Below are 144,179 nucleotides of genomic sequence, written 5' to 3' on the forward strand. Positions count from 1 at the left end.
CCTAGCAAAGACTCCTAATGCTGCCATCAATCCACAGTTTCTGGTTAGGGAAGGTTTTAATAGTCACAATGGGTACAACGTCACCGATGCAATTACTAAGAAAATCGCTCACCGAGTCAGCGCATACATCAATGTTGTTGTCTTAGGTTATATCCCAGTCCACATGATCGAAGCAATCATGAAGCGTGGAATCCGATTGGTCGGACCAGTGTTGAACAGAACTGAGCACGGGCGTTTCCTGTTTCAGTTTCTGTCTATAGGCTGGGAGCAACAAAATGGAGTCATGGTCAGATTTGCCAAAAGGAGGGTGGGGGAGGGCTTTGTATGTGTCGCGGAAGTTAGAGTAGCAATGATCCAGAATGCTGCCAGCTCGAGTTGTGCATTCGATATGCTGATAAAATTTAGCGAGCCTTGTTTTCAGATTAGCTTTGTTAAAATCCCCAGCTACAATAAATGCAGCCTCAGGATTTATGGTTTCCAGTTTACATAAAGTCCAGTGAAGTTCTTTCAGGGCCGTCGAGGTATCTGCTTGGGGCGGATATACACTGCTGTGAATCCTTTTGGTAGAGAATGCGGTCGGCCTTTGATTGTAATAAATTCTAGGTCAGGTGTACAGAAGGACTTGAGTTCCTGTATGTTGTTATGATTACACCATGAGTCATTAGTCATAAGGCATACACCCCCGCCCTTCTTCTTACCAGAGAGATGCTTGTTTCTGTCGGCGCGATGCGTGAAGAAACCGGGTGGCTGTACCGATTTCTGATAATGTTCCCGAGTGAGCCATGTTTCCGTGAAACAGAGAATGTTACAATCTCTGATGTCTCTCTGGAAGGCAACCCTTACTCGAATTTTGTCTACTTTGTTGTCAAGGGACTGGACATTGGAGCGTAGTATACTCTGGAGCGGAGAGCGATGTGCCCGCCTACGAAGTCTGACCAAAAGACCGCTCCGTCTAACCCTTCTGTTGTTTTGGGTCGCCTACTGGGATCAGATCCATTGTCCTGGATACTGCACCATTAAACACTCTGCTACATAGTCTACTACTGTAGACACGTCATAATGTACTGCACCATTAAACACTCTGCTACATAGTCTACTACTGTAGACACCTCATAATGTACTGCACCATTAAACACTCTGCTACATAGTCTACTACTGTAGACACCTCATAATGTACTGCACCATTAAACACTCTGCTACATAGTCTACTACTGTAGACACCTCATAATGTACTGCACCATTAAACACTCTGCTACATAGTCTACTACTGTAGACACCTCATAATGTACTGCACCATTAAACACTCTGCTACATAGTCTACTACTGTAGACACCTCATAATGTACTGCACCATTAAACACTCTGCTACATAGTCTACTACTGTAGACACCTCATAATGTACTGCACCATTAAACACTCTGCTACATAGTCTACTACTGTAGACACCTCATAATGTACTGCACCATTAAACACTCTGCTACATAGTCTACTACTGTAGACACCTCATAATGTACTGCACCATTAAACACTCTGCTACATAGTCTACTACTGTAGACACCTCATAATGTACTGCACCATTAAACACTCTGCTACATAGTCTACTACTGTAGACACCTCATAATGTACTGCACCATTAAACACTCTGCTACATAGTCTACTACTGTCACTGATCTGTATGGAACAGCATTAATTCATGTTTTCATTCATTGGTGTTTTACACCGTGCTTCTACACCTGCATTGCTTGCTGTTTGGGGTTTTAGGCTGGGTTCTGTACAGCACTCTGAGATATCAGCTGATGTACGAAGGGCACATCCATCAGCACCAATATATTTATGTGTTTGATACGTTCCATTCTAGACATTACTATAAGTAGTCCTCCCCTCACCAGCCTCCACTGGTGCTGTCAGTAAACTCAGTACCTGTCTCATCAGCATGTACCACTGTCTCTAGACACACAGAGCTGAGATGGAGGGATAGATGGAGGGAGAGAGAGATGGAGGGAGAGAGAGATGAAGGGAGAGAGAGATGGAGGGAGAGAGAGATGGAGGGAGAGAGAGATGAAGGGAGAGAGAGATGGAGGGAGAGAGAGATGAAGGGAGAGAGAGATGGAGGGAGAAAGAGATGGAGGGACAGATGAAGGGAGAGAGAGATGAAGGGAGAGAGAGATGGAGGGAGAGAGAGATGAAGGGAGAGAGAGAGATGGAGGGATGTCACCCTCCAGTGGTAGAATAACTCTGTTTCTCTCCTCTGTCGACAGCCTCCAGTCTGCATGAATGTATGAATGTGTTTTTGTGCTATGATCCATAGAGGACTCTCTCACTCTCTTTTTCTCACTGATCTCATTTTCTCTCTCTACTGTGCGATGTAGGAACAAAGATGTGATTGGTTAAGGAGGAAGAGGGAGGGGCTGTCAGACATAACATGTGGTAGGAGGGTTTGAACTAGTAGAAAGAGAGAGATGCAGGAATAGGGAACTACATAGTTGTAAGACTGCAAAGAGTGAGTGAGAGAGAGAGAGAGAGGGGCTGTGAGAGAGAGAGAGAGAGAGGGCAGAGAGAGAGAGGGAGGGGCTGAGAGAGAGAGGGAGGGCAGAGAGAGTACATAAAGTACATGAAGTTTGGTATATAGTTCCTATAAGTAGAGAAGAACGGAGAAAGTTACAGACTTGGACAGACAACATTATATCAGGACCTATAGACACCTGGAGAGAAAACAGCATTATATCAGAACCTATAGACACCTGGACCAACCTGTAGAGAACACAACATTATATCAGGACCTATAGACACCTGGACCAACCTGGAGAGAACACAACATTATATCAGGACCTATAGACACCTGGACCAACCTGGAGAGAACACAACATTATATCAGGACCTATAGACACCTGGACCAACCTGGAGAGAACACAACAAGATGAGGATCCTGCTGATAGTCATCCTCCTCTCCTTCATGACAGGTAATAAGCTTGTTATAACTCTCTATAACAATGTAATAACATCCTGTTAGGTTTCTTATAAAGGCTGCTACTACAGATAATATATTTTCTCTGGTCTGATTGACAGGTTGTTTGAGCTCCTTCACAGTGACAGGATACTCTGGAGGAACTGTCATCATCTACTGTCATTATTCAACAGAAGACAGAAGTTGTGAGAAATATTTCTGCTTGGGGCAGAACAGTTTGAGTTGTGAGGATCAAATCATAACTGGATTGAAGAACACCTGGCAGCACCGTGGTAGATTCTCTCTGTATGACAACACTGGAGGAAACTACTTCAAGGTGATCATCAGACAACTGACCAGACAAGATGAAGGGACCTACTGGTGTGGAGTGGACAAACCTACTCTACCTGACAGTTATACCAAGGTAGAGCTGGATGTGAAGAATGGTGAGGGACTTTTACTTTAACTTTATAAAATGAATTTAGCTACAAATGTTATTACATGATCAGTACCACTAGTCAATGAAGTCAGTCTATAGTACTAGACTAAGGTTGTGGTGTGGGTTCCTGTTGACAGATGACTGCTGTGTGAAGTCAGTCTATAGTACTAGACTAAGGTTGTGATGTGTGTTCCTGTTGACAGATGACTGCTGTGAGAAGTCAGTCTATAGTATTAGACTAAGGTTGTGATGTGTGTTCCTGTTGACAGATGACTGCTGTGAGAAGTCAGTCTATAGTACTAGACTAAGGTTGTGATGTGTGTTCCTATTGACAGATGACTGCTGTGAGAAGTCAGTCTATAGTACTAGACTAAGGTTGTGATGTGTGTTCCTATTGACAGATGACTGCTGTGAGAAGTCAGTCACAGAGACTGCCTTTCTGGGAGGAGAAGCTACCATCAGATGCAACTATCCAGAGGACCATGAGGACGACATCAAGTATTTCTGCAAAGAAGACAGTGAATCTGACTGTGAAAACAAGATATCAGATACATATCATGAAAAACCTAGAAGATATTCTCTTTCTAAGAGAAGAAGAAAGAGATTCTACACAGTGACCATCAGTGACCTGACTGAAGATGATACTGGGACCTACTGGTGTGGAGTAGAAACCAGCAGGACAGAACAACGTTACATTACACTGATCACACAGGTGAAGCTGCGTGTTATAAGTGAGTATAAACTTCTTCTTTCTCTTTTACATGTGACTCTAAACACAAAAGTTGCAGTTATCTATTTAATAAAAGTAGTTTAATTTAAATTATAATTGCATGACCTGGACCCCTACAAATCAGCCGGACTAGACAATCTGGATCCTCTATTTTCTAAAATTATCCGCCGAAATCTTTGCAACTTACTGGCCTGTTCAACCTCTCTTTCGTATCGTCTGAGATCACCAGAGATTAGAAAGCTGCCGTGGTCATTTGACAAGATAATATGTCTCTCATGATGTTTTCACTTCAGTGATCTCCAGGTCTCCTGCAACACCGTCCTCACCAACCTCTTCATCCACCCCAGGGACCTCCACTTACCCTGTTCCCTCATCTATCTCCCCTTCATCATCCACATCATCATCATCAATCCCAATGGCATTTGTAATGATCATGGTGTCTGTGAGTCTGGCTGTGTTGGTGTTAACTGTCATCGTGTTCACCGTCTACAGATGGAAATGTAACAAGGTGCAAGGTATGTTTCAGACACACAGGCAGGCAAACACACACACTCAAGCACACATACACACACAGAACATAACAAGTGTGTATTCTGTTTAAGATGTTGTGTGTTCCCAAGGGCCGGCTTCCTCCAGCAGACAGACCTCTAGCAGACCAAACACCCACCCAGGAAACAGTGAGGAGGTGAGGGGTTGAATGTTAGGAGTGGGTGGTTGGGCATGGGGGTGTCTGCTGGGATCACAGATTAACAGATTTAACCAAACCATTCAGATCATCACCTGCACCAATTCATCAAATGTATTTATACAACAAGACGACAGAATATATCATGTTCATATTTAACCAAATAAGGACTAGAGACAGAAATGCACTGTCTGATGGTACTGATTATGGACTAATAACTACTGTCTGATGGTACTGATTATGGACTAATAACTACTGTCTGATGGTACTGATTATGGACTAATAACTACTGTCTGATGGTTCTGATTATGGACTAATAACTACTGTCTGATGGTACTGATTATGGACTAATAACTACTGTCTGATGGTACTGATTATGGACTAATAACTACTGTCTGATGGTACTGATTATGGACTAATAACTACTGCCTGATGGTTCTGATTATGGACGAATAACTAATGTCTGATGGTACTGATAATGGACTAATAATTCTACTGATGGTACTGATTATGGACAATAACTCTACTGATGGTACTGATTATGGACTAATAACTACTGTCTGATGGTACTGATTATGGGCTAATGACTCTACTGATGGTATTGATTATGGACTAATAACTACTGTCTGATGGTATTGATTATGGACTAATGACTCTACTGATGGTACTGATTATGGACTAATAACTACTTTCTGGTGGTACTGATTATGGACTAATAACTGTCTGATGGTACTGATTATGGACTAATAACTACTGTCTGATGGTACTGATTATGGACTAATAACCACCTTCTGATGGTACTGATTATGGACTAATAACTACTGTCTGATGGTACTGATTATGGACTAATAACTACTGTCTGATGGTACTGATTATGGACTAATAACTACTGTCTGATGGTTCTGATTATGGACTAATAACTAATGTCTGATGGTACTGATTATGGACTAATAATTCTACTGATGGTACTGATTATGGACAATAACTCTACTGATGGTACTGATTATGGACTAATAACTACTGTCTGGTGGTACTGATTATGGACTAATAACTACTGTCTGATGGTACTGATTATGGACGAATAATTCGACTGATGGTACTGATTATGGACAATAACTCTACTGATGGTACTGATTATGGACTAATAACTCATGTCTGATGGTACTGATTATGGACTAATAACTACTGTCTGATGGTACTGATTATGGACTAATAACTACTGTCTGATGGTACTGATTATGGACTAATAACTACTGTCTGATGGTTCTGATTATGGACTAATAACTACTGTCTGGTACTGATTATGGACTAATAACTACTGTCTGATGGTTCTGATTATGGACTAATAACTACTGTCTGATGGTACTGATTATGGACTAATAACTACTGTCTGATGGTACTGATTATGGACTAATAACTACTGTCTGATGGTACTGATTATGGACTAATAATTCTACTGATGGTACTGATTATGGACAATAACTCTACTGATGATACTGATTATGAACTAATAACTACTGTCTGATGGTACTGATTATGGACGAATAACTACCGATGGTACTGATTATGGACTAATAACTACTGTCTGATGGTACTGATTATGGACTAATAACTACTGTCCGATGGTACTGATTATGGACTAATAACTACTGTCCGATGGTACTGATTATGGACTAATAATTCTACTGATGGTACTGATTATGGACAATAACTCTACTGATGGTTCTGATCATGGACTAATAACTACTGTCTGATGGTACTGATTATGGACTAATAACTACTGATGGTACTGATTATGGACTAATAACTACTGTCTGATGGTACTGATTATGGACTAATAACCACCTTCTGATGGTACTGATTATGGACTAATAACTACTGTCTGATGGTACTGATTATGGACTAATAACTACTGTTTGATGGTACTGATTATGGACTAATAACTACTGTCTGATGGTACTGATTATGGACTAATAACTACTGTCTGATGGTACTGATTATGGACTAATAACTACTGTCTGATGGTTCTGATTATGGACTAATAACTAATGTCTGATGGTACTGATTATGGACTAATAATTCTACTGATGGTACTGATTATGGACAATAACTCTACTGATGGTACTGATTATGGACTAATAACTACTGATGGTACTGTTTATGGACTAATAACTACTTTCTGATGGTACTGATTATGGACGAATAACTACTGATGGTACTGATTATGGACTAATAACTACTGTCTGATGGTACTGATTATGGACTGATAACTACTGTCTGATGGTTCTGATTATGGACTAATAACTACTGTCTGATGGTACTGATTATGGACTAATAACTACTGTCTGATGGTACTGATTATGGACAAATAACTACTGTCTGATGGTACTGATTATGGACTAATAATTCTACTGATGGTACTGATTATGGACAATAACTCTACTGATGGTACTGATTATGAACTAATAACTACTGTCTGATGGTACTGATTATGGACGAATAACTACCGGTGGTACTGATTATGGACTAATAACTACTGTCTGATGGTACTAATTATGGACTAATAACTACTGTCTGATGGTACTGATTATGGACTAATAACAACTGTCTGATGGTACTGATTATGGACTAATAATTCTACTGATGGTACTGATTATGGACAATAACTACTGTCTGATGGTACTGATTATGGACTAATAACTACTGTCCGATGGTACTGATTATGGACTAATAATTCTACTGATGGTACTGATTATGGACAATAACTCTACTGATGGTACTGATTATGGACTAATAACTACTGTCTGATGGTACTGATTATGGACTAATAACTACTGATGGTACTGATTATGGACTAATAACTACTGTCTGATGGTACTGATTATGGACTAATAACCACCTTCTGATGGTACTGATTATGGACTAATAACTACTGTCTGATGGTACTGATTATGGACTAATAACTACTGTTTGATGGTACTGATTATGGACTAATAACTACTGTCTGATGGTACTGATTATGGACTAATAACTACTGTCTGATGGTACTGATTATGGACTAATAACTACTGTCTGATGGTTCTGATTATGGACTAATAACTCATGTCTGATGGTACTGATTATGGACTAATAATTCTACTGATGGTACTGATTATGGACAATAACTCTACTGATGGTACTGATTATGGACTAATAACTACTGATGGTACTGTTTATGGACTAATAACTACTTTCTGATGGTACTGATTATGGACGAATAACTACTGATGGTACTGATTATGGACTAATAACTACTGTCTGATGGTACTGATTATGGAATGATAACTACTGTCTGATGGTTCTGATTATGGACTAATAACTACTGTCTGATGGTACTGATTATGGACTAATAACTACTGTCTGATGGTACTGATTATGGACAAATAACTACTGTCTGATGGTACTGATTATGGACTAATAATTCTACTGATGGTACTGATTATGGACAATAACTCTACTGATGGTACTGATTATGAACTAATAACTACTGTCTGATGGTACTGATTATGGACGAATAACTACCGGTGGTACTGATTATGGACTAATAACTACTGTCTGATGGTACTGATTATGGACTAATAACTACTGTCTGATGGTTCTGATTATGGACTAATAACTAATGTCTGATGGTACTGATTATGGACTAATAATTCTACTGATGGTACTGATTATGGACAATAACTCTACTGATGGTACTGATTATGGACTAATAACTACTGATGGTACTGATTATGGACTAATAACTACTTTCTGATGGTACTGATTATGGACGAATAACTACTGATGGTACTGATTATGGACTAATAACTACTGTCTGATGGTACTGATTATGGACTAATAACTACTGTCTGATGGTTCTGATTATGGACTAATAACTACTGTCTGATGGTACTGATTATGGACTAATAACTACTGTCTGATGGTACTGATTATGGACTAATAACTACTGTCTGATGGTACTGATTATGGACTAATAATTCTACTGATGGTACTGATTATGGACAATAACTCTACTGATGGTACTGATTATGAACTAATAACTACTGTCTGATGGTACTGATTATGGACGAATAACTACCGGTGGTACTGATTATGGACTAATAACTACTGTCTGATGGTACTAATTATGGACTAATAACTACTGTCTGATGGTACTGATTATGGACGAATAACTACCGATGGTACTGATTATGGACTAATAACTACTGTCTGATGGTACTGATTATGGACTAATAACTACTGTCTGATGGTACTGATTATGGACTAATAACTACTGTCCGATGGTACTGATTATGGACTAATAATTCTACTGATGGTACTGATTATGGACAATAACTCTACTGATGGTACTGATTATGGACTAATAACTACTGTCTGATGGTACTGATTATGGACTAATAACTACTGATGGTACTGATTATGGACTAATAACTACTGTCTGATGGTACTGATTATGGACTAATAACCACCTTCTGATGGTACTGATTATGGACTAATAACTACTGTCTGATGGTACTGATTATGGACTAATAACTACTGTTTGATGGTACTGATTATGGACTAATAACTACTGTCTGATGGTTCTGATTATGGACTAATAACTAATGTCTGATGGTACTGATTATGGACTAATAATTCTACTGATGGTACTGATTATGGACAATAACTCTACTGATGGTACTGATTATGGACTAATAACTACTGATGGTACTGATTATGGACTAATAACTACTTTCTGATGGTACTGATTATGGACGAATAACTACTGATGGTACTGATTATGGACTAATAACTACTGTCTGATGGTACTGATTATGGACTAATAACTACTGTCTGATGGTTCTGATTATGGACTAATAACTACTGTCTGATGGTACTGATTATGGACTAATAACTACTGTCTGATGGTACTGATTATGGACTAATAACTACTGTCTGATGGTACTGATTATGGACTAATAATTCTACTGATGGTACTGATTATGGACAATAACTCTACTGATGGTACTGATTATGAACTAATAACTACTGTCTGATGGTACTGATTATGGACGAATAACTACCGGTGGTACTGATTATGGACTAATAACTACTGTCTGATGGTACTAATTATGGACTAATAACTACTGTCTGATGGTACTGATTATGGACGAATAACTACCGATGGTACTGATTATGGACTAATAACTACTGTCTGATGGTACTGATTATGGACTAATAACGACTGTCTGATGGTACTGATTATGGACTAATAACTACTGTCCGATGGTACTGATTATGGACTAATAATTCTACTGATGGTACTGATTATGGACAATAACTCTACTGATGGTACTGATTATGGACTAATAACTACTGTCTGATGGTACTGATTATGGACTAATAACTACTGATGGTACTGATTATGGACTAATAACTACTGTCTGATGGTACTGATTATGGACTAATAACCACCTTCTGATGGTACTGATTATGGACTAATAACTACTGTCTGATGGTACTGATTATGGACTAATAACTACTGTTTGATGGTACTGATTATGGACTAATAACTACTGTCTGATGGTTCTGATTATGGACTAATAACTAATGTCTGATGGTACTGATTATGGACTAATAATTCTACTGATGGTACTGATTATGGACAATAACTCTACTGATGGTACTGATTATGGACTAATAACTACTGATGGTACTGATTATGGACTAATAACTACTTTCTGATGGTACTGATTATGGACGAATAACTACTGATGGTACTGATTATGGACTAATAACTACTGTCTGATGGTACTGATTATGGACTAATAACTACTGTCTGATGGTACTGATTATGGACTAATAATTCTACTGATGGTACTGATTATGGACAATAACTCTACTGATGGTACTGATTATGAACTAATAACTACTGTCTGATGGTACTGATTATGGACGAATAACTACCGGTGGTACTGATTATGGACTAATAACTACTGTCTGATGGTACTAATTATGGACTAATAACTACTGTCTGATGGTACTGATTATGGACGAATAACTACCGATGGTACTGATTATGGACTAATAACTACTGTCTGATGGTACTGATTATGGACTAATAACTACTGTCTGATGGTACTGATTATGGACTAATAATTCTACTGATGGTACTGATTATGGACAATAACTCTACTGATGGTACTGATTATGAACTAATAACTACTGTCTGATGGTACTGATTATGGACGAATAACTACCGGTGGTACTGATTATGGACTAATAACTACTGTCTGATGGTACTAATTATGGACTAATAACTACTGTCTGATGGTACAGATTATGGACGAATAACTACCGATGGTACTGATTATGGACTAATAACTACTGTCTGATGGTACTGATTATGGACTAATAACTACTGTCTGATGGTACTGATTATGGACTAATAACTACTGTCCGATGGTACTGATTATGGACTAATAATTCTACTGATGGTACTGATTATGGACAATAACTCTACTGATGGTACTGATTATGGACTAATAACTACTGTCTGATGGTACTGATTATGGACTAATAACTACTGATGGTACTGATTATGGACTAATAACTACTGTCTGATGGTACTGATTATGGACTAATAACCACCTTCTGATGGTACTGATTATGGACTAATAACTACTGTCTGATGGTACTGATTATGGACTAATAACTACTGTTTGATGGTACTGATTATGGACTAATAACTACTGTCTGATGGTTCTGATTATGGACTAATAACTAATGTCTGATGGTACTGATTATGGACTAATAATTCTACTGATGGTACTGATTATGGACAATAACTCTACTGATGGTACTGATTATGGACTAATAACTACTGATGGTACTGATTATGGACTAATAACTACTTTCTGATGGTACTGATTATGGACGAATAACTACTGATGGTACTGATTATGGACTAATAACTACTGTCTGATGGTACTGATTATGGACTAATAACTACTGTCTGATGGTTCTGATTATGGACTAATAACTACTGTCTGATGGTACTGATTATGGACTAATAACCACCTTCTGATGGTACTGATTATGGACTAATAACTACTGTCTGATGGTACTGATTATGGACTAATAACTACTGTTTGATGGTACTGATTATGGACTAATAACCACCTTCTGATGGTACTGATTATGGACTAATAACTACTGTCTGATGGTACTGATTATGGACTAATAACTACTGTTTGATGGTACTGATTATGGACTAATAACTACTGTCTGATGGTACTGATTATGGACTAATAACTACTGTCTGATGGTACTGATTATGGACTAATAACCACCTTCTGATGGTACTGATTATGGACTAATAACTACTGTCTGATGGTACTGATTATGGACTAATAACTACTGTTTGATGGTACTGATTATGGACTAATAACTACTGTCTGATGGTACTGATTATGGACTAATAACTACTGTCTGATGGTACTGATTATGGACTAATAACTACTGTCTGATGGTTCTGATTATGGACTAATAACTAATGTCTGATGGTACTGATTATGGACTAATAATTCTACTGATGGTACTGATTATGGACAATAACTCTACTGATGGTACTGATTATGGACTAATAACTACTGATGGTACTGATTATGGACTAATAACTACTTTCTGATGGTACTGATTATGGACGAATAACTACTGATGGTACTGATTATGGACTAATAACTACTGTCTGATGGTACTGATTATGGACTGATAACTACTGTCTGATGGTTCTGATTATGGACTAATAACTACTGTCTGATGGTACTGATTATGGACTAATAACTACTGTCTGATGGTACTGATTATGGACAAATAACTACTGTCTGATGGTACTGATTATGGACTAATAATTCTACTGATGGTACTGATTATGGACAATAACACTACTGATGGTACTGATTATGAACTAATAACTACTGTCTGATGGTACTGATTATGGACGAATAACTACCGGTGGTACTGATTATGGACTAATAACTACTGTCTAATGGTACTAATTATGGACTAATAACTACTGTCTGATGGTACTGATTATGGACTAATAACAACTGTCTGATGGTACTGATTATGGACTAATAATTCTACTGATGGTACTGATTATGGACAATAACTACTGTCTGATGGTACTGATTATGGACTAATAACTACTGTCCGATGGTACTGATTATGGACTAATAATTCTACTGATGGTACTGATTATGGACAATAACTCTACTGATGGTACTGATTATGGACTAATAACTACTGTCTGATGGTACTGATTATGGACTAATAACTACTGATGGTACTGATTATGGACTAATAACTACTGTCTGATGGTACTGATTATGGACTAATAACCACCTTCTGATGGTACTGATTATGGACTAATAACTACTGTCTGATGGTACTGATTATGGACTAATAACTACTGTTTGATGGTACTGATTATGGACTAATAACTACTGTCTGATGGTACTGATTATGGACTAATAACTACTGTCTGATGGTACTGATTATGGACTAATAACTACTGTCTGATGGTTCTGATTATGGACTAATAACTAATGTCTGATGGTACTGATTATGGACTAATAATTCTACTGATGGTACTGATTATGGACAATAACTCTACTGATGATACTGATTATGGACTAATAACTACTGATGGTACTGATTATGGACTAATAACTACTTTCTGATGGTACTGATTATGGACGAATAACTACTGATGGTACTGATTATGGACTAATAACTACTGTCTGATGGTACTGATTATGGACTAATAACTAATGTCTGATGGTACTGATTATGGACTAATAATTCTACTGATGGTACTGATTATGGACAATAACTATACTGATGGTTCTGATCATGGACTAATAACTACTGTCTGATGGTACTGATTATGGACTAATAATTACTGTTTGATGGTACTGATTATGGACTAATAACTACTGTCTGATGGTTCTGATTATGGACTAATAACTAATGTCTGATGGTACTGATTATGGACTAATAATTCTACTGATGGTACTGATTATGGACTAATAATTCTACTGATGGTACTGATTATGGACAATAACTCTACTGATGGTACTGATTATGGACTAATAACTACTGTCTGATGGTACTGATTATGGACTAATAACTACTGATGGTACTGATTATGGACTAATAACTACTGTCTGATGGTACTGATTATGGACTAATAACCACCTTCTGATGGTACTGATTATGGACTAATAACTACTGTCTGATGGTACTGATTATGGACTAATAACTACTGTTTGATGGTACTGATTATGGACTAATAACTACTGTCTGATGGTACTGATTATGGACTAATAACTACTGTCTGATGGTACTGATTATGGACTAATAACTACTGTCTGATGGTTCTGATTATGGACTAATAACTAATGTCTGATGGTACTGATTATGGACTAATAATTCTACTGATGGTACTGATTATGGACAATAACTCTACTGATGGTACTGATTATGGACTAATAACTACTGATGGTACTGATTATGGACTAATAACTACTTTCTGATGGTACTGATTATGGACGAATAACTACTGATGGTACTGATTATGGACTAATAACTACTGTCTGATGGTACTGATTATGGACTAATAACTACTGTCTGATGGTTCTTATTATGGACTAATAACTACTGTCTGATGGTACTGATTATGGACTAATAACTACTGTCTGATGGTACTGATTATGGACTAATAACTACTGTCTGATGGTACTGATTATGGACTAATAATTCTACTGATGGTACTGATTATGGACAATAACTCTACTGATGGTACTGATTATGAACTAATAACTACTGTCTGATGGTACTGATTATGGACGAATAACTACCGGTGGTACTGATTATGGACTAATAACTACTGTCTGATGGTACTAATTATGGACTAATAACTACTGTCTGATGGTACTGATTATGGACGAATAACTACCGATGGTACTGATTATGGACTAATAACTACTGTCTGATGGTACTGATTATGGACTAATAACTACTGTCTGATGGTACTGATTATGGACTAATAACTACTGTCCGATGGTACTGATTATGGACTAATAATTCTACTGATGGTACTGATTATGGACAATAACTCTACAGATGGTACTGATTATGGACTAATAACTACTGTCTGATGGTACTGATTATGGACTAATAACTACTGATGGTACTGATTATGGACTAATAACTACTGTCTGATGGTTCTGATTATGGACTAATAACTACTGTCTGATGGTACTGATTATGGACTAATAACTACTGTCTGATGGTACTGATTATGGACTAATAACTACTGTCCGATGGTACTGATTATGGACTAATAATTCTACTGATGGTACTGATTATGGACAATAACTATACTGATGGTTCTGATCATGGACTAATAACTACTGTCTGATGGTACTGATTATGGACTAATAACTACTGATGGTACTGATTATGGACTAATAACTACTGTCTGATGGTACTGATTATGGACTAATAACCACCTTCTGATGGTACTGATTATGGACTAATAACTACTGTCTGATGGTACTGATTATGGACTAATAACTACTGTTTGATGGTACTGATTATGGACTAATAACTACTGTCTGATGGTACTGATTATGGACTAATAACTACTGTCTGATGGTACTGATTATGGACTAATAACTACTGTCTGATGGTTCTGATTATGGACTAATAACTAATGTCTGATGGTACTGATTATGGACTAATAATTCTACTGATGGTACTGATTATGGACAATAACTCTACTGATGGTACTGATTATGGACTAATAACTACTGATGGTACTGATTATGGACTAATAACTACTTTCTGATGGTACTGATTATGGACGAATAACTACTGATGGTACTGATTATGGACTAATAACTACTGTCTGATGGTACTGATTATGGACTGATAACTACTGTCTGATGGTTCTGATTATGGACTAATAACTACTGTCTGATGGTACTGATTATGGACTAATAACTACTGTCTGATGGTACTGATTATGGACAAATAACTACTGTCTGATGGTACTGATTATGGACTAATAATTCTACTGATGGTACTGATTATGGACAATAACTCTACTGATGGTACTGATTATGAACTAATAACTACTGTCTGATGGTACTGATTATGGACGAATAACTACCGGTGGTACTGATTATGGACTAATAACTACTGTCTAATGGTACTAATTATGGACTAATAACTACTGTCTGATGGTACTGATTATGGACTAATAACAACTGTCTGATGGTACTGATTATGGACTAATAATTCTACTGATGGTACTGATTATGGACAATAACTACTGTCTGATGGTACTGATTATGGACTAATAACTACTGTCCGATGGTACTGATTATGGACTAATAATTCTACTGATGGTACTGATTATGGACAATAACTCTACTGATGGTACTGATTATGGACTAATAACTACTGTCTGATGGTACTGATTATGGACTAATAACTACTGATGGTACTGATTATGGACTAATAACTACTGTCTGATGGTACTGATTATGGACTAATAACCACCTTCTGATGGTACTGATTATGGACTAATAACTACTGTCTGATGGTACTGATTATGGACTAATAACTACTGTTTGATGGTACTGATTATGGACTAATAACTACTGTCTGATGGTACTGATTATGGACTAATAACTACTGTCTGATGGTACTGATTATGGACTAATAACTACTGTCTGATGGTTCTGATTATGGACTAATAACTACTGTCTGATGGTACTGATTATGGACTAATAATTCTACTGATGGTACTGATTATGGACAATAACTCTACTGATGGTACTGATTATGGACTAATAACTACTGATGGTACTGATTATGGACTAATAACTACTTTCTGATGGTACTGATTATGGACGAATAACTACTGATGGTACTGATTATGGACTAATAACTACTGTCTGATGGTACTGATTATGGACTAATAACTACTGTCTGATGGTTCTTATTATGGACTAATAACTACTGTCTGATGGTACTGATTATGGACTAATAACCACCTTCTGATGGTACTGATTATGGACTAATAACTACTGTCTGATGGTACTGATTATGGACTAATAACTACTGTTTGATGGTACTGATTATGGACTAATAACCACCTTCTGATGGTACTGATTATGGACTAATAACTACTGTCTGATGGTACTGATTATGGACTAATAACTACTGTTTGATGGTACTGATTATGGACTAATAACTACTGTCTGATGGTACTGATTATGGACTAATAACTACTGTCTGATGGTACTGATTATGGACTAATAACCACCTTCTGATGGTACTGATTATGGACTAATAACTACTGTCTGATGGTACTGATTATGGACTAATAACTACTGTTTGATGGTACTGATTATGGACTAATAACTACTGTCTGATGGTACTGATTATGGACTAATAACTACTGTCTGATGGTACTGATTATGGACTAATAACTACTGTCTGATGGTTCTGATTATGGACTAATAACTAATGTCTGATGGTACTGATTATGGACTAATAATTCTACTGATGGTACTGATTATGGACAATAACTCTACTGATGGTACTGATTATGGACTAATAACTACTGATGGTACTGATTATGGACTAATAACTACTTTCTGATGGTACTGATTATGGACGAATAACTACTGATGGTACTGATTATGGACTAATAACTACTGTCTGATGGTACTGATTATGGACTGATAACTACTGTCTGATGGTTCTGATTATGGACTAATAACTACTGTCTGATGGTACTGATTATGGACTAATAACTACTGTCTGATGGTACTGATTATGGACAAATAACTACTGTCTGATGGTACTGATTATGGACTAATAATTCTACTGATGGTACTGATTATGGACAATAACTCTACTGATGGTACTGATTATGAACTAATAACTACTGTCTGATGGTACTGATTATGGACGAATAACTACCGGTGGTACTGATTATGGACTAATAACTACTGTCTAATGGTACTAATTATGGACTAATAACTACTGTCTGATGGTACTGATTATGGACTAATAACAACTGTCTGATGGTACTGATTATGGACTAATAATTCTACTGATGGTACTGATTATGGACAATAACTACTGTCTGATGGTACTGATTATGGACTAATAACTACTGTCCGATGGTACTGATTATGGACTAATAATTCTACTGATGGTACTGATTATGGACAATAACTCTACTGATGGTACTGATTATGGACTAATAACTACTGTCTGATGGTACTGATTATGGACTAATAACTACTGATGGTACTGATTATGGACTAATAACTACTGTCTGATGGTACTGATTATGGACTAATAACCACCTTCTGATGGTACTGATTATGGACTAATAACTACTGTCTGATGGTACTGATTATGGACTAATAACTACTGTTTGATGGTACTGATTATGGACTAATAACTACTGTCTGATGGTACTGATTATGGACTAATAACTACTGTCTGATGGTACTGATTATGGACTAATAACTACTGTCTGATGGTTCTGATTATGGACTAATAACTAATGTCTGATGGTACTGATTATGGACTAATAATTCTACTGATGGTACTGATTATGGACAATAACTCTACTGATGGTACTGATTATGGACTAATAACTACTGATGGTACTGATTATGGACTAATAACTACTTTCCGATGGTACTGATTATGGACGAATAACTACTGATGGTACTGATTATGGACTAATAACTACTGTCTGATGGTACTGATTATGGACTAATAACTACTGTCTGATGGTTCTTATTATGGACTAATAACTACTGTCTGATGGTACTGATTATGGACTAATAACCACCTTCTGATGGTACTGATTATGGACTAATAACTACTGTCTGATGGTACTGATTATGGACTAATAACTACTGTTTGATGGTACTGATTATGGACTAATAACTACTGTCTGATGGTTCTGATTATGGACTAATAACTAATGTCTGATGGTACTGATTATGGACTAATAATTCTACTGATGGTACTGATTATGGACAATAACTCTACTGATGGTACTGATTATGGACTAATAACTACTGATGGTACTGATTATGGACTAATAACTACTTTCTGATGGTACTGATTATGGACGAATAACTACTGATGGTACTGATTATGGACTAATAACTACTGTCTGATTTTTTTTTTTTTTTTTTTTTTCACCTTTATTTAACCAGGTAGGCTAGTTGAGAACAAGTTCTCATTTGCAACTGCGACCTGGCCAAGATAAAGCATAGCAGTGTGAGCATACAACAAAGAGTTACACATGGAGTAAACAATTAACAAGTCAATAACACAGTAGAAAACGAAGGGGGGGTCTATATACAATGTGTGCAAAAGGCATGAGGAGGTAGGCAAATAATTACAATTTTGCAGATTAACACTGGAGTGATAAAAGATCAGATGGTCATGTACAGGTAGAGATATTGGTGTGCAGAAGAGCAGAAAAGTAAATAAATAAAAACAGTACGGGGATGAGGTAGGTGAAAAGGGTGGGCTATTTACCAATAGACTATGTACAGTTGCAGCGATCGGTTAGCTGCTCAGATAGCTGATGTTTGAAGTTGGTGAGGGAGATGAAAGTCTCCAACTTCAGCGATTTTTGCAATTCGTTCCAGTCACAGGCAGCAGAGTACTGGAACGAAAGGCGGCCAAATGAGGTGTTGGCTTTAGGGATGATCAGTGAGATACACCTGCTGGAGCGCGTGCTACGGATGGGTGTTGCCATCGTGACCAGTGAGCTGAGATAAGGCGGAGCTTTACCTAGCATAGACTTGTAGATGACCTGGAGCCAGTGGGTCTGATGGTTCTGATTATGGACTAATAACTACTGTCTGATGGTACTGATTATGGACTAATAACTACTGTCTGATGGTACTGATTATGGACTAATAACTACTGTCCGATGGTACTGATTATGGACTAATAATTCTACTGATGGTACTGATTATGGACAATAACTATACTGATGGTTCTGATCATGGACTAATAACTACTGTCTGATGGTACTGATTATGGACTAATAACTACTGATGGTACTGATTATGGACTAATAACTACTGTCTGATGGTACTGATTATGGACTAATAACCACCTTCTGATGGTACTGATTATGGACTAATAACTACTGTCTGATGGTACTGATTATGGACTAATAACTACAGTTTGATGGTACTGATTATGGACTAATAACTACTGTCTGATGGTACTGATTATGGACTAATAACTACTGTCTGATGGTACTGATTATGGACTAATAACTACTGTCTGATGGTTCTGATTATGGACTAATAACTAATGTCTGATGGTACTGATTATGGACTAATAATTCTACTGATGGTACTGATTATGGACAATAACTCTACTGATGGTACTGATTATGGACTAATAACTACTGATGGTACTGATTATGGACTAATAACTACTTTCTGATGGTACTGATTATGGACGAATAACTACTGATGGTACTGATTATGGACTAATAACTACTGTCTGATGGTACTGATTATGGACTGATAACTACTGTCTGATGGTTCTGATTATGGACTAATAACTACTGTCTGATGGTACTGATTATGGACTAATAACTACTGTCTGATGGTACTGATTATGGACAAATAACTACTGTCTGATGGTACTGATTATGGACTAATAATTCTACTGATGGTACTGATTATGGACAATAACTCTACTGATGGTACTGATTATGAACTAATAACTACTGTCTGATGGTACTGATTATGGACGAATAACTACCGGTGGTACTGATTATGGACTAATAACTACTGTCTAATGGTACTAATTATGGACTAATAACTACTGTCTGATGGTACTGATTATGGACTAATAACAACTGTCTGATGGTACTGATTATGGACTAATAATTCTACTGATGGTACTGATTATGGACAATAACTACTGTCTGATGGTACTGATTATGGACTAATAACTACTGTCCGATGGTACTGATTATGGACGAATAACTACTGATGGTACTGATTATGGACTAATAACTACTGTCTGATGGTACTGATTATGGACTAATAACTACTGTCTGATGGTTCTTATTATGGACTAATAACTACTGTCTGATGGTACTGATTATGGACTAATAACCACCTTCTGATGGTACTGATTATGGACTAATAACTACTGTCTGATGGTACTGATTATGGACTAATAACTACTGTTTGATGGTACTGATTATGGACTAATAACTACTGTCTGATGGTTCTGATTATGGACTAATAACTACTGTCTGATGGTACTGATTATGGACTAATAACTACTGATGGTACTGATTATGGACTAATAACTACTGTCTGATGGTACTGATTATGGACTAATAACCACCTTCTGATGGTACTGATTATGGACTAATAACTACTGTCTGATGGTACTGATTATGGACTAATAACTACTGTTTGATGGTACTGATTATGGACTAATAACTACTGTCTGATGGTACTGATTATGGACTAATAACTACTGTCTGATGGTACTGATTATGGACTAATAACTACTGTCTGATGGTTCTGATTATGGACTAATAACTACTGTCTGATGGTACTGATTATGGACTAATAATTCTACTGATGGTACTGATTATGGACAATAACTCTACTGATGGTACTGATTATGGACTAATAACTACTGATGGTACTGATTATGGACTAATAACTACTTTCTGATGGTACTGATTATGGACGAATAACTACTGATGGTACTGATTATGGACTAATAACTACTGTCTGATGGTACTGATTATGGACTAATAACTACTGTCTGATGGTTCTTATTATGGACTAATAACTACTGTCTGATGGTACTGATTATGGACTAATAACCACCTTCTGATGGTACTGATTATGGACTAATAACTACTGTCTGATGGTACTGATTATGGACTAATAACTACTGTTTGATGGTACTGATTATGGACTAATAACCACCTTCTGATGGTACTGATTATGGACTAATAACTACTGTCTGATGGTACTGATTATGGACTAATAACTACTGTTTGATGGTACTGATTATGGACTAATAACTACTGTCTGATGGTACTGATTATGGACTAATAACTACTGTCTGATGGTACTGATTATGGACTAATAACCACCTTCTGATGGTACTGATTATGGACTAATAACTACTGTCTGATGGTACTGATTATGGACTAATAACTACTGTTTGATGGTACTGATTATGGACTAATAACTACTGTCTGATGGTACTGATTATGGACTAATAACTACTGTCTGATGGTACTGATTATGGACTAATAACTACTGTCTGATGGTTCTGATTATGGACTAATAACTAATGTCTGATGGTACTGATTATGGACTAATAATTCTACTGATGGTACTGATTATGGACAATAACTCTACTGATGGTACTGATTATGGACTAATAACTACTGATGGTACTGATTATGGACTAATAACTACTTTCTGATGGTACTGATTATGGACGAATAACTACTGATGGTACTGATTATGGACTAATAACTACTGTCTGATGGTACTGATTATGGACTGATAACTACTGTCTGATGGTTCTGATTATGGACTAATAACTACTGTCTGATGGTACTGATTATGGACTAATAACTACTGTCTGATGGTACTGATTATGGACAAATAACTACTGTCTGATGGTACTGATTATGGACTAATAATTCTACTGATGGTACTGATTATGGACAATAACTCTACTGATGGTACTGATTATGAACTAATAACTACTGTCTGATGGTACTGATTATGGACGAATAACTACCGGTGGTACTGATTATGGACTAATAACTACTGTCTAATGGTACTAATTATGGACTAATAACTACTGTCTGATGGTACTGATTATGGACTAATAACAACTGTCTGATGGTACTGATTATGGACTAATAATTCTACTGATGGTACTGATTATGGACAATAACTACTGTCTGATGGTACTGATTATGGACTAATAACTACTGTCCGATGGTACTGATTATGGACTAATAATTCTACTGATGGTACTGATTATGGACAATAACTCTACTGATGGTACTGATTATGGACTAATAACTACTGTCTGATGGTACTGATTATGGACTAATAACTACTGATGGTACTGATTATGGACTAATAACTACTGTCTGATGGTACTGATTATGGACTAATAACCACCTTCTGATGGTACTGATTATGGACTAATAACTACTGTCTGATGGTACTGATTATGGACTAATAACTACTGTTTGATGGTACTGATTATGGACTAATAACTACTGTCTGATGGTACTGATTATGGACTAATAACTACTGTCTGATGGTACTGATTATGGACTAATAACTACTGTCTGATGGTTCTGATTATGGACTAATAACTAATGTCTGATGGTACTGATTATGGACTAATAATTCTACTGATGGTACTGATTATGGACAATAACTCTACTGATGGTACTGATTATGGACTAATAACTACTGATGGTACTGATTATGGACTAATAACTACTTTCCGATGGTACTGATTATGGACGAATAACTACTGATGGTACTGATTATGGACTAATAACTACTGTCTGATGGTACTGATTATGGACTAATAACTACTGTCTGATGGTTCTTATTATGGACTAATAACTACTGTCTGATGGTACTGATTATGGACTAATAACCACCTTCTGATGGTACTGATTATGGACTAATAACTACTGTCTGATGGTACTGATTATGGACTAATAACTACTGTTTGATGGTACTGATTATGGACTAATAACTACTGTCTGATGGTTCTGATTATGGACTAATAACTAATGTCTGATGGTACTGATTATGGACTAATAATTCTACTGATGGTACTGATTATGGACAATAACTCTACTGATGGTACTGATTATGGACTAATAACTACTGATGGTACTGATTATGGACTAATAACTACTTTCTGATGGTACTGATTATGGACGAATAACTACTGATGGTACTGATTATGGACTAATAACTACTGTCTGATTTTTTTTTTTTTTTTTTTTTTTCACCTTTATTTAACCAGGTAGGCTAGTTGAGAACAAGTTCTCATTTGCAACTGCGACCTGGCCAAGATAAAGCATAGCAGTGTGAGCATACAACAAAGAGTTACACATGGAGTAAACAATTAACAAGTCAATAACACAGTAGAAAACGAAGGGGGGGTCTATATACAATGTGTGCAAAAGGCATGAGGAGGTAGGCAAATAATTACAATTTTGCAGATTAACACTGGAGTGATAAAAGATCAGATGGTCATGTACAGGTAGAGATATTGGTGTGCAGAAGAGCAGAAAAGTAAATAAATAAAAACAGTACGGGGATGAGGTAGGTGAAAAGGGTGGGCTATTTACCAATAGACTATGTACAGTTGCAGCGATCGGTTAGCTGCTCAGATAGCTGATGTTTGAAGTTGGTGAGGGAGATGAAAGTCTCCAACTTCAGCGATTTTTGCAATTCGTTCCAGTCACAGGCAGCAGAGTACTGGAACGAAAGGCGGCCAAATGAGGGTGTTGGCTTTAGGGATGATCAGTGAGATACACCTGCTGGAGCGCGTGCTACGGATGGGTGTTGCCATCGTGACCAGTGAGCTGAGATAAGGCGGAGCTTTACCTAGCATAGACTTGTAGATGACCTGGAGCCAGTGGGTCTGATGGTTCTGATTATGGACTAATAACTACTGTCTGATGGTACTGATTATGGACTAATAACTACTGTCTGATGGTACTGATTATGGACTAATAACTACTGTCCGATGGTACTGATTATGGACTAATAATTCTACTGATGGTACTGATTATGGACAATAACTATACTGATGGTTCTGATCATGGACTAATAACTACTGTCTGATGGTACTGATTATGGACTAATAACTACTGATGGTACTGATTATGGACTAATAACTACTGTCTGATGGTACTGATTATGGACTAATAACCACCTTCTGATGGTACTGATTATGGACTAATAACTACTGTCTGATGGTACTGATTATGGACTAATAACTACAGTTTGATGGTACTGATTATGGACTAATAACTACTGTCTGATGGTACTGATTATGGACTAATAACTACTGTCTGATGGTACTGATTATGGACTAATAACTACTGTCTGATGGTTCTGATTATGGACTAATAACTAATGTCTGATGGTACTGATTATGGACTAATAATTCTACTGATGGTACTGATTATGGACAATAACTCTACTGATGGTACTGATTATGGACTAATAACTACTGATGGTACTGATTATGGACTAATAACTACTTTCTGATGGTACTGATTATGGACGAATAACTACTGATGGTACTGATTATGGACTAATAACTACTGTCTGATGGTACTGATTATGGACTGATAACTACTGTCTGATGGTTCTGATTATGGACTAATAACTACTGTCTGATGGTACTGATTATGGACTAATAACTACTGTCTGATGGTACTGATTATGGACAAATAACTACTGTCTGATGGTACTGATTATGGACTAATAATTCTACTGATGGTACTGATTATGGACAATAACTCTACTGATGGTACTGATTATGAACTAATAACTACTGTCTGATGGTACTGATTATGGACGAATAACTACCGGTGGTACTGATTATGGACTAATAACTACTGTCTAATGGTACTAATTATGGACTAATAACTACTGTCTGATGGTACTGATTATGGACTAATAACAACTGTCTGATGGTACTGATTATGGACTAATAATTCTACTGATGGTACTGATTATGGACAATAACTACTGTCTGATGGTACTGATTATGGACTAATAACTACTGTCCGATGGTACTGATTATGGACGAATAACTACTGATGGTACTGATTATGGACTAATAACTACTGTCTGATGGTACTGATTATGGACTAATAACTACTGTCTGATGGTTCTTATTATGGACTAATAACTACTGTCTGATGGTACTGATTATGGACTAATAACCACCTTCTGATGGTACTGATTATGGACTAATAACTACTGTCTGATGGTACTGATTATGGACTAATAACTACTGTTTGATGGTACTGATTATGGACTAATAACTACTGTCTGATGGTTCTGATTATGGACTAATAACTAATGTCTGATGGTACTGATTATGGACTAATAATTCTACTGATGGTACTGATTATGGACAATAACTCTACTGATGGTACTGATTATGGACTAATAACTACTGATGGTACTGATTATGGACTAATAACTACTTTCTGATGGTACTGATTATGGACGAATAACTACTGATGGTACTGATTATGGACTAATAACTACTGTCTGATGGTACTGATTATGGACTGATAACTACTGTCTGATGGTTCTGATTATGGACTAATAACTACTGTCTGATGGTACTGATTATGGACTAATAACTACTGTCTGATGGTACTGATTATGGACAAATAACTACTGTCTGATGGTACTGATTATGGACTAATAATTCTACTGATGGTACTGATTATGGACAATAACTCTACTGATGGTACTGATTATGAACTAATAACTACTGTCTGATGGTACTGATTATGGACGAATAACTACCGGTGGTACTGATTATGGACTAATAACTACTGTCTAATGGTACTAATTATGGACTAATAACTACTGTCTGATGGTACTGATTATGGACTAATAACAACTGTCTGATGGTACTGATTATGGACTAATAATTCTACTGATGGTACTGATTATGGACAATAACTACTGTCTGATGGTACTGATTATGGACTAATAACTACTGTCCGATGGTACTGATTATGGACGAATAACTACTGATGGTACTGATTATGGACTAATAACTACTGTCTGATGGTACTGATTATGGACTAATAACTACTGTCTGATGGTTCTTATTATGGACTAATAACTACTGTCTGATGGTACTGATTATGGACTAATAACCACCTTCTGATGGTACTGATTATGGACTAATAACTACTGTCTGATGGTACTGATTATGGACTAATAACTACTGTTTGATGGTACTGATTATGGACTAATAACTACTGTCTGATGGTTCTGATTATGGACTAATAACTAATGTCTGATGGTACTGATTATGGACTAATAATTCTACTGATGGTACTGATTATGGACAATAACTCTACTGATGGTACTGATTATGGACTAATAACTACTGATGGTACTGATTATGGACTAATAACTACTTTCTGATGGTACTGATTATGGACGAATAACTACTGATGGTACTGATTATGGACTAATAACTACTGTCTGATTTTTTTTTTTTTTTTTTTTTTCACCTTTATTTAACCAGGTAGGCTAGTTGAGAACAAGTTCTCATTTGCAACTGCGACCTGGCCAAGATAAAGCATAGCAGTGTGAGCATACAACAAAGAGTTACACATGGAGTAAACAATTAACAAGTCAATAACACAGTAGAAAACGAAGGGGGGGTCTATATACAATGTGTGCAAAAGGCATGAGGAGGTAGGCAAATAATTACAATTTTGCAGATTAACACTGGAGTGATAAAAGATCAGATGGTCATGTACAGGTAGAGATATTGGTGTGCAGAAGAGCAGAAAAGTAAATAAATAAAAACAGTACGGGGATGAGGTAGGTGAAAAGGGTGGGCTATTTACCAATAGACTATGTACAGTTGCAGCGATCGGTTAGCTGCTCAGATAGCTGATGTTTGAAGTTGGTGAGGGAGATGAAAGTCTCCAACTTCAGCGATTTTTGCAATTCGTTCCAGTCACAGGCAGCAGAGTACTGGAACGAAAGGCGGCCAAATGAGGTGTTGGCTTTAGGGATGATCAGTGAGATACACCTGCTGGAGCGCGTGCTACGGATGGGTGTTGCCATCGTGACCAGTGAGCTGAGATAAGGCGGAGCTTTACCTAGCATAGACTTGTAGATGACCTGGAGCCAGTGGGTCTGATGGTTCTGATTATGGACTAATAACTACTGTCTGATGGTACTGATTATGGACTAATAACTACTGTCTGATGGTACTGATTATGGACTAATAACTACTGTCCGATGGTACTGATTATGGACTAATAATTCTACTGATGGTACTGATTATGGACAATAACTATACTGATGGTTCTGATCATGGACTAATAACTACTGTCTGATGGTACTGATTATGGACTAATAACTACTGATGGTACTGATTATGGACTAATAACTACTGTCTGATGGTACTGATTATGGACTAATAACCACCTTCTGATGGTACTGATTATGGACTAATAACTACTGTCTGATGGTACTGATTATGGACTAATAACTACAGTTTGATGGTACTGATTATGGACTAATAACTACTGTCTGATGGTACTGATTATGGGACTAATAACTACTGTCTGATGGTACTGATTATGGACTAATAACTACTGTCTGATGGTTCTGATTATGGACTAATAACTAATGTCTGATGGTACTGATTATGGACTAATAATTCTACTGATGGTACTGATTATGGACAATAACTCTACTGATGGTACTGATTATGGACTAATAACTACTGATGGTACTGATTATGGACTAATAACTACTTTCTGATGGTACTGATTATGGACGAATAACTACTGATGGTACTGATTATGGACTAATAACTACTGTCTGATGGTACTGATTATGGACTGATAACTACTGTCTGATGGTTCTGATTATGGACTAATAACTACTGTCTGATGGTACTGATTATGGACTAATAACTACTGTCTGATGGTACTGATTATGGACAAATAACTACTGTCTGATGGTACTGATTATGGACTAATAATTCTACTGATGGTACTGATTATGGACAATAACTCTACTGATGGTACTGATTATGAACTAATAACTACTGTCTGATGGTACTGATTATGGACGAATAACTACCGGTGGTACTGATTATGGGACTAATAACTACTGTCTAATGGTACTAATTATGGACTAATAACTACTGTCTGATGGTACTGATTATGGACTAATAACAACTGTCTGATGGTACTGATTATGGACTAATAATTCTACTGATGGTACTGATTATGGACAATAACTACTGTCTGATGGTACTGATTATGGACTAATAACTACTGTCCGATGGTACTGATTATGGACGAATAACTACTGATGGTACTGATTATGGACTAATAACTACTGTCTGATGGTACTGATTATGGACTAATAACTACTGTCTGATGGTTCTTATTATGGACTAATAACTACTGTCTGATGGTACTGATTATGGACTAATAACCACCTTCTGATGGTACTGATTATGGACTAATAACTACTGTCTGATGGTACTGATTATGGACTAATAACTACTGTTTGATGGTACTGATTATGGACTAATAACTACTGTCTGATGGTTCTGATTATGGACTAATAACTAATGTCTGATGGTACTGATTATGGACTAATAATTCTACTGATGGTACTGATTATGGACAATAACTCTACTGATGGTACTGATTATGGACTAATAACTACTGATGGTACTGATTATGGACTAATAACTACTTTCTGATGGTACTGATTATGGACGAATAACTACTGATGGTACTGATTATGGACTAATAACTACTGTCTGATTTTTTTTTTTTTTTTTTTTTTCACCTTTATTTAACCAGGTAGGCTAGTTGAGAACAAGTTCTCATTTGCAACTGCGACCTGGCCAAGATAAAGCATAGCAGTGTGAGCATACAACAAAGAGTTACACATGGAGTAAACAATTAACAAGTCAATAACACAGTAGAAAACGAAGGGGGGTCTATATACAATGTGTGCAAAAGGCATGAGGAGGTAGGCAAATAATTACAATTTTGCAGATTAACACTGGAGTGATAAAAGATCAGATGGTCATGTACAGGTAGAGATATTGGTGTGCAGAAGAGCAGAAAAGTAAATAAATAAAAACAGTACGGGGATGAGGTAGGTGAAAAGGGTGGGCTATTTACCAATAGACTATGTACAGTTGCAGCGATCGGTTAGCTGCTCAGATAGCTGATGTTTGAAGTTGGTGAGGGAGATGAAAGTCTCCAACTTCAGCGATTTTTGCAATTCGTTCCAGTCACAGGCAGCAGAGTACTGGAACGAAAGGCGGCCAAATGAGGTGTTGGCTTTAGGGATGATCAGTGAGATACACCTGCTGGAGCGCGTGCTACGGATGGGTGTTGCCATCGTGACCAGTGAGCTGAGATAAGGCGGAGCTTTACCTAGCATAGACTTGTAGATGACCTGGAGCCAGTGGGTCTGATGGTTCTGATTATGGACTAATAACTACTGTCTGATGGTACTGATTATGGACTAATAACTACTGTCTGATGGTACTGATTATGGACTAATAACTACTGTCCGATGGTACTGATTATGGACTAATAATTCTACTGATGGTACTGATTATGGACAATAACTATACTGATGGTTCTGATCATGGACTAATAACTACTGTCTGATGGTACTGATTATGGACTAATAACTACTGATGGTACTGATTATGGACTAATAACTACTGTCTGATGGTACTGATTATGGACTAATAACCACCTTCTGATGGTACTGATTATGGACTAATAACTACTGTCTGATGGTACTGATTATGGACTAATAACTACAGTTTGATGGTACTGATTATGGACTAATAACTACTGTCTGATGGTACTGATTATGGACTAATAACTACTGTCTGATGGTACTGATTATGGACTAATAACTACTGTCTGATGGTTCTGATTATGGACTAATAACTAATGTCTGATGGTACTGATTATGGACTAATAATTCTACTGATGGTACTGATTATGGACAATAACTCTACTGATGGTACTGATTATGGACTAATAACTACTGATGGTACTGATTATGGACTAATAACTACTTTCTGATGGTACTGATTATGGACGAATAACTACTGATGGTACTGATTATGGACTAATAACTACTGTCTGATGGTACTGATTATGGACTGATAACTACTGTCTGATGGTTCTGATTATGGACTAATAACTACTGTCTGATGGTACTGATTATGGACTAATAACTACTGTCTGATGGTACTGATTATGGACAAATAACTACTGTCTGATGGTACTGATTATGGACTAATAATTCTACTGATGGTACTGATTATGGACAATAACTCTACTGATGGTACTGATTATGAACTAATAACTACTGTCTGATGGTACTGATTATGGACGAATAACTACCGGTGGTACTGATTATGGACTAATAACTACTGTCTAATGGTACTAATTATGGACTAATAACTACTGTCTGATGGTACTGATTATGGACTAATAACAACTGTCTGATGGTACTGATTATGGACTAATAATTCTACTGATGGTACTGATTATGGACAATAACTACTGTCTGATGGTACTGATTATGGACTAATAACTACTGTCCGATGGTACTGATTATGGACGAATAACTACTGATGGTACTGATTATGGACTAATAACTACTGTCTGATGGTACTGATTATGGACTAATAACTACTGTCTGATGGTTCTTATTATGGACTAATAACTACTGTCTGATGGTACTGATTATGGACTAATAACCACCTTCTGATGGTACTGATTATGGACTAATAACTACTGTCTGATGGTACTGATTATGGACTAATAACTACTGTTTGATGGTACTGATTATGGACTAATAACTACTGTCTGATGGTTCTGATTATGGACTAATAACTAATGTCTGATGGTACTGATTATGGACTAATAATTCTACTGATGGTACTGATTATGGACAATAACTCTACTGATGGTACTGATTATGGACTAATAACTACTGATGGTACTGATTATGGACTAATAACTACTTTCTGATGGTACTGATTATGGACGAATAACTACTGATGGTACTGATTATGGACTAATAACTACTGTCTGATTTTTTTTTTTTTTTTTTTTTTTCACCTTTATTTAACCAGGTAGGCTAGTTGAGAACAAGTTCTCATTTGCAACTGCGACCTGGCCAAGATAAAGCATAGCAGTGTGAGCATACAACAAAGAGTTACACATGGAGTAAACAATTAACAAGTCAATAACACAGTAGAAAACGAAGGGGGGGTCTATATACAATGTGTGCAAAAGGCATGAGGAGGTAGGCAAATAATTACAATTTTGCAGATTAACACTGGAGTGATAAAAGATCAGATGGTCATGTACAGGTAGAGATATTGGTGTGCAGAAGAGCAGAAAAGTAAATAAATAAAAACAGTACGGGGATGAGGTAGGTGAAAAGGGTGGGCTATTTACCAATAGACTATGTACAGTTGCAGCGATCGGTTAGCTGCTCAGATAGCTGATGTTTGAAGTTGGTGAGGGAGATGAAAGTCTCCAACTTCAGCGATTTTTGCAATTCGTTCCAGTCACAGGCAGCAGAGTACTGGAACGAAAGGCGGCCAAATGAGGTGTTGGCTTTAGGGATGATCAGTGAGATACACCTGCTGGAGCGCGTGCTACGGATGGGTGTTGCCATCGTGACCAGTGAGCTGAGATAAGGCGGAGCTTTACCTAGCATAGACTTGTAGATGACCTGGAGCCAGTGGGTCTGATGGTTCTGATTATGGACTAATAACTACTGTCTGATGGTACTGATTATGGACTAATAACTACTGTCTGATGGTACTGATTATGGACTAATAACTACTGTCCGATGGTACTGATTATGGACTAATAATTCTACTGATGGTACTGATTATGGACAATAACTATACTGATGGTTCTGATCATGGACTAATAACTACTGTCTGATGGTACTGATTATGGACTAATAACTACTGATGGTACTGATTATGGACTAATAACTACTGTCTGATGGTACTGATTATGGACTAATAACCACCTTCTGATGGTACTGATTATGGACTAATAACTACTGTCTGATGGTACTGATTATGGACTAATAACTACAGTTTGATGGTACTGATTATGGACTAATAACTACTGTCTGATGGTACTGATTATGGACTAATAACTACTGTCTGATGGTACTGATTATGGACTAATAACTACTGTCTGATGGTTCTGATTATGGACTAATAACTAATGTCTGATGGTACTGATTATGGACTAATAATTCTACTGATGGTACTGATTATGGACAATAACTCTACTGATGGTACTGATTATGGACTAATAACTACTGATGGTACTGATTATGGACTAATAACTACTTTCTGATGGTACTGATTATGGACGAATAACTACTGATGGTACTGATTATGGACTAATAACTACTGTCTGATGGTACTGATTATGGACTGATAACTACTGTCTGATGGTTCTGATTATGGACTAATAACTACTGTCTGATGGTACTGATTATGGACTAATAACTACTGTCTGATGGTACTGATTATGGACAAATAACTACTGTCTGATGGTACTGATTATGGACTAATAATTCTACTGATGGTACTGATTATGGACAATAACTCTACTGATGGTACTGATTATGAACTAATAACTACTGTCTGATGGTACTGATTATGGACGAATAACTACCGGTGGTACTGATTATGGACTAATAACTACTGTCTAATGGTACTAATTATGGACTAATAACTACTGTCTGATGGTACTGATTATGGACTAATAACAACTGTCTGATGGTACTGATTATGGACTAATAATTCTACTGATGGTACTGATTATGGACAATAACTACTGTCTGATGGTACTGATTATGGACTAATAACTACTGTCCGATGGTACTGATTATGGACTAATAATTCTACTGATGGTACTGATTATGGACAATAACTCTACTGATGGTACTGATTATGGACTAATAACTACTGTCTGATGGTACTGATTATGGACTAATAACTACTGATGGTACTGATTATGGACTAATAACTACTGTCTGATGGTACTGATTATGGACTAATAACCACCTTCTGATGGTACTGATTATGGACTAATAACTACTGTCTGATGGTACTGATTATGGACTAATAACTACTGTTTGATGGTACTGATTATGGACTAATAACTACTGTCTGATGGTACTGATTATGGACTAATAACTACTGTCTGATGGTACTGATTATGGACTAATAACTACTGTCTGATGGTTCTGATTATGGACTAATAACTAATGTCTGATGGTACTGATTATGGACTAATAATTCTACTGATGGTACTGATTATGGACAATAACTCTACTGATGGTACTGATTATGGACTAATAACTACTGATGGTACTGATTATGGACTAATAACTACTTTCTGATGGTACTGATTATGGACGAATAACTACTGATGGTACTGATTATGGACTAATACTACTGTCTGATGGTACTGATTATGGACTAATAACTACTGTCTGATGGTTCTTATTATGGCTAATAACTACTGTCTGATGGTTACTGATTATGGACTAATAACTACTGTCTGATGGTACTGATTATGGACTAATAACTACTGTCTGATGGTTACTGATTATTGGACTAATAATTCTACTGATGGTACTGATTATGGACAATAACTCTACTGATGGTACTGATTATGAAACTAATAACTACTGTCTGATGGTACTGATTATGGACGAATAACTACCGGTGGTACTGATTATGGACTAATAACTACTGTCTGATGGTACTAATTATGGACTAATAACTACTGTCTGATGGTACTGATTATGGACGAATAACTACCGATGGTACTGATTATGGACTAATAACTACTGTCTGATGGTACTGATTATGGACTAATAACTACTGTCTGATGGTACTGATTATGGACTAATAACTACTGTCCGATGGTACTGATTATGGACTAATAATTCTACTGATGGTACTGATTATGGACAATAACTCTACAGATGGTACTGATTATGGACTAATAACTACTGTCTGATGGTACTGATTATGGACTAATAACTACTGATGGTACTGATTATGGACTAATAACTACTGTCTGATGGTTCTGATTATGGACTAATAACTACTGTCTGATGGTACTGATTATGGACTAATAACTACTGTCTGATGGTACTGATTATGGACTAATAACTACTGTCCGATGGTACTGATTATGGACTAATAATTCTACTGATGGTACTGATTATGGACAATAACTATACTGATGGTTCTGATCATGGACTAATAACTACTGTCTGATGGTACTGATTATGGACTAATAACTACTGATGGTACTGATTATGGACTAATAACTACTGTCTGATGGTACTGATTATGGACTAATAACCACCATCTGATGGTACTGATTATGGACTAATAACTACTGTCTGATGGTACTGATTATGGACTAATAATTCTACTGATGGTACTGATTATGGACAATAACTCTACTGAAGGTACTGATTATGGACTAATAACTACTGATGGTACTGATTATGGACTAATAACTACTTTCTGATGGTACTGATTATGGACGAATAACTACTGATGGTACTGATTATGGACTAATAATTCTACTGATGGTACTGATTATGGACTAATAACTACTGATGGTACTGATTATGGACTAATAACTACTTTCTGATGGTACTGATTATGGACGAATAACTACTGATGGTACTGATTATGGACTAATAACTACTGTCTGATGGTACTGATTATGGACTAATAACTACTGTCTGATGGTACTGATTATGGACTAATAACTACTGTCTGATGGTACTGATTATGGACTAATAACTACTGTCCGATGGTACTGATTATGGACTATAATTCTACTGATGGTACTGATTATGGACAATAACTCTACTGATGGTACTGATTATGGACTAATAACTACTGTCTGATGGTACTGATTATGGACTAATAACTACTGATGGTACTGATTATGGACTAATAACTACTGTCTGATGGTACTGATTATGGACTAATAACCACCTTCTGATGGTACTGATTATGGACTAATAACTACTGTCTGATGGTACTGATTATGGACTAATAACTACTGTTTGATGGTACTGATTATGGACTAATAACTACTGTCTGATGGTTCTGATTATGGACTAATAACTAATGTCTGATGGTACTGATTATGGACTAATAATTCTACTGATGGTACTGATTATGGACAATAACTCTACTGATGGTACTGATTATGGACTAATAACTACTGATGGTACTGATTATGGACTAATAACTACTTTCTGATGGTACTGATTATGGACGATAACTACTGATGGTACTGATTATGGACTAATAACTACTGTCTGATGGTTCTGATTATGGACTAATAACTACTGTCTGATGGTACTGATTATGGACTAATACTACTGTCTGATGGTACTGATTATGGACTAATAACTACTGTCCGATGGTACTGATTATGGACTAATAATTCTACTGATGGTACTGATTATGGACAATAACTATACTGATGGTTCTGATCATGGACTAATAACTACTGTCTGATGGTACTGATTATGGACTAATAACTACTGATGGTACTGATTATGGACTAATAACTACTGTCTGATGGTACTGATTATGGACTAATAACCACCTTCTGATGGTACTGATTATGGACTAATAACTACTGTCTGATGGTACTGATTAGGACTAATAACTACTGTTTGATGGCACTGATTATGGACTAATAACTACTGTCTGATGGTACTGATTATGGACTAATAACTACTGTCTGATGGTACTGATTATGGACTAATAACTACTGTCTGATGGTTCTGATTATGGACTAATAACTAATGTCTGATGGTACTGATTATGGACTATAATTCTACTGATGGTACTGATTATGGACAATAACTCTACTGATGGTACTGATTATGGACTAATAACTACTGATGGTACTGATTATGGACTAATAACTACTTTCTGATGGTACTGATATGGACGAATAACTACTGATGGTACTGATTATGACTAATAACTACTGTCTGATGGTACTGATTATGGACTGATAACTACTGTCTGATGGTTCTGATTATGGACTAATAACTACTGTCTGATGGTACTGATTATGGACTAATAACTACTGTCTGATGGTACTGATTATGGACAAATAACTACTGTCTGATGGTACTGATTATGGACTAATAATTCTACTGATGGTACTGATTATGGACAATAACTCTACTGATGGTACTGATTATGAACTAATAACTACTGTCTGATGGTACTGATTATGGACGAATAACTACTGTCTGATGGTACTGATTATGGACTAATAACTACTGTCTAATGGTACTAATTATGGACTAATAACTACTGTCTGATGGTACTGATTATGGACTAATTATAACTGTCTGATGGTACTGATTATGGACTAATAATTCTACTGATGGTACTGATTATGGACAATAACTACTGTCTGATGGTACTTGATTATGGACTAATAACTACTGTCCGATGGTACTGATTATGGACTAATAATTCTACTGATGGTACTGATTATGGACAATAACTCTACTGATGGTACTGATTATGGACTAATAACTACTGTCTGATGGTACTGATTATGGACTAATAACTACTGATGGTACTGATTATGGACTAATAACTACTGTCTGATGGTACTGATTATGGACTAATAACCACCTTCTGATGGTTACTGATTATGGACTAATAACTACTGTCTGATGGTACTGATTATGGACTATAACTACTGTTTGATGGTACTGATTATGGACTAATAACTACTGTCTGATGGTACTGATTATGGACTAATAACTACTGTCTGATGGTACTGATTATGGACTAATAATTCTACTGATGGTACTGATTATGGACAATAACTCTACTGATGGTACTGATTATGGACTAATAACTACTGATGGTACTGATTATGGACTAATAACTACTTTCTGATGGTACTGATTATGGACGAATAACTACTGATGGTACTGATTATGGACTAATAACTACTGTCTGATGGTACTGATTATGGACTAATAACTACTGTCTGATGGTTCTGATTATGGACTAATAACTACTGTCTGATGGTACTGATTATGGACTAATAACTACTGTCTGATGGTACTGATTATGGACTAATAACTACTGTCTGATGGTACTGATTATGGACTAATAATTCTACTGATGGTACTGATTATGGACAATAACTCTACTGATGGTACTGATTATGGACTAATAACTACTGTCTGATGGTACTGATTATGGACGAATAACTACCGGATGGTACTGATTATGGACTAATAACTACTGTCTGATGGTACTAATTATGGACTAATAACTACTGTCTGATGGTACTGATTATGGACTAATAACTACCTGTCTCTTATACACATCTAGATGGTACTGATTATGGACTAATAACTACTGTCTGATGGTACTGATTATGGACTAATAACTACTGTCTGATGGTACTGATTATGGACTAATAACTACTGTCCGATGGTACTGATTATGGACTAATAATTCTACTGATGGTACTGATTATGGACAATAACTCTACTGATGGTACTGATTATGGACTAATAACTACTGTCTGATGGTACTGATTATGGACTAATAACTACTGATGGTACTGATTATGGACTAATAACTACTGTCTGATGGTACTGATTATGGACTAATAACCACTTCTGATGGTACTGATTATGGACTAATAACTACTGTCTGATGGTACTGATTATGGACTAATAACTACTGTTTGATGGTACTGATTATGGACTAATAACTACTGTCTGATGGTACTGATTATGGACTAATAACTACTGTCTGATGGTACTGATTATGGACTAATAACTACTGTCTGATGGTTCTGATTATGGACTAATAACTAATGTCTGATGGTACTGATTATGGACTAATAATTCTACTGATGGTACTGATTATGGACAATAACTCTACTGATGGTACTGATTATGGACTAATAACTACTGATGGTACTGATTATGGACTAATAACTACTTCTGATGGTACTGATTATGGACGAATAACTACTGATGGTACTGATTATGGACTAATAACTACTGTCTGATGGTACTGATTATGGACTAATAACTACTGTCTGATGGTACTGATTATGGACTAATAACTACTGTCTGATGGTACTGATTATGGACTAATAACTACTGTCTGATGGTACTGATTATGGACTAATAACTACTGTCTGATGGTACTGATTATGGACTAATAATTCTACTGATGGTACTGATTATGGACAATAACTCTACTGATGGTACTGATTATGGACTAATAACTACTGTCTGATGGTACTGATTATGGACGAATAACTACCGGTGGTACTGATTATGGACTAATAACTACTGTCTGATGGTACTGATTATGGACTAATAACTACTGTCTGATGGTACTGATTATGGACTAATAACTACTGATGGTACTGATTATGGACTAATAACTACTGTCTGATGGTACTGATTATGGACTAATAACTACTGTCTGATGGTACTGATTATGGACTAATAACTACTGTCTGATGGTACTGATTATGGACTAATAATTCTGATGGTACTGATTATGGACAATAACTCTACTGATGGTACTGATTATGGACTAATAACTACTGTCTGATGGTACTGATTATGGACTAATAACTACTGATGGTACTGATTATGGACTAATAACTACTGTCTGATGGTACTGATTATGGACTAATAACTACTGTCTGATGGTACTGATTATGGACTAATAACTACTGTCTGATGGTACTGATTATGGACTAATAACTACTGTCTGATGGTACTGATTATGGACTAATAACTACTGTCTGATGGTACTGATTATGGACTAATAACTACTGTCTGATGGTACTGATTATGGACTAATAATTCTACTGATGGTACTGATTATGGACTAATAACTCTACTGATGGTACTGATTATGGACTAATAACTACTGATGGTACTGATTATGGACTAATAACTACTTTCTGATGGTACTGATTATGGACTAATAACTACTGATGGTACTGATTATGGACTAATAACTACTGTCTGATGGTACTGATTATGGACTAATAACTACTGTCTGATGGTACTGATTATGGACTAATAACTACTGTCTGATGGTACTGATTATGGACTAATAACTACTGTCTGATGGTACTGATTATGGACTAATAACTACTGTCTGATGGTACTGATTATGGACTAATAACTACTGTCTGATGGTACTGATTATGGACTAATAACTACTGTCTGATGGTACTGATTATGGACTAATAACTACTGTCTGATGGTACTGATTATGGACTAATAACTACTGTCTGATGGTACTGATTATGGACTAATAACTACTGATGGTACTGATTATGGACTAATAACTACTGTCTGATGGTACTGATTATGGACTAATAACTCTACTGATGGTACTGATTATGGACTAATAACTACTGATGGTACTGATTATGGACTAATAACTACTACTGATGGTACTGATTATGGACTAATAACTACTGTCTGATGGTACTGATTATGGACTAATAACTACTGATGGTACTGATTATGGACTAATAACTACTGTCTGATGGTACTGATTATGGACTAATAACTACTGTCTGATGGTACTGATTATGGACTAATAACTACTGTCTGATGGTACTGATTATGGACTAATAACTACTGTCTGATGGTACTGATTATGGACTAATAACTACTGTCTGATGGTACTGATTCTGTCTCTTATACACATCTTTATGGACAATAACTCTACTGATGGTACTGATTATGGACTAATAACTACTGTCTGATGGTACTGATTATGGACTAATAACTACTGATGGTACTGATTATGGACTAATAACTACTGTCTGATGGTACTGATTATGGACTAATAACTACTGTCTGATGGTACTGATTATGGACTAATAACTACTGATGGTACTGATTATGGACTAATAACTACTGTCTGATGGTACTGATTATGGACTAATAACTACTGTCTGATGGTACTGATTATGGACTAATAACTACTGTCTGATGGTACTGATTATGGACTAATAATTCTACTGATGGTACTGATTATGGACAATAACTCTACTGATGGTACTGATTATGGACTAATAACTACTGTCTGATGGTACTGATTATGGACTAATAACTACTGATGGTACTGATTATGGACTAATAACTACTGTCTGATGGTACTGATTATGGACTAATAACTACTTCTGATGGTACTGATTATGGACTAATAACTACTGTCTGATGGTACTGATTATGGACTAATAACTACTGTCTGATGGTACTGATTATGGACTAATAACTACTGTCTGATGGTACTGATTATGGACTAATAACTAATGTCTGATGGTACTGATTATGGACTAATAATTCTACTGATGGTACTGATTATGGACAATAACTCTACTGATGGTACTGATTATGGACTAATAACTACTGATGGTACTGATTATGGACTAATAACTACTTTCTGATGGTACTGATTATGGACTAATAACTACTGATGGTACTGATTATGGACTAATAACTACTGTCTGATGGTACTGATTATGGACTAATAACTACTGTCTGATGGTTCTGATTATGGACTAATAACTACTGTCTGATGGTACTGATTATGGACTAATAACTACTGTCTGATGGTACTGATTATGGACTAATAACTACTGTCTGATGGTACTGATTATGGACTAATAATTCTACTGATGGTACTGATTATGGACAATAACTCTACTGATGGTACTGATTATGGACTAATAACTACTGTCTGATGGTACTGATTATGGACTAATAACTACCGATGGTACTGATTATGGACTAAACTACTCTGATGGTACTGATTATGGACTAATAACTACTGTCTGATGGTACTGATTATGGACTAATAACTACTGTCTGATGGTACTGATTATGGACTAATAATTCTACTGATGGTACTGATTATGGACAATAACTCTACTGATGGTACTGATTATGGACTAATAACTACTGTCTGATGGTACTGATTATGGACTAATAACTACTGATGGTACTGATTATGGACTAATAACTACTGTCTGATGGTACTGATTATGGACTAATAACCACCTTCTGATGGTACTGATTATGGACTAATAACTACTGTCTGATGGTACTGATTATGGACTAATAACTACTGTTTGATGGTACTGATTATGGACTAATAACTACTGTCTGATGGTACTGATTATGGACTAATAACTACTGTCTGATGGTACTGATTATGGACTAATAACTACTGTCTGATGGTTCTGATTATGGACTAATAACTAATGTCTGATGGTACTGATTATGGACTAATAATTCTACTGATGGTACTGATTATGGACAATAACTCTACTGATGGTACTGATTATGGACTAATAACTACTGATGGTACTGATTATGGACTAATAACTACTTCTGATGGTACTGATTATGGACGAATAACTACTGATGGTACTGATTATGGACTAATAACTACTGTCTGATGGTACTGATTATGGACTAATAACTACTGTCTGATGGTTCTGATTATGGACTAATAACTACTGTCTGATGGTACTGATTATGGACTAATAACTACTGTCTGATGGTACTGATTATGGACTAATAACTACTGTCTGATGGTACTGATTATGGACTAATAATTCTACTGATGGTACTGATTATGGACAATAACTCTACTGATGGTACTGATTATGGACTAATAACTACTGTCTGATGGTACTGATTATGGACGAATAACTACCGGTGGTACTGATTATGGACTAATAACTACTGTCTGATGGTACTAATTATGGACTAATAACTACTGTCTGATGGTACTGATTATGGACGAATAACTACCGATGGTACTGATTATGGACTAATAACTACTGTCTGATGGTACTGATTATGGACTAATAACTACTGTCTGATGGTACTGATTATGGACTAATAACTACTGTCTGATGGTACTGATTATGGACTAATAATTCTACTGATGGTACTGATTATGGACAATAACTCTACTGATGGTACTGATTATGGACTAATAACTACTGTCTGATGGTACTGATTATGGACTAATAACTACTGATGGTACTGATTATGGACTAATAACTACTGTCTGATGGTACTGATTATGGACTAATAACCACCTTCTGATGGTACTGATTATGGACTAATAACTACTGTCTGATGGTACTGATTATGGACTAATAACTACTGTTTGATGGTACTGATTATGGACTAATAACTACTGTCTGATGGTACTGATTATGGACTAATAACTACTGTCTGATGGTACTGATTATGGACTAATAACTACTGTCTGATGGTACTGATTATGGACTAATAACTACTGTCTGATGGTACTGATTATGGACTAATAATTCTACTGATGGTACTGATTATGGACAATAACTCTACTGATGGTACTGATTATGGACTAATAACTACTGATGGTACTGATTATGGACTAATAACTACTTTCTGATGGTACTGATTATGGACTAATAACTACTGATGGTACTGATTATGGACTAATAACTACTGTCTGATGGTACTGATTATGGACTAATAACTACTGTCTGATGGTACTGATTATGGACTAATAACTACTGTCTGATGGTACTGATTATGGACTAATAACTACTGTCTGATGGTACTGATTATGGACTAATAACTACTGTCTGATGGTACTGATTATGGACTAATAATTCTACTGATGGTACTGATTATGGACAATAACTCTACTGATGGTACTGATTATGGACTAATAACTACTGTCTGATGGTACTAATTATGGACTAATAACTACTGTCTGATGGTACTGATTATGGACTAATAACTACTGTCTGATGGTACTGATTATGGACTAATAATTCTACTGATGGTACTGATTATGGACTAATAACTCTACTGATGGTACTGATTATGGACTAATAACTACTGTCTGATGGTACTGATTATGGACTAATAACTACTGTCTGATGGTACTGATTATGGACTAATAACTACTGTCTGATGGTACTGATTATGGACTAATAACTACTGTCTGATGGTACTGATTATGGACTAATAACTACTTCTGATGGTACTGATTATGGACTAATAACTACTGTCTGATGGTACTGATTATGGACTAATAACTACTGTCTGATGGTACTGATTATGGACTAATAACTACTGTCTGATGGTACTGATTATGGACTAATAACTACTGTCTGATGGTACTGATTATGGACTAATAACTACTGTCTGATGGTACTGATTATGGACTAATAACTACTGTCTGATGGTACTGATTATGGACTAATAACTACTGTCTGATGGTACTGATTATGGACTAATAATTCTACTGATGGTACTGATTATGGACTAATAACTACTGTCTGATGGTACTGATTATGGACTAATAACTACTGTCTGATGGTACTGATTATGGACTAATAACTACTGTCTGATGGTACTGATTATGGACTAATAACTACTGTCTGATGGTACTGATTATGGACTAATAACTACTGTCTGATGGTACTGATTATGGACTAATAACTACTGTCTGATGGTACTGATTATGGACTAATAACTACTGTCTGATGGTACTGATTATGGACTAATAACTACTGTCTGATGGTACTGATTATGGACTAATAACTACTGTCTGATGGTACTGATTATGGACTAATAACTACTGTCTGATGGTACTGATTATGGACTAATAACTACTGTCTGATGGTACTGATTATGGACTAATAACTACTGTCTGATGGTACTGATTATGGACTAATAACTACTGTCTGATGGTACTGATTATGGACTAATAACTACTGTCTGATGGTACTGATTATGGACTAATAACTACTGTCTGATGGTACTGATTATGGACTAATAACTACTGTCTGATGGTACTGATTATGGACTAATAATTCTACTGATGGTACTGATTATGGACAATAACTCTACTGATGGTACTGATTATGGACTAATAACTACTGTCTGATGGTACTGATTATGGACTAATAACTACTGATGGTACTGATTATGGACTAATAACTACTGTCTGATGGTACTGATTATGGACTAATAACTACTGTCTGATGGTACTGATTATGGACTAATAACTACTGTCTGATGGTACTGATTATGGACTAATAATTCTACTGATGGTACTGATTATGGACTAATAACTACTGTCTGATGGTACTGATTATGGACTAATAACTACTGTCTGATGGTACTGATTATGGACTAATAATTCTACTGATGGTACTGATTATGGACAATAACTCTACTGATGGTACTGATTATGGACTAATAACTACTGTCTGATGGTACTGATTATGGACTAATAACTACTGATGGTACTGATTATGGACTAATAACTACTGTCTGATGGTACTGATTATGGACTAATAACTACCTTCTGATGGTACTGATTATGGACTAATAACTACTGTCTGATGGTACTGATTATGGACTAATAACTACTGTTTGATGGTACTGATTATGGACTAATAACTACTGTCTGATGGTACTGATTATGGACTAATAACTACTGTCTGATGGTACTGATTATGGACTAATAACTACTGTCTGATGGTTCTGATTATGGACTAATAACTAATGTCTGATGGTACTGATTATGGACTAATAATTCTACTGATGGTACTGATTATGGACAATAACTCTACTGATGGTACTGATTATGGACTAATAACTACTGATGGTACTGATTATGGACTAATAACTACTTTCTGATGGTACTGATTATGGACTAATAACTACTGATGGTACTGATTATGGACTAATAACTACTGTCTGATGGTACTGATTATGGACTAATAACTACTGTCTGATGGTACTGATTATGGACTAATAACTACTGTCTGATGGTACTGATTATGGACTAATAACTACTGTCTGATGGTACTGATTATGGACTAATAACTACTGTCTGATGGTACTGATTATGGACTAATAACTACTGTCTGATGGTACTGATTATGGACTAATAATTCTACTGATGGTACTGATTATGGACAATAACTCTACTGATGGTACTGATTATGGACTAATAACTACTGTCTGATGGTACTGATTATGGACTAATAACTACTGATGGTACTGATTATGGACTAATAACTACTGTCTGATGGTACTGATTATGGACTAATAACTACTGATGGTACTGATTATGGACTAATAACTACTGTCTGATGGTACTGATTATGGACTAATAATTCTACTGATGGTACTGATTATGGACAATAACTCTACTGATGGTACTGATTATGGACTAATAACTACTGTCTGATGGTACTGATTATGGACTAATAACTACTGATGGTACTGATTATGGACTAATAACTACTGTCTGATGGTACTGATTATGGACTAATAACTACTTCTGATGGTACTGATTATGGACTAATAACTACTGTCTGATGGTACTGATTATGGACTAATAACTACTGTTGATGGTACTGATTATGGACTAATAACTACTGTCTGATGGTACTGATTATGGACTAATAACTACTGTCTGATGGTACTGATTATGGACTAATAATTCTACTGATGGTACTGATTATGGACGAATAACTACTGATGGTACTGATTATGGACTAATAACTACTGTCTGATGGTACTGATTATGGACTAATAACTACTGATGGTACTGATTATGGACGAATAACTACTGATGGTACTGATTATGGACTAATAACTACTGTCTGATGGTACTGATTATGGACTAATAACTACTGTCTGATGGTACTGATTATGGACTAATAACTACTGTCTGATGGTACTGATTATGGACTAATAACTACTGTCTGATGGTACTGATTATGGACTAATAATTCTACTGATGGTACTGATTATGGACAATAACTCTACTGATGGTACTGATTATGGACTAATAACTACTGTCTGATGGTACTGATTATGGACTAATAACTACTGATGGTACTGATTATGGACTAATAACTACTGTCTGATGGTACTGATTATGGACTAATAACCACCTTCTGATGGTACTGATTATGGACTAATAACTACTGTCTGATGGTACTGATTATGGACTAATAACTACTGTTGATGGTACTGATTATGGACTAATAACTACTGTCTGATGGTACTGATTATGGACTAATAACTACTGTCTGATGGTACTGATTATGGACTAATAACTACTGTCTGATGGTTCTGATTATGGACTAATAACTAATGTCTGATGGTACTGATTATGGACTAATAATTCTACTGATGGTACTGATTATGGACAATAACTCTACTGATGGTACTGATTATGGACTAATAACTACTGATGGTACTGATTATGGACTAATAACTACTTTCTGATGGTACTGATTATGGACGAATAACTACTGATGGTACTGATTATGGACTAATAACTACTGTCTGATGGTACTGATTATGGACTAATAACTACTGTCTGATGGTTCTGATTATGGACTAATAACTACTGTCTGATGGTACTGATTATGGACTAATAACTACTGTCTGATGGTACTGATTATGGACTAATAACTACTGTCTGATGGTACTGATTATGGACTAATAATTCTACTGATGGTACTGATTATGGACAATAACTCTACTGATGGTACTGATTATGAACTAATAACTACTGTCTGATGGTACTGATTATGGACGAATAACTACCGGTGGTACTGATTATGGACTAATAACTACTGTCTGATGGTACTAATTATGGACTAATAACTACTGTCTGATGGTACTGATTATGGACTAATAACTACCGATGGTACTGATTATGGACTAATAACTACTGTCTGATGGTACTGATTATGGACTAATAACTACTGTCTGATGGTACTGATTATGGACTAATAACTACTGTCTGATGGTACTGATTATGGACTAATAATTCTACTGATGGTACTGATTATGGACAATAACTCTACTGATGGTACTGATTATGGACTAATAACTACTGTCTGATGGTACTGATTATGGACTAATAACTACTGATGGTACTGATTATGGACTAATAACTACTGTCTGATGGTACTGATTATGGACTAATAACCACCTTCTGATGGTACTGATTATGGACTAATAACTACTGTCTGATGGTACTGATTATGGACTAATAACTACTGTTGATGGTACTGATTATGGACTAATAACTACTGTCTGATGGTACTGATTATGGACTAATAACTACTGTCTGATGGTACTGATTATGGACTAATAATTCTACTGATGGTACTGATTATGGACAATAACTCTACTGATGGTACTGATTATGGACTAATAACTACTGATGGTACTGATTATGGACTAATAACTACTTTCTGATGGTACTGATTATGGACGAATAACTACTGATGGTACTGATTATGGACTAATAACTACTGTCTGATGGTACTGATTATGGACTAATAACTACTGTCTGATGGTACTGATTATGGACTAATAACTACTGTCTGATGGTACTGATTATGGACTAATAACTACTGTCTGATGGTACTGATTATGGACTAATAACTACTGTCTGATGGTACTGATTATGGACTAATAATTCTACTGATGGTACTGATTATGGACAATAACTCTACTGATGGTACTGATTATGGACTAATAACTACTGTCTGATGGTACTGATTATGGACGAATAACTACCGGTGGTACTGATTATGGACTAATAACTACTGTCTGATGGTACTGATTATGGACTAATAACTACTGTCTGATGGTACTGATTATGGACTAATAACTACTGTCTGATGGTACTGATTATGGACTAATAACTCTACTGATGGTACTGATTATGGACTAATAACTCTACTGATGGTACTGATTATGGACTAATAACTACTGTCTGATGGTACTGATTATGGACTAATACTCTACTGTCTGATGGTACTGATTATGGACTAATAACTACTGTCTGATGGTACTGATTATGGACTAATAACTACTGTCTGATGGTACTGATTATGGACTAATAACTACTGTCTGATGGTACTGATTATGGACTAATAACTACTGTCTGATGGTACTGATTATGGACTAATAACTACTGTCTGATGGTACTGATTATGGACTAATAACTACTGTCTGATGGTACTGATTATGGACTAATAACTACTGTCTGATGGTACTGATTATGGACTAATAACTACTGTCTGATGGTACTGATTATGGACTAATAACTGTCTGATGGTACTGATTATGGACTAATAACTACTGTCTGATGGTACTGATTATGGACTAATAACTACTGTCTGATGGTACTGATTATGGACTAATAACTACTGTCTGATGGTACTGATTATGGACTAATAACTACTGTCTGATGGTACTGATTATGGACTAATAACTACTGTCTGATGGTACTGATTATGGACTAATAACTACTGTCTGATGGTACTGATTATGGACTAATAACTACTGTCTGATGGTACTGATTATGGACTAATAACTACTGTCTGATGGTACTGATTATGGACTAATAACTACTGTCTGATGGTACTGATTATGGACTAATAACTACTGTCTGATGGTACTGATTATGGACTAATAACTACTGTCTGATGGTACTGATTATGGACTAATAACTACTGTCTGATGGTACTGATTATGGACTAATAACTCTACTGATGGTACTGATTATGGACTAATAACTACTGATGGTACTGATTATGGACTAATAACTACTGTCTGATGGTACTGATTATGGACTAATAACTACTGTCTGATGGTACTGATTATGGACTAATAACTACTGTCTGATGGTACTGATTATGGACTAATAACTACTGTCTGATGGTACTGATTATGGACTAATAACTACTGATGGTACTGATTATGGACTAATAACTACTGTCTGATGGTACTGATTATGGACTAATAACTACTGTCTGATGGTACTGATTATGGACTAATAACTACTGTCTGATGGTACTGATTATGGACTAATAACTACTGTCTGATGGTACTGATTATGGACTAATAACTACTGTCTGATGGTACTGATTATGGACTAATAACTACTGTCTGATGGTACTGATTATGGACTAATAACTACTGTCTGATGGTACTGATTATGGACTAATAACTACTACTGATGGTACTGATTATGGACTAATAACTACTGTCTGATGGTACTGATTATGGACTAATAACTACTGTCTGATGGTACTGATTATGGACTAATAATTCTACTGATGGTACTGATTATGGACAATAACTCTACTGATGGTACTGATTATGGACTAATAACTACTGTCTGATGGTACTGATTATGGACTAATAACTACTGATGGTACTGATTATGGACTAATAACTACTGTCTGATGGTACTGATTATGGACTAATAACTACTGTCTGATGGTACTGATTATGGACTAATAACTACTGTCTGATGGTACTGATTATGGACTAATAACTACTGTCTGATGGTACTGATTATGGACTAATAACTACTGTCTGATGGTACTGATTATGGACTAATAACTACTGTCTGATGGTACTGATTATGGACTAATAACTACTGTCTGATGGTACTGATTATGGACTAATAACTACTACTGATGGTACTGATTATGGACTAATAACTACTACTGATGGTACTGATTATGGACTAATAACTACTGTCTGATGGTACTGATTATGGACTAATAACTACTGTCTGATGGTACTGATTATGGACTAATAACTACTGTCTGATGGTACTGATTATGGACTAATAACTACTGTCTGATGGTACTGATTATGGACTAATAACTACTGTCTGATGGTACTGATTATGGACTAATAACTACTGATGGTACTGATTATGGACTAATAACTACTGTCTGATGGTACTGATTATGGACTAATAACTACTGTCTGATGGTACTGATTATGGACTAATAACTCTACTGATGGTACTGATTATGGACTAACTAACTGTCTGATGGTACTGATTATGGACTAATAACTACTGTCTGATGGTACTGATTATGGACTAATAACTACTACTGATGGTACTGATTATGGACTAATAACTCTACTGATGGTACTGATTATGGACTAATAACTACTGTCTGATGGTACTGATTATGGACTAATAACTACTGATGGTACTGATTATGGACTAATAACTACTGTCTGATGGTACTGATTATGGACTAATAACTACTTCTGATGGTACTGATTATGGACTAATAACTACTGTCTGATGGTACTGATTATGGACTAATAACTACTGTTGATGGTACTGATTATGGACTAATAACTACTGTCTGATGGTACTGATTATGGACTAATAACTACTGTCTGATGGTACTGATTATGGACTAATAACTACTGTCTGATGGTACTGATTATGGACTAATAACTACTGTCTGATGGTACTGATTATGGACTAATAATTCTACTGATGGTACTGATTATGGACAATAACTCTACTGATGGTACTGATTATGGACTAATAACTACTGATGGTACTGATTATGGACTAATAACTACTTTCTGATGGTACTGATTATGGACTAATAACTACTGATGGTACTGATTATGGACTAATAACTACTGTCTGATGGTACTGATTATGGACTAATAACTACTGTCTGATGGTACTGATTATGGACTAATAACTACTGTCTGATGGTACTGATTATGGACTAATAACTACTGTCTGATGGTACTGATTATGGACTAATAACTACTGTCTGATGGTACTGATTATGGACTAATAACTACTGTCTGATGGTACTGATTATGGACTAATAATTCTACTGATGGTACTGATTATGGACAATAACTCTACTGATGGTACTGATTATGGACTAATAACTACTGTCTGATGGTACTGATTATGGACTAATAACTACTGATGGTACTGATTATGGACTAATAACTACTGTCTGATGGTACTGATTATGGACGAATAACTACTGTCTGATGGTACTGATTATGGACGAATAACTACCGATGGTACTGATTATGGACTAATAACTACTGTCTGATGGTACTGATTATGGACTAATAACTACTGTCCGATGGTACTGATTATGGACTAATAATTCTACTGATGGTACTGATTATGGACAATAACTCTACTGATGGTACTGATTATGGACTAATAACTACTGTCTGATGGTACTGATTATGGACTAATAACTACTGATGGTACTGATTATGGACTAATAACTACTGTCTGATGGTACTGATTATGGACTAATAACCACCTTCTGATGGTACTGATTATGGACTAATAACTACTGTCTGATGGTACTGATTATGGACTAATAACTACTGTTTGATGGTACTGATTATGGACTAATAACTACTGTCTGATGGTACTGATTATGGACTAATAACTACTGTCTGATGGTACTGATTATGGACTAATAATTCTACTGATGGTACTGATTATGGACTAATAACTACTGATGGTACTGATTATGGACTAATAACTACTTTCTGATGGTACTGATTATGGACCAATAACTACTGATGGTACTGATTATGGACTAATAACTACTGTCTGATGGTACTGATTATGGACTAATAACTACTGTCTGATGGTTCTGATTATGGACTAATAACTACTGTCTGATGGTACTGATTATGGACTAATAACTACTGTCTGATGGTACTGATTATGGACTAATAACTACTGTCTGATGGTACTGATTATGGACTAATAATTCTACTGATGGTACTGATTATGGACAATAACTCTACTGATGGTACTGATTATGGACTAATAACTACTGTCTGATGGTACTGATTATGGACTAATAACTACTGATGGTACTGATTATGGACTAATAACTACTGTCTGATGGTACTGATTATGGACTAATAACCACCTTCTGATGGTACTGATTATGGACTAATAACTACTGTCTGATGGTACTGATTATGGACTAATAACTACTGTTTGATGGTACTGATTATGGACTAATAACTACTGTCTGATGGTACTGATTATGGACTAATAACTACTGTCTGATGGTACTGATTATGGACTAATAACTACTGTCTGATGGTTCTGATTATGGACTAATAACTAATGTCTGATGGTACTGATTATGGACTAATAATTCTACTGATGGTACTGATTATGGACAATAACTCTACTGATGGTACTGATTATGGACTAATAACTACTGATGGTACTGATTATGGACTAATAACTACTTTCTGATGGTACTGATTATGGACGAATAACTACTGATGGTACTGATTATGGACTAATAACTACTGTCTGATGGTACTGATTATGGACTAATAACTACTGTCTGATGGTTCTGATTATGGACTAATAACTACTGTCTGATGGTACTGATTATGGACTAATAACTACTGTCTGATGGTACTGATTATGGACTAATAACTACTGTCTGATGGTACTGATTATGGACTAATAATTCTACTGATGGTACTGATTATGGACAATAACTCTACTGATGGTACTGATTATGAACTAATAACTACTGTCTGATGGTACTGATTATGGACGAATAACTACCGGTGGTACTGATTATGGACTAATAACTACTGTCTGATGGTACTAATTATGGACTAATAACTACTGTCTGATGGTACTGATTATGGACGAATAACTACCGATGGTACTGATTATGGACTAATAACTACTGTCTGATGGTACTGATTATGGACTAATAACTACTGTCTGATGGTACTGATTATGGACTAATAACTACTGTCTGATGGTACTGATTATGGACTAATAATTCTACTGATGGTACTGATTATGGACAATAACTCTACTGATGGTACTGATTATGGACTAATAACTACTGTCTGATGGTACTGATTATGGACTAATAACTACTGATGGTACTGATTATGGACTAATAACTACTGTCTGATGGTACTGATTATGGACTAATAACCACCTTCTGATGGTACTGATTATGGACTAATAACTACTGTCTGATGGTACTGATTATGGACTAATAACTACTGTTTGATGGTACTGATTATGGACTAATAACTACTGTCTGATGGTTCTGATTATGGACTAATAACTAATGTCTGATGGTACTGATTATGGACTAATAATTCTACTGATGGTACTGATTATGGACAATAACTCTACTGATGGTACTGATTATGGACTAATAACTACTGATGGTACTGATTATGGACTAATAACTACTTTCTGATGGTACTGATTATGGACGAATAACTACTGATGGTACTGATTATGGACTAATAACTACTGTCTGATGGTACTGATTATGGACTAATAACTACTGTCTGATGGTTCTGATTATGGACTAATAACTACTGTCTGATGGTACTGATTATGGACTAATAACTACTGTCTGATGGTACTGATTATGGACTAATAACTACTGTCTGATGGTACTGATTATGGACTAATAATTCTACTGATGGTACTGATTATGGACAATAACTCTACTGATGGTACTGATTATGAACTAATAACTACTGTCTGATGGTACTGATTATGGACGAATAACTACCGGTGGTACTGATTATGGACTAATAACTACTGTCTGATGGTACTAATTATGGACTAATAACTACTGTCTGATGGTACTGATTATGGACTAATAACTACTGTCTGATGGTACTGATTATGGACTAATAATTCTACTGATGGTACTGATTATGGACAATAACTCTACTGATGGTACTGATTATGGACTAATAACTACTGTCTGATGGTACTGATTATGGACTAATAACTCTACTGTCTGATGGTACTGATTATGGACTAATAACTACTGTCTGATGGTACTGATTATGGACTAATAACTACTGTCTGATGGTACTGATTATGGACTAATAACTACTTTCTGATGGTACTGATTATGGACTAATAACTACTTTCTGATGGTACTGATTATGGACTAATAACTCCACTGTCTGATGGTACTGATTATGGACTAATAACTACTGTCTGATGGTACTGATTATGGACTAATAACTACTGTCTGATGGTACTGATTATGGACTAATAACTACTGTCTGATGGTACTGATTATGGACTAATAACTACTGTCTGATGGTACTGATTATGGACTAATAACTACTGTCTGATGGTACTGATTATGGACTAATAACTACTGTCTGATGGTACTGATTATGGACTAATAACTACTGTCTGATGGTACTGATTATGGACTAATAACTACTGTCTGATGGTACTGATTATGGACTAATAACTACTGTCTGATGGTACTGATTATGGACTAATAACTACTGTCTGATGGTACTGATTATGGACTAATAACTCCACTGTCTGATGGTACTGATTATGGACTAATACTACTGTCTGATGGTACTGATTATGGACTAATAACTACTGTCTGATGGTACTGATTATGGACTAATAACTACTGTCTGATGGTACTGATTATGGACTAATAACTACTGTCTGATGGTACTGATTATGGACTAATAACTACTGTCTGATGGTACTGATTATGGACTAATAACTACTGTCTGATGGTACTGATTATGGACTAATAACTACTGTCTGATGGTACTGATTATGGACTAATAACTACTGTCTGATGGTACTGATTATGGACTAATAACTACTGTCTGATGGTACTGATTATGGACTAATAACTCTACTGATGGTACTGATTATGGACTAATAACTCTACTGATGGTACTGATTATGGACTAATAACTCTACTGATGGTACTGATTATGGACTAATAACTACTGTCTGATGGTACTGATTATGGACTAATAACTACTGTCTGATGGTACTGATTATGGACTAATAACTACTGTCTGATGGTACTGATTATGGACTAATAACTACTGATGGTACTGATTATGGACTAATAACTACTGTCTGATGGTACTGATTATGGACTAATAACTACTGTCTGATGGTACTGATTATGGACTAATAACTACTGTCTGATGGTACTGATTATGGACTAATAACTACTGTCTGATGGTACTGATTATGGACTAATAACTACTGTCTGATGGTACTGATTATGGACTAATAATTCTACTGATGGTACTGATTATGGACAATAACTCTACTGATGGTACTGATTATGGACTAATAACTACTGTCTGATGGTACTGATTATGGACTAATAACTACTGATGGTACTGATTATGGACTAATAACTACTGTCTGATGGTACTGATTATGGACTAATAACTACTGTCTGATGGTACTGATTATGGACTAATAACTACTGATGGTACTGATTATGGACTAATAACTACTGTCTGATGGTACTGATTATGGACTAATAACTACTGTCTGATGGTACTGATTATGGACTAATAACTACTGTCTGATGGTACTGATTATGGACTAATAATTCTACTGATGGTACTGATTATGGACAATAACTCTACTGATGGTACTGATTATGGACTAATAACTACTGTCTGATGGTACTGATTATGGACTAATAACTACTGATGGTACTGATTATGGACTAATAACTACTGTCTGATGGTACTGATTATGGACTAATAACCACCTTCTGATGGTACTGATTATGGACTAATAACTACTGTCTGATGGTACTGATTATGGACTAATAACTACTGTCTGATGGTACTGATTATGGACTAATAACTACTGTCTGATGGTACTAATTATGGACTAATAACTACTGTCTGATGGTACTGATTATGGACTAATAACTACTGTCTGATGGTACTGATTATGGACTAATAATTCTACTGATGGTACTGATTATGGACAATAACTACTGTCTGATGGTACTGATTATGGACTAATAACTACTGTCCGATGGTACTGATTATGGACTAATAATTCTACTGATGGTACTGATTATGGACAATAACTCTACTGATGGTACTGATTATGGACTAATAACTACTGTCTGATGGTACTGATTATGGACTAATAACTACTGATGGTACTGATTATGGACTAATAACTACTGTCTGATGGTACTGATTATGGACTAATAACTACTTCTGATGGTACTGATTATGGACTAATAACTACTGTCTGATGGTACTGATTATGGACTAATAACTACTGTCTGATGGTACTGATTATGGACTAATAACTACTGTCTGATGGTACTGATTATGGACTAATAACTACTGTCTGATGGTACTGATTATGGACTAATAACTACTGTCTGATGGTACTGATTATGGACTAATAACTACTGTCTGATGGTACTGATTATGGACTAATAACTCTACTGATGGTACTGATTATGGACTAATAACTCTACTGATGGTACTGATTATGGACTAATAACTACTGATGGTACTGATTATGGACTAATAACTACTGTCTGATGGTACTGATTATGGACTAATAACTACTGATGGTACTGATTATGGACTAATAACTACTGTCTGATGGTACTGATTATGGACTAATAACTACTGTCTGATGGTACTGATTATGGACTAATAACTACTGTCTGATGGTACTGATTATGGACTAATAACTACTGTCTGATGGTACTGATTATGGACTAATAACTACTGTCTGATGGTACTGATTATGGACTAATAACTACTGTCTGATGGTACTGATTATGGACTAATAACTACTGTCTGATGGTACTGATTATGGACTAATAACTACTGTCTGATGGTACTGATTATGGACTAATAACTACTGTCTGATGGTACTGATTATGGACTAATAACTACTGATGGTACTGATTATGGACTAATAACTACTGTCTGATGGTACTGATTATGGACTAATAACTACTGTCTGATGGTACTGATTATGGACTAATAACTACTGATGGTACTGATTATGGACTAATAACTACTGTCTGATGGTACTGATTATGGACTAATAACTACTGTCTGATGGTACTGATTATGGACTAATAACTACTGTCTGATGGTACTGATTATGGACTAATAACTCTACTGATGGTACTGATTATGGACTAATAACTACTGTCTGATGGTACTGATTATGGACTAATAACTACTGATGGTACTGATTATGGACTAATAACTACTGTCTGATGGTACTGATTATGGACTAATAACTACTGATGGTACTGATTATGGACTAATAACTACTGTCTGATGGTACTGATTATGGACTAATAACTACTGTCTGATGGTACTGATTATGGACTAATAACTACTGTCTGATGGTACTGATTATGGACTAATAACTACTGTCTGATGGTACTGATTATGGACTAATAACTACTGATGGTACTGATTATGGACTAATAACTACTGTCTGATGGTACTGATTATGGACTAATAACTACTGTCTGATGGTACTGATTATGGACTAATAACTACTGATGGTACTGATTATGGACTAATAACTACTGTCTGATGGTACTGATTATGGACTAATAACTACTGTCTGATGGTACTGATTATGGACTAATAACTACTGTCTGATGGTACTGATTATGGACTAATAACTACTGTCTGATGGTACTGATTATGGACTAATAACTACTGTCTGATGGTACTGATTATGGACTAATAACTACTGATGGTACTGATTATGGACTAATAACTACTGTCTGATGGTACTGATTATGGACTAATAACTACTGTCTGATGGTACTGATTATGGACTAATAACTACTGATGGTACTGATTATGGACTAATAACTACTGTCTGATGGTACTGATTATGGACTAATAACTACTGTCTGATGGTACTGATTATGGACTAATAACTACTGTCTGATGGTACTGATTATGGACTAATAACTACTGTTGATGGTACTGATTATGGACTAATAACTACTGTCTGATGGTACTGATTATGGACTAATAACTACTGTCTGATGGTACTGATTATGGACTAATAACTACTGTCTGATGGTACTGATTATGGACTAATAACTACTGTCTGATGGTACTGATTATGGACTAATAACTACTGATGGTACTGATTATGGACTAATAACTACTGTCTGATGGTACTGATTATGGACTAATAACTACTGTCTGATGGTACTGATTATGGACTAATAACTACTGTCTGATGGTACTGATTATGGACTAATAACTACTGATGGTACTGATTATGGACTAATAACTACTGTCTGATGGTACTGATTATGGACTAATAACTACTGTCTGATGGTACTGATTATGGACTAATAACTACTGTCTGATGGTACTGATTATGGACTAATAACTACTGTCTGATGGTACTGATTATGGACTAATAACTACTGTCTGATGGTACTGATTATGGACTAATAACTCTACTGATGGTACTGATTATGGACAATAACTCTACTGATGGTACTGATTATGGACTAATAACTACTGTCTGATGGTACTGATTATGGACTAATAACTACTGTCTGATGGTACTGATTATGGACTAATAACTACTGTCTGATGGTACTGATTATGGACTAATAACTACTGTCTGATGGTACTGATTATGGACTAATAACTACTGATGGTACTGATTATGGACTAATAACTACTGTCTGATGGTACTGATTATGGACTAATAACTACTGTCTGATGGTACTGATTATGGACTAATAACTACTGTCTGATGGTACTGATTATGGACTAATAATTCTACTGATGGTACTGATTATGGACAATAACTCTACTGATGGTACTGATTATGGACTAATAACTACTGTCTGATGGTACTGATTATGGACTAATAACTACTGATGGTACTGATTATGGACTAATAACTACTGTCTGATGGTACTGATTATGGACTAATAACTACTGTCTGATGGTACTGATTATGGACTAATAACTACTGTCTGATGGTACTGATTATGGACTAATAACTACTGTCTGATGGTACTGATTATGGACTAATAACTACTGTCTGATGGTACTGATTATGGACTAATAACTACTGTCTGATGGTACTGATTATGGACTAATAACTACTACTGATGGTACTGATTATGGACTAATAACTCTACTGATGGTACTGATTATGGACTAATAACTACTGATGGTACTGATTATGGACTAATAACTACTGTCTGATGGTACTGATTATGGACTAATAACTACTGATGGTACTGATTATGGACTAATAACTACTGTCTGATGGTACTGATTATGGACTAATAACTACTGTCTGATGGTACTGATTATGGACTAATAACTACTGTCTGATGGTACTGATTATGGACTAATAACTACTGTCTGATGGTACTGATTATGGACTAATAACTACTGTCTGATGGTACTGATTATGGACTAATAACTACTGTCTGATGGTACTGATTATGGACAATAACTACTGTCTGATGGTACTGATTATGGACTAATAACTACTGTCTGATGGTACTGATTATGGACTAATAACTACTGATGGTACTGATTATGGACTAATAACTACTGTCTGATGGTACTGATTATGGACTAATAACTACTGTCTGATGGTACTGATTATGGACTAATAACTACTGTCTGATGGTACTGATTATGGACTAATAACTACTGATGGTACTGATTATGGACTAATAACTACTGTCTGATGGTACTGATTATGGACTAATAACTACTGTCTGATGGTACTGATTATGGACTAATAACTACTGTCTGATGGTACTGATTATGGACTAATAACTACTGTCTGATGGTACTGATTATGGACTAATAACTACTGTCTGATGGTACTGATTATGGACTAATAACTACTGTCTGATGGTACTGATTATGGACTAATAACTACTACTGATGGTACTGATTATGGACTAATAACTACTGTCTGATGGTACTGATTATGGACTAATAACTACTGATGGTACTGATTATGGACTAATAACTACTGTCTGATGGTACTGATTATGGACTAATAACTACTGTCTGATGGTACTGATTATGGACTAATAACTACTACTGATGGTACTGATTATGGACTAATAACTACTGTCTGATGGTACTGATTATGGACTAATAACTACTGTCTGATGGTACTGATTATGGACTAATAACTACTGTCTGATGGTACTGATTATGGACTAATAACTGTCTGATGGTACTGATTATGGACTAATAACTACTGTCTGATGGTACTGATTATGGACTAATAACTACTGTCTGATGGTACTGATTATGGACTAATAACTACTGTCTGATGGTACTGATTATGGACTAATAACTACTGTCTGATGGTACTGATTATGGACTAATAACTACTGTCTGATGGTACTGATTATGGACTAATAACTACTGTCTGATGGTACTGATTATGGACTAATAACTACTGTCTGATGGTACTGATTATGGACTAATAACTACTGTCTGATGGTACTGATTATGGACTAATAACTACTGTCTGATGGTACTGATTATGGACTAATAACTACTGTCTGATGGTACTGATTATGGACTAATAACTACTGTCTGATGGTACTGATTATGGACTAATAACTACTGTCTGATGGTACTGATTATGGACTAATGACTCTACTGATGGTACTGATTATGGACTAATAACTCTACTGATGGTACTGATTATGGACTAATAACTCTACTGATGGTACTGATTATGGACTAATAACTACTGTCTGATGGTACTGATTATGGACTAATAACTACTGTCTGATGGTACTGATTATGGACTAATAACTACTGTCTGATGGTACTGATTATGGACGAATAACTACTGATGGTACTGATTATGGACTAATAACTACTGTCTGATGGTACTGATTATGGACTAATAACTACTGTCTGATGGTACTGATTATGGACTAATAACTACTGTCTGATGGTACTGATTATGGACTAATAACTACTGTCTGATGGTACTGATTATGGACTAATAACTACTGTCTGATGGTACTGATTATGGACTAATAATTCTACTGATGGTACTGATTATGGACAATAACTCTACTGATGGTACTGATTATGGACTAATAACTACTGTCTGATGGTACTGATTATGGACTAATAACTACTGATGGTACTGATTATGGACTAATAACTACTGTCTGATGGTACTGATTATGGACTAATAACTACTGTCTGATGGTACTGATTATGGACTAATAACTACTGATGGTACTGATTATGGACTAATAACTACTGTCTGATGGTACTGATTATGGACTAATAACTACTGTCTGATGGTACTGATTATGGACTAATAACTACTGTCTGATGGTACTGATTATGGACTAATAATTCTACTGATGGTACTGATTATGGACAATAACTCTACTGATGGTACTGATTATGGACTAATAACTACTGTCTGATGGTACTGATTATGGACTAATAACTACTGATGGTACTGATTATGGACTAATAACTACTGTCTGATGGTACTGATTATGGACTAATAACTACTTCTGATGGTACTGATTATGGACTAATAACTACTGTCTGATGGTACTGATTATGGACTAATAACTACTGTCTGATGGTACTGATTATGGACTAATAACTACTGTCTGATGGTACTAATTATGGACTAATAACTACTGTCTGATGGTACTGATTATGGACTAATAACTACTGTCTGATGGTACTGATTATGGACTAATAATTCTACTGATGGTACTGATTATGGACTAATAACTACTGTCTGATGGTACTGATTATGGACTAATAACTACTGTCTGATGGTACTGATTATGGACTAATAATTCTACTGATGGTACTGATTATGGACAATAACTCTACTGATGGTACTGATTATGGACTAATAACTACTGTCTGATGGTACTGATTATGGACTAATAACTACTGATGGTACTGATTATGGACTAATAACTACTGTCTGATGGTACTGATTATGGACTAATAACTACCTTCTGATGGTACTGATTATGGACTAATAACTACTGTCTGATGGTACTGATTATGGACTAATAACTACTGTCTGATGGTACTGATTATGGACTAATAACTACTGTCTGATGGTACTGATTATGGACTAATAACTACTGTCTGATGGTACTGATTATGGACTAATAACTACTGTCTGATGGTACTGATTATGGACTAATAATTCTACTGATGGTACTGATTATGGACAATAACTCTACTGATGGTACTGATTATGGACTAATAACTACTGTCTGATGGTACTGATTATGGACTAATAACTACTGATGGTACTGATTATGGACTAATAACTACTGTCTGATGGTACTGATTATGGACTAATAACTACTGTCTGATGGTACTGATTATGGACTAATAACTACTGTCTGATGGTACTGATTATGGACTAATAATTCTACTGATGGTACTGATTATGGACAATAACTACTGTCTGATGGTACTGATTATGGACTAATAACTACTGTCTGATGGTACTGATTATGGACTAATAATTCTACTGATGGTACTGATTATGGACAATAACTCTACTGATGGTACTGATTATGGACTAATAACTACTGTCTGATGGTACTGATTATGGACTAATAACTACTGATGGTACTGATTATGGACTAATAACTACTGTCTGATGGTACTGATTATGGACTAATAACCACTTCTGATGGTACTGATTATGGACTAATAACTACTGTCTGATGGTACTGATTATGGACTAATAACTACTGTTTGATGGTACTGATTATGGACTAATAACTACTGTCTGATGGTACTGATTATGGACTAATAACTACTGTCTGATGGTACTGATTATGGACTAATAACTACTGTCTGATGGTTCTGATTATGGACTAATAACTAATGTCTGATGGTACTGATTATGGACTAATAATTCTACTGATGGTACTGATTATGGACAATAACTCTACTGATGGTACTGATTATGGACTAATAACTACTGATGGTACTGATTATGGACTAATAACTACTTTCTGATGGTACTGATTATGGACGAATAACTACTGATGGTACTGATTATGGACTAATAACTACTGTCTGATGGTACTGATTATGGACTAATAACTACTGTCTGATGGTTCTGATTATGGACTAATAACTACTGTCTGATGGTACTGATTATGGACTAATAACTACTGTCTGATGGTACTGATTATGGACTAATAACTACTGTCTGATGGTACTGATTATGGACTAATAATTCTACTGATGGTACTGATTATGGACAATAACTCTACTGATGGTACTGATTATGGACTAATAACTACTGTCTGATGGTACTGATTATGGACGAATAACTACTGGTGGTACTGATTATGGACTAATAACTACTGTCTGATGGTACTAATTATGGACGAATAACTACTGTCTGATGGTACTGATTATGGACGAATAACTACTGATGGTACTGATTATGGACTAATAACTACTGTCTGATGGTACTGATTATGGACTAATAACTACTGTCCGATGGTACTGATTATGGACTAATAATTCTACTGATGGTACTGATTATGGACTAATAACTACTGTCTGATGGTACTGATTATGGACTAATAACTACTGATGGTACTGATTATGGACTAATAACTACTGTCTGATGGTACTGATTATGGACTAATAACTACTTCTGATGGTACTGATTATGGACTAATAACTACTGTCTGATGGTACTGATTATGGACTAATAACTACTGTCTGATGGTACTGATTATGGACTAATAACTACTGTCTGATGGTACTGATTATGGACTAATAACTACTGTCTGATGGTACTGATTATGGACTAATAATTCTACTGATGGTACTGATTATGGACTAATAACTACTGATGGTACTGATTATGGACTAATAACTACTTCTGATGGTACTGATTATGGACTAATAACTACTGATGGTACTGATTATGGACTAATAACTACTGTCTGATGGTACTGATTATGGACTAATAACTACTGTCTGATGGTACTGATTATGGACTAATAACTACTGTCTGATGGTACTGATTATGGACTAATAACTACTGTCTGATGGTACTGATTATGGACTAATAACTACTGTCTGATGGTACTGATTATGGACTAATAATTCTACTGATGGTACTGATTATGGACAATAACTCTACTGATGGTACTGATTATGGACTAATAACTACTGTCTGATGGTACTGATTATGGACTAATAACTACTGATGGTACTGATTATGGACTAATAACTACTGTCTGATGGTACTGATTATGGACTAATAACCACCTCTGATGGTACTGATTATGGACTAATAACTACTGTCTGATGGTACTGATTATGGACTAATAACTACTGTTGATGGTACTGATTATGGACTAATAACTACTGTCTGATGGTACTGATTATGGACTAATAACTACTGTCTGATGGTACTGATTATGGACTAATAACTACTGTCTGATGGTACTGATTATGGACTAATAACTAATGTCTGATGGTACTGATTATGGACTAATAATTCTACTGATGGTACTGATTATGGACAATAACTCTACTGATGGTACTGATTATGGACTAATAACTACTGATGGTACTGATTATGGACTAATAACTACTTTCTGATGGTACTGATTATGGACGAATAACTACTGATGGTACTGATTATGGACTAATAACTACTGTCTGATGGTACTGATTATGGACTAATAACTACTGTCTGATGGTTCTGATTATGGACTAATAACTACTGTCTGATGGTACTGATTATGGACTAATAACTACTGTCTGATGGTACTGATTATGGACTAATAACTACTGTCTGATGGTACTGATTATGGACTAATAATTCTACTGATGGTACTGATTATGGACAATAACTCTACTGATGGTACTGATTATGAACTAATAACTACTGTCTGATGGTACTGATTATGGACGAATAACTACCGGTGGTACTGATTATGGACTAATAACTACTGTCTGATGGTACTAATTATGGACTAATAACTACTGTCTGATGGTACTGATTATGGACGAATAACTACCGATGGTACTGATTATGGACTAATAACTACTGTCTGATGGTACTGATTATGGACTAATAACTACTGTCTGATGGTACTGATTATGGACTAATAACTACTGTCTGATGGTACTGATTATGGACTAATAACTACTGTCTGATGGTACTGATTATGGACTAATAACTACTGTCTGATGGTACTGATTATGGACTAATAACTACTGTCTGATGGTACTGATTATGGACTAATAACTACTGATGGTACTGATTATGGACTAATAACTACTGTCTGATGGTACTGATTATGGACTAATAACCACCTTCTGATGGTACTGATTATGGACTAATAACTACTGTCTGATGGTACTGATTATGGACTAATAACTACTGTTTGATGGTACTGATTATGGACTAATAACTACTGTCTGATGGTTCTGATTATGGACTAATAACTAATGTCTGATGGTACTGATTATGGACTAATAATTCTACTGATGGTACTGATTATGGACAATAACTCTACTGATGGTACTGATTATGGACTAATAACTACTGATGGTACTGATTATGGACTAATAACTACTTTCTGATGGTACTGATTATGGACGAATAACTACTGATGGTACTGATTATGGACTAATAACTACTGTCTGATGGTACTGATTATGGACTAATAACTACTGTCTGATGGTTCTGATTATGGACTAATAACTACTGTCTGATGGTACTGATTATGGACTAATAACTACTGTCTGATGGTACTGATTATGGACTAATAACTACTGTCTGATGGTACTGATTATGGACTAATAATTCTACTGATGGTACTGATTATGGACAATAACTCTACTGATGGTACTGATTATGAACTAATAACTATTGTCTGATGGTACTGATTATGGACGAATAACTACCGTGGTACTGATTATGGACTAATAACTACTGTCTGATGGTACTGATTATGGACTAATAACTACTGTCTGATGGTACTGATTATGGACTAATAACTACTGTCTGATGGTACTGATTATGGACTAATAATTCTACTGATGGTACTGATTATGGACAATAACTCTACTGATGGTACTGATTATGGACTAATAACTACTGTCTGATGGTACTGATTATGGACTAATACTCTACTGTCTGATGGTTCTGATTATGGACTAATAACTACTGTCTGATGGTACTGATTATGGACTAATAACTACTGTCTGATGGTTCTGATTATGGACTAATAACTACTTTCTGATGGTACTGATTATGGACTAATAACTACTTTCTGATGGTACTGATTATGGACTAATGACTCCACTGTCTGATGGTACTGATTATGGACTAATAACTACTGTCTGATGGTTCTGATTATGGACTAATACTACTGTCTGATGGTACTGATTATGGACTAATAACTACTGTCTGATGGTACTGATTATGGACTAATAACTACTGTCTGATGGTACTGATTATGGACTAATAACTACTGTCTGATGGTACTGATTATGGACTAATAACTATTGATGGTACTGATTATGGACTAATAACTACTGTCTGATGGTACTGATTATGGACTAATAACTACGGTCTGATGGTACTGATTATGGACTAATACCTGTCTGATGGTACTGATTATGGACTAATAACTACTGTCTGATGGTACTGATTATGGACTAATGACTCCCTGTCTGATGGTACTGATTATGGACTAATGACTACTGTCTTATGGTACTGATTATGGACTAATGACTACTGTCTGATGGTACTGATTATGGACTAATAACTACTGTCTGATGGTACTGATTATGGACTAATAACTACTGTCTGATGGTACTGATTATGGACTAATAACTACTGTCTGATGGTACTGATTATGGACTAATAACTACTGTCTGATGGTACTGATTATGGACTAATGACTCCACTGTCTGATGGTACTGATTATGGACTAATAACTACTGTCTGATGGTACTGATTATGGACTAATAACTACTGTCTGATGGTACTGATTATGGACTAATAACTACTGTCTGATGGTACTGATTATGGACTAATAACTCTACTGATGGTACTGATTATGGACTAATAACTCTACTGATGGTACTGATTATGGACTAATGACTCTACTGATGATACTGATTATGGACTAATAACTACTGTCTGATGGTACTGATTATGGACTAATAACTCCACTGTCTGATGGTACTGATTATGGACTAATAACTACTGCCTGATGGTACTGATTATGGACGAATAACTACTGATGGTACTGATTATGGACTAATAACTACTGTCTGATGGTACTGATTATGGACTAATAACTACTGTCTGATGGTTCTGATTATGGACTAATAACTACTGTCTGATGGTACTGATTATGGACTAATAACTACTGTCTGATGGTACTGATTATGGACTAATAACTACTGTCTGATGGTACTGATTATGGACTAATAATTCTACTGATGGTACTGATTATGGACGAATAACTACCGATGGTACTGATTATGGACTAATAACTACTGTCTGATGGTACTGATTATGGACTAATAACTACTGTCTGATGGTACTGATTATGGACTAATAACTACTGTCCGATGGTACTGATTATGGACTAATAATTCTACTGATGGTACTGATTATGGACAATAACTCTACTGATGGTACTGATTATGGACTAATAACTACTGTCTGATGGTACTGATTATGGACTAATAACTACTGATGGTACTGATTATGGACTAATAACTACTGTCTGATGGTACTGATTATGGACTAATAACACTTCTGATGGTACTGATTATGGACTAATAACTACTGTCTGATGGTACTGATTATGGACTAATAACTACTGTCTGATGGTACTGATTATGGACTAATAACTACTGTCTGATGGTACTGATTATGGACTAATAACTACTGTCTGATGGTACTGATTATGGACTAATAACTACTGTCTGATGGTACTGATTATGGACTAATAACTACTGTCTGATGGTACTGATTATGGACTAATAATTCTACTGATGGTACTGATTATGGACAATAACTCTACTGATGGTACTGATTATGGACTAATAACTACTGTCTGATGGTACTGATTATGGACTAATAACTACTGATGGTACTGATTATGGACTAATAACTACTGTCTGATGGTACTGATTATGGACTAATAACTACTGTCTGATGGTACTGATTATGGACTAATAACTACTGATGGTACTGATTATGGACTAATAACTACTGTCTGATGGTACTGATTATGGACTAATAACTACTGTCTGATGGTACTGATTATGGACTAATAATTCTACTGATGGTACTGATTATGGACAATAACTCTACTGATGGTACTGATTATGGACTAATAACTACTGTCTGATGGTACTGATTATGGACTAATAACTACTGATGGTACTGATTATGGACTAATAACTACTGTCTGATGGTACTGATTATGGACTAATAACCACTTCTGATGGTACTGATTATGGACTAATAACTACTGTCTGATGGTACTGATTATGGACTAATAACTACTGTTTGATGGTACTGATTATGGACTAATAACTACTGTCTGATGGTACTGATTATGGACTAATAACTAATGTCTGATGGTACTGATTATGGACTAATAATTCTACTGATGGTACTGATTATGGACTAATAACTACTGATGGTACTGATTATGGACTAATAACTACTTTCTGATGGTACTGATTATGGACCAATAACTACTGATGGTACTGATTATGGACTAATAACTACTGTCTGATGGTACTGATTATGGACTAATAACTACTGTCTGATGGTACTGATTATGGACTAATAACTACTGTCTGATGGTACTGATTATGGACTAATAACTACTGTCTGATGGTACTGATTATGGACTAATAACTACTGTCTGATGGTACTGATTATGGACTAATAATTCTACTGATGGTACTGATTATGGACAATAACTCTACTGATGGTACTGATTATGGACTAATAACTACTGTCTGATGGTACTGATTATGGACTAATAACTACTGATGGTACTGATTATGGACTAATAACTACTGTCTGATGGTACTGATTATGGACTAATAACCACTTCTGATGGTACTGATTATGGACTAATAACTACTGTCTGATGGTACTGATTATGGACTAATAACTACTGTTTGATGGTACTGATTATGGACTAATAACTACTGTCTGATGGTACTGATTATGGACTAATAACTACTGTCTGATGGTACTGATTATGGACTAATAACTACTGTCTGATGGTTCTGATTATGGACTAATAACTAATGTCTGATGGTACTGATTATGGACTAATAATTCTACTGATGGTACTGATTATGGACAATAACTCTACTGATGGTACTGATTATGGACTAATAACTACTGATGGTACTGATTATGGACTAATAACTACTTTCTGATGGTACTGATTATGGACGAATAACTACTGATGGTACTGATTATGGACTAATAACTACTGTCTGATGGTACTGATTATGGACTAATAACTACTGTCTGATGGTTCTGATTATGGACTAATAACTACTGTCTGATGGTACTGATTATGGACTAATAACTACTGTCTGATGGTACTGATTATGGACTAATAACTACTGTCTGATGGTACTGATTATGGACTAATAATTCTACTGATGGTACTGATTATGGACAATAACTCTACTGATGGTACTGATTATGAACTAATAACTACTGTCTGATGGTACTGATTATGGACGAATAACTACCGGTGGTACTGATTATGGACTAATAATTCTACTGATGGTACTGATTATGGACTAATAACTACTGTCTGATGGTACTGATTATGGACTAATAACTACCGATGGTACTGATTATGGACTAATAACTACTGTCTGATGGTACTGATTATGGACTAATAACTACTGTCTGATGGTACTGATTATGGACTAATAACTACTGTCTGATGGTACTGATTATGGACTAATAACTACTGTCTGATGGTTCTGATTATGGACTAATAACTACTGTCTGATGGTACTGATTATGGACAAATAACTACTGTCTGATGGTACTGATTATGGACTAATAACTACTGATGGTACTGATTATGGACTAATAACTACTGTCTGATGGTACTGATTATGGACTAATAACCACCTTCTGATGGTACTGATTATGGACTAATAACTACTGTCTGATGGTACTGATTATGGACTAATAACTACTGTCTGATGGTACTGATTATGGACTAATGACTCTACTGATGGTACTGATTATGGACTAATGACTCTACTGATGATACTGATTATGGACTAATGACTCTACTGATGATACTGATTATGGACTAATAACTACTGTCTGATGGTACTGATTATGGACTAATAACTCCACTGTCTGATGGTACTGATTATGGACTAATAACTACTGCCTGATGGTACTGATTATGGACGAATAACTACTGATGGTACTGATTATGGACTAATAACTACTGTCTGATGGTACTGATTATGGACTAATAACTACTGTCTGATGGTTCTGATTATGGACTAATAACTACTGTCTGATGGTACTGATTATGGACTAATAACTACTGTCTGATGGTACTGATTATGGACTAATAACTACTGTCTGATGGTACTGATTATGGACTAATAATTCTACTGATGGTACTGATTATGGACAATAACTCTACTGATGGTACTGATTATGAACTAATAACTACTGTCTGATGGTACTGATTATGGACGAATAACTACCGGTGGTACTGATTATGGACTAATAACTACTGTCTGATGGTACTAATTATGGACTAATAACTACTGTCTGATGGTACTGATTATGGACTAATAACTACCGATGGTACTGATTATGGACTAATAACTACTGTCTGATGGTACTGATTATGGACTAATAACTACTGTCTGATGGTACTGATTATGGACTAATAACTACTGTCTGATGGTACTGATTATGGACTAATAATTCTACTGATGGTACTGATTATGGACAATAACTCTACTGATGGTACTGATTATGGACTAATAACTACTGTCTGATGGTACTGATTATGGACTAATAACTACTGATGGTACTGATTATGGACTAATAACTACTGTCTGATGGTACTGATTATGGACTAATAACCACTTCTGATGGTACTGATTATGGACTAATAACTACTGTCTGATGGTACTGATTATGGACTAATAACTACTGTCTGATGGTACTGATTATGGACTAATAACTACTGTCTGATGGTACTGATTATGGACTAATAACTACTGTCTGATGGTACTGATTATGGACTAATAACTACTGTCTGATGGTACTGATTATGGACTAATAACTACTGATGGTACTGATTATGGACTAATAACTACTGTCTGATGGTACTGATTATGGACTAATAACTACTGTCTGATGGTACTGATTATGGACTAATAACTACTGTCTGATGGTACTGATTATGGACTAATAACTACTGTCTGATGGTACTGATTATGGACTAATAACTACTGTCTGATGGTACTGATTATGGACTAATAATTCTACTGATGGTACTGATTATGGACAATAACTCTACTGATGGTACTGATTATGGACTAATAACTACTGTCTGATGGTACTGATTATGGACTAATAACTACTGATGGTACTGATTATGGACTAATAACTACTGTCTGATGGTACTGATTATGGACTAATAACTACTGTCTGATGGTACTGATTATGGACGAATAACTACCGATGGTACTGATTATGGACTAATAACTACTGTCTGATGGTACTGATTATGGACTAATAACTACTGTCTGATGGTACTGATTATGGACTAATAACTACTGTCTGATGGTACTGATTATGGACTAATAACTACTGTCTGATGGTACTGATTATGGACTAATAACTACTGTCTGATGGTACTGATTATGGACTAATAACTACTGTCTGATGGTACTGATTATGGACTAATAACTACTGATGGTACTGATTATGGACTAATAACTACTGTCTGATGGTACTGATTATGGACTAATAACTACTTCTGATGGTACTGATTATGGACTAATAACTACTGTCTGATGGTACTGATTATGGACTAATAACTACTGTCTGATGGTACTGATTATGGACTAATAACTCTACTGATGGTACTGATTATGGACTAATAACTCTACTGATGGTACTGATTATGGACTAATGACTTACTGATGATACTGATTATGGACTAATAACTACTGTCTGATGGTACTGATTATGGACTAATAACTCCACTGTCTGATGGTACTGATTATGGACTAATAACTACTGCCTGATGGTACTGATTATGGACGAATAACTACTGATGGTACTGATTATGGACTAATAATACTGTCTGATGGTACTGATTATGGACTAATAACTACTGTCTGATGGTTCTGATTATGGACTAATAACTACTGTCTGATGGTACTGATTATGGACTAATAACTACTGTCTGATGGTACTGATTATGGACTAATAACTACTGTCTGATGGTACTGATTATGGACTAATAATTCTACTGATGGTACTGATTATGGACAATAACTCTACTGATGGTACTGATTATGAACTAATAACTACTGTCTGATGGTACTGATTATGGACGAATAACTACCGGTGGTACTGATTATGGACTAATAACTACTGTCTGATGGTACTAATTATGGACTAATAACTACTGTCTGATGGTACTGATTATGGACGAATAAACTACCGATGGTACTGATTATGGACTAATAACTACTGTCCTGATGGTACTGATTATGGACTAATAACTACTGTCTGGATGGTACTGATTATGGACTAATAACTACTGTCCGATGGTACTGATTATGGACTAATAATTCTACTGATGGTACTGATTATGGACAATAACTCTACTGATGGTACTGATTATGGACTAATAACTACTGTCTGATGGTACTGATTATGGACTAATAACTACTGATGGTACTGATTATGGACTAATAACTACTGTCTGATGGTACTGATTAGGACTAATAACCACCTTCTGATGGTACTGATTATGGACTAATAACTACTGTCTGATGGTACTGATTATGGACTAATAACTACTGTCTGATGGTTCTGATTGTGGACCAATAAACTACTGTCTGATGGTACTGATTATGGACTAATAACTACTGTCTGATGGTACTGATTATGGACTAATAACTACTGTCTGATGGTACTGATTATGGACTAATAACTACTGTCTGATGGTACTGATTATGGACTAATAATTCTACTGATGGTACTGATTATGGACAATAACTCTACTGATGGTACTGATTATGAACTAATAACTACTGTCTGATGGTACTGAGTATGGACGAATAACTACCGGTGGTACTGATTATGGACTAATAACTACTGTCTGATGGTACTAATTATGGACGAATAACTACTGTCTGATGGTACTGATTATGGACGAATAACTACCGATGTACTGATTATGGACTAATAACTACTGTCTGATGGTACTGATTATGGACTAATAACTACTGTCCGATGGTACTGATTATGGACTAATAATTCTACTGATGGTACTGATTATGGACAATAACTCTACTGACGGTACTGATTATGGACTAATAACTACTGTCTGATGGTACTGATTATGGACTAATAACTACTGATGGTACTGATTATGGACTAATAACTACTGTCTGATGGTACTGATTATGGACTAATAACCACCTTCTGATGGTGCTGATTATGGACTAATAACTACTGTCTGATGGTACTGATTATGGACTAATAACTACTGTTTGATGGTACTGATTATGGACTAATAACTACTGTCTGATGGTTCTGATTATGGACTAATAACTAATGTCTGATGGTACTGATTATGGACTAATAATTCTACTGATGGTACTGATTATGGACTAATAACTACTGATGGTACTGATTATGGACTAATAACTACTTTCTGATGGTACTGATTATGGACGAATAACTACTGATGGTACTGATTATGGACTAATAACTACTGTCTGATGGTACCGATTATGGACTAATAACTACTGTCTGATGGTTCTGATTATGGACTAATAACTACTGTCTGATGGTACTGATTATGGACTAATAACTACTGTCTGATGGTACTGATTATGGACTAATAACTACTGTCTGATGGTACTGATTATGGACTAATAATTCTACTGATGGTACTGATTATGGACAATAACTCTACTGATGGTACTGATTATGGACTAATAACTACTGTCTGATGGTACTGATTATGGACTAATAACTACTGATGGTACTGATTATGGACTAATAACTACTGTCTGATGGTACTGATTATGGACTAATAACCACCTTCTGATGGTACTGATTATGGACTAATAACTACTGTCTGATGGTACCGATTATGGACTAATAACTACTGTTTGATGGTACTGATTATGGACTAAGAACTACTGTCTGATGGTACTGATTATGGACTAATAACTACTGTCTGATGGTACTGATTATGGACTAATAACTACTGTCTGATGGTTCTGATTATGGACTAATAACTAATGTCTGATGGTACTGATTATGGACTAATAATTCTACTGATGGTACTGATTATGGACAATAACTCTACTGATGGTACTGATTATGGACTAATAACTACTGATGGTACTGATTATGGACTAATAACTACTTTCTGATGGTACTGATTATGGACGAATAACTACTGATGGTACTGATTATGGACTAATAACTACTGTCTGATGGTACTGATTATGGACTAATAACTACTGTCTGATGGTTCTGATTATGGACTAATAACTACTGTCTGATGGTACTGATTATGGACTAATAACTACTGTCTGATGGTACTGATTATGGACTAATAACTTCTGTCTGATGGTACTGATTATGGACTAATAATTCTACTGATGGTACTGATTATGGACAATAACTCTACTGATGGTACTGATTATGAACTAATAACTACTGTCTGATGGTACTGATTATGGACGAATAACTACCGGTGGTACTGATTATGGACTAATAACTACTGTCTGATGGTACTAATTATGGACTAATAACTACTGTCTGATGGTACTGATTATGGACGAATAACTACCGATGGTACTGATTATGGACTAATAACTACTGTCTGATGGTACTGATTATGGACTAATAACTACTGTCTGATGGTACTGATTATGGACTAATAACTACTGTCTGATGGTACTGATTATGGACTAATAACTACTGTCTGATGGTTCTGATTATGGACTAATAACTACTGTCTGATGGTACTGATTATGGACAAATAACTACTGTCTGATGGTACTGATTATGGACTAATAACTACTGATGGTACTGATTATGGACTAATAACTACTGTCTGATGGTACTGATTATGGACTAATAACCACCTTCTGATGGTACCGATTATGGACTAATAACTACTGTCTGATGGTACTGATTATGGACTAATAACTACTGTTTGATGGTACTGATTATGGACTAATAACTACTGTCTGATGGTTCTGATTATGGACTAATAACTAATGTCTGATGGTACTGATTATGGACTAATAATTCTACTGATGGTACTGATTATGGACAATAACTCTACTGATGGTACTGATTATGGACTAATAACTACTGATGGTACTGATTATGGACTAATAACTACTTTCTGATGGTACTGATTATGGACGAATAACTACTGATGGTACTGATTATGGACTAATAACTACTGTCTGATGGTACTGATTATGGACTAATAACTACTGTCTGATGGTTCTGATTATGGACTAATAACTACTGTCTGATGGTACTGATTATGGACTAATAACTACTGTCTGATGGTACTGATTATGGACTAATAACTACTGTCTGATGGTACTGATTATGGACTAATAATTCTACTGATGGTACTGATTATGGACAATAACTCTACTGATGGTACTGATTATGAACTAATAACTATTGTCTGATGGTACTGATTATGGACGAATAACTACCGGTGGTACTGATTATGGACTAATAACTACTGTCTGATGGCACTAATTATGGACTAATAACTACTGTCTGATGGTACTGATTATGGACTAATAACTACTGTCTGATGGTACTGATTATGGACTAATAATTCTACTGATGGTACTGATTATGGACAATAACTCTACTGATGGTACTGATTATGGACTAATAACTACTGTCTGATGGTACTGATTATGGACTAATGACTCTACTGTCTGATGGTTCTGATTATGGACTAATAACTACTGTCTGATGGTTCTGATTATGGACAAATAACTACTGTCTGATGGTTCTGATTATGGACTAATAACTACTTTCTGATGGTACTGATTATGGACTAATAACTACTTTCTGATGGTACTGATTATGGACTAATGACTCCACTGTCTGATGGTTCTGATTATGGACTAATAACTACTGTCTGATGGTTCTGATTATGGACTAATGACTACTGTCTGATGGTACTGATTATGGACTAATAACTACTGTCTGATGGTACTGATTATGGACTAATAACTACTGTCTGATGGTTCTGATTATGGACTAATAACTACTGTCTGATGGTTCTGATGATGGACTAATAATTCTATTGATGGTTCTGATTATGGACTAATAACTACTGTCTGATGGTACTGATTATGGACTAATAACTACGGTCTGATGGTACTGATTATGGACTAATAACTGTCTGATGGTACTGATTATGGACTAATAACTACTGTCTGATGGTACTGATGATGGACTAATGACTCCCCTGTCTGATGGTACTGATTATGGACTAATGACTCCACTGTCTTATGGTACTGATTATGGACTAATGACCACTGTCTGATGGTACTGATTATGGACTAATGACTCCACTGTCTGATGGTACTGATTATGGACTAATGACTACTGTCTGATGGTACTGATTATGGACTAATGACTCCACTGTCTGATGGTACTGATTATGGACTAATAACTACTGTCTGATGGTACTGATTATGGACTAATGACTCCACTGTCTGATGGTACTGATTATGGACTAGTAACTACTGTCTGATGGTACTGATTATGGACTAATAACTACTGTCTGATGGTACTGATTATCGACTAATAACTACTGTCTGATGGTACTGATTATGGACTAATGACTCTACTGATGGTACTGATTATGGACTAATGACTCTACTGATGATACTGATTATGGACTAATGACTCTACTGATGATACTGATTATGGACTAATAACTACTGTCTGATGGTACTGATTATGGACTAATAACTCCACTGTCTGATGGTACTGATTATGGACTAATAACTACTGCCTGATGGTACTGATTATGGACGAATAACTACTGATGGTACTGATTATGGACTAATAACTACTGTCTGATGGTACTGATTATGGACGAATAACTACCGATGGTACTGATTATGGACTAATAACTACTGTCTGATGGTACTGATTATGGACTAATAACTACTGTCTGATGGTACTGATTATGGACTAATAACTACTGTCCGATGGTACTGATTATGGACTAATAATTCTACTGATGGTACTGATTATGGACAATAACTCTACTGATGGTACTGATTATGGACTAATAACTACTGTCTGATGGTACTGATTATGGACTAATAACTACTGATGGTACTGATTATGGACTAATAACTACTGTCTGATGGTACTGATTATGGACTAATAACCACCTTCTGATGGTACTGATTATGGACTAATAACTACTGTCTGATGGTACTGATTATGGACTAATAACTACTGTTTGATGGTACTGATTATGGACTAATAACTACTGTCTGATGGTTCTGATTATGGACTAATAACTAATGTCTGATGGTACTGATTATGGACTAATAATTCTACTGATGGTACTGATTATGGACAATAACTCTACTGATGGTACTGATTATGGACTAATAACTACTGATGGTACTGATTATGGACTAATAACTACTTTCTGATGGTACTGATTATGGACGAATAACTACTGATGGTACTGATTATGGACTAATAACAACTGTCTGATGGTACTGATTATGGACTAATAACTACTGTCTGATGGTTCTGATTATGGACTAATAACTACAGTCTGATGGTACTGATTATGGACTAATAACTACTGTCTGATGGTACTGATTATGGACTAATAACTACTGTCTGATGGTACTGATTATGGACTAATAATTCTACTGATGGTACTGATTATGGACAATAACTCTACTGATGGTACTGATTATGAACTAATAACTACTGTCTGATGGTACTGATTATGGACGAATAACTACCGGTGGTACAGATTATGGACTAATAACTACTGTCTGATGGCACTAATTATGGACTAATAACTACTGTCTGATGGTACTGATTATGGACTAATAACTACTGTCCGATGGTACTGATTATGGACTAATAATTCTACTGATGGTACTGATTATGGACAATAACTCTACTGATGGTACTGATTATGGACTAATAACTACTGTCTGATGGTACTGATTATGGACTAATGACTCTACTGTCTGATGGTTCTGATTATGGACTAATAACTACTGTCTGATGGTTCTGATTATGGACAAATAACTACTGTCTGATGGTTCTGATTATGGACTAATAACTACTTTCTGATGGTACTGATTATGGACTAATAACTACTTTCTGATGGTACTGATTATGGACTAATGACTCCACTGTCTGATGGTTCTGATTATGGACTAATAACTACTGTCTGATGGTTCTGATTATGGACTAATGACTACTGTCTGATGGTACTGATTATGGACTAATAACTACTGTCTGATGGTACTGATTATGGACTAATAACTACTGTCTGATGGTTCTGATTATGGACTAATAACTACTGTCTGATGGTTCTGATGATGGACTAATAATTCTATTGATGGTTCTGATTATGGACTAATAACTACTGTCTGATGGTACTGATTATGGACTAATAACTACTGTCTGATGGTACTGATTATGGACTAATAACTGTCTGATGGTACTGATTATGGACTAATAACTACTGTCTGATGGTACTGATGATGGACTAATGACTCCCCTGTCTGATGGTACTGATTATGGACTAATGACTCCACTGTCTTATGGTACTGATTATGGACTAATGACTACTGTCTGATGGTACTGATTATGGACTAATGACTCCACTGTCTGATGGTACTGATTATGGACTAATGACTCCACTGTCTGATGGTACTGATTATGGACTAATGACTACTGTCTGATGGTACTGATTATGGACTAATGACTCCACTGCCTGATGGTACTGATTATGGACTAATAACTACTGTCTGATGGTACTGATTATGGACTAATGACTCCACTGTCTGATGGTACTGATTATGGACTAGTAACTACTGTCTGATGGTACTGATTATGGACTAATAACTACTGTCTGATGGTACTGATTATCGACTAATAACTACTGTCTGATGGTACTGATTATCGACTAATAACTACTGTCTGATGGTACTGATTATGGACTAATAACTACTGTCTGATGGTTCTGATTATGGACTAATAACTACTGTCTGATGGTTCTGATGATGGACTAATAATTCTATTGATGGTTCTGATTATGGACTAATAACTACTGTCTGATGGTACTGATTATGGACTAATAACTACTGTCTGATGGTACTGATTATGGACTAATAACTGTCTGATGGTACTGATTATGGACTAATAACTACTGTCTGATGGTACTGATGATGGACTAATGACTCCCCTGTCTGATGGTACTGATTATGGACTAATGACTCCACTGTCTTATGGTACTGATTATGGACTAATGACTACTGTCTGATGGTACTGATTATGGACTAATGACTCCACTGTCTGATGGTACTGATTATGGACTAATGACTCCACTGTCTGATGGTACTGATTATGGACTAATGACTACTGTCTGATGGTACTGATTATGGACTAATGACTCCACTGTCTGATGGTACTGATTATGGACTAATAACTACTGTCTGATGGTACTGATTATGGACTAATGACTCCACTGTCTGATGGTACTGATTATGGACTAGTAACTACTGTCTGATGGTACTGATTATGGACTAATAACTACTGTCTGATGGTACTGATTATCGACTAATAACTACTGTCTGATGGTACTGATTATGGACTAATGACTCTACTGATGGTACTGATTATGGACTAATGACTCTACTGATGATACTGATTATGGACTAATAACTACTGTCTGATGGTACTGATTATGGACTAATAACTCCACTGTCTGATGGTACTGATTATGGACTAATAACTACTGCCTGATGGTACTGATTATGGACTAATAACTACTGTCTGATGGTACTGATTATGGACTAATAACTACTGTCTGATGGTACTTATTATGGACTAATGACTCTACTGATGGTACTGATTATGGACTAATGACTCTACTGATGATACTGATTATGGACTAATGACTCTACTGATGATACTGATTATGGACTAATAACTACTGTCTGATGGTACTTATTATGGACTAATAACTACTGTCTGATGGTACTGATTATGGACTAATAACTACTGTCTGATGGTACTGATTATGGACTAATGACTCTACTGATGGTACTGATTATGGACTAATGACTCTACTGATGATACTGATTATGGACTAATGACTCTACTGATGATACTGATTATGGACTAATAACTACGGTCTGATGGTACTGATTATGGACTAATAACTCCACTGTCTGATGTTATTGATTATGGACTAATAACTACTGTCTGATGGTACTGATTATGGACTAATGACTCCGCTGATGGTACTGATTATGGACTAATAACTCTACTGATGGTACTGATTACGGACTAATGTTGTTTTACCTTTATAGGGGGACCAGGACTATGAGAATGACCCTGCTACAGACACCATGGTTTATATAGGAACAGATGATGCTGTCTACCAAACCCTGAACCCCAACACTGCAATCCAAGATTCAACTTATCAAACCCTGAACCCCAACGCTGTAAACCAAGATTCAACTTACCAAACCCTGAACACCAACGCTGTAAACCAAGATTCAACTTACCAAACCCTGAACCCCAACACTGTAAACCAAGATTCAACTTACCAAACCCTGAACCCAAACACTGTAGACTAAGATTCAACTTACCAAACCCTGAACCCCAACACTGTAAACCAAGATTCAACTTACCAAACCCTGAACCCCAACACTGTAAACTAAGATTCAACTTACCAAACCCTGAACCCCAACACTGCAAACCAAGATTCAACTTACTACACCCTGAACACAAACACTTTGAACCAAGATTCAACACACCAAACCCTGAACCCCAACACCATAATCATTACCATAAGACAGTATCCAAGATTCAACATACCAAGCCCTGAACCAGAAGACTGCAAACCAAGTTTAAATGTACCAATCCCTGGAACTGCAAACAAAGACTGGATTTAAGGACTAATTTGCAGTGTTTGAAGTGGAAGTGGTTCTATTGCCTCCAATAGACAGACTTTGTTTTCCCTGCGCATGTGAACCCCCCATCCAAAAGGTCAATGTCTGACACCTGCTGTAGTATAGGCTTCAAGCACTTTCTTTTACCAAATAAAAAGTGACCTAATATTGGTTATTTTTACCGTCCAATATCACTGGTGAACATGTATATGAAATGTAGACTCAGAGAAATGACGTTGCCACGAGCAGCACCAGAGATATTGTGATGAGCAAGATGGTAGACTTCGCTCTCACACAGGTTCATGCGCATGTGCACAGGTTCGCTTCATGCTGTTACAGCGTGATAGGTTTTGGACCAAAAGAGCAGAGAAGTCTACCCTCACGTTTCAACGCGCTTAGTTGTTGCGGAAATTGACAGACTATGTGTCAGGCCCTGACCTTTGTATTCTTTGTTTTCTTTATTATTTTGGTTAGGTCAGAGTGTGACATGGGTGATATTTGTGTTTTTGTTCCTGTCTAGGTGTTATGTATGTCTATGGTTGCCTAGATTGGTTCTCAATTAGAGGCAGCTGTTTATCGTTGTCTCTGATTGGGAACCATATTTAGGCAGCCATATTCTTTGGGTATTTTGTGTGTTATTGTCTATGTGTTAGTTGCCTGTGTCTGCACTATATATTTAGCTTCAGTTTCTCAGTCACTTTGGATTTTCTTTTTTCCTTGTTTTGGAAGAGAACGTGAGCCGGGTGCGCCATTCTCCTTGCGGAGATGGTGCAAAATCCACCAACGCGGTCAGTCCCTGGGATTGGGCTGGCCAACACGATTCGGTTTGCTTGGAAGGAAAAGGAGTTGGAGCCTTTAGGACGGGAAACTTTTGGAAGGACAATATTGATGGGGCTTCTAAAGCTGACGGTGAAGGACGTGTTATGCTTCCAAGGCAACTCGTTGGGAGGGAGCATACGAAGTGGCACTACATACAGAGGAGAAACACGATGATATCCTGAGAAGGGCAAGAGCAGTGGGAGGTGAAAGGCCGATGTGCCACTATGAAATAACAGGGACATGGTGGCTACCACCATCCTCCTGCTATGTTCTCCCTGGAGGCTGACAGGGGGACGTTGTTTTATACACGTCAGCCCCCATTCTGCAGGCGCTGAATGGCCTACGGCCACATCCTCGCCTCGTGCAGCACAAGAAAGTGCAGATTTTGTGGATCTGGGGAGCACGAGGCGAAGGATTGTGACGAGCCTAAGGCGTGCCATGGGTGTGGCTCGTCAGCACACCTGTGGCGGGGGTGCCCAGCTCGTCAGAGGTCATACACGTCTGTGGCTGGGGGGAGCAGGAGCGGGGGATGGGGGAAGAAGAGGAGGGGAAGGAAGAATGCCTCATGACCAGAGTACAGGTCCAGAGGGGAGGGTCGCAAGGAAGGAGGAGGAGCAAGAAGCGGCGGATGGAAGAGAGAAGGAAACGGAAGGCACGGGAGTAGGAGAACCAGGAAAAGCAGCGGAAGAAGGCAAGCGAGTGGAGGAGCATGAGAGAGTATAGTATTGGGTTTAGTATTTGAGCGAGTGGAGGAGCATGAGAGAGTATAGTATTGGGTTTAGTATTTGAGCGAGTGGAGGAGCATGAGAGAGTATAGTATTGGGTTTAGTATTTGAGCGAGTGGAGGAGCATGAGAGAGTATAGTATTGGGTTTAGTATTTGAGCGAGTGGAGGAGCATGAGAGAGTATAGTACTGGGTTTAGTATTTGAGCGAGTGGAGGAGCATGAGAGAGTATAGTATTGGGTTTAGTATTTGAGCGAGTGGAGGAGCATGAGAGAGTATAGTATTGGGTTTAGTATTTGAGTGAGTGGAGGAGCATGAGAGAGTATAGTATTGGGTTTAGTATTTGAGCGAGTGGAGGAGCATGAGAGAGTATAGTATTGGGTTTAGTATTTGAGCGAGTGGAGGAGCATGAGAGAGTATAGTATTGGGTTTAGTATTTGAGCGAGTGGAGGAGCATGAGAGAGTATAGTATTGGGTTTAGTATTTGAGTGAGTGGAGGAGCATGAGAGAGTATAGTATTGGGTTTAGTATTTGAGCGAGTGGAGGAGCATGAGAGAGTATAGTATTGGGTTTAGTATTTGAGCGAGTGGAGGAGCATGAGAGAGTATAGTATTGGGTTTAGTATTTGAGCGAGTGGAGGAGCATGAGAGAGTATAGTATTGGGTTTAGTATTTGAGCGAGTGGAGGAGCATGAGAGAGTATAGTATTGGGTTTAGTATTTGAGCGAGTGGAGGAGCATGAGAGAGTATAGTATTGGGTTTAGTATTTGAGCGAGTGGAGGAGCATGAGAGAGTATAGTATTGGGTTTAGTATTTGAGCGAGTGGAGGAGCATGAGAGAGTATAGTACTGGGTTTAGTATTTGAGCGAGTGGAGGAGCATGAGAGAGTATAGTATTGGGTTTAGTATTTGAGCGAGTGGAGGAGCATGAGAGAGTATAGTATTGGGTTTAGTATTTGAGCGAGTGGAGGAGCATGAGAGAGTATAGTATTGGGTTTAGTATTTGAGCGAGTGGAGGAGCATGAGAGAGTATAGTATTGGGTTTAGTATTTGAGCGAGTGGAGGAGCATGAGAGAGTATAGTATTGGGTTTAGTATTTGAGCGAGTGGAGGAGCATGAGAGAGTATAGTATTGGGTTTAGTATTTGAGTGTATTACATGTTTTTATTTGATTCTTTCATGGGGTCTAATTTGACTCTTGTTAGTTTAAATGTAAGGGGTTTAAGGGATTTTGTTAAGAGGAGGCCGGTATTTAGTTATTAGTTATTAGTTATTTGGAGGGTTTTTACAGGAGGTTCACCTGAGGGATGGAGGGGATGTTAGTAGGTTTAAGAGGGAGTTGGACAAGGGGGAGTCGGTTTGGGGTATTGGGGGGGTACAGGGGTGCACTCATCGGGGGTAGGGATTTTGTGTGGGCACAGGGAGGTAAAAGTGGAGGGTTCTTTTGTGGTGATGCAGGGGAGGGTTATGGGGGTGGATGTCACAATAAGGGATTGTAAATTTAGATTAGTGGTGGTGTATGGGCCACAGGTGGCGGCAGACAGGAGGGAGATGGTGGACTGTCTGGCGCCCCTGTGCGTCACAAATAGGAAATTAGTGATAGGGGGGATTTGAATATAGATTTAGGAGTAGGGGGGGATAGCAGTGCAGGCGCCATCACTGGGCTAATGGCTTGCCATGGTCTGGTTGATGTTGGCCTGCACACTACTCCGAAAATGGCCGGTCCTACATGGCGCAACTCCAGGGGGGTCGAGCGGAGGCTCGACTATATTTTTGTACCCAGGTCTTTGGCTAAGTTGTCTGGGCGGCTGTTGCCTGTTTTCTTTTCAGATCACGACGGGGTGCTCCTGCAGGTGGGGTCGCCAGTCTGCCTCTTTGGTAGGGGGTACTGGAAGTTCGATCGGGATGTGCTGGAGGAGCAGGCTTTTGTCTACGCTTTTTTTGGTTTCTTTTGGAGGCTTGAAGGCCTCCGGTCCATGTGCGAGAGGGTGTTAGAGTGGTGGGAATTAGTTAAGGTGAGGATTAGGGCTTTTATAATAGGGTATTGCAAGAGGAAAAAAAGGGAGGAGAGGAGGGAGGTGGATCGTATCCAAAGATTAATCGAACTCGAGTACGAGGCAGGCAACCTCGGCGGGTCGTTTGACTGGGAGAGATCCTCAACCCTAAAGGCGCAGCTCAGGGAGTTGCAGGAGCGGAAGGCTCGAGCTTTCCTGGAGCGTGCGCATAGTGGCTTTCTAGAACACAATGAGACTTGTTCTGCTATGTTCTTTAAGTCGGTTAGGGCCAGACAGAGTAGGAAGGTAATGCATGGCATTAGAGAAGAAGATGGTAGTATAGTTAGAAAACCAGAGGAAATGGTCAGGGTGACAACTGATCATTTCCGAGGTTTATTTACGGAAAGGGAAATAGATGTAGAGCAGGGAAATGTGTTTTTAGAACACTTGTCCCGGCGGTTGCCGGAGGACATTAGAGAAGTGATGGAGGCCCAGATCTCACTAGAAGAGGTTGAGAGCGCTCTTAGGAGGATGGGAAAGGGGAAGGTGCCTGGGATGGATGGGCTGCCGGCTGAGTTTTATCTCAAGTTTTGGGGTATACTTGGACCAGTGGTCCTCGAAGTCTTGAAGGCCATCCTTGAGACGGGGGTCCCGGGGGGGATCAATGGCTGTTGGTGTGCTGTCACTTCTATATAAGAAAGGGGAAGCAACAGACCTTGGCAACTGGCGGCCGTTGACCATGCTGTGCGTAGATTACAAGCTACTTGCAAAGGTTTTAGCAGACCGGTTGCGCACAGCCCTTCCCTACGTCGTCCACGAGGATCAGACGTGTGGGGTAGAGGGCCGCTCTATTAGATGGAACCTACAGTTAATCAAGGACTCCATCGCTTGGGTTGAAGATAGAGGACTGCCTTTAATGGTAGCAGCGCTAGATCAGGCGAAAGCCTTTGATCGCGTGAATAGATATTTTCTATTCAGAGTGTTAGGTCGATTAGGATTTGGGGAGAAGTTCATAGGATGGATCCGTACATTATATGTCGGAGCGGGGTGCCGAGTTAGTGTAAATAGTCACTTGGGTGACGTTTTTGACCTCTCGTCTGGGGTCAGGCAGGGGTGCCCACTCTCGGCTCTCCTCTTCGTTCTGTACATGGAGCCTCTGGGGGCTGCCATTAAGGGCAGACACAGGGGTGGAAGGGTTGTTGATCCCTAGAAGTGGTGGGCTGCGTGTTAAGATGACGCAGCACGCCGACGACACTTCCTTGCTGCTGTGCAAGGACTCGTGCCTGACAAGGTCCCTTGCCATCTTTGGGGATTTCACCCGAGCGTCGGGAGCGGTTCTGAACCATGCAAAGTCTTCCGTTAAGTTTTTCGGAAAATGGCGCAGTAGGACGGATGTGCCCGGGGGGTTATCTCTCTGCGAGGGGGCCCTGAGGATTCTCGGGGTCCATTTTGAGACCTCCGGCTCAGCGACGCTAAACTGGAACATGCGTATCGCAGTGGTACAGAGGAAGCTAGCGATGTGGAAGGCTAGGTATTTGTCTTTTATGGGCAAGGTCCTGGTCCTAAAGGTGGATGTGTTGCCGTCTCTTTGTATTTGGCATACATCTACCCATTGCCGGCTTGTCTGAGGAGGCCTCTAGTGAGGCTTGTGTTTCAGTTCATGTGGGGTGGCAGGTACGAGGTCGCCAGGGCATCGGGGAGGGAGGTAGGGGGGTACCACATCTCCCCCTCAAGCTGGACACAATTTTTGTTTCTTTCTTGTTAACGGAGCTTGCTCATCCAGTGATACACCCGTCCGGTTACCTCCTGCGGGTGTTCTTCTCGTATCAGGCGAGAAGCGTAATGGTGTGGTCTAACACGGGTCCAGCTGCCGTGGCACTTTGGCCATGCGGCCAAGTGGCTGCGTGCGCACCCTGAGGTTGAAGTTGCCCGAGTAGGTTTAGATCACAGGCACCTGTACGAGGAGGTCAGACAGGCAGGGAGTCCGGCGCCTGTAGTGGGCATCTCGGCAGTGGTCTGGGGGGGAGTGCAGGCGCGGGGTCTGGACAACAGGCTCAAGGACCTGAATTGGTTGAGCTTCCACAAGTGCTTGCCGGTACGTTCCATCATGTACCGGCATAGTTTGGCGCAATCCCCCACCTGTCCAAGATCCTCTTGTGGCAGGGAGGAGACTGTGCGCCATGCCTTTTGGGACTGTGCTTTTGCCGGAGTAGTATGGGCTAGGGCACGGGTGTTGTTAGGTTTGGTAAGAGGCGATTTTGTATTGACGTGGGCCAGGTTAGAGAGAGGTGTAGGGAGAGCGAGAGGGACGGATAGGGCCAGGTTTCTGCTCTGGCTTCTCATGAATCTCTTTAAACGGGGGCTGTGGGAAGCCAGGCAGAACATGGTGAAGACAGGGAGAGATTGGGGGGTGGAAGGGATAGTGAGGAGGGTGGATGGAGATTTGGGTGGGAGATTGAAGAGGGAGGAGAGGAAGTGGGGGCAGCATGCTGCCCGGGAGAGGTGGAAGGGGGGTTTAGGGCTGGGTGTCATTTAGATTTGTAAGGGGATAGATTTGGGACGGGGAGATAGGGAAAGGAAGTTTGTAGGATGACGGGGAGGGAAGATGCTCCCCTGAGGTTTTGTTTGGGGTTTTTATTTAGTTAAATTAAAATACCCATTATTGGAGTATGAATGAAAATTATGAGTTGTAAAGAATGAATGGTATTGAACGTAATAAATTATTTTTATTTAATTTTTTATATTTAGCTTCACATTTGTTTTGTGGTTTGTTTAAGTGTTTCATTAAAATAAGATGTATTCATATCACGCTGCGCCTTGGTCTCCTACATTCAACGAACGTGACACTACGCTGTTTACTTTGTGCATCTACATCATATCACTGAGTCTACTTAATATACTCACTTACTAAATGCTAGCAAGTACACTGTAAAAAGAAATCCTGTTGTTTTTACTGAATATTCCTGCAGCCAAACGCTTCACTATTTGTGAAGATAATTTAAGGTAATTTAAAGGTAAGGTTATTTTTGTACAGTGTAATTTGGAGTCTTTGCTCTCAACCGTGGTATCAGACAATCTGTTGAATTAATTAATAATGCACTTCTGGACAAGACTGGGAGACTTCTGGACCCGGCTGGGAGACTTCTGGACCCGGCTGGGAGACTTCTGGACCCGGCTGGGAGACTTCTGGACCCGACTGGGAGACTTCTGGACCCGGCTGGGAGACTTCTGGACCCGGCTGGGAGACTTCTGGACCCGGCTGGGAGACTTCTGGACCCGACTGGGAGACTTCTGGACCCGGCTGGGAGACTTCTGGACCCGGCTGGGAGACTTCTGGACCCGGCTGGGAGACATCTGGACCCGGCTGGGAGACATCTGGACCCGGCTGGGAGACTTCTAAACCAGGCTGTGCACCTAATCCTCGACCAGAGTGTCCAGTGTGCCCTCTAAACGCTCCGAATTTACAAGCAGTCAATCTGACAACACTCTGAATTTACAAACAGTCAATCTGACAACGCTCTGAATTTACAAACGCTCAGAGCGAACTCCAGATTTAATTCACCCTTCGTAAAATGTCTAGCTAGTAATTTGTTATGCTAACAAGCTGGCAAGAGGTTGCATAGCAACAGTATCAACTTCCGGAAGACAGGCATAGCCGAGTACGCTCACCTGAAAGGATTCGGTTAGTTTACAGTATACTAAAATGAACTAATAGTATATAGTATGTAGCATATACTCATTAAGTATGTAGTATACAGTATGGATATTCGAACACAGTTTAGATAATCCCATGTGAATTAATTATAATGCCAATACTAGCCACACTGGTTAGCTAGCTTGAAGGAAATATTTCTTTTTGTGTGCATTGTGTCTGTGCACGTAGCTATATTTCCTTCAGAAAGCAGACATACCCCTTGACTTTATCCACATTTTGTTGTGTTACAGACTGAAATCAAAATTGTTTGAATGAAAAAAAGCTCACCCATCTACATAACATGTTACATGTCCTCATAACAACAAAGTGAAAACATGTTTTTAGATTTTTTTCTCAAATCTATCGAAAATGAAATATAGAAATATCTAATTTAAAAAGTATTCACACCCCTGAGTAACTACATGTTATAATTACCTTTGGCAGCCATCACAGCTGTGATTTTTCTGGGTAAATCTTGAAGAGCTTTGCACACCTGGATTGTATAATATTTGCACATTATAATTTGAAATATTCTTCAAGTTCTGACAAGTTGGTCGTTGATCATTGCTAGACAGCCATTCTCAAGTCTTGCCATATATTTTCAAGCTGATTTAACCCTTGTGTTGTCTTAAGGGTCAAAAATGACCCACCGCTATGTTTAACAGCAGAGAAAACCCCTTAACTGATATTTTCCCCCTAGAGTGACCCCAACATTAGAAAAAGTGAAACATCATCTTTGTTCATATTTCCATGGAAGCTGTACACCACAGGGTACAAAGATTGTCTTAGGATCAGTTATAAAATCATTTACACACCACAAAAACCAGAAGCACACACACACAATGATAAATTGAGATTATGTGTGCTACTGATTGAACTCAGCCAGCAGCTCCTGGAGAGGAAGATCACCATGGTTGGCACAGTTATAAAGAACAAGCCTGAGCTCCCCCTTGCACTCCTCACAACAAGGGGGAGAGAGGCCTTCTCATCAAAGTTTGCCTTCACCCCCACCACCACTCTAATTTCTTACCTCCCGAAGAGGAACAAGAATGTGGTCCTCCTGAGCACACTGCACAAAACGGCTGAGATCAGTGATCGTGAGGACAGGAAACCAGCCATCATCCTGGACTACAACAACAACAAAGGAGGCGTGGACAACCTGGACAAGGTCATTGGAACTTACAGCTGCAGGAGGATGACTGCCTGCTGGCCCCTGGTCATATTCCATAATATCATCGATGTGTCCTCATACAATGCCTTCTTGATATGGAACAAGATCAACCCTACCTGGATGTCTGATAAGTGGAACAAGATGAGGGTGTTCCTCAAAAAAAGGGGCTGAATATTTGTTAAAAATTAAATAATTTCCTGATCTTTTTTAAATCTCTCAGATATAGGAAAAAACACTTCAAAACAAACTTCCCTTAGATTTGTTTTACTTTCTGTGTCTAACCCTTAACCTCATTGAAACTACCCCTAACCCTTAACTTCATTGAAACTATCCCTAAACCTTAACTTAATTGAAACAATATCTAAACCTTAACCTCATTGAAATTATCCCTAAACCTTAACCTCATTGAAACTATCCCTAAACCTTAACCTCATTGAAACTAGCCCTAACCCTTAACCTCACTGAAATTAACCCTTAACCTAATTCAAACTATCCATAACCATAACCCTAAACCTCACTGAAACGATACCTAATCCTTAACCGCATGGCCTTGGGAAGATGTTTTGGGTTGGGGTTGCTGGTTTGTGAGATCATACAGGAGCATTAAAGGCCTAGTTCACTATTAAAAATATATTAATCAGGGGGTGCTGCATCACCCTCAGCACCCCTACCTCCCACGGCTATACCTAACAAAAACAGAAATACTCATTATGAAAATTCATAAAACACACAAGTGTTATACATCGGTTTAAAGATTAAGTTCTTGTTAATCCAACCATGGTGTCAGATTTCAAAAAGGCGATTATCTGAGAACTGCGCCCAGCAGACAAATCATTACAAACAGTTACCAGCCAAGTAGAGGAGTTACACAAGTCAGAAATAGCGATACAATTAATCACTTACCTTTGATGATCTTCATATGGTTGCACTCACAAGACTCCCATTTACTCAATAAATGTTTGTTTTGTTCGATAAAGTCCCTGTTTATGTCCAAAAACCTCCGTTTTGTACGCGCATTTTGTTCCTTAATCCACAGGCTCAAACGCAGTCACAACAGGCAGACAAAAAAATCCAAATAGCATCCGTAAAGTTCGTAGAAACATGTCAAACGATGTTTATAATCAATCCTCAGGGTGTGTTTAGCCTAAATAATCAATAATATTTCAACCGGACAATAACGTAGTCAATATAAAAGGTAAACAAGAAAGGCGCGCTCTCGGTCTTGTGCATGAAAAACCTCATCCGGAAGTGAAAATAGTGCCCCCTACCATAGTGAAGTTAATAAATGATATATCACAGGTCATCAGTTGTGACTGTACTGTGTGTTTCTATTTGCAGCTCTGTGTGTTGTGGAGTCAGCTGGCATTAATGTGACGGGGGTCGTAGGAAGACAAGTCAAAATCAACTGTTCTTATTCATGGGCAGAGGACAATGACAAATATTTCTGTAAGGAAAGCTGCTCCAAGAATGATATTCTCATTCAGAGCGATGGTAAGCAAAATTACAAAAACAAAGACAGATGCTCCATCCTGAACACAATAAATGGAGTTTTCACTGTGACCATAACTAAACTGGAGAAGTCCGACTCTGGGAGATACTGGTGTGGAGTGAACAGATTATTGAAGAACACCTATACTGAAGTCCATCTCAAAGTTACAGACGGTAAGTTCACTCTCAATAGATAATTGTGGTGAGGCTTCCTGACATGAAGTTGTTTCAGTATTGGTGTTTATCTGTACTTTCTATTGACTCACAGCTCCTCCCACTTCTACATCATCACCTGTCATCTCTAGACCCCATGTCTCCACAACCATCCCAAACCTCACAACATCCCCAAACACCTCCACAACCCTCCCAAACCTCTTTACAACATCCTATCTGACATCTGGAGATATCAGTGGTCACACTTCATCCAGAGCAGGTATGATGAATCTCTCATCTCAGACATTACAACTAATGTGCTGTGATATTAAATGCTGTATGCTGGAGGAAATCAATTGTAACTGTTGGACAAATCTTTCACCCTCTTTCTCGCTCTCTCTCTAGATTCTCCTCCATTGGACTCTCCTGGTGCAGGACAGAGTGCTGGTAAGTTTCATGTCTACTGATTTCAATGGTGTCAGAAGTCTCAGAAGTGAGAAGTGATGCGTAGCACCAGATTTAGTCAACAGCTCATTTACATCTGTCCAAGGGTAGATTTGAGGCCATCCAGTGATGCATCATTTGAGGTTTTGTAGAGAGCTGCTGCTGACACCATGTCCTCTGTTGCTATGGTTACTCTGATCACTTTCTTACTCATAGTCTCTCCTTTATCACACCTTTATTATGTATCTTCTCTGTCTGTCTGTCTGTCTGTCTGTCTGTCTGTCTGTCTGTCTGTCTGTCTGTCTGTCTGTCTGTCTGTCTGTCTGTCTGTCTGTCTGTCTGTCTGTCTGTCTGTCTGTCTGTCTGTCTCTGTCTGTCTGTCTGTCTGTCTGTCTGTCTGTCTGTCTGTCTGTCTGTCTGTCTGTCTGTCTGTCTGTCTGTCTGTCTGTCTGTCTCTGTCTGTCTGTCTGTCTGTCTGTCTGTCTGTCTGTCTGTCTGTCTGTCTGTCTGTCTGTCTGTCTGTCAGCTGACAGAACCTACCAACCAACTGACCGATCAAACAACTGACTAACCTTTCAACCTACCTTGCTTTACCTTATTAACTGACCTATCCAACCAACCCACCAGAGGACCCTGGTAACTATCCATCAGTATGATATCTTTAGACTGTAAAGCATAGGGTTCAGTTATTCTAGCCATTACTTGAAAACCTGGAAGATTGGGAAAAGTTACTGAAATGTTTTATCCTGATAAAGTCTCTCCTCCTGTCTGTGGTCAGGTCTGATGGTGTGGACCAGAGTTGGTCTGGTAGTCATGGTGACAGTGTTAGGACTGGTCCTGCTCCTGTTCTACAGACAGAGGAGAGGAACCAGGAGAACACCACCACCACCACCACCAGTCTCCTCCAACACACAACCTGACCCTACTGGAGAAGTGAGAGATACAATGGTGTGTGTGTGTGTGTGTGTGTGCATGTGTGTGCATGTGTGTGTATGTGTTTGTGTCTGTGTGTCTGTGTGTGTGTGTATCTGTGTGTGGTGTGCATTTGTGTGTGGTGTGTATGTGTGTGTGTGTATGTGTCACACCCTCATGTGTTTCACCTGTCCTTGTGCTTGTCTCCACCCCCTCCAGGTATCGCCCTCCCCTATTATCCCTTGTGTATTTATACCTGTGTTCTCTGTCTGTTTGTTGCCAGTTCGTCTTGTTCGTTCAAGCTTACCAGCGTTTTTCCTGTCAGCTCTTATCGTTTCCCAGCATCTCTTTCTTCATCCTCCTGGTTTTTAAACTTTGCCTGTCCTGACCCTGTACCCGTCCGCCTGACCTCTCTGCCTGACCCTGAGGTTGCCTGCCGTCCTGTACCTTTGCCTTACCCTGGATTTTCGACCCCTGACCTGTCTTTGCCTGCCCCTGTTGCTACGATAAACATTGTTACTTCGACAGTCTACATCTGGGTCTTACCTTGATCTCTGATAGTATGTCTGTGTGTGTGTGTTGTGCGTGTGTGCGTGGGTGTGTGCGTGTGTGTGTCCATAAGAACTTGTAGTGTAGAGGTGATAGACAGGGAGGTGGTAAACTAAACATCTAAGGTGTGTGTGTGTGTGTGTGTGTGTGTGTGTGTGTGTGTGTGTGTGTGTGTGTGTGTGTGTGTGTGTGTGTGTGTGTGTCTCCATGATAACTTGTAGTGTAGAGGTGATAGATAGGGAGGCGGTAAACTAAACATTAAGGGTCAAGTGTGTGAGTCTACAGCCTCTAGTGGGATTCTACTGTAGTCTGTTATCATTCCTCAATCTGTCAACAGGAAGAACCTCCTACAAACAACACTTGTTCATTAGACAGTTTCAACACATGATGGATTCTCAGACTCATAGGCTGCGTTTACACAGGCAGCCCAATTCTGATCTTAATGATTGGTCAGATTATATATTTAGCCAATTAAAGGGCTGCCTGTGTAAATGCAGCCATATTAACAATGTAGTTCTTCATTTACATTTTTTGGTTTGAACCTTGACTCACATTGGCTGAGAGCCCTCCACTCTTTTCCATATTGACCATGTATGTATGTAGTAATTGTCATTGGTTCTTTATGCAGGTTGTCTGTGTGTACGAGGAGATCAGAGAGGCAGACAGACAGACAGACACACTCCCTGTGGTCATCTCTGTAGTCTACTCTACTGTCAAATCACCTACCAACTCTACAACCTACCCTACTGACCAAGCCTCTACAACCTACCCTGCTGGCCAAGCCTCTACAACCTACCCTGCTGGCCAAGCCTCTACAACCTACCCTGCTAGCTCTGCCACAGGTATTCCACAGATTCATGTGTAACTGCATAGATGGAGTGTGTTTGAAAGTGGGCGTTGACAAATAAGTGGGAAGAGCAACATAAATGGGTCTATGGAAACATAACAGCTAATTGGGCAGTTTGTTGGCCACTTAATGTCTATTTGAGTGGCTGCTTGCTGCTTCCTTGTAGCATTTTAGCTGACCCTCTTTTCCTAACCTTAACCTGATTTTCCTAACCTGTCACGTTATCCTGAATGGCAATGTACATTTTCCTAACCTGCTATTTTATTTCTACTAACCTCCCACGTTAATTATCCTAACCTGCCATGTTATTCTACTGTGACTCCCCAAAGATAATATAAATCCATATTCTACTGCAGAACGCCCAGATTCTCTCATCTACTCCAATGTGGATCTACCTACAGATTCTAGAGTCTCTTCAAGTCCTCCAACTGCCAGTGGAACCCAGGATGATTCCATCTATTCTACAGCCCAGCTACCCAAAGATACTGTAGAATCTACAAGATACCCTGCTGTACACCTCTCTAAAGACACTCCAGAAGATGCCATCTACTCTACAGCCCAGCTACCCAAAGATACTGTAGAATCTACAAGATACCCTGCTGTACACCTCTCTAAAGACACTCCAGAAGATGCCATCTACTCTACAGCCCAGCTACCCAAAGATACTGTAGAATCTACAAGATACCCTGCTGTACACCTCTCTAAAGACACTCCAGAAGATGCCCTCTACTCTACAGCCCAGCTACCCAAAGATACTGTAGAATCTACAAGATACCCTGCTGTGCACCTCTCTAAAGACACTCCACAAGATGCCCTCTACTCTACAGCCCAGCTACCCACAATAATGTAGTACTATAGAATATATAAAAGGAATGTGTCCCAAATGACACCCTATTATCTATCCCCCATATGGACCCTGGATAAAGGCAGTGCTCTATAGAGAACAAGGTGCCATCTGGGATGAAGAGAAGCTCCCTGTAGAGAGATGAAGGGTTGTCACCACAGAGCCGCCATCTTGGAACGACATTAAAAAACAATCCCTTTCCTGTTTCAAATCCTCCTTGACATATTGTATTAAAACATCTCATGTGGTTTTACTGAATATAATGTCTGTAACATATGAACACCTGTGTTTAAAATACATCTGTATCTCCAGATTTTGTGAAATTCAACCAACATTATTGTAAATATTTGTGTAAATATGAACTATGTGTTTTGTCAAATCTTGTCTTCATTTAGGCTGTTATAATAATGAAGACAGTAATACCATTATAGTCCATTCTACCTTTGAGATTTACATATCTATTGTGTATGTATATACACTGTGCCTTTTAAAGCATTTCATTAAAACATCAAAATAGTCAAGTGTGTGTGTGTGTGTGTAGTGAAGGTACTGTTACAGTAGTAGTGTAGGGTGTAGTGAAGGTACTGTAACAGGAGTAGTGTAGGGTGTAGTGAAGGTACTGTAACAGGAGTAGTGAAGGTACTGTAACAGGAGTAGTGTAGGGTGTAGTGAAGGTACTGTAACAGGAGTAGTGAAGGTACTGTAACAGGAGTAGTGTAGGGTGTAGTGAAGGTACTGTAACAGGAGTAGTGAAGGTACTGTAACAGGAGTAGTGTAGGGTGTAGTGAAGGTATTGTAACAGGAGTAGTGAAGGTACTGTAACAGGAGTAGTGAAGGTACTGTAACAGGAGTAGTGAAGGTACTGTAACAGGAGTAGTGTAGGGTGTAGTGAAGGTACTGTAACAGGAGTAGTGAAAGTACTGTAACAGGAGTAGTGTAGGGTGTAGTGAAGGTACTGTAACAGGAGTAGTGAAGGTACTGTAACAGGAGTAGTGAAGGTACTGTAACAGGAGTAGTGAAGGTACTGTAACAGGAGTAGTGTAGGGTGTAGTGAAGGTACTGTAACAGGAGTTGTGAAGGTACTGTAACAGGAGTAGTGTAGGGTGTAGTGAAGGTACTGTAACAGGAGTAGTGAAGGTACTGTAACAGGAGTAGTGTAGGGTGTAGTGAAGGTACTGTAACAGGAGTAGTGAAGGTACTGTAACAGGAGTAGTGAAGTTACTGTAACAGGAGTAGTGTAGGGTGTAGTGAAGGTACTGTAACAGGAGTAGTGAAGGTACTGTAACAGGAGTAGTGTAGGGTGTAGTGAAGGTACTGTAACAGGAGTAGTGAAGATACTGTAACAGGAGTAGTGAAGGTACTGTAACAGGAGTAGTGAAGGTACTGTAACAGGAGTAGTGTAGGGTGTAGTGAAGGTACTGTAACAGGAGTAGTGAAGGTACTGTAACAGGAGTAGTGTAGGGTGTAGTGAAGGTACTTTGAAAGGAGTAGTGAAGGTACTGTGACAGGAGTAGTGAAGGTACTGTGACAGGAGTAGTGAAGGTACTGTAACAGGAGTAGTGTAGGGTGTAGTGAAGGTACTGTAACAGGAGTAGTGTAGGGTGTAGTGAAGGTACTGTAACAGGAGTAGTGTAGGGTGTAGTGAAGGTACTGTAACAGGAGTAGTGTAGGGTGTAGTGTAGGGTCTGGAGAGTCTTACGGTTGTGGGCCGAGCAGTTGCCTTACAGTTGCATCTGTAAAAGTTTGTGAGTGTTTTCGGTGACAAGCCAAATTTCTTCAACCTCCTGAGGTTGCGCCCTCTTCACCACGCTGTCTGTGTGGGTAGACCATTTCAGTTTGTCCGTGATTTGTACACCGAGGAACTTAAAACTTTCCACCTTCTCCTCTGCCGTCCCATCGATGTGGATATGGGCGTGCTCCCTCTGCTCTTTCCTGAAGTCCACGATCATCTCCTTTGCTTTGTTGACGTTGAGTGGGAGATATTTTCCTGACACCACACTCCGAGGGTCCTCTCCTCCTCCCTGTAGACCATCTCGTTGTTGTTGGTAATCAAGCCTACCACTATAGTGTCATCTGCAAACTTGATGATTGAGTTGGAGGCGTGCATGGCCACCCAGTCATGGGTGAACAGGGAGTACAAGAGAGGGCTGAGAACGCACCCTTGTGGGGCCCCAGTGTTGAGGATCAGCAGGGTGGAGATGTTGTTTCCTACCCTCACCACCTGGGGGCAGCCCATCAGAAAGTCCAGGACCAGTTGCACAGGGCGGGATCGAGACCCAGGGTCTCGAGCTTAATGACGAGTTTGGAGGGTTCTATGGTGTTAAATGCTGAGCTGTAGTTGATGAACAGCATTCTTACATAGGTATTCCTCTTGTCCAGATAGGATAGGGCAGTGCTCAGTGTGATTGCGATTGACTCGTCTGTGGACCTATTGGGCGGTAAGCAATTGGAGTGGGTCTAGGGTATCAGTTGGGTGGAGGTGATATGATCCATGACTAGTCTCTCAAAGCACTTCATGATGACAGAAGTGAGCTCTATGGGGCGATAGTCATTTAGCTCAGTTACCTCAGCTTTCTTGGGAACAGGAACAATGGTGGCCCTCTGGAAGCATGTGGGAACAGCAGACTGGGATAGGGACTGATTGAATATGTCCGTAAACACACCAGCCACCTGGTCTGCGCTCTGAGGACACGTCTATGGATGCCGTCTGGGCCGGCAGCCTTGCGAGGGTTAACACGTTTAAATGTTTTACTCACGTTGGCCACGGTGAAGGAGAGCCCACATGTTTTGGTAGCGGGCCTTGTCAGTGGCACTGTTTTGTCCTCAAACACAGTGCCACTGCTGCTATGGTGACCAGTGAGCTGAGATGAGGTGGGGCTTTACCTAGCAAAGACTCCTAATGCTGCCATCAATCCACAGTTTCTGGTTAGGGAAGGTTTTAATAGTCACAATGGGTACAACGTCACCGATGCAATTACTAAGAAAATCGCTCACCGAGTCAGCGCATACATCAATGTTGTTGTCTTAGGTTATATCCCAGTCCACATGATCGAAGCAATCATGAAGCGTGGAATCCGATTGGTCGGACCAGTGTTGAACAGAACTGAGCACGGGCGTTTCCTGTTTCAGTTTCTGTCTATAGGCTGGGAGCAACAAAATGGAGTCATGGTCAGATTTGCCAAAAGGAGGGTGGGGGAGGGCTTTGTATGTGTCGCGGAAGTTAGAGTAGCAATGATCCAGAATGCTGCCAGCTCGAGTTGTGCATTCGATATGCTGATAAAATTTAGCGAGCCTTGTTTTCAGATTAGCTTTGTTAAAATCCCCAGCTACAATAAATGCAGCCTCAGGATTTATGGTTTCCAGTTTACATAAAGTCCAGTGAAGTTCTTTCAGGGCCGTCGAGGTATCTGCTTGGGGCGGATATACACTGCTGTGAATCCTTTTGGCAGAGAATGCGGTCGGCCTTTGATTGTAATTCTAGGTCAGGTGTACAGAAGGACTTGAGTTCCTGTATGTTGTTATGATTACACCATGAGTCATTAGTCATAAGGCATACACCCCCGCCCTTCTTCTTACCAGAGAGATGCTTGTTTCTGTCGGCGCGATGCGTGAAGAAACCGGGTGGCTGTACCGATTTCTGATAATGTTCCCGAGTGAGCCATGTTTCCGTGAAACAGAGAATGTTACAATCTCTGATGTCTCTCTGGAAGGCAACCCTTACTCGAATTTTGTCTACTTTGTTGTCAAGGGACTGGACATTGGAGCGTAGTATACTCTGGAGCGGAGAGCGATGTGCCCGCCTACGAAGTCTGACCAAAAGACCGCTCCGTCTAACCCTTCTGTTGTTTTGGGTCGCCTATTGGGATCAGATCCATTGTCCTGGATACTGCACCATTAAACACTCTGCTACATAGTCTACTACTGTAGACACCTCATAATGTACTGCACCATTAAACACTCTGCTACATAGTCTACTACTGTAGACACGTCATAATGTACTGCACCATTAAACACTCTGCTACATAGTCTACTACTGTAGACACCTCATAATGTACTGCACCATTAAACACTCTGCTACATAGTCTACTACTGTAGACACCTCATAATGTACTGCACCATTAAACACTCTGCTACATAGTCTACTACTGTAGACACCTCATAATGTACTGCACCATTAAACACTCTGCTACATAGTCTACTACTGTAGACACCTCATAATGTACTGCACCATTAAACACTCTGCTACATAGTCTACTACTGTAGACACCTCATAATGTACTGCACCATTAAACACTCTGCTACATAGTCTACTACTGTAGACACCTCATAATGTACTGCACCATTAAACACTCTGCTACATAGTCTACTACTGTAGACACCTCATAATGTACTGCACCATTAAACACTCTGCTACATAGTCTACTACTCTAGACACCTCATAATGTACTGCACCATTAAACACTCTGCTACATAGTCTACTACTGTAGACACCTCATAATGTACTGCACCATTAAACACTCTGCTACATAGTCTACTACTGTAGACACCTCATAATGTACTGCACCATTAAACACTCTGCTACATAGTCTACTACTGTAGACACCTCATAATGTACTGCACCATTAAACACTCTGCTACATAGTCTACTACTGTCACTGATCTGTATGGAACAGCATTAATTCATGTTTTCATTCATTGGTGTTTTACACCGTGCTTCTACACCTGCATTGCTTGCTGTTTGGGGTTTTAGGCTGGGTTCTGTACAGCACTCTGAGATATCAGCTGATGTAAGAAGAGCTATATAAAATGTGATTTTAAAATCATTAATTTATTATTTGTTTGTTAATTCTTCCAAATGTTTTATTCATTTTTTAAAATAAATATTATTTTAATTTGTTCATATATTCATTCATGTATTTTGTGTTTATTCCTTCATTCATCATTCGTTAGTTCAATCATCTGTTTGTTTAGTTGTAATTTTGTTTGTCAGTCATTACATTCAGCACGTCCATTCATTCATTCATTGTTTCTCCTGTGAATGTAACACTGACTTGAACAAACAGAGACAGTTTGTAGCTTTTAGGAACCTTTGATTATTCAGTGTTTTTTACTCCACTTGATGGGAAATGAGACTCTGTGTATTTATCAATAAAGCACCAATATATTTATGTGTTTGATACGTTCCATTCTAGACATTACTATAAGTAGTCCTCCCCTCACCAGCCTCCACTGGTGATGTCAGTAAACTCAGTACCTGTCTCATCAGCATGTACCACTGTCACTAGACACACAGAGCTGAGATGGAGGGATAGATGGAGAGAGAGATGGAGAGAGAGATGGAGGGATAGATGGAGAGAGAGAGAGAGGGAGAGAGAGATGGAGGGAGAGAGAGATGGAGGGAGAGGGAGATGGAGGGAGAGAGAGATGAAGGGAGAGAGAGATGGAGGGAGAGAGAGATGGAGGGAGAGAGAGATGAAGGGAGAGAGATGGATGGAGAGAGAGATGAAGGGAGAGAGAGATGGAGGGAGAAAGAGATGGAGGGACAGATGAAGGGAGAGAGAGATGGAGGGAGAGAGAGATGGAGGGAGAGAGAGATGAAGGGAGAGAGAGATGGATGGAGAGAGAGATGAAGGAAGAGAGAGATGGAGGGAGAGAGAGATGAAGGGAGAGAGAGATGGAGGGAGGTCACCCTCCAGTGGTAGAATAACTCTGTTTCTCTCCTCTGTCGACAGCCTCCAGTCTGCATGAATGTATGAATGTGTTTTTGTGCTATGATCCATAGAGGAGTCTCTCACTGATCTCATTTTCTCTCTCTCTCTACTGTGCGATGTAGGAACAAAGATGTGATTGGTTAAGGAGGAAGAGGGAGGGGCTGTCAGACATAACATGTGGTAGGAGGGTTTGAAGTAGTAGAAAGAGAGAGATGCAGGAATAGGGAACTACATAGTTGTAAGACTGCAAAGAGTGAGTGAGAGAGAGAGAGAGGGGCTGTGAGAGAGAGAGAGAGGGCAGAGAGAGAGAGGGAGGGGCTGAGAGAGAGAGAGGGAGGGCAGAGAGAGTACATAAAGTACATGAAGTACATGAAGTAGAGAAGAACGGAGAAAGTTACAGACTTGGACAGACAACATTATATCAGGACCTATAGACACCTGGAGAGAAAACAGCATTATATCAGGACCTATAGACACCTGGAGAGAAAACAGCATTATATCAGGACCTATAGACACCTGGACCAACTTGGAGAGAACACAACATTATATCAGAACCTATAGACACCTGGACCAACCTGTAGAGAACACAACATTATATCAGGACCTATAGACACCTGGACCAACCTGGAGAGAACACAACATTATATCAGGACCTATAGACACCTGGACCAACCTGGAGAGAACACAACAAGATGAGGATCCTGCTGATAGTCATCCTCCTCTCCTTCATGACAGGTAATAAGCTTGTTATAACTCTCTATAACAATGTAATAACATCCTGTTAGGTTTCTTATAAAGGCTGCTACTACAGATAATATATTGTCTCTGTTCTGATTGACAGGTTGTTTGAGCTCCTTCAAAGTGACAGGATACTCTGGAGGAACTGTCATCATCTACTGTCATTATTCCACAGAAGACAGAAGTCGTGAGAAATATTTCTGCTTTGGGCAGAACAGTTTGAGATGTGAGGATCAAATCAGAACTGGATTGAAGAACACCTGGCAGCACAGTGGTAGATTCTCTCTGTATGACAACACTGGAGGAAACTACTTCAAGGTGATCATCAGACAACTGACCAGACAAGATGAAAGGACCTACTGGTGTGGAGTGAACAAACCTACTGCACCTGACAGTTATACCAAGGTAGAGCTGGATGTCGAGAAGGGTGAGAGACTTTTACTTTTACTTTATAAAATGAATTTAGCTACAAATGTTATTACATGATCAGTACCACTAGTCAATGAAGTCAGTCTATAGTATTAGACTAAGGTTGTGATGTGTGTTCCTATTGACAGATGACTGCTGTGAGAAGTCAGTCTATAGTACTAGACTAAGGTTGTGATGTGTGTTCCTATTGACAGATGACTGCTGTGAGAAGTCAGTCTATAGTACTAGACTAAGGTTGTGATGTGTGTTCCTATTGACAGATGACTGCTGTGAGAAGTCAGTCTATAGTACTAGACTAAGGTTGTGATGTGTGTTCCTATTGACAGATGACTGCTGTGAGAAGTCAGTCTATAGTACTAGACTAAGGTTGTGATGTGTGTTCCTATTGACAGATGACTGCTGTGAGAAGTCAGTCTATAGTATTAGACTAAGGTTGTGATGTGTGTTCCTATTGACAGAGGACTGCTGTGAGAAGTCAGTCACAGAGACGGCCTTTCTGGGAGGAGAAGCTACCATCAGTTGCAACTATCCAGAGGACCATGAGGACGACATCAAGTATTTCTGCAAAGAAGACAGTGAATCTGACTGTGAAAACAAGATATCAGAGACATATCATGAAAAACCTAGAAGATATTCTCTTTCTAAGAGAAGAAGAAAGAGATTCTACACAGTGACCATCAGTGACCTGACTGAAGATGATACTGGGACCTACTGGTGTGGAGTAGAAACCAGCAGAACAGAACAAAGTTACATTACACTGATCACACAGGTGAAGCTGCGTGTTATAAGTGAGTATAAACTTCTTCTTTCTCTTTAACATGTGACTCTAAACACACAAGTTTCAGTTATGTATTTGATAAAAGTAGTTTAATTTAAATGGTAATTGCATGACCTGGACCCCTACAAATCAGCCGGACTAGACAATCTGGATCCTCTCTTTCTAAAATGATCCGCCGAAATCTTTGCAACTTACTGGCCTGTTCAACCTCTCTTTCGTATTGTCTGAGCTCACCAGAGATTTATAAGCTGCCGTGGTCATTTGACAAGATAATATGTCATTCATGTTTTCACCTCAGTGATCTCCAGGTCTCCTGCAACACCGTCCTCACCAACCTCTTCATCCACCCCAGGGACCTCCACTTACCCTGTTCCCTCATCTACCTCTCCTTCATCATTCACATCATCATCATCAATCCCAATGGCGTTTGTAATGATCAAACAAAAAACTGCATAGTTTCCTAGGAACGCGAAGCGAGGCGGCCATCTCTGTCGGCGCCGGAAGAGCGCCGACAGAGATCTTCGGCGCCGCCGAAATCTTTGCAACTTGCTGGCCTGTTCAACCTCTCTTTCGTATCGTCTGAGATCACCAGAGATTGGAAAGCTGCCGTGGTCATCCCACTCCTCAAGTGGGGAGACACTCTAAACCCAAACTGCTACAGACCTATATCTATCCTACCATGCCTTTCTAAGGTCTTTGAAAGCCAATTTAACAAACAGATCACCGACAATTTAGAATCCCACCGTACCTTCTCCGCTATGCAATCTGGTTTCCGAGCTGTTCTTGGGTGCACCTCAGCTACGCTCAAGGTCCTAAACGATATCATAACCGCCATCGATAAGAAACAATACTGTGCAGCTGTATTCATCAACCTGGCCAAGGCTTTCGACTCTGTCAATCACCACATCACACAGAGTTCAGTGTGTCAAATCAGAGGGCCTGTTGTCCAGACCGCTGGCAGTCTATGGGTTGTGCCAAAGGGTTCAATTCTCGGGCCGACTCTTTTCTCTGTATACATCAATGATGTCGCTCTTGCTGCTGGTGATTCTCTGATCCACCTCTACGCAGACGACACTATTCTGTATACTTCTGGCCCCTCTTTGGACACTGTGTTAACTAACCTCCAGACGAGCTTCAATGCCATACAACTCTCCTTCCGTGGCCTCCAACTGCTCTTAAACGCAAGTAAAACTAAATGCATGCTCTTCAACCGATCACTGCCCATACCTGCCCGCCCATCTAGCATCACTACTCTGGACGGTTCTGACTTAGAATATGTGGACAACTACAAATACCCAGGTGTCTGGTTAGACTGTAAACTCTTCTTCCAGACTCATATCAAACATCTCCAATCCAAAGTTAAATCTAGAATCAGCTTACTATTTCACAATAAAGTCTCCTTCGCTCATGCTGCTAAACATACCCTCGTAAAACTGACCATCCTACCGATCCTCGACTTTGGCGATGTCATTTACAAAATAGCCTCCAACACTCTACTCAGCAAATTGGATGCAATCTATCACAGTGCAATCCGTTTTGTCACCAAAGCCCCATATTCTACCCACCATTGCGACCTGTATGCTCTCGTTGGCTGGCCCTCGCTTCATATTCGTCGCCAAACTCACTGGCTCCAGGTCATCTATAAGTCGTTGCTAGGTAAAGCCCTGCCTTATCTCAGCTCACTGGTCACTGAAGCAGCACCCACCCGTAGCACGCGCTCCAGCAGGTATATCTCACTGGTCACCCCCAAAGCCTCATCCCCATGTTGTTATTTTTCTTCTTCTCCTTTGCACCCCAGTATCTCTACTTGCACATTCATCTTCTGCACATCTATCACTCCAGTGTTTAATTGATAAACTGTAATTATTTTGCCACCGTGGCCTATTTATTGCCTTACCTCCCTTATCCTACCTCATTTTCACACACTGGATATAGACTTTTTCTATTGTGTTATTGACTGTATGTTTGTTTATTCCATTCCAGCTGTAAATGAGGACTTGTTCTCAACCAAGTTAAATAAAGGTTAAATATATATATGTTTAATGTCATTCACATGTTTAATGTGTTTGATACCGTTCATTCCAGACATTGTGATTAGACCACCTGTCACGTTCTGACCTTTATTTCCTTTGTTTTGTATTTATTTAGTATGGTCAGGGTGTGAGTTGGGTGGGCAGTCTATGTTTGTTTTTCTATGATTTGGGTATTTCTATGTTTTGGCCTAGTATGGTTCTCAATCAGAGGCAGGTGTCATTAGTTGTCTCTGATTGAGAATCATACTTAGGTAGCCTGGGTTTCACTGTGTGTTTGTGGGTGATTGTTCCTGTCTCTGTGTTTGCACCAGATAGGGCTGTTTTCACATTTCTTGTTTTTGTTAGTTTGTTCATGTGAAGTGATTTATTAAAACATGAATCAAAACAACCACGCTGCGCTTTGGTCCGCCTCTAGTTCAGATGAAGAAAACCATTACACCACCCTCCTTTTTCTCCTCCCAACAGTCTCCTCTGCTTCCCATGCTGTACACCTGCAGTAACAATGTTACATACTGTCTGACCATGTAAATAACATATAGCATTATATTATATCAGTATATTAGATATAACTACAGTATGTTAGTCAGTGTGTTAGTGGAGGCTGGGTGTTTGTAGTGGAACACAGTAACTTCCTCTGTAATGTCTGTGTGTTTGTAGTGGTGTGACAAGACACTGGACCAGAACACTGTAACTTCCTCTGTAATGTCTGATGACAATGTTAACATATGTTTCCCAATAAAGCCCCTTGAATTGAATTGAGAGAGAGAGAGATCACTCTTTATCTCTATCACTCTCTATCTCTATCACTCTCTCTCTATCACTCTCTATCTCTATCACTCTCTCTCTATCACTCTCTATCTCTATCACTCTCTCTCTATCACTCTCTATCTCTATCACTCTCTCTCTATCACTCTCTATCTCTATCACTCTCTCTCTATCACTCATTATCTCTATCACTCTCTCTCTATCACTCTCTCTCTCTATCACTCTCTCTCTCTATCTCTATCACTCTCTCTCTCTATCACTCTCTATCTCTATCACTCTCTATCTCTATCACTCATTATCTCTATCACTCTCTCTCTATCACTCTTTATCTCTATCACTCTCATTTCTTATCACTCTCTATCTCTATCACTCTCTCTTTGCAAATGTTACACTCTATATCGCTCTCTCCATCTCTCTGTTTACCCTCCCTCCATCTCTCTCTCTTCACCTCCATCTCTCTCTCTCTCTCTCTTCACCTCCATCTCTCTCTCTCTCTCTCTTCACCTCCATCTCTCTCTCTCTCCCTCCTCATCTCTCCATCTCTCCCTCTCCTCACCTCGCTAAAACATTTTCCAACTTGTCCATTGTTTTCAGCGGCACCAACCACCATGAGCACAACAGCAACAACAACTACAGCTCTTCAAGCATCAGCCACAACCACCTTCATCTCACAATCATCATCATCACCATCATCATCTTCTTCTTCATCATCATCACCATCATCAACATCATCTTCTTCTTCATCATCATCACTCAACGGTAAATACAATAATTGAATTTGTAAATACAACTTTACAAATTCAACTGTATGAGTCTCACTTTGGTTAGTGGTAGACATGTCTGTATGTAGTGTTATGATATGAGGGTAGGTTAGTGTTATGATATGAGGGTAGGTTAGTGGTAGACATGTCTGTATGTAGTGTTATGATATGAGGGTAGGTTAGTGTTATGATATGAGGGTAGGTTAGTGGTAGACATGTCTGTATGTAGTGTTATGATATGAGGGTAGGTTAGTGTTAGACATGTCTGTATGTAGTGGTATGATATTAGGGTAGGTTAGTGTTATGATATGAGGGTAGGTTAGTGGTAGACATGTCTGTATGTAGTGTTATGATATGAGGGTAGGTTAGTGGTAGACATGTCTGTATGTAGTGGTATGATATGAGGGTAGGTTAGTGGTAGACATGTCTGTATGTAGTGGTATGATATGAGGGTAGGTTAGTGGTAGACATGTCTGTATGTAGTGGTATGATATGAGGGTAGGTTAGTGCAACAGCAGGTTTGTCTAACCAGTTTGTGTGTATGTGCGTGTGTGTGTGTGTGTGTGTGTGTGTGTGTGTGTGTTCCAGGTACCTCAGTGGTCATCATGGTGTCTGTTAGTCTGGTAGTGTTACTGCTGCTGATCAGCCTGATTATCATCTACAGATGGAAATACAACAAGGACACAGGTGAGAAACACACACACACACACACACACACACACACACACACACACACACACACACACACACACACACACACACACACACACACACACACACACACACACACACACACACGCTCTCTCTGAGTAATGTGTGTTGTGTTCCACAGGATCTGTCTCTTCAACACACAGAGTGAGCCCAGACACAGGGAACAACGAAGGGGTCAGTATATGTTCAAACCACATAGTAATGTCACATGCTCCCGAGTACAACAGGTTTTGACCTTACAGTGAAATGCTTATTTTTCTTGTTAGTTTTTGTGATTGAGTGATGTCATTGAGTGTGTTATGTGTTGTGTTGAGTGTGTTATGTGTTGTGTTGAGGGTGTTATGTGTTGTGTTGAGTGTGTTATTTCTTGTGTTGAGGGTGTTATGTGTTGTGTTGAGCGTGTTTGTGAGTGTCATACTATTCTCTCCTCCTCCTCTCCAGGGTTGTCATGGTGATGGTGACTATGAGGAGATAATGGAGCGCCCCCTACAGTCTGACTCCACCATCTACGCCACCGCCAACTTACCCACAAGCCACTTTGACTCTCCCCACTACGCCAGCGTCACCTTCCACAAGACTCCAAGCTGCCCCAATGAAGCCAGAGTCCCCACCGCTAAAGAGGGCACTTCATCATGTGACTATGCTACTGTGAACTGTCAAAGCCCCACCTACTCTACTGTCAATCATCCACACTGCTCCTCTGAGAATCCTCCCATCTAGTCCACAGTCAGCAAACCCAGAGACACCTGAGTCACTGGCAACCAATCACAAGAGACATACATACACTGGCAACCAATCACAAGAGACATACATACACTGGTAACCATTCACAAGAAACATACACTCACTGGCAACCAATCACAAGAGACATACAGACACTTAAAGACCCAGGCCTTTTCTCAGTTAGATTTGCTCTACTTCTGCGTCCTTTCTCCTCCGTCCTCTCTCCTTTCTCCTCCGTCCTCTCTCCTTTCTCCTCCGTCCTCTCTCCTTTCTCCTCCGTCCTCTCTCCTTTCTCCTCCGTCCTCTCTCCTCCATCAGTTTCGGATGAGACAGAAAAGAGGAGAGAGAACGGAGGTGAGAGGACGGAGGAGAGAGGACGGAGGAGAGAGGACGGAGGAGAGAGGACGGAGGAGAGAGGACGGAGGAGAGAGGACGGAGGTGAGAGGACGGAGGAGAGAGGACGGAGGAGAGAGGACGGAGGAGAGAGGACGGAGGAGAGAGGACGGAGGAGAGAGGACGGAGGAGAGAGGACGGAAGACTGACTTTTGCCCAAACGAGAAAAGGCCCCAGAGACACCTGAGTCATTGGCTACCAATCACATGGGCCATACACACAGTAGCGACCACTTGATTTGCAATTTAGGAGGACGTTGGTGAATGTCAAATGCCCTGCTCAAAACCGACAGCGAGTCTCACTATAGGGGTGAAGTCTGATAATAAAATACAACAACACCTGATCATTGACGAAAAAACATTTGTAAATCCATCAGCATCAGAGACACATGGAACAGTGTCATGGAACAGTGTCATGGAACAGTGTCATGGAACAGTGTCATGGAACAGTGTCATGGAACAGTGTCATGGAACAGTGTCATGGAACAGTGTCATGGAACAGTGTCATGGAACAGTGTCATGGAGCTGTCTGAGAAACAACTCTTCCTTTTCTGATCTGTCTGATCAGATTTCCTCATCTGTTGTGTTTTACTTAGTGACGACATTCACCATCAGTACTCAATAACCACGGCAACAAGCCCAACCACCCAATAGATTATTATTATTGTTGTTGTTGTTACTATTATTATGATAGTTATAATTATTATTACTATTGTTATTAATATTATTATTTAGATGATGATGATGGTGGTGATGATGATGATGATGATGATGATGATGGTGATGATGATGGTGTTGATGATGATGATAATGATGATGATGATGACTTGTCTAGTGTGATGTTTGGTGTAATTGAAATCTGTTATCATTTACTGTGTTGGTTTAATGATGTGATTGTGTCTGAATTGTATATAGTGTTGTTTATTCTTAACTAAATAAAAAACACATCTGACTTCTAAAGACCGTTCCTCCTGACAACAAAGATAATCTATTATGGGATGCACACACACTTCCTCTCTCTCTAGATGCCCTTCCCTCAGACTACTCTCCTGGTGCAGGACAGACTGTCTCTAGATGCCCTTCCCTCAGACTACTCTCCTGGTGCAGGACAGTCTCTCTCTAGATGCTCTTCCCTCAGACTACTCTCCTGGTGCAGGACAGACTCTCTCTAGATGCTCTTCCCTCAGACTACTCTCCTGGTGCAGGACAGACTGTCTCTAGATGCCCTTCCCTCAGACTACTCTCCTGGTGCAGGACAGACTCTCTCTAGATGCCCTTCCCTCAGACTACTCTCCTGGTGCAGGACAGACTCTCTCTAGATGCCCTTCCCTCAGACTACTCTCCTGGTGCAGGACAGTCAGTGTGCTTCTAAGTTTCATGTCTACTGATTTCAGTGGTGCTATAATTTAATAGTATTCTATTATGTGGTAACAGGGACTATGTTGTCATGGTGTTGATGGTATAGATGTGAGTCTCTCAGAGGCCAAGAGGAAGTGATGCAACTACTTGAGGTTTTGTGGAGAGCTGCTGCTGACACCATAGCCTCTATTGCTATGGTTACTATGATGACCATACAACTCAGTCTCTTCCTTTATCAGACCTTTATCAGACCAACCAACCAACCAACCGTATTGACTGATCTAACTACAATCAAATGACCAAATGACAGTTGTATCTATCTATGATATTTATAGTCTGAAAAGCATCGGGTTTACAAAACATCTGGGAATTTTTGAAAAACCTGGTAATTTTAGCAAACTCACTAAACTGACCAGCTTTGTTCAACCCTCATAAAGTCTGTCTGTGTTCAGGTCTGATGGTATCTATGATATATACAGTACTCTGTAAAGCCTCTCCTCCTGTCTGTGGTCAGGTCTGATGGTATCTATGATATATACAGTACTCTGTAAAGCCTCTCCTCCTGTCTGTGGTCAGGTCTGATGGTATCTATGATATATACAGTACTCTGTAAAGCCTCTCCTCCTGTCTGTGGTCAGGTCTGATGGTATCTATGATATATACAGTACTCTGTAAAGCCTCTCCTCCTGTCTGTGGTCAGGTCTGATGGTATCTATGATATATACAGTACTCTGTAAAGTCTCTCATGGATTCTTACACTCAGGCAGGCAGGCAGACAGACAGACGAGACAGCCTCTACAACCTACCCTGCTGACCAAACGTCTACAACCTACCCTGCTGGCCAAGCCTCTACAACCTACACTTCTGGCCTAGCCTCTACAACCTACCCTGCTGGCCAAGCCTCTACAACCTACCCTGCTGGCCAAGCCTCTACAACCTACCCTGCTGGCCAAGCCTCTACAGCCTACCCTGCTGGCCAAGCCTCTACAACCTACCCTGCTGACCAAGCCTCTACAACCTACCCTGCTGGCCAAGCCTCTATAACCTACCCTGCTGGCCAAGCCTCTACAACCTACACTGCTGGCCAAGCCTCTACAACCTACCCTGCAGGCCAAGCCTCTACAACCTACCCTGCTGGCCAAGTCTCTACAACATAACCTGCTGGCCAACTCTACAACCTACCCTGCTGGCCAAGCCTCTACAACATAACCTGCTGGCCGAGCCTCTACAACATAACCTGCTGGCCGAGCCTCTACAACATAACCTGCTGGCTGAGCCTCTACAACATAACCTGCTGGCCGAGCCTCTACAACATAACCTGCTGGCTGAGCCTCTACAACCTACCCTGCTGGCCGAGCCTCTACAACATAACCTGCTGGCTGAGTCTCTACAACATAACCTGCTGGCCGAGCCTCTACAACCTACCCTGCTGGCCAAGTCTCCACAACATAACGTGCTGGCCGAGCCTCTACAACCTACCCTGCTGGCCAAGCCTCTACAACCTACCCTGCTGGCCAAGTCTCTACACTCTACCCTGCTGACCGAGCCTCTACAACCTACCCTGCTAGTCAAGCCTCTACAACCTACCCTGCTGACCAAGCCTCTACAACCTACCCTGCTGGCCAAGCCTCTACAACCTACCCTGCTGGCCGAGCCACAGGTAGCCCACACTGTGAAGCCTTCGCTAACGATGCTCTGTAATCATTGGTTGAACAACGTGTTACAATATTTTCATGAAAGTTCTATTAACTGAACATTGTTCTCAGCTGGCTGATGAAGATGAACAGTGATGGCACACTGTGATATTTCACCTAATAGATGTGATGGCACACTGTGATATTTCACCTAATAGATGTGATGGCACACTGTGATATTTCACCTAATAGATGTGATGGCACACTGTGATATTTCACCTAATAGATGTGATGGCACACTGTGATATTTCACCGAATAGATGTGATGGCACACTGTGATATTTCACCTAATAGATGTGATGGCACACTGTGATATTTCACCTAATAGATGTGATGGCACACTGTGATATTTCACCTAATAGATGTGATGGCACACTGTGATATTTCACCTAATAGATGTGATGGCACACTGTGATATTACACCTAATAGATGTGATGGCACACTGTGATATTTCACCTAATAGATGTGATGGCACACTGTGATAGTTCACCTAATAGATGTGATGGCACACTGTGATATTTCACCTAATAGATGTGATGGCACACTGTGATATTTCACCTAATAGATGTGATGGCACACTGTGATATTTCACCTAATAGATGTGATGGCACACTGTGATATTTCACCTAATAGATGTGATGGCACACTGTGATATTTCACCTAATAGATGTGATGGCACACTGTGATATTTCACCTAATAGATGTGATGGCACACTGTGATATTTCACCTAATAGATGTGATGGCACACTGTGATATTTCACCTAATAGATGTGATGGCACACTGTGATATTTCACCTAATAGATGTGATGGCACACTGTGATATTTCACCTAATAGATGTGATGGCACACTGTGATATTTCACCTAATAGATGTGATGGCACACTGTGATATTTCACCTAATAGATGTGATGGCACACTGTGATATTTCACCTAATAGATGTGATGGCACACTGTGATATTTCACCTAATAGATGTGATGGCACACTGTGATATTTCACCTAATAGATGTGATGGCACACTGTGATATTTCACCTAATAGATGTGATGGCACACTGTGATATTTCACCTAATAGATGTGATGGCACACTGTGATATTTCACCTAATAGATGTGATGGCACGCTGTGATATTTCACCTAATAGATGTGATGGCACACTGTGATATTTCACCTAATAGATGTGATGGCACACTGTGATATTTCACCTAATAGATGTGATGGCACACTGTGATATTTCACCTAATAGATGTGATGGCACACTGTGATATTTCACCTAATAGATGTGATGGCACACTGTGATATTTCACCTAATAGATGTGATGGCACACTGTGATATTTCACCTAATAGATGTGATGGCACACTGTGATATTTCACCTAATAGATGTGATGGCACACTGTGATATTTCACCTAATAGATGTGATGGCACACTGTGATATTTCACCTAATAGATGTGATGGCACACTGTGATATTTCACCTAATAGATGTGATGGCACACTGTGATATTTCACCTAATAGATGTGATGGCACACTGTGATATTTCACCTAATAGATGTGATGGCACACTGTGATATTTCACCTAATAGATGTGATGGCACACTGTGATATTTCACCTAATAGATGTGATGGCACACTGTGATATTTCACCTAATAGATGTGATGGCACACTGTGATATTTCACCTAATAGATGTGATGGCACACTGTGATATTTCACCTAATAGATGTGATGGCACACTGTGATATTTCACCTAATAGATGTGATGGCACACTGTGATATTCACCTAATAGATGTGATGGCACACTGTGGATATTTCACCTAATAGATGTGGGATATTCACCTACTAGATTATGGCACACTGTGATATTACACCTAATAGATGTGATGGACACTGTGATATTTCACCTAATAGATGTGATGGCACACTGTGATATTCACCTATAGATGTGATGCACACTGTGATAATAGATGTGATGGCACACTGTGATATTTCACCTAATAGATGTGATGGCACACTGTGATATTTCACCTAATAGATGTGATGGCACACTGTGATATTTCACCTAATAGATGTGATGGCACACTGTGATATTTCACCTAATAGATGTGATGGCACACTGTGATATTTCACCTAATAGATGTGATGGCACACTGTGATATTTCACCTAATAGATGTGATGGCACACTGTGATATTTCACCTAATAGATGTGATGGCACACTGTGATATTTCACCTAATAGATGTGATGGCACACTGTGATATTTCACCTAATAGATGTGATGGCACACTGTGATATTTCACCTAATAGATGTGATGGCACACTGTGATATTTCACCTAATAGATGTGATGGCACACTGTGATATTTCACCTATAGATGTGATGGCACAGCTGTGATATTTCACCTAATAGATGTGATGGCACGCTGTGATATTTCACCTAATAGATGTGATGGCACGCTGTGATATTTCACCTAATAGATGTGATGGCACACTGTGATATTTCACCTAATAGATGTGATGGCACACTGTGATATTTCACCTAATAGATGTGATGGCACACTGTGATATTTCACCTAATAGATGTTATGGCACACTGTGATATTCACCTAATAGATGTGATGGCACACTGTGATATTTCACCTAATAGATGTGATGGCACACTGTGATATTTCACCTAATAGATGTGATGGCACACTGTGATATTTCACCTAATAGATGTGATGGCACACTGTGATATTTCACCTAATAGATGTGATGGCACACTGTGATATTTCACCTAATAGATGTGATGGCACACTGTGATATTTCCTCTAATAGATGTGATGGCACACTGTGATATTACACCTAATAGATGTGATGGCACACTGTGATATTTCACCTAATAGATGTGATGGCACACTGTGATATTTCACCTAATAGATGTGATGGCACACTGTGATATTTCACCTATAGATGTGATGGCACACTGTGATATTTCAACCTAATAGATGTGATGGCACACTGTGATATTTCACCTAATAGATGTATGGCACACTGTGATATTTCACCTAATAGATGTGATGGCACACTGTGATATTTCACCTAATAGATGTGATGGCACACTGTGATATTTCACACCTAATAGAATAGTGATGGCAGCACTGTGATATTTCACCTATAGATGTGATGGCACACTGTGATATTTCACCTATAGATGTGATGGCACACTGTGATATTTCACCTAATAGATGTGATGGCACACTGTGATATTTCCACCTAATAGATGTGATGGCACACTGTGATATTTCACCTAATAGATGTGATGGCACACTGTGATATTTCACCTAATAGATGTGATGGCACACTGTGATATTTCACCTAATAGATGTGATGGCACACTGTGATATTTCACCTAATAGATGTGATGGCACACTGTGATATGTTCACCTAATAGATGTGATGGCACACTGTGATATTCACCTAATAGATGTGATGGCACACTGTGATATGTTCACCTAATAGATAGTGATGGCACACTGTGATATTTCACCTAATAGATGTGATGGCACACTGTGATAATTTCACCTAATAGATGTGATGGCACACTGTGATATTTCACCTAATAGATGTGATGGCACACTGTGATATTTCACCTAATAGATGTGATGGCACACTGTGATATTTCACCTAATAGATGTGATGGCACACTGTGATATTTCCACCTAATAGATGTGATGGCACACTGTGATATTTCACCTAATAGATGTGATGGCACACTGTGATATTTCACCTAATAGATGTGATGGCACACTGTGATATTTTCACCTAATAGATGTGATGGCACGCTGTGATATTTCACCTAATAGATGTGATGGCACACTGTGATATTTCACCTAATAGATGTGATGGCACAGCTGTGATATTTCACCTAATAGATGTGATGGCACACTGTGATATTTCACCTAATAGATGTGATGGCACACTGTGATATTTCACCTAATAGATGTGATGGCACACTGTGATATTTCACCTAATAGATGTGATGGCACACTGTGATATTTCACCTAATAGATGTGATGGCACACTGTGATATTTCACCTAAGTAGATGTGATGGCACACTGTGCTATTTTCCTCTAATAGATGTGATGGCACACTGTGATATTACACCTAATAGATGTGATGGCACACTGTGATATTTCACCTAATAGATGTGATGGCCACACTGTGATATTTCACCTAATAGATGTGATGGCACACTGTGATATTTCACCTAACTAGATGTGATGGCACACTGTGATATTTCACCTAATAGATGGTGATGGCACACTGTGATATTTCACCTAATAGATGTGATGGCACACTGTGATATTTCACCTAATAGATGTGATGGCACACTGTGATATTTCACCTAATAGATGTGATGGCACACTGTGATATTTCACCTAATAGATGTGATGGCACACTGTGATATTTCACCTAATAGATGTGATGGCACACTGTGATAGTTCACCTAATAGATGTGATGGCACACTGTGATATTTCACCTAATAGATGTGGGTTTATTAAAATTGGATTTGTTGTGGAATATTTTTTGGTTCTGTGTAATCTAAGGTAAATATGTGTCTCTTAAATGGTCATGCATTTGGCAAGAGGTTAGGAAGTGCAGCTCAGTTTCCACCTCATTTTGTGGGCAGTTTGCACATAGCCTGTTTTCTCTTGAGAACAATGCTTATGGCGTCCTCTCTCATTAGCACTGCTACAGTGGTTCCTCATTTAAAAGTTGCATCATACCTCAGGGTGAGGTGCTAATTCTACATGGCATTATTTGGTGTTTTACCTTGTAAGAGGATGTTTTTGTAGAATTCTGCAGATTCTCAATGTGTGTTTGTCCCATTTTGTGACTGTTTGGTCAGGGAGCACATCCCATTCAACACAACCATCAAGAGCAATAACTGCTTTCTACAACTGGTTTAAGTATATTTAGACAGAATTTGTTGTTCCTTTTGATGGTGTAGAAGGCCATTTTTGCCATTTTCACAGCTTTGTGGAAATCACCTGTGGTGCTGTGTGACGTGGTGAGGTTGGACCCAGGTGCAGGGAAGAGACCAGACGATGAAAATGTACTCCACCTACCAACCACTCAACACAGCAACCCAAGACTCCACCAACCAACCATTCAACAGAAAAACCCAAGACTCCACCTACCAACCACTCAACACAGAAACACAAGACTCCACCCACCAACCACTTAACACAGCAACCCAAGACTCCACCTCCCAACCACTCAACACAACATCCCAAGACTCCACCTCCCAACCACTCAACACAACAACCCAAGACTCCACCTACAAACCACTTTACACAGCAACCCAAGACTCCACTTAGCAACCACTCAACACAGCAACTCAAGACTCCACCTACCAACCACTCAACACAACAACCCAAGACTCCACCTACCAACCACTCAACACAGAAACACAAGACTCCACCCACCAACCACTTAACACAGCAACCCAAGACTCCACCTCCCAACCACTCAACACAACATCCCAAGACTCCATCTACCAACCACTCAACACAACAACCCAAGACTCCACCTCCCAACCACTCAACACAACAACCCAAGACTCCACCTCCCAACCACTCAACACAACAACCCAAGACTCCACCTCCCAACCACTCAACACAACAACCCAAGACTCCACCTCCCAACCACTCAACACAACAACCCAAGACTCCACCTACCAACCACTCAACACAACAACCCAAGATTCCACCTCCCAACCACTCAACACAACAACCCAAGACTCCACCTACCAACCACTCAACACAACAACCCAAGACTAAACCTACCAACCACTCAACACAGAAACACAAGACTCCACCCACCAACCACTCAACACAGCAACCCAAGACTCCACCTCCCAACCACTCAACACAACAACCCAAGACTTCACCTACCAAACCCTCAACACAGCAACCCAAGACTTTACCTACCAACCACTCAACACAGCAACCCAAGACTTCACCTACCAACCACTCAACACAGCAACCCAAGACTTCACCTACCAACCACTCAACACAGCAACCCAAGACTCCACTTAGCAACCACTCAACATAGCAACCCAAGACTTCACCTATCAACCACTCAACATAGCAACCCAAGACTTCACCTACCAACCACTCAACATAGCAACCCAAGACTCCACCTACCAACCACTCAACATAGCAACCCAAGACTCCACCTACCAAACCCTCATTCAAAACACAAGACTCCACCTACCAAACCCTCATTCAAAACACAAGACTCCACCTACCAAACCCTCATTCCAAACACAAGACTCCACCTACCAAACCCTCATTCCAAACACAAGACTCCACCTACCAATCCCTCATTTAAAACACAAGACTCCACCTACCAATCCCTCATTCAAAACACACGACTCCACCTACCAATCCCTCATTCAAAACACAAGACTCCACCTACCAATCCCTCATTCAAAACACAAGACTCCACCTACCAATCCCTCATTCAAAACACAAGACTCCACCTACCAATCCCTCATTCAAAACACAAGACTCCACCTACCAAACCCTCATTCAAAACACTAAACTCCACCTACCAATCCCTCATTCAAAACACAAGACTCCACCTACCAATCCCTCATTCAAAACACAAGACTCCACCTAACAATCCCTCATTCAAAACACAAGACTCCACCTACCAATCCCTCATTCAAAACACAATACTCCACCTACCAATCCCTCATTCAAAACACAAGACTCCACCTACCAATCCCTCATTCAAAACACAAGACTCCACCTACCAATCCCTCATTCAAAACACAAGGCTCCACCTACCAATCCCTCATTCAAAACACAAGACTCCACCTACCAATCCCTCATTCAAAACACAATACTCCACCTACCAATCCCTCATTCAAAACACAAGACTCCACCTACCAATCCCTCATTCAAAACACAAGACTCCACCTACCAATCCCTCATTCAAAACACAAGGCTCCACCTACCAATCCCTCATTCAAAACACAAGACTCCACCTACCAATCCCTCATTCAAAACACAATACTCCACCTACCAATCCCTCATTCAAAACACAAGACTCCACCTACCAATCCCTCATTCAAAACACAAGACTCCACCTACCAATCCCTCATTCAAAACACAAGACTCCACCTACCAATCCCTCATTCAAAACACAAGACTCACTTTAAATTGTCTTTGTAATATTTGTACGTATGAAATTCCTTTCTAATCCTTCAATCTTTCATAATTACTGTAAATATACACTGAAACAGGAATTAGGAAACACTTTCCGAATATTCCCCCTCAGAACATCCTCAATTATTCAGGGCATGGACTCTACAAGCTGTTGATAGCGTTCCACAGGGATACTGGCCCATGTTGACTCCAATGCTTCCCACAGTTGTGTCAAGTTGGGTGGATGTCCTTTGGGTTGACAATTATTTTGGGTGGTGGACAAAACCCAGCAGCGTTGCAGTTCTTGACTCAACCGGTGCACCTGGCACCTACTATCAGACCCATTTAAAAGGCCCTGAAATCTTTTGTCTTGCTCATTCGCACTCTGAATGGCACACACACACACAATCAATGTCTCAACGGTCTTAAGGCCTAACAATCCTTCTTTAACCTGTCTCCTCTCCTTCATCTACACTGATTGAAGTGGATTTAACAAATTACATCAATAAGGGACCATAGCTTTCACCTGGTTTCACCTGGCTAGTCTGTCATGGAAATAACCTGTTTTGTACACTCAGTGTTTGTGGATCAATGAAATGTAAAAAATACATGAGTACTTTAACTATATTGTCATCATCTCTACAATGTGTCCTAATGTTTTGTACAACAGTGAATAAATGCTGAACAAAAATGTAAATGCAACATGCAGCAAATTATTTCACTGAGTTACATAGAAGGAAATCAGTCAATTGGAATATAATCAATTGGCCCTAATATATGGATTTCACATGACTGGGCAGGTGCGTAGCCATTGGTGGCCTGTGAGGGCATAGGCCCACCCCCTGGGAGCCAGGTCCACCCACTGGGGAATGAGGCCCAGCCAATCCGAATTAGTTTCCCCCTACAAAAATACTTTATTGCAGACAGAAATACTTCTTAGCACCCCCCTCCCCCTCCCCCTCCCCAGACAATCTCGCAGGTGAAGAAGCCAGATGTGGAGGTCCTGGGCTGGTGTGGTTACACTGGTCTGTGGTAGTGAAGCCAGATGTGGAGGTCCTGGGTTGGTGTAGTTACACTGATCTGTGGTAGTGAAGCCAGATGTGGAGGTCCTGGGCTGGTGTGGTTACACTGGTCTGTGGTAGTGAAGCCAGATGTGGAGGACCTGGGATGGTGTGGTTACACTGGTCTGTGGTAGTGAAGCCAGATGTGGAGGTCCTGGGCTGGTGTAGTTACACTGATCTGTGGTAGTGAAGCCAGATGTGGAGGTCCTGGGCTGGTGTGGTTACACTGGTCTGTGGTAGTGAAGCCAGATGTGGAGGACCTGGGATGGTGTGGTTACACTGGTCTGTGGTAGTGAAGCCAGATGTGGAGGTCCTGGGCTGGTGTGGTTACACTGGTCTGTGGTTTTGAGGCAGGTTGGAGGTCCTGGGCTGGTGTGGTTACACTGGTCTGTGGTAGTGAGGCAGGTTGGAGGTCCTGGGCTGGTGTGGTTACACTGGTCTGTTGTAGTGAGGCAGGTTGGAGGTCCTGGGCTGGTGTGGTTACACTGGTCTGTGGAAGTGAGGCAGGTTGGAGAACCTGGGCTGGTGTGGTTACACTGGTCTGTGGTAGTGAGGCAGGTTGGAGGTCCTGGGCTGGTGTGGTTACACTGGTCTGTGGTAGTGAGGCAGGTTGGAGGTCCTGCGCTGGTGTGGTTACACTGGTCTGTGGTAGTGAGGCAGGTTGGAGGCCCTGGGCTGGTGTGGTTACACTGGTCTGTGGTAGTGAGGCTGGTTGGAGGACCTGGGCTGGTGTGGTTACACTGGTCTGTGGTAGTGAGGCAGGTTGGAGGTCCTGGGCTGGTGTGGTTACACTGGTCTGTGGAAGTGAGGCAGGTTGGAGAACCTGGGCTGGTGTGGTTACACTGGTCTGTGGTAGTGAGGCAGGTTGGAGGTCCTGGGTTGGTGTGGTTACACTGGTCTGTGGTAGTGAGGCAGGTTTGAGGTCCTGCGCTGGTGTGGTTACACTGGTCTGTGGTAGTGAGGCAGGTTGGAGGCCCTGGGCTGGTGTGGTTACACTGGTCTGTGGTAGTGAGGCTGGTTGGAGGACCTGGGCTGGTGTGGTTACACTGGTCTGTGGTAGTGAGGCAGGTTGGAGGTCCTGGGCTGGTGTGGTTACACTGGTCTGTGGAAGTGAGGCAGGTTGGAGAACCTGGGCTGGTGTGGTTACACTGGTCTGTGGTAGTGAGGCAGGTTGGAGGTCCTGGGTTGGTGTGGTTACACTGGTCTGTGGTAGTGAGGCAGGTTGGAGGTCCTGCGCTGGTGTGGTTACACTGGTCTGTGGTAGTGAGGCAGGTTGGAGGCCCTGGGCTGGTGTGGTTACACTGGTCTGTGGTAGTGAGGCTGGTTGGAGGACCTGGGCTGGTGTGGTTACACTGGTCTGTGGTAGTGAGGCAGGTTGGAGGTCCTGCGCTGGTTGGTTACACTGGTCTGTGGTAGTGAGGCAGGTTGGAGGCCCTGTGCTGGTGTGGTTACACTGGTCTGTGGTAGTGAGGCTGGTCGGAGAACCTGGGCTGGTGTGGTTACACTGGTCTGTGGTAGTGAGGCAGGTTGGAGGTCCTGGGCTGGTGTGGTTATACTGGTCTGTGGTAGTGAAGCCAAATGTGGAGGTCCTGGGCTGGTGTGGTTACACTGGTCTGTGGTTTTGAGGCAGGTTGGAGTTCCTGGGCTGGTGTGGTTACACTGGTCTGTGGTTTTGAGGCAGGTTGGAGGTCCTGGGCTGGTGTGGTTACACTGGTCTGTGGTAGTGAAGCCAGATGTGGAGGTCCTGGGCTGGTGTGGTTACACTGGTCTGTGGTCGTGAAGCCAGATGTGGAGGACCTGGGCTGGTGTAGTTACACTGGTCTGTGGTAGTGAAGCCAGATGTGGAGGACCTGGGCTGGTGTGGTTACACGTGGTCTGTGGTTTTGAGGCAGGTTGGAGGTCCTGGACTGGTGTGGTTATACTGGTCTGTGGTAGTGAAGCCAGATGTGGAGGTCCTGGGCTGGTGTGGATACACTGGTCTGTGGTTTTGAGGCAGGTTGGAGGTCCTGGGCTGGTGTGGTTACACTGGTCTGTGGTTTTGAGGCAGGTTGGAGGCCCTGGGCTGGTGTGGTTACACTGGTCTGTGGTAGTGAGGCAGGTTGGAGGTCCTGGGCTAGTGTGGTTACACTGGTCTGTGGTAGTGAGGCAGGTTGGAGGTCCTGGGCTGGGGTGGTTACACTGGTCTGTGGTAGTGAATCCAGATGTGGAGGTCCTGGGCTGGTGTGGTTACACTGGTCTGTGGTAGTGAAGCCAGATGTGGAGGTCCTGGGCTGGTGTGGTTACACTGGTCTGTGGTAGTGAAGCCAGATGTGGAGGTCCTACGCTGGTGTGGTTACACTGGTCTGTGGTAGTGAAGCCAGATGTGGAGGACCTGGGCTGGTGTGGTTACACGTGGTCTGTGGTTTTGAGGTAGGTTGGAGGTCCTGGGCTGGTGTGGTTATACTGGTCTGTGGTAGTGAAGCCAAATGTGGAGGTCCTGGGCTGGTGTGGTTACACTGGTCTGTGGTAGTGAGGCAGGTTGGAGGCCCTGGGCTGGTGTGGTTACACTGGTCTGTGGTAGTGAGGCTGGTTGGAGGACCTGGGCTGGTGTGGTTACACTGGTCTGTGGTAGTGAGGCAGGTTGGAGGTCCTGGGCTGGTGTGGTTACACTGGTCTGTGGAAGTGAGGCAGGTTGGAGAACCTGGGCTGGTGTGGTTACACTGGTCTGTGGTAGTGAGGCAGGTTGGAGGTCCTGGGTTGGTGTGGTTACACTGGTCTGTGGTAGTGAGGCAGGTTGGAGGTCCTGCGCTGGTGTGGTTACACTGGTCTGTGGGAGTGAGGCAGGTTGGAGGCCCTGGGCTGGTGTGGTTACACTGGTCTGTGGTAGTGAGGCTGGTTGGAGGACCTGGGCTGGTGTGGTTACACTGGTCTGTGGTAGTGAGGCAGGTTGGAGGTCCTGCGCTGGTTGGTTACACTGGTCTGTGGTAGTGAGGCAGGTTGGAGGCCCTGTGCTGGTGTGGTTACACTGGTCTGTGGTAGTGAGGCTGGTCGGAGAACCTGGGCTGGTGTGGTTACACTGGTCTGTGGTAGTGAGGCAGGTTGGAGGTCCTGGGCTGGTGTGGTTATACTGGTCTGTGGTAGTGAAGCCAAATGTGGAGGTCCTGGGCTGGTGTGGTTACACTGGTCTGTGGTTTTGAGGCAGGTTGGAGTTCCTGGGCTGGTGTGGTTACACTGGTCTGTGGTTTTGAGGCAGGTTGGAGGTCCTGGGCTGGTGTGGTTACACTGGTCTGTGGTAGTGAAGCCAGATGTGGAGGTCCTGGGCTGGTGTGGTTACACTGGTCTGTGGTCGTGAAGCCAGATGTGGAGGACCTGGGCTGGTGTAGTTACACTGGTCTGTGGTAGTGAAGCCAGATGTGGAGGACCTGGGCTGGTGTGGTTACACGTGGTCTGTGGTTTTGAGGCAGGTTGGAGGTCCTGGACTGGTGTGGTTATACTGGTCTGTGGTAGTGAAGCCAGATGTGGAGGTCCTGGGCTGGTGTGGATACACTGGTCTGTGGTTTTGAGGCAGGTTGGAGGTCCTGGGCTGGTGTGGTTACACTGGTCTGTGGTTTTGAGGCAGGTTGGAGGCCCTGGGCTGGTGTGGTTACACTGGTCTGTGGTAGTGAGGCAGGTTGGAGGTCCTGGGCTAGTGTGGTTACACTGGTCTGTGGTAGTGAGGCAGGTTGGAGGTCCTGGGCTGGGGTGGTTACACTGGTCTGTGGTAGTGAATCCAGATGTGGAGGTCCTGGGCTGGTGTGGTTACACTGGTCTGTGGTAGTGAAGCCAGATGTGGAGGTCCTGGGCTGGTGTGGTTACACTGGTCTGTGGTAGTGAAGCCAGATGTGGAGGTCCTACGCTGGTGTGGTTACACTGGTCTGTGGTAGTGAAGCCAGATGTGGAGGACCTGGGCTGGTGTGGTTACACGTGGTCTGTGGTTTTGAGGTAGGTTGGAGGTCCTGGGCTGGTGTGGTTATACTGGTCTGTGGTAGTGAAACCAAATGTGGAGGTCCTGGGCTGGTGTGGTTACACTGGTCTGTGGTTTTGAGGCAGGTTGGAGTTCCTGGGCTGGTGTGGTTACACTGGTCTGTGGTTTTGAGGCAGGTTGGAGGTCCTGGGCTGGTGTGGTTACAGTGGTCTGTGGTTTTGAGGCAGGTTGGAGGTCCTAGGCTGGTGTGGTTACACTGGTCTGTGGTAGTGAGGCAGGTTGGAGGTCCTGGGCTGGTGTGGTTACACTGGTCTGTGGTAGTGAGGCAGGTTGGAGGTCCTGGGCTAGTGTGGTTACACTGGTCTGTGGTAGTGAGGCAGGTTGGAGGTCCTGGGCTGGTGTGGTTACACTGGTCTGTGGTAGTGAATCCAGATGTGGAGGTCCTGGGCTGTTGTGGTTACACTGGTCTGTGGTAGTGAAGCCAGATGTGGAGGTCCTGGGCTGGTGTGGTTACACTGGTCTGTGGTTTTGAGGCAGGTTGGAGGTCCTGGGCTGGTGTGGTTACACTGGTCTGTGGTAGTGAGGCAGGTTGGAGGTCCTGGGCTGGTGTGGTTACACTGGTCTGTTGTAGTGAGGCAGGTTGGAGGTCCTGGGCTGGTGTGGTTACACTGGTCTGTGGAAGTGAGGCAGGTTGGAGAACCTGGGCTGGTGTGGTTACACTGGTCTGTGGTAGTGAGGCAGGTTGGAGGTCCTGGGCTGGTGTGGTTACACTGGTCTGTGGTAGTGAGGCTGGTTGGAGGACCTGGGCTGGTGTGGTTACACTGGTCTGTGGTAGTGAGGCAGGTTGGAGGTCCTGGGCTAGTGTGGTTACACTGGTCTGTGGAAGTGAGGCAGGTTGGAGAACCTGGGCTGGTGTGGTTACACTGGTCTGTGGTAGTGAGGCAGGTTGGAGGTCCTGGGCTGGTGTGGTTACACTGGTCTGTGGTAGTGAGGCAGGTTGGAGGTCCTGCGCTGGTGTGGTTACACTGGTCTGTGGTAGTGAGGCAGGTTGGAGGCCCTGGGCTGGTGTGGTTACACTGGTCTGTGGTAGTGAGGCTGGTTGGAGGACCTGGGCTGGTGTGGTTACACTGGTCTGTGGTAGTGAGGCAGGTTGGAGGTCCTGCGCTGGTTGATTACACTGGTCTGTGGTAGTGAGGCAGGTTGGAGGCCCTGGGCTGGTGTGGTTACACTGGTCTGTGGTGGTGAGGCTGGTCGGAGAACCTGGGCTGGTGTGGTTACACTGGTCTGTGGTAGTGAGGCAGGTTGGAGGTCCTGGGCTGGTGTGGTTATACTGGTCTGTGGTAGTGAAGCCAAATGTGGAGGTCCTGGGCTGGTGTGGTTACACTGGTCTGTGGTTTTGAGGCAGGTTGGAGTTCCTGGGCTGGTGTGGTTACACTGGTCTGTGGTTTTGAGGCAGGTTGGAGGTCCTGGGCTGGTGTGGTTACACTGGTCTGTGGTAGTGAAGCAGGTTGGAGGTCCTGGGCTGGTGTGGTTACAGTGGTCTGTGGTTTTGAGGCAGGTTGGAGGTCCTAGGCTGGTGTGGTTACACTGGTCTGTGGTAGTGAGGCAGGTTGGAGGTCCTGCGCTGGTGTGGTTACACTGGTCTGTGGTAGTGAGGCAGGTTGGAGGCCCTGGGCTGGTGTGGTTACACTGGTCTGTGGTAGTGAGGCTGGTTGGAGGACCTGGGCTGGTGTGGTTACACTGGTCTGTGGTAGTGAGGCAGGTTGGAGGTCCTGGGCTAGTGTGGTTACACTGGTCTGTGGAAGTGAGGCAGGTTGGAGAACCTGGGCTGGTGTGGTTACACTGGTCTGTGGTAGTGAGGCAGGTTGGAGGTCCTGGGCTGGTGTGGTTACACTGGTCTGTGGTAGTGAGGCAGGTTGGAGGTCCTGCGCTGGTGTGGTTACACTGGTCTGTGGTAGTGAGGCAGGTTGGAGGCCCTGGGCTGGTGTGGTTACACTGGTCTGTGGTAGTGAGGCTGGTTGGAGGACCTGGGCTGGTGTGGTTACACTGGTCTGTGGTAGTGAGGCAGGTTGGAGGTCCTGCGCTGGTTGATTACACTGGTCTGTGGTAGTGAGGCAGGTTGGAGGCCCTGGGCTGGTGTGGTTACACTGGTCTGTGGTAGTGAGGCTGGTCGGAGAACCTGGGCTGGTGTGGTTACACTGGTCTGTGGTAGTGAGGCAGGTTGGAGGTCCTGGGCTGGTGTGGTTACACTGGTCTGTGGTAGTGAGGCAGGTTGGAGGTCCTGGGCTAGTGTGGTTACACTGGTCTGTGGTAGTGAGGCAGGTTGGAGGTCCTGGGCTGGTGTGGTTACACTGGTCTGTGGTAGTGAATCCAGATGTGGAGGTCCTGGGCTGTTGTGGTTACACTGGTCTGTGGTAGTGAAGCCAGATGTGGAGGTCCTGGGCTGGTGTGGTTACACTGGTCTGTGGTTTTGAGGCAGGTTGGAGGTCCTGGGCTGGTGTGGTTACACTGGTCTGTGGTAGTGAGGCAGGTTGGAGGTCCTGGGCTGGTGTGGTTACACTGGTCTGTTGTAGTGAGGCAGGTTGGAGGTCCTGGGCTGGTGTGGTTACACTGGTCTGTGGAAGTGAGGCAGGTTGGAGAACCTGGGCTGGTGTGGTTACACTGGTCTGTGGTAGTGAGGCAGGTTGGAGGTCCTGGGCTGGTGTGGTTACACTGGTCTGTGGTAGTGAGGCAGGTTGGAGGTCCTGCGCTGGTGTGGTTACACTGGTCTGTGGTAGTGAGGCTGGTTGGAGGACCTGGGCTGGTGTGGTTACACTGGTCTGTGGTAGTGAGGCAGGTTGGAGGTCCTGCGCTGGTTGGTTACACTGGTCTGTGGTAGTGAGGCAGGTTGGAGGCCCTGTGCTGGTGTGGTTACACTGGTCTGTGGTAGTGAGGCTGGTCGGAGAACCTGGGCTGGTGTGGTTACACTGGTCTGTGGTAGTGAGGCAGGTTGGAGGTCCTGGGCTGGTGTGGTTATACTGGTCTGTGGTAGTGAAGCCAAATGTGGAGGTCCTGGGCTGGTGTGGTTACACTGGTCTGTGGTTTTGAGGCAGGTTGGAGTTCCTGGGCTGGTGTGGTTACACTGGTCTGTGGTTTTGAGGCAGGTTGGAGGTCCTGGGCTGGTGTGGTTACACTGGTCTGTGGTAGTGAAGCCAGATGTGGAGGTCCTGGGCTGGTGTGGTTACACTGGTCTGTGGTCGTGAAGCCAGATGTGGAGGACCTGGGCTGGTGTAGTTACACTGGTCTGTGGTAGTGAAGCCAGATGTGGAGGACCTGGGCTGGTGTGGTTACACGTGGTCTGTGGTTTTGAGGCAGGTTGGAGGTCCTGGACTGGTGTGGTTATACTGGTCTGTGGTAGTGAAGCCAGATGTGGAGGTCCTGGGCTGGTGTGGATACACTGGTCTGTGGTTTTGAGGCAGGTTGGAGGTCCTGGGCTGGTGTGGTTACACTGGTCTGTGGTTTTGAGGCAGGTTGGAGGCCCTGGGCTGGTGTGGTTACACTGGTCTGTGGTAGTGAGGCAGGTTGGAGGTCCTGGGCTAGTGTGGTTACACTGGTCTGTGGTAGTGAGGCAGGTTGGAGGTCCTGGGCTGGGGTGGTTACACTGGTCTGTGGTAGTGAATCCAGATGTGGAGGTCCTGGGCTGGTGTGGTTACACTGGTCTGTGGTAGTGAAGCCAGATGTGGAGGTCCTGGGCTGGTGTGGTTACACTGGTCTGTGGTAGTGAAGCCAGATGTGGAGGTCCTACGCTGGTGTGGTTACACTGGTCTGTGGTAGTGAAGCCAGATGTGGAGGACCTGGGCTGGTGTGGTTACACGTGGTCTGTGGTTTTGAGGTAGGTTGGAGGTCCTGGGCTGGTGTGGTTATACTGGTCTGTGGTAGTGAAACCAAATGTGGAGGTCCTGGGCTGGTGTGGTTACACTGGTCTGTGGTTTTGAGGCAGGTTGGAGTTCCTGGGCTGGTGTGGTTACACTGGTCTGTGGTTTTGAGGCAGGTTGGAGGTCCTGGGCTGGTGTGGTTACAGTGGTCTGTGGTTTTGAGGCAGGTTGGAGGTCCTAGGCTGGTGTGGTTACACTGGTCTGTGGTAGTGAGGCAGGTTGGAGGTCCTGGGCTGGTGTGGTTACACTGGTCTGTGGTAGTGAGGCAGGTTGGAGGTCCTGGGCTAGTGTGGTTACACTGGTCTGTGGTAGTGAGGCAGGTTGGAGGTCCTGGGCTGGTGTGGTTACACTGGTCTGTGGTAGTGAATCCAGATGTGGAGGTCCTGGGCTGTTGTGGTTACACTGGTCTGTGGTAGTGAAGCCAGATGTGGAGGTCCTGGGCTGGTGTGGTTACACTGGTCTGTGGTTTTGAGGCAGGTTGGAGGTCCTGGGCTGGTGTGGTTACACTGGTCTGTGGTAGTGAGGCAGGTTGGAGGTCCTGGGCTGGTGTGGTTACACTGGTCTGTTGTAGTGAGGCAGGTTGGAGGTCCTGGGCTGGTGTGGTTACACTGGTCTGTGGAAGTGAGGCAGGTTGGAGAACCTGGGCTGGTGTGGTTACACTGGTCTGTGGTAGTGAGGCAGGTTGGAGGTCCTGGGCTGGTGTGGTTACACTGGTCTGTGGTAGTGAGGCTGGTTGGAGGACCTGGGCTGGTGTGGTTACACTGGTCTGTGGTAGTGAGGCAGGTTGGAGGTCCTGGGCTAGTGTGGTTACAGTGGTCTGTGGAAGTGAGGCAGGTTGGAGAACCTGGGCTGGTGTGGTTACACTGGTCTGTGGTAGTGAGGCAGGTTGGAGGTCCTGGGCTGGTGTGGTTACACTGGTCTGTGGTAGTGAGGCAGGTTGGAGGTCCTGCGCTGGTGTGGTTACACTGGTCTGTGGTAGTGAGGCAGGTTGGAGGCCCTGGGCTGGTGTGGTTACACTGGTCTGTGGTAGTGAGGCTGGTTGGAGGACCTGGGCTGGTGTGGTTACACTGGTCTGTGGTAGTGAGGCAGGTTGGAGGTCCTGCGCTGGTTGATTACACTGGTCTGTGGTAGTGAGGCAGGTTGGAGGCCCTGGGCTGGTGTGGTTTCACTGGTCTGTGGTAGTGAGGCTGGTCGGAGAACCTGGGCTGGTGTGGTTACACTGGTCTGTGGTAGTGAGGCAGGTTGGAGGTCCTGGGCTGGTGTGGTTATACTGGTCTGTGGTAGTGAAGCCAAATGTGGAGGTCCTGGGCTGGTGTGGTTACACTGGTCTGTGGTTTTGAGGCAGGTTGGAGTTCCTGGGCTGGTGTGGTTACACTGGTCTGTGGTTTTGAGGCAGGTTGGAGGTCCTGGGCTGGTGTGGTTACACTGGTCTGTGGTAGTGAAGCAGGTTGGAGGTCCTGGGCTGGTGTGGTTACAGTGGTCTGTGGTTTTGAGGCAGGTTGGAGGTCCTAGGCTGGTGTGGTTACACTGGTCTGTGGTAGTGAGGCAGGTTGGAGGTCCTGCGCTGGTGTGGTTACACTGGTCTGTGGTAGTGAGGCAGGTTGGAGGCCCTGGGCTGGTGTGGTTACACTGGTCTGTGGTAGTGAGGCTGGTTGGAGGACCTGGGCTGGTGTGGTTACACTGGTCTGTGGTAGTGAGGCAGGTTGGAGGTCCTGGGCTAGTGTGGTTACACTGGTCTGTGGAAGTGAGGCAGGTTGGAGAACCTGGGCTGGTGTGGTTACACTGGTCTGTGGTAGTGAGGCAGGTTGGAGGTCCTGGGCTGGTGTGGTTACACTGGTCTGTGGTAGTGAGGCAGGTTGGAGGTCCTGCGCTGGTGTGGTTACACTGGTCTGTGGTAGTGAGGCAGGTTGGAGGCCCTGGGCTGGTGTGGTTACACTGGTCTGTGGTAGTGAGGCTGGTTGGAGGACCTGGGCTGGTGTGGTTACACTGGTCTGTGGTAGTGAGGCAGGTTGGAGGTCCTGCGCTGGTTGATTACACTGGTCTGTGGTAGTGAGGCAGGTTGGAGGCCCTGGGCTGGTGTGGTTACACTGGTCTGTGGTAGTGAGGCTGGTCGGAGAACCTGGGCTGGTGTGGTTACACTGGTCTGTGGTAGTGAGGCAGGTTGGAGGTCCTGGGCTGGTGTGGTTACACTGGTCTGTGGTAGTGAGGCAGGTTGGAGGTCCTGGGCTAGTGTGGTTACACTGGTCTGTGGTAGTGAGGCAGGTTGGAGGTCCTGGGCTGGTGTGGTTACACTGGTCTGTGGTAGTGAATCCAGATGTGGAGGTCCTGGGCTGTTGTGGTTACACTGGTCTGTGGTAGTGAAGCCAGATGTGGAGGTCCTGGGCTGGTGTGGTTACACTGGTCTGTGGTTTTGAGGCAGGTTGGAGGTCCTGGGCTGGTGTGGTTACACTGGTCTGTGGTAGTGAGGCAGGTTGGAGGTCCTGGGCTGGTGTGGTTACACTGGTCTGTTGTAGTGAGGCAGGTTGGAGGTCCTGGGCTGGTGTGGTTACACTGGTCTGTGGAAGTGAGGCAGGTTGGAGAACCTGGGCTGGTGTGGTTACACTGGTCTGTGGTAGTGAAGCCAGATGTGGAGGACCTGGGCTGGTGTAGTTACACTGGTCTGTGGTAGTGAAGCAAGATGTGGAGGACCTGGGCTGGTGTTTACACGTGGTCTGTGGTTTTGAGGCAGGTTGAAGGTCCTGGACTTTTGAGTTTATTTTTATTTTTACAGGGACAGTGCACATTAATCAACATTTCAGCAAAAGTGCCGGTTTTAGCCAACCGGCTAATTTTCAACCGCAGTCCCTGGGCAGGTTATTAAAAACAATTACAATATAGACAATAGCAACATAGAACAAGCAAGACATAGCATACAGACAGAGCAACATAGGACAAGCAAGACGTAGCATACAGACAGAGCAGCATAAAACAAAAAGCAGCAAGACAAAATTCATAAAAGCAACAAAGTGTTTCCATACCTCACAAGCTACAGACAACAGACAACATGGAGTGGCAACACACAGCTAGGGACCATGTTCACAAATCTGATTGACCTTTAGCCATGTCTTCAAGCATTTTGTGAAAGTGTGATATGTGGTGCAGGTATGTGTGTCTGATGGCAGTGTATTCCAGACATGGGAAGCTCTCACAGAGAATGCAGATTTACTAAAGGTGCTTTTCCTCAGGGGAACTATACAGTCACCTCCCATGGCAGACCTTGTGGATCTGCTGCCATATGTCTGGGTTTTCTGTTTAACAAAAATATTGAGTGGAGGGGGAGCCAGGCCATTGAGGATCTTGAATACAAGACATGCGTCGGTGTATTGCACAAGATTTTCCCAAATCAAGAGCTCATGCTTTCTAAGGATGTGACAATGATGATGGCAATTGGGCTTCCTATCAAGCACTTTGAGAGCTGTTTGTAGACAGACTGAATAGGTTTTAATGTTGTACAGCAAGCTTGGGCCCAACTAGTCAAGCAGTATGTTAAGTGGGGGAGTATCATAGATTTGAAGTACAGTTTTGCTACCTCTGTAGTCAAACAATTTCGTCTAAATCGGAAATGAGCTAGGGTGTGGTTATAACCACTGGTGTGGTTATACTGGTCTGTGGTAGTGAAGCCAGATGTGGAGGTCCTGGGCTGGTGTGGTTACACTGGTCTGTGGTTTTGAGGCAGGTTGGAGGTCCTGGGCTGGTGTGGTTACACTGGTCTGTGGTTTTGAGGCAGGTTGGAGGCCCTGGGCTGGTGTGGTTACACTGGTCTGTGGTAGTGAGGCAGGTTGGAGGTCCTGGGCTAGTGTGGTTACACTGGTCTGTGGTAGTGAGGCAGGTTGGAGGTCCTGGGCTGGTGTGGTTACACTGGTCTGTGGTAGTGAATCCAGATGTGGAGGTCCTGGGCTGGTGTGGTTACACTGGTCTGTGGTAGTGAAGCCAGATGTGGAGGTCCTGGGCTGGTGTGGTTACACTGGTCTGTGGTAGTGAAGCCAGATGTGGAGGACCTGGGCTGGTGTGGTTACACGTGGTCTGTGGTTTTGAGGTAGGTTGGAGGTCCTGGGCTGGTGTGGTTATACTGGTCTGTGGTAGTGAAGCCAAATGTGGAGGTCCTGGGCTGGTGTGGTTACACTGGTCTGTGGTTTTGAGGCAGGTTGGAGTTCCTGGGCTGGTGTGGTTACACTGGTCTGTGGTTTTGAGGCAGGTTGGAGGTCCTGGGCTGGTGTGGTTACACTGGTCTGTGGTAGTGAGTGTGACGACCCTCCCACTCTGTCTGCCGTATTCTGTCTGTTCTTGTTTCCTTATTAGGATGCCGGTGGGTGGAGTTGGGAGGGTCGTCAGCTTCATGGGAAACACCTGGGCCATGTGTCTCCCAGGATAAATAGACCTCTTCCACATTCATGGAGGAGACTCTCTCCATGCAGACACCTTTGTAGATTGTGTTGTGGTTCTTGGTGGCCTTTTGTTTGTTTGCTTTGGCACCTTTCAACACCCTGCATTATCACATTCATGCATGCAAAACATTCACTTACACTACTGATTACTGATTACACACACCATTGTATATTTTCCTTAGTTGCTTTAGTTAATAAATATATATTTTGTTACTCCTTATCTCCACGTTGTCTCCCTTTGTTACGGGCTTGAGCCGGTTCGTGACAAGTGGGAGCTCATCCGGGATCTTTGAACTATTGGTTTGGGAGACCGTGGAGGTATGTGTTTGGTTTGCATATTGAGTTTGATAGGCCCAGTATTGGTTGCCTTTGTTGTTTGGTTTGTGTGCTGCGTTGGAGAGAGAATGGTTAGTTTCCAGGCCCTACCTAGCCTGGAAACTCTTGTTCTACTTTCTGTTGGGAAGTCAGTCTGAGGAGGTGAGTAAATCGGCTGTGTACCTCAGGAGATTTGTGTAGGGTAGTGGAACTTGCTACCCGGAGCTATAGCCTTTTTCCCCTGATAGGCTTAGCGACGTGTTTAAATTTTGGACATGTTGGGCATGGTTAAATGTTTGTTATTTTTGTGTGGTGTCTGTGGACTGAGCAGTTGTCTCGGGGGCACATCCGTGGCTTGGTGGAATTTGCCAGCATGCTGGGGAGTTCTATTTCCTTGCCAGCGGGCTACAGTGCGTAAATACCCACCGCAAATCTGCACGAAGACTAGGGTTGAGTTATTGTAGGTTTTGGGGAAGCTCCGTATCTCATCTCTCTTCTGTGGTGCTCAGGGTGATTGTCATTTCTCTGGTTGTGGTCTGATATGCTCAGCAGAGGGGTTGAGCAAGATTATTTACTTATGACTATGGTGTCTCATGTATACAAGTTCATTCGCTTTCCATCAGAGGACCTGTTAGAATTATGTACTAAAGAACAGCTGTTGAAGATCGCTGAACACTACAAGGTTAAATGATTGAAATTAGTGAAATTCTGTTTCGTTGGCAGTGACTATGAATCGTTGGAAGTGACTATGAATCGTTGGGAGTTGTAAAAATTAAGAAGGACCCTGATGTTCTTTTCGTTGGAGTTTGTAGCTGTTGGTCTTTTGTGCCATGTTTCTGAATGTTTACGTGACTGACCATTGTTTCGGGTTGTCATGTTCTATCTTTCCTGTCTGTTCCCTCCTGGTCTTGTGTTCTTCCCTCTTAAATATTGCTTCCTATGCACAAAGGTTGCTGAGGTCTGGGGAGGAGGTTGGTTGGTGCAGGTGGAGGTGTGAACACATAACCCCTCATAATGTTTGTTCCCTCCTGGTCGTGTTCTTCTTTCCTCTTAAATATTGCTTCCTATGCACAAAGGTTGCTGAGGTCTGGGGAGGAGGTTGGTTGGTGCAGGTGGAGGTGTGAACACATAACCCCTCATAATGTCTGTTCCCTCCTGGTCGTGTTCTTCTTTCCTCTTAAATATTGCTTCCTATGCACAAAGGTTGCTGAGGTCTGGGGAGGAGGTTGGTTGGGGTGCAGGTGGAGGTGTGAACACATAACCCCTCATAATGTCTGTTCCCTCCTGGTCGTGTTCTTCTTTCCTCTTAAATATTGCTTCCTATGCACAAAGGTTGCTGAGGTCTGGGGAGGAGGTTGGTTGGTGGAGGTGTGAACACATAACCCCTCGTCAATTTGGGACGCAGAGGCTGTGTCAATTTGGGACGCAGAGGCTGTGTCAATTTGGGACGCAGAGGCTGTGTCAATTTGGGACGCAGAGGCTGTGTCAATTTGGGACGCAGAGGCTGTGTCAATTTGGGACGCAGAGGCTGTGTCAATTTGGGACGCAGAGGCTGTGTCAATTTGGGACGCAGAGGCTGTGTCAATTTGGGACGCAGAGGCTGTGTCAATTTGGGACGCAGAGGCTGTGTCAATTTGGGACGCAGAGGCTGGTATGATGTTCCGGGGTCCTTGTTGGTCCCCGGTTTTATGGGGGGGAATGTGACGACCCTCCCACTCTGTCTGCCGTATTCTGTCTGTTCTTGTTTCCTTATTAGGATGCCGGTGGGTGGAGTTGGGAGGGTCGTCAGCTTCATGGGAAACACCTGGGCCATGTGTCTCCCAGGATAAATAGACCTCTTCCACATTCATGGAGGAGACTCTCTCCATGCAGACACCTTTGTAGATTGTGTTGTGGTTCTTGGTGGCCTTTTGTTTGTTTGCTTTGGCACCTTTCAACACCCTGCATTATCACATTCATGCATGCAAAACATTCACTTACACTACTGATTACTGATTACACACACCATTGTATATTTTCCTTAGTTGCTTTAGTTAATAAATATATATTTTGTTACTCCTTATCTCCACGTTGTCTCCCTTTGTTACGGGCTTGAGCCGGTTCGTGACATGAGGCAGGTTGGAGGTCCTGGGCTGGTGTGGTTACACTGGTCTGTGGTAGTGAGGCAGGTTGGAGGTCCTGCGCTGGTGTGGTTACACTGGTCTGTGGTAGTGAGGCAGGTTGGTCCTGGGCTGGTATGGTTACACTGGTCTGTGGTAGTGAGGCAGGTTGGAGGTACTGGGCTGGTGTGGTTACACTGGTCTGTGGTAGTGAGGCAGGTTGGAGGTCCTGGGCTGGTGTGGTTACACTGGTCTGTGGTAGTGAGGCAGGTTGGAGAACCTGGGCTGGTGTGGTTACACTGGTCTGTGGTAGTGAAGCCAGATGTGGAGGACCTGGGCTGGTGTGGTTACACTGGTCTGTGGTAGTGAAACCAGATGTGTAGGTCCTGGGCTGGTGTGGTTATACTGGTCTGTGGTAGTGAAGCCAGATGTGGAGGTCCTGGGCTGGTGTGGTTACACTGGTCTGTGGTAGTGAAGCCAGATGTGTAGGTCCTGGGCTGGTGTGGTTACACTGGTCTGTGGTAGTGAAGCCAGATGTGGAGGTCCTGGGCTGGTGTGGTTACACTGGTCTGTGGTAGTGAAGCCAGATGTGGAGGTCCTGGGCTGGTGTGGTTACACTGGTCTGTGGTAGTGAAGCCAGATGTGTAGGTCCTGGGCTGGTGTGGTTACACTGGTCTGTGGTAGTGAAGCCAGATGTGGAGGTCCTGGGCTGGTGTGGTTACACTGGTCTGTGGTAGTGAAGCCAGATGTGGAGGTCCTGGGCTGGTGTGGTTACACTGGTCTGTGGTAGTGAAGCCAGATGTGGAGGACCTGGGCTGGTGTGGTTACACTGGTCTGTGGTAGTGAAACCAGATGTGTAGGTCCTGGGCTGGTGTGGTTATACTGGTCTGTGGTAGTGAAGCCAGATGTGGAGGTCCTGGGCTGGTGTGGTTACACTGGTCTGTGGTAGTGAGGCAGGTTGGAGGTCCTGGGCTGGTGTGGTTACACTGGTCTGTGGTAGTCAGGCAGGTTGGAGGTCCTGGGCTGGTGGTGTTACACTGGTCTGTGGTAGTGAGGCAGGTTGGAGATCCTGGGCTGGTGTGGTTACACTGGTCTGTGGTAGTGAGGCAGGTTGGAGGACCTGGGCTAGTGTGGTTACACTGGTCTGTGGTAGTGAGGCAGGTTGGAGGTCCTGGGCTAGTGTGGTTACACTGGTCTGTGGTAGTGAGGCAGGTTGGAGGTCCTGGGCTGGTGTGGTTACACTGGTCTGTGGTAGTCAGGCAGGTTGGAGGTCCTGGGCTGGTGTGGTTACACGGGTCTGTGGTAGTGAGGCAGGTTGGAGATCCTGGGCTGGTGTGGTTACACTGGTCTGTGGTAGTGAGGCAGGTTGGAGGTCCTGGGCTGGTATGGTTACACTGGTCTGTGGTAGTGAGGCAGGTTGGAGGTACTGGGCTGGTGTGGTTACACTGGTCTGTGGTAGTGAGGCAGGTTGGAGGTCCTGGGCTGATGTGGTTACACTGGTCTGTGGTAGTGAGGCAGGTTGGAGGTACTGGGCTGGTGTGGTTACACTGGTCTGTGGTAGTGAGGCAGGTTGGAGGTCCTGGGCTGGTGTGGTTATACTGGTCTGTGGTAGTGAAGCCAAATGTGGAGGTCCTGGGCTGGTGTGGTTACACTGGTCTGTGGTTTTGAGGCAGGTTGGAGTTCCTGGGCTGGTGTGGTTACACTGGTCTGTGGTTTTGAGACAGGTTGGAGGTCCTGGGCTGGTGTGGTTACACTGGTCTGTGGTAGTGAAGCCAGATGTGGAGGTAATGGGCTGGTGTGGTTACACTGGTCTGTGGTAGTGAAGCCAGATGTGGAGGACCTGGGCTGGTGTAGTTACACTGGTCTGTGGTAGTGAAGCCAGATGTGGAGGACCTGGGCTGGTGTTTACACGTGGTCTGTGGTTTTGAGGCAGGTTGGAGGTCCTGGACTTTTGAGTTTATTTTTATTTTTACAGGGACAGTGCACATTAATCAACATTTCAGCAAAAGTGCCGGTTTTAGCCAACCGGCTAATTTTCAACCGCAGTCCCTGGGCAGGTTATTAAAAACAATTACAATATAGACAATAGCAACATAGAACAAGCAAGACATAGCATACAGACAGAGCAACATAGGACAAGCAAGACGTAGCATACAGACAGAGCAGCATAAAACAAAAAGCAGCAAGACAAAATTCATAAAAGCAACAAAGTGTTTCCATACCTCACAAGCTACAGACAACAGACAACATGGAGTGGCAACACACAGCTAGGGACCATGTTCACAAATCTGATTGACCTTTAGCCATGTCTTCAAGCATTTTGTGAAAGTGTGATATGTGGTGCAGGTATGTGTGTCTGATGGCAGTGTATTCCAGACATGGGAAGCTCTCACAGAGAATGCAGATTTACTAATGGTGCTTTTCCTCAGGGGAACTATACAGTCACCTCTCATGGCAGACCTTGTGGATCTGCTGCCATATGTCTGGGTTTTCTGTTTAACAAAAATATTGAGTGGAGGGGGAGCCAGGCCATTGAGGATCTTGAATACAAGACATGCGTCGGTGTATTGCACAAGATTTTCCCAACTCAAGAGCTCATGCTTTCTAAGGATGTGACAATGATGATGGCTATTGGGCTTCCTATCAAGCACTTTGAGAGCCTGTTTGTAGACAGACTGAATAGGTTTTAATGTTGTACAGCAAGCTTGGGCCCAACTAGTCAAGCAGTATGTTAAGTGGGGGAGTATCATAGATTTGAAGTACAGTTTTGCTACCTCTGTAGTCAAACAATTTCGTATAAATCGGAAATGAGCTAGTGTTTGGTTATAACCACTGGTGTGGTTATACTGGTCTGTGGTAGTGAAGCCAGATGTGGAGGTCCTGGGCTGGTGTGGTTACACTGGTCTGTGGTTTTGAGGCAGGTTGGAGGTCCTGGGCTGGTGTGGTTACACTGGTCTGTGTTTTTGAGGCAGGTTGGAGGTCCTGGGCTGGTGTGGTTACACTGGTCTGTGGTAGTGAGGCAGGTTGGAGGTCCTGGGCTGGTGTGGTTACACTGGTCTGTGGTAGTGAGGCAGGTTGGAGGTCCTGCGCTGGTGTGGTTACACTGGTCTGTGGTAGTGAGGCAGGTTGGTCCTGGGCTGGTGTGGTTACACTGGTCTGTGGTAGTGAGGCAGGTTGGAGGACCTGGGCTGGTGTGGTTACACTGGTCTGTGGTAGTGAGGCAGGTTGGAGGTCCTGGGCTGGTATGGTTACACTGGTCTGTGGTAGTGAGGCAGGTTGGAGGTACTGGGCTGGTGTGGTTACACTGGTCTGTGGTAGTGAGGCAGGTTGGAGGTCCTGGGCTGGTGTGGTTACACTGGTCTGTGGTAGTGAAGCCAGATGTGGAGGACCTGGGCTGGTGTGGTTACACTGGTCTGTGGTAGTGAAGCCAGATGTGTAGGTCCTGGGCTGGTGTGGTTACACTGGTCTGTGGTAGTGAAGCCAGATGTGGAGGTCCTGGGCTGGTGTGGTTACACTGGTCTGTGGTAGTGAAGCCAGATGTGGAGGTCCTGGGCTGGTGTGGTTACACTGGTCTGTGGTAGTGAAGCCAGATGTGGAGGTCCTGGGCTGGTGTGGTTACACTGGTCTGTGGTAGTGAAGCCAGATGTGGAGGACCTGGGCTGGTGTAGTTACACTGGTCTGTGGTAGTGAAGCCAGATGTGGAGTACCTGGGCTGGTGTGGTTACACGTGGTCTGTGGTTTTGAGGCAGGTTGGAGGTCCTGGGCTGGTTTGGTTACACTGGTCTGTGGTTTTGAGGCAGGTTGGAGGTCCTGGGCTGATGTGGTTACACTGGTCTGTGGTAGTGAGGCAGGTTGGAGGTCCTGGGCTGGTGTGGTTACACTGGTCTGTGGTAGTGAAGCCAGATGTGGAGGTCCTGGGCTGGTGTGGTTACACTGGTCTGTGGTAGTGAAGCCAGATGTGGAGGACCTGGGCTGGTGTGGTTACACTGGTCTGTGGTAGTGAAGCCAGATGTGTAGGTCCTGGGCTGGTGTGGTTACACTGGTCTGTGGTAGTGAAGCCAGATGTGGAGGTCCTGGGCTGGTGTGGTTACACTGGTCTGTGGTAGTGAAGCCAGATGTGTAGGTCCTGGGCTGGTGTGGTTACACTGGTCTATGGTAGTGAAGCCAGATGTGGAGGTCCTGGGCTGGTGTGGTTACACTGGTCTGTGGTAGTGAAGCCAGATGTGGAGTACCTGGGCTGGTGTGGTTACACGTGGTCTGTGGTTTTGAGGCAGGTTGGAGGTCCTGGGCTGGTGTGGTTACACTGGTCTGTGGTTTTGAGGCAGGTTGGAGGTCCTGGGCTGATGTGGTTACACTGGTCTGTGGTTTTGAGGCAGGTTGGAGGTCCTGGGCAGGTGTGGTTACACTGGTCTGTGGTTTTGAGGCAGGTTGGAGGCCCTGGGCTTGTGTGGTTACACTGGTCTGTGGTATTGAGGTAGGTTGGAGGTCCTGGGCTGGTGTGGTTACACTGGTCTGTGGTAGTGAGGCAGGTTGGAGGTCCTGGGCTGGTGTGGCTACACTGGTCTGTGGTTTTGAGGCAGGTTGGAGGTCCTGGGCAGGTGTGGTTACACTGGTCTGTGGTAGTGAGGCAGGTTGGAGAACCTGGGCTGGTGTGGTTACACTGCTCTGTGGTAGTGAAGCCAGATGTGGAGGTCCTGGGCTGGTGTGGTTACACTGGTCTGTGGTAGTGAAGCCAGATGTGGAGGTCCTGGGCTGGTGTGGTTACACTGGTCTGTGGGAGTGAAGCCAGATGTGGAGGTACTGGGCTGGTGTGGTTACACTGGTCTGTGGTAGTGAGGCAGGTTGGAGGTCCTGGGCTGGTGTCGTTACACTGGTCTGTGGTAGTGAGGCAGGTTGGAGGTCCTGGGCTGGTGTGGTTACACTGGTCTGTGGTAGTGAGGCAGGTTGGAGGTCCTGGGCTGGTGTTGTTACACTGGTCTGTGGTAGTGAGGCTGGTTAGAGGTCCTGGGCTGGTGTGGTTACACTGGTCTGTGGTATTGAGGCAGGTTGGAGGTCCTGGGCTGGTGTGGTTACACTGGTCTGTGGTAGTGAGGCAGGTTGGAGGTCCTGGGCTGGTGTTGTTACACTGGTCTGTGGTAGTGAGGCAGGTTGGAGGTCCTGGGCTGGTGTGGTTACACTGGTCTGTGGTAGTGAAGCCAGATGTGGAGGTCCTGGGCTGGTGTCGTTACACTGGTCTGTGGTAGTGAGGCAGGTTGGAGGTCCTGGGCTGGTGTGGTTACACTGGTCTGTGGTAGTGAGGCAGGTTGGAGGTCCTGGGCTGGTGTTGTTACACTGGTCTGTGGTAGTGAGGCAGGTTAGAGGTCCTGGGCTGGTGTGGTTACACTGGTCTGTGGTATTGAGGCAGGTTGGAGGTCCTGGGCTGGTGTGGTTACACTGGTCTGTGGTAGTGAGGCAGGTTGGAGGTCCTGGGCTGGTGTTGTTACACTGGTCTGTGGTAGTGAGGCAGGTTGGAGGTCCTGGGCTGGTGTGGTTACACTGGTCTGTGGTAGTGAAGCCAGATGTGGAGTACCTGGGCTGGTGTGGTTACACGTGGTCTGTGGTTTTGAGGCAGGTTGGAGGTCCTGGGCTGGTGTGGTTACACTGGTCTGTGGTAGTGAGGCAGGTTGGAGGTCCTGGGCTGGTGTGGTTACACTGGTCTGTGGTAGTGAGGCAGGTTGGAGGTCCTGGACTGGTGTGGTTACACTGGTCTGTGGTAGTGAGGCAGGTTGGAGGCCCTGGGCTTGTGTGGTTACACTGGTCTGTGGTATTGAGGTAGGTTGGAGGTCCTGGGCTGGTGTGGTTACACTGGTCTGTGGTAGTGAGGCAGGTTGGAGGTCCTGGGCTGGTGTGGCTACACTGGTCTGTGGTTTTGAGGCAGGTTGGAGGTCCTGGGCAGGTGTGGTTACACTGGTCTGTGGTAGTGAGGCAGGTTGGAGAACCTGGGCTGGTGTGGTTACACTGCTCTGTGGTAGTGAAGCCAGATGTGGAGGTCCTGGGCTGGTGTGGTTACACTGGTCTGTGGTAGTGAAGCCAGATGTGGAGGTCCTGGGCTGGTGTGGTTACACTGGTCTGTGGGAGTGAAGCCAGATGTGGGGGTCCTGGGCTGGTATGGTTACACTGGTCTGTGGTAGTGAAGCCAGATGTGGAGGTCCTGGGCTGGTGTCGTTACACTGGTCTGTGGTAGTGAGGCAGGTTGGAGGTCCTGGGCTGGTGTGGTTACACTGGTCTGTGGTAGTGAGGCAGGTTGGAGGTCCTGGGCTGGTGTTGTTACACTGGTCTGTGGTAGTGAGGCTGGTTAGAGGTCCTGGGCTGGTGTGGTTACACTGGTCTGTGGTATTGAGGCAGGTTGGAGGTCCTGGGCTGGTGTGGTTACACTGGTCTGTGGTAGTGAGGCAGGTTGGAGGTCCTGGGCTGGTGTTGTTACACTGGTCTGTGGTAGTGAGGCAGGTTGGAGGTCCTGGGCTGGTGTGGTTACACTGGTCTGTGGTAGTGAAGCCAGATGTGGAGTACCTGGGCTGGTGTGGTTACACGTGGTCTGTGGTTTTGAGGCAGGTTGGAGGTCCTGGGCTGGTGTGGTTACACTGGTCTGTGGTAGTGAGGCAGGTTGGAGGTCCTGGGCTGGTGTGGTTACACTGGTCTGTGGTAGTGAGGCAGGTTGGAGGTCCTGGACTGGTGTTGTTACACTGGTCTGTGGTAGTGAGGCAGGTTGGAGGCCCTGGGCTTGTGTGGTTACACTGGTCTGTGGTATTGAGGTAGGTTGGAGGTCCTGGGCTGGTGTGGTTACACTGGTCTGTGGTAGTGAGGCAGGTTGGAGGTCCTGGGCTGGTGTGGCTACACTGGTCTGTGGTTTTGAGGCAGGTTGGAGGTCCTGGGCAGGTGTGGTTACACTGGTCTGTGGTAGTGAGGCAGGTTGGAGAACCTGGGCTGGTGTGGTTACACTGCTCTGTGGTAGTGAAGCCAGATGTGGAGGTCCTGGGCTGGTGTGGTTACACTGGTCTGTGGTAGTGAAGCCAGATGTGGAGGTCCTGGGCTGGTGTGGTTACACTGGTCTGTGGGAGTGAAGCCAGATGTGGGGGTCCTGGGCTGGTATGGTTACACTGGTCTGTGGTAGTGAAGCCAGATGTGGAGGTCCTGGGCTGGTGTCGTTACACTGGTCTGTGGTAGTGAGGCAGGTTGGAGGTCCTGGGCTGGTGTGGTTACACTGGTCTGTGGTAGTGAGGCAGGTTGGAGGTCCTGGGCTGGTGTTGTTACACTGGTCTGTGGTAGTGAGGCTGGTTAGAGGTCCTGGGCTGGTGTGGTTACACTGGTCTGTGGTATTGAGGCAGGTTGGAGGTCCTGGGCTGGTGTGGTTACACTGGTCTGTGGTAGTGAGGCAGGTTGGAGGTCCTGGGCTGGTGTTGTTACACTGGTCTGTGGTAGTGAGGCAGGTTGGAGGTCCTGGGCTGGTGTGGTTACACTGGTCTGTGGTAGTGAAGCCAGATGTGGAGGTCCTGGGCTGGTGTCGTTACACTGGTCTGTGGTAGTGAGGCAGGTTGGAGGTCCTGGGCTGGTGTGGTTACACTGGTCTGTGGTAGTGAGGCAGGTTGGAGGTCCTGGGCTGGTGTTGTTACACTGGTCTGTGGTAGTGAGGCAGGTTAGAGGTCCTGGGCTGGTGTGGTTACACTGGTCTGTGGTATTGAGGCAGGTTGGAGGTCCTGGGCTGGTGTGGTTACACTGGTCTGTGGTAGTGAGGCAGGTTGGAGGTCCTGGGCTGGTGTTGTTACACTGGTCTGTGGTAGTGAGGCAGGTTGGAGGTCCTGGGCTGGTGTGGTTACACTGGTCTGTGGTAGTGAGGCAGGTTGGAGGTCCTGGTTGGTGTTGTTACACTGGTCTGTGGTAGTGAGGCAGGTTGGAGGTCCTGGGCTGGTGTGGTTACACTGGTCTGTGGTAGTGAGGCAGGTTGGAGGTCCTGGGCTGGTGTGGTTACACTGGTCTGTGGTAGTGAGGCAGGTTGGAGGTCCTGGACTGGTGTGGTTACACTGGTCTGTGGTAGTGAGGCAGGTTGGAGGTCCTGGGCTGGTGTTGTTACACTGGTCTGTGGTAGTGAGGCAGGTTGGAGGTCCTGGGCTGGTGTGGTTACACTGGTCTGTGGCAGTGAGGCAGGTTGGAGGTCCTGGGCTGGTGTGGTTATACTGGTCTGTGGTAGTGAGGCAGGTTGGAGGTCCTGGGCTGGTGTTGTTACACTGGTCTGTGGTAGTGAGGGAGGTTGGAGGTCCTGGGCTGGTGTGGTTACACTGGTCTGTGGTAGTGAGGCAGGTTGGAGGTCCTGGGCTGGTGTGGTTACACTGGTCTGTGGTAGTGAGGCAGGTTGGAGGTCCTGGGCTGGTGTGGTTTCACTGGTCTGTGGTAGTGAGGCAGGTTGGAGGTCCTGGGCTGGTGTGGTTACACTGGTCTGTGGTAGTGAGGCAGGTTGGAGGTCCTGGGCTGGTGTTGTTACACTGGTCTGTGGTAGTGAGGCAGGTTGGAGGTCCTGGACTGGTGTGGTTACACTGGTCTGTGTTTTTGAGGCAGGTTGGAGGTCCTGGGCTGGTGTTGTTACACTGGTCTGTGGTAGTGAGGCAGGTTGGAGGTCCTGGGCTGGTGTGGTTACACTGGTCTATGGTAGTGAGGCAGGTTGGAGGTCCTGGGCTGGTGTGGTTATACTGGTCTGTGGTAGTGAGGCAGGTTGGAGGTCCTGGGCTGGTGTTGTTACACTGGTCTGTGGTAGTGAGGGAGGTTGGAGGTCCTGGGCTGGTGTGGTTACACTGGTCTGTGGTAGTGAGGCAGGTTGGAGGTCCTGGGCTGGTGTGGTTACACTGGTCTGTGGTAGTGAGGCAGGTTGGAGGTCCTGGGCTGGTGTGGTTTCACTGGTCTGTGGTAGTGAGGCAGGTTGGAGGTCCTGGGCTGGTGTGGTTACACTGGTCTGTGGTAGTGAGGCAGGTTGGAGGTCCTGGGCTGGTGTTGTTACACTGGTCTGTGGTAGTGAGGCAGGTTGGAGGCCAAAACCTCTAAAATGACGTTGGCTGCGGCTTATAGAAGAGAATGAATGTTAAATTCTATGGCAACAGCTCTGGTGGACTTTCCTGCAGTCGGCATGACAATTTACGCTCCATCAAAACTAGAGACATCTGTGGCATTGTGTTGTCTGACAACTATAGAGTATTTCTTGTAGATTGATGAGGAAAAATGTATTTGATCAACTTTAGAATAATGCTGTAACGTAACAAAATGAGGAAAACGTCAAGGGGTCCAAATACTTTCTGAATACACTGTATATAT

At 41.2% G+C, this 144,179-nt stretch overlaps 3 protein-coding genes across 4 annotated transcripts; all 3 read left to right on the forward strand.

Moving 5' to 3' along the window:
• The first annotated feature begins 2,294 nt into the window (after positions 1 to 2,294).
• LOC116373019 (polymeric immunoglobulin receptor-like) lies at positions 2,295 to 83,525 on the forward strand. 2 transcript variants are annotated; one of them, XM_031821683.1, is made up of 7 exons: positions 2,295 to 2,864; positions 2,914 to 2,959; positions 3,066 to 3,389; positions 3,784 to 4,113; positions 4,406 to 4,627; positions 4,733 to 4,797; positions 81,573 to 83,519. In XM_031821683.1, exons 2-7 carry the CDS (start codon positions 2,917 to 2,919, stop codon positions 81,840 to 81,842), a joined length of 1,254 nt encoding a protein of 417 aa, XP_031677543.1. In that variant the 5' UTR covers positions 2,295 to 2,864; positions 2,914 to 2,916; the 3' UTR covers positions 81,843 to 83,519. The 2 variants fall into 2 exon arrangements, with proteins under 2 accessions (XP_031677543.1, XP_031677542.1); XM_031821682.1 differs by having other exon boundaries at positions 2,302 to 2,959; positions 81,573 to 83,525.
• An 11,096-nt stretch (positions 83,526 to 94,621) lies between these two features.
• On the forward strand, positions 94,622 to 96,073 carry LOC116373020 (thioredoxin domain-containing protein 2-like). The gene is made up of 2 exons (XM_031821684.1): positions 94,622 to 94,944; positions 95,351 to 96,073. The coding sequence occupies exons 1-2, from the start codon at positions 94,692 to 94,694 to the stop codon at positions 95,797 to 95,799; spliced, it is 702 nt and encodes a 233-aa protein (XP_031677544.1). The 5' UTR covers positions 94,622 to 94,691; the 3' UTR covers positions 95,800 to 96,073.
• A 5,810-nt stretch (positions 96,074 to 101,883) lies between these two features.
• LOC116352877 (CMRF35-like molecule 8) lies at positions 101,884 to 109,794 on the forward strand. Its single transcript, XM_031821681.1, has 7 exons — positions 101,884 to 102,239; positions 102,346 to 102,669; positions 103,130 to 103,459; positions 106,842 to 107,006; positions 107,597 to 107,695; positions 107,841 to 107,893; positions 108,161 to 109,794. The coding sequence occupies exons 1-7, from the start codon at positions 102,197 to 102,199 to the stop codon at positions 108,437 to 108,439; spliced, it is 1,293 nt and encodes a 430-aa protein (XP_031677541.1). The 5' UTR covers positions 101,884 to 102,196; the 3' UTR covers positions 108,440 to 109,794.
• The last annotated feature ends 34,385 nt before the right edge of the window (positions 109,795 to 144,179 follow it).

The sequence above is a fragment of the Oncorhynchus kisutch genome, unplaced genomic scaffold (assembly GCF_002021735.2).
Source record: "Oncorhynchus kisutch isolate 150728-3 unplaced genomic scaffold, Okis_V2 scaffold4008, whole genome shotgun sequence".
Lineage (NCBI taxonomy): Eukaryota > Metazoa > Chordata > Actinopteri > Salmoniformes > Salmonidae > Oncorhynchus > Oncorhynchus kisutch.

Coding starts and splice junctions, on each gene's coding strand:
- LOC116373020 (XM_031821684.1), top strand. CDS start 94,692: ATGTATGTATGTAGTAATTGTCATTGGTTCTTTATGCAGGTTGTCTGT. Junction 94,945..95,350: donor CCCTGCTAGCTCTGCCACAG/GTATTCCACAGA, acceptor ATCTACCTACAG/ATTCTAGAGTCTCTTCAAGT.
- LOC116352877 (XM_031821681.1), top strand. CDS start 102,197: ATGAGGATCCTGCTGATAGTCATCCTCCTCTCCTTCATGACAG. Junction 102,240..102,345: donor CCTCCTCTCCTTCATGACAG/GTAATAAGCTTG, acceptor TCTGATTGACAG/GTTGTTTGAGCTCCTTCAAA. Junction 103,460..106,841: donor GGTGAAGCTGCGTGTTATAA/GTGAGTATAAAC, acceptor CATTGTTTTCAG/CGGCACCAACCACCATGAGC.
- LOC116373019 (XM_031821683.1), top strand. CDS start 2,917: ATGAGGATCCTGCTGATAGTCATCCTCCTCTCCTTCATGACAG. Junction 2,960..3,065: donor CCTCCTCTCCTTCATGACAG/GTAATAAGCTTG, acceptor TCTGATTGACAG/GTTGTTTGAGCTCCTTCACA. Junction 4,798..81,572: donor ACCCAGGAAACAGTGAGGAG/GTGAGGGGTTGA, acceptor TTACCTTTATAG/GGGGACCAGGACTATGAGAA.